A 111,882-nucleotide genomic window follows, 5' to 3' on the forward strand; every position below is an offset into this window, starting at 1 on the left:
TAATCCATATTACTTTTCTTTTTAAAAGCTAGAGTGTGGTAGCTGATGCAGTCCAACAACTTCTAGTTGAAAACAACTGTGTGTGTGGAAAAGCACTATTATCTGAAATACAATTGCTGCTCAATACTGTCTGTATACAGCCAAGATACTGCAATGGAGTTTGGACTGGACAAATGTGTCATGCTCAACATCAAACAGGAAAAAATAGTGAAAACTAAAGGAATCAAGATGCCCTGTGGAAATAACATCAAAAGTCTGGATGGAAATGACTACTACAGATATCTGGGCATCCTTCCAGCTGACAACATCAAGCACACTGAAGTCAATAAAAAGGTTAGAAGTGAAAAGAGAGTGAAGATCTTAAAGTCCAAACCCAGCGGAGGAAATACCATCAAGGCAATAAACACCTGGGCAATTCCAGTCAGTAGATACATAGCTGGAATAGTGGACTGGACTTAAGTAGAACTAAAAGACCTGGATAGGAAGACCAGGAAATTAATGACATCCTCGTAGCAACATTGACAGATTCTACTTACCAAGGAAAGTATGTATGTGTGGAATGTTGCAAGTACATCAGATGGTTGAAGAAGAAAAAGGGGCATTGGAAGTATATCTGAAGGACAGTGAAGAAGAGGCACTGAAGCTAGTAGACCAGGAAGGCTTACTGAGTATTGGAGAGATCAAACTGGCCTACATGAAAGACCAAATGAAGAACTGAAAAGAGACATGGGAAGACAAAGTATTGCATGGCTTGTACATATAAATAGCAGACAAAACAGAAGATAACAAAACTGGCAATGTCTAAGAGCAGGAAAGTTGAAGAAAGAGATAAAGAGACTAATTCTGGCTGCACAACACCAAGCCACCAGGAACCATAATTGCAAAGACAGCAAGAAACAGCAAGTGCCAGCTCTGCAAAGAAACTAAAGAAACCATGGACCACCTAGTTAGCTGTTGCAGAACATTGCATGCTGGTTACAAACAATTTATTTATTTATTTATTTATTTATTTATTTATTTATTTATTTATTTATTTATTTAAATTTCTATACCGCCCTTCTCCAATAGGACTCAGGGCGGTGCACAGCCTAAGTAAAAACAGAGCATACAAAATTTAAAAACAGTATTAAAATAATTAAATATTTTGGCCGTAATTAAAACAACCCAATTTAAAATCAATTTAAAATTTAAAATTTAGCTGGCACAACAAAACGTCAACAATGGTGCATTGGAAGATCTGCAAGAAATAGGATTTGCCTGCAAGCAAGAACTGGAGGGAATCATAAAATACAGAAAAGTAATTGAAAATGAAGAAGGTGAAGTGTTCTGGGACTTTAGAATTCAAACATACAGGCACCTGCCACATAACACGCCAGACTTAACAAATGTCGATAAGAAAGAAAGAAAAATATGTCTGGATAGCGGACCTGACAGGACCTGGAGACAGCAGAATAAAAGGGAAAGAACTGGAAAAGATAACAAAATACAAAGACTTGGAAATCGAAATAGAACGACTGTGGCAAAAGAAAGCAAAGGTAATACCAACAGTTATAGGAACTTTGAGTGCAATCCCAAAACAATTGGAGCCCCATTTGAACTTGATCGGCATTGACAAATTCACGATCAGTCAATTGCAAAAGGCAGCTTTACTTGCAACAACTTACAGCTTGTGAATGTACGTTTAATACCAACATCTGCCTACTCCAAGTCCTTGGAAGGCTTCATTAGATTGGTAAAAATGCCATATCCAATCCAAATATCTGGCCGACTGTGTGACGAACCATAATAATTGGGATGTCTGGGAATTATAGTCCAACAAAACGATGCTTTTAAAATGTGTATAGCCATAAATTCTTTCTTTCTAGGATATAATATTCTTTTAAAATATCCCATATTATTCTGAATTAATACAACGGAGTAATGAGAAGGGAGGGGGGTTAAGTCCTCAATTGGAGGATATAAAGCAAAGAGGATGATGATTAAAGTCTTTATTTTTTTTAAAAAAAAAAATGCTAAAAGACACACCACATTTTGTACCCGCAAAGGGAGAAACCCGAGACCGTACAGAAGGGAAGGAAGGGAGGGAGGGAGGAAACCCTGTTAAGGTTTCAATTCTGCATCGCTGGGCTGGTTCTTGCGCCGCCAACACCTTTAACTTCCAATGGGGGTGGGGAGAAACGCTTTCGAAGCGAAGGAGATGCAGGACATCCTGGGTCTTCCTCCCCCTCCAGAACCTACTTGTGGGGGAGAAGTAGAGAGAGAGAGAAAACGGCGATACCTGCTCGGTTCTTCTTTTGGTTTCCCTTTAAATGGAAACCCGGCCCCCTGAAATTGACATAGTCCGCCTTGGCTGTCCAATCGGCGGCGCCCGGTCTTCGGGTCCTGTTTGTTACAAGTTTCATATAGCAAGAACACTGAGGAGAGAGCGAGAGAGAGAGAGAGAGCGAGAGAGAGAGAGAAAGGCGGCCGTACGCGCGCGAGGAGAGCGTGGAAAAGGGAAAGGAGCCGGGGAGAAGAGCGCGCGGGAGCGACCGGCACTGTGCAGGAAAGGAAGAGAAATGACATATAATTAGACCATGAGCAGAGCTCCGGGCCTTAGTTTCGAAAGCTTTCTCATCTCCTGTTTAACTCTTTCGGCATCTAGTGTCCTCCTGCCTCTTGGAGTAGAAACGCTGCTAGCTGCTGTCGGGGTTGCTACCTTGGCGTCCTTCGCTGCAGTTTGGAAAAGCAAGACATTCGCCCTCTAAAAAAAACAAAAGTAAACCCATTAGTGGTTTCGACGGAGCAGACGCGGGAGGAAGTTGTGCGTTAGCAACCAGATCCGGGATGTTATAAGGGGTGCAAAAAAAGAAAGAAAAGAAAAGAAAAGAAGAAGAAGAGGAAGAAAGGCGCACGATCGTATTTCTCGGTAGATCATATGCCACTCGAGCCACAAGTGGGGTGTACCTGCAGTTGCTCGGCGCCGACTGTACGCGCTTTAGATGCGAGTGCGGGCTTAACTCTTCCCTGGCTCCTTGGATTTGTACCATGCTCAAGATCCTCACGAAGCAGCTCAGGAATCAGAGTTTGAATGAGATTCAGCCTTTCCAGCTGAAGGTAAGAAGAAGAAACTACACATGTAAAAAAAAAAAAAAATCGCCAAGAAAGTGCATCTCTCTCTTAGTGGAACTTAACAACAGCTAAGAAGCCGGTAGGCATCATTTACAGTCGGGGTGCTATTTTCCCTGGCACCCCCCCCCCCCCGCTCGCTGGGAGAGTTAAAGAAAGGAGAGCAGGTCTGCAGGCGAAGAAATCAGGCCTGCTACTTTGAAAAATCAACTTGTCCCCGGCCGATAGATACGGTTGTGATAAAAGGCCTATTTTCCGACTTATAGCCTTGTATCAGTGCTCGTGGTTGTAAACCCCCACCTTTTTCTTTCTTTCTTTTTTTTTAAGGTCGAGATACCTGTTTCCCAGGGATATGTTCATATTGTTGCTTTTGAATCCCATCGGTGTGGGAGAAGTTGGGAAAGCTCCTTGTACTAGATACTGTTGAAAATGGAGCTGGGTTCTGCAAAAATAACGTGTTCCAAGTACTGAGAAGCATCATCCTGAACGCTAAGACTAGCTTCTGTCTAAATGTGCTACTAACGGTTGAATTGCATAGCTCCTAAGTCTCACCTAAGGGTTGGACTCATGAAATCAGTAGATTGACTGCAGGCTGTGGGGCCCTTTTCTTATTGCTGAATGTTTGCTTTGGTATATAAAATGGAACTGGATCTGAATCCAGCTTTTTGCATTTTATTCTTCATAGCTTTTAAAGCAAAGATAGTGTACTTCTTCTTGCTCTGCAGTCTGAATCCCCCTTTTCTATCTCCTTCACCCCTGAAATGAAATATAAATTTTAAAAAGGCTCAAATGCCTATTTAAACTACTTAGCGAACCTCTTCCTGGTATCATTAGAGCTTAAAACCATGATTATTAACACACACACAGCAGACATATACACACACTAACAATTGATCTATTTAAGGTTCTATTACTGAGAAGGCTCTTTGAAGTATAAATCTAGTAAGGGTTTGCAGTGCATTAAATATGTGCAATATGTCAAGATTTAGTTTTAAAGTGTGTTGTGCTTCAAGAACTAACTTTTTATAAACCAGCCATTGATTCTTTTTAAATTAAAAACCTACTGGAGAGGAGAGTCCCATGCACAAGGAAGACACCTAATATTTTAAGGTTTTGGTTTTTGCATCTTTTCCCTCTACAACCTTTTCACTTTCAAGTGATTCAAGTTACAGAAATATATCCAGATTGCCACGGATTGTATTTTGCAGTTAGCAGTACTAGGTTTTTGGAACCTCTGAAAATTAGATATGTAAAATTTTGCAATACAAAAAACAAAACAGCAATCAGAAATAATGAGGGTGCCCACTTGATACAGATACATGCTTAGACATGCATTTGTATGAGCAAAATGGCTCCTTGTTTCAGATGCTTTTACTTATCCAGCTGTATAATAATTTTACTCATTCCATTTGCTGTATACTGTATATATTTCTGTGCTTCAGTCTTGGCTGTATTTTGAATTCACTGATAAATGGCTTGAGATTTTAAAAGTTTTGTGTAGAAAACTTTCTTCTGTTTGAATGGTCTAGTAGTCCATGGAGGCAGTGATGGTAATCTCAAAAGGTTCCATATGCATGAATGGGGATCTCTAGCATTAGCTTCTTGGCATAATTGTCACCAATTTAGACAGATGCACAGAATGGCTAGAGCACAGTGTTTGTTTGTTTTCAATTTTTACAACACAAGATTTTAAAATAAGGCAATATCTTTGAATCAGCCAGGAGGATGGCTGACACTTTTGCCTCCAGTGAAACCAAGAATTATTTGGGTAGGAATCTTATATTTTATAACCAAAACTTATATTTTAGTTTTTGTTCCAGGATGTATGTCCCACCCTCCCTGTGGCATTGAAACATGTACTGTAACTAATTTTTCTAAAAGCCAACAATTGAACTCTTGAAAAGCTAAGAAGATTTGGGCCTGGTTAGTATTTGAATGGGAGAAAGGTTGCAACATTCCAGAAGAAGGCAGTGACAAACCACTGCTGTGTTATTGCCAATACAACTACATGGAAGTATCCATGAAGTAGAGCTTAACTTGAAGAAGGAAACTTTTGTAAATTGCTCTATAAATATTAAATATTTGTTATAGAACATGCTTGACCCCCCATATGGAACTGTCACTCCCTTAATTTCCTCAAGGCAACATATCCTGAGTACTAGTGGACACGTGCCAAGATATATGAGCTCCTGTCTGACTTGGCAAGGCAAAGAGGGCAGAAGGCCAGCCTGTTTCTTCAGCTCTTGAGTCTGATGGGCATGGAACAGTATTTCTTTACATTGTGAATTTCAACAAGTAACAACCAATCAACCATTGTAAGAATGAACAAACAAGAAAGGAATTTAAAGTCAACCCTGTATTGGCCATGTGACAACAGAATAATTATCTGTTGCTAGTTGAGCAGCTATTTCTTGTCTTTAAAATGTTTCTGAGAACCTCTGAGGAGTCTAGATGTGATGTAAGCCTGGAAGATGATACTTTCAAGCCTACTTCAGGAGACTTTTGCCATTTACTCTGTGATTTAGCAGAAGGAGACAACTGTCTCATGCATTTGATTTTGTGTGTCAAGATGGTGACAGATTGTTATTTAACTTATCATTGTTCTATGTTGGCACCTGGTGAAGAGAGAAGACACTTGTAAGTAGCCTTATGAGTCAAAATAACTTACCTAACATCTAGTATTGTGCATACCGATGGGAGGTTCTGCTCTTGGTTGCTCTGGCTCAGTCAACAAAGTGTCTTGGGCTGCTTATGCTATAAGCTGTGACCTTTCCCATTATTAATAGCAGCATGTTTCCCCATCTCTCCAATTCCCAGTCTGTTGAGTAATCTTTCCTGTGCAGTGACTACTTCTGCAGACTTCTGCAGACTTCATTTTGGTTCATTTGCTGAGTTAAAGATAATTGGAACTGATTGTAGGAATAGAATATTAAGGTTTTTGTTTTACCTGAGTTTCTTGGTCTTTTTGTTGACTTCGAGGTAAGGTTTTCATTCAACTGATGAAAGTCTCGATCTCTTGGATTCCCCCCTCTATCTCTCCGAGAGGCGATGTTTTTTTCTGTTTTCCTCACTCTTCACCCATTTAGGAAAGAAATTTCTGTAAGGAAAATATTTCCTTGCTCTTAACTTTTATTGGAAGAAAATTTTGGCTTTCTTTAATATTACTGTATTTGTCAGGCACAGCATATTTCAAATGTCAAACAGGCAGGAAATCCAGCAGGTTCTGACAGGAGAACCAGTAGCGGTAATTTTGAGCAGTTTGGAGAACCGGTAGTGGAAATTTTGAGTACTGGCAAATACCACCTCTAGCTGGCCCCAGAGTGTGGTGGGAATGGATATTTTTCAATATCCTTCTCCAGGAGTGGGGAGGAATGGGGATTTTACAGTATCCTTCCCCTGCCACGCCCACCAAGCCACACCACGTCCACCAAGCCACACCCACAGAACCAGTAGTAAAAAAAAATAGTAAAAAAACATGTCATAGTTGTCTTTTTAAAAAGAAGAAATGGTTTTTGTGGATATTATTATCTCATATTACTTGAAAGATTATTTTTTCTAAAATACAATGTTAAAGAAGTACCATAGGTTATCTTCCTGAAGGTTAGTCTTTGTCAACATGACATTCTCTAGGTGGGTGGACATCAGTTCCCTGTATTCTTCAACCAGCACAAACACTTCTGAATATTCTGCGAGTTGAGATATATACAAATATGTTCTTCCACATATTTGGAAGAAAATCCTATTAGAAAGGCTGCCCCAGATAATAGTCTGACATTCAGCTCTACTAATTGGAGTTAGGCCATTGATGGTTATTAATTGAAGTCATGATAACTAATAGTGTTGATGTTTTAACAAGATCATAAAGGTGAAAATGTGAGTCTGTTATCCTGTGTTGATCAGGTTTTTTTGAAGATCTACTTTCCACTTTTTATTAGAATGGTGCTTTCATGACATGATGCTATAATGTCACAACAGAATGAACAAACCCCAACCAATAGATTACTCCCATGGAGATTATTACTGCGTGAACCAATATTCCACCATCATAAAATCTGTAGGTGAACCAGGTTTTTGATTCCCTGAAAAGAGTATGAATGAAGTTGATCTGTGGATGAAAACATCTATAGGTTAACCTGTCGATTTTTAAGTTACCACATATCCTGCTTCAGTTTGCTATGCTAGAAAAAAATATGAGTTGTATTCTTCTGTTACAAAGGCTTTTGCAGTGGCTAGCCTATTATTGCCTGGAAGTTGTGTTGAGGTTTATAATCTATAGTTTCTCTCTGTAGAAGACAATGGAAGATTATTGAAGCGAAGATGTTACCAATTACTTGGTTTGCAGAATATTAAGAGAGATGGACTGCTGGCAAAAGAACTTGCTTAGCCAAAATGTTCACTCAGCAGGATGAACTATTCCTGTTGATAATTGCAACTAGAGAAAAGGATCTGAAAACTCAGAAATAAATTCTGTTCTTGGTAGTTATAAGAATTATTTATGTTGATTGTGAAACGAATATGTTTTGCAGGCTTATTAATATTACTGAAGTTTATTTTTAATGGTCTCTAATTTATAATTAGCAACTTAGTTCCCATGCTATTTAATCCAGTCCTATCATGCTGGGGGGGGGGGGGAGTTGCAGAAAATACATACGATATGTGAATATATGCAAAAAAAAACAACCATGAATCAGTGGCATCCTCAGCAAACCTCAGTGACATCAAAAAAACCAAACGTGCACAGTGTTATCATTACACAAATAACACCTTTTATTGTTTTCTTCCAATTTTTCTTTTTTCTTTTTAGTTTGTATTATTTTTTATTATTGTAATTAAAGCTTTTAATAAAATTATTAAAAAATAACATCGTTTTGCAGTCACATCCAATATAAGTACATAAATCATGGCCTTTGTGTTATTATTATTATACAAGCTTTCATATTTGCCTCCCAGTTATATTATTATACAAGCTTTCATATTTGCCTCCCAGTTGCCTGGCTGTAAACTACATCTTCAGTTCTTGAACTTTGTGGAAATAGATTTTGAAATTAGCCATCCTTATTCTTTAACTCAATTCATTTCAATTTGTAGGGCCACCCATCTCAAATGCATGATTATGGTCAGCTAAAAATATTTAAAAGCAAGATAAAAACCATGTAACAAAATTATACATAATATAGCAGCCAAGAAAAGCCAACCAATAACAATAATTAAGACAATCATGATATGGGCTAAGCCATACATCTGGGGCCCCAAGGTTAACAAGAAAACCAGATATTCAAGGCTGTATCCTATCAACAAGTAATCTGATTTTTTCCAAGTTATATGTTAGTTATATGTTCCATGTAACTATTCTCTATTCCTTTATTTCATTGTACTATTTTAAAAAAAGATATAAATAAGTAAAGCTTCATTGCATAAATATGGTTTCAATATGGATGAAATTGATAACTGCTAAGGTTGCTTGTAGCTTTCTCAAGGCTGCGGCATAGACACAATGGACCGTATGATTATTAGATAATTTTTGTCTATAGGGATTGACAAATAATATGGAAGGCTAAATGTGATTGGCTATTTGGCGGTTAGAATATTGTGGAAACCCAAGCCTCTTGGATCGATTTAATAAGCCATTGTTCTGTTAATTAAGGGCTACAGTGCTATGTGAAGATCTAGGTTCCAAAATCAAGGTTTTCTGTAAAACATTGAGGTGCATATAATTTGTAATTAAAGACATAAAATAAATAAAACGTTCTTCCAAGGGGATAGGCACATCATGGGATTTTACACGGATTTTTTTTTTTTTTTGCTTGTTCACAGATTATTTATAATTAAGAGTCAGCCTTGCAGTGTCCAAGTTTTCTACACATCCCAAATTATTTATTATGGTTGAAACAAAAAGGAGTTTTCATTTGGGGTATATGTGTGAAAGTTCTTAGTTCTCTACATAGTTTGTTTATGGGCTTTCCAGAGACATCCATAGTGGAGCCAGGATGCTGGAATAGATAAGATTCTGGTCTGATCTGGCACAGATCTTCTTACATGTTCATATCCTTAACAGTGGCTACATTAATGTAATGGGACAATTGTTTGCATATCATGCTAAATCAAAAAGAAACTAATTCATAGGTTTCAATAAGAGCGGAAGTTTTCTTGAGCTTTTGCTTCTAAATTTGGGAGAAAGAGTCAATGGTAAAAGTGCCTTAAACGTTTTGACTTTTCCTCTTCTCATGGTTTCATTATTTTATGCTTGGATGGCAAACGTGACTATTGCATTCAAGGAAACGTAAGCATTTGTGTCTTGAGTGGGAGCAAAAATACTTGAAGGAATGAGAAAGACTTCTAGAACGTGCCATAGTGGTGGGTTCCAGGGGCGGGTTTCAAAACCCATCGCTACTGGTTCACTCATGGGCGCTTGTACGTGCAATACTTCTGCGGGTGGGCTGAGCCTCCCGCTGCTGCCACTACCAGTTAGTCTGATCCAGGGCGAACCGGTAGCAACCCACCACTGGTGGGTTCCTGCAAAAAAGAAATAGTTTTGACGAAATGGGTCCACTGAGTGTGAGAAATATAGTATCTTTGCTAATCCTTTCTGAAATATGCCTATTTTAACTGTTATGGCTTTTTGGAAGATTTGGGGAACTAGAATTTGGTGAAGACGATGAGACCTCCCAAGTCTCTTCAAATAATTGAAATATCCCAATCTCTTGTTGCGACTGATTTTACCTTTGGAGGAATACTTGTTCCTGTTCTGCTTATATCATTTAATGAGTTGGAGTGAGATTGCATCTTCTGTGCCAATGAGGAGAGCATGGCAACAGAAAACCACCTCGCTTTAACTCCATAGAATTGAGCCTATAATGGATTCTTAGCTCCTGGACATACTTTAAGATACCACGAAATTCACTTTTCTTTGGTGAGAACAACACAAAGCAATGAAGTTGTAAATTTATTACATTTTTAAAATTATCTGTATGAAAATCCAGGTTAGCTGGAGAGTTTTAGTATATAAAAGTTTATATAATTTTTTGGAGAAGGTAAAGCTGTAAATTATGGCCTGATGGCAATAAATATTTGGGTTTTTTAGAAAAAAATGTTAGATTCAAAGTTGCAATAAATGCATGAGTTATCCACAAAATGTGGAAATGAATCTTCACTAAGCCAAACTAAAAGTAGAAAGCTGGATAGTGTCATTTTTACCAATCCAGAAAATGTAGACACTATTCTTTGAAGTATCTAGATGGGAGCCCCATATATCTGGTGAGGAGACAGTAGGAGATCTAGTATCCAGATCCTGATATCCAGACAACTTTAGCTTTCTATAATTAAATTTAACATGTTGAACAGTATTTTGTAACATTGACATTCTTGTATACAACATCATCTGCTTTCTACAGTTTTCTACAATTAATGTACCTTTTTAGCAGTTGTTAAACTAAGCAGAAACTGTAATGTAAACAGAATATGGAACTGGAAAGCATAAAACTTTGTCTTTTGGTTTCTGAGCTAAATAGCATTTATTAAAATATTTTTCTGAGCATCTTGATAAAACAAGATATGTGAATTTCAATTAAATATTTTACATATCTATGGTTTTTATGTTCTTTTAGCTATTTCCCATCAGGATTATTACACAGTGAATTAAAAACCCTCTCTACCTCTTTATATTATAAACCTTTAGAAAAGCTAAGGCTCCCAAAGCTGCTACTATTTCTTGCATAAGATTTGCAGCTTTTGTGAGCCATAGATGAACTGTGTAGCCCTAAAGTAGTAATTATTCTTTGAAACATGGAGATAATATTAATATTGCTGCTAATAAACTTCACAGTGTTTCTGTTGAGAATTGTGATTATGTAGGTAAAGAGGACCTATGTAACATTTAATCATTTCCCTCTTAGCATGCTTCCAGATTTATTTATTTATTTAGGCAGATAACATTTAAAATCAAAATACAAACAGTGCAAAATATCAATATGTAGAGTAGCAACCAAAAACAAAAATGTCACTATTTCTCGGCTCTCACTGTCTTCACAGACTGCCAACCAGCAGCGCTATGTAAGATTACCTGGTCCCTCCTTGGTAAGAAGGATTCAGATTAACACTTATGAGGCCAGGTGGAGGAATTTGTCAAGCACTTGACTGATAAAATCGCTCAAATTTGTTTTCTGTTGGAATCTCAAGTGAGGAGCAGGTCCATTGGAGATGCTCAGGGAGTGGATTTACCCAGTTACCTGGGAGCAATTTGACCTGAGGAATTAGTCAGGGTCCTCATGACTCTTAGTGCAATTGCTTGTTTATTAGATTGTTGCCCCTTCTGGTTGGTAAAGGCCTTCAAGAAGATTTTGGTGGATCCAGGCAGTAATTAATGCATCCCTGCAAGAGGGTGTATTTCTGGGACTATTTAAGGAAGCCTTGGTCTGTCCCTCCTTGGGAAAATTTCATCCCTTCCCACCCTCTGGAATATTTTCTTGGGGTAGGTGAAGTCCACCCCCATACAATTGGCCTTCTGGAAGTGCCTAATAACTTGGCTGTGCTGCTTGGCCTGGGGCCCCAACAGGGCCCTAGTAAACTAGGAGTGACTGATGGCGTAGCGACAATACTCACTCCAAGGCCTCCCATCATCTTGGTTTTTAACTTCTCTACTCAATTTTTCTAATTTAAATGGTATTTTAGTACTTTTTAACTACAGTATTTATTATATTGAAGCTGCCCAGAGTCACTGTATGAGTAAGATGGGTGCCATAGAAATTTAATCAATAAAAATAAATTTAGATTATTAGCAAAGCTATTGCATAGTAATCATTCGTTTTTTGGCAGGGGAAGAGAGCATTAAATCGTAACAGATAGCAAACTTGGGCAAATGGATCAATTTCTTAAGATGTTTCAAATGACAGAACAGATCAGTTTCAGTTTTCAATACTAATGAGATTTTTAAATAGTTATTATGTTTTTGACATTCCAAACTGGATTTCAAGGAATAGCAAAGGTGGTAGGAAGCCTCCAATGCACACACTGTGACTAAAAAAGGTAAGAAAAGAAGGGACAGATGAACAATGTAAATTTCTTTTGGAGGTACTTGAAAGAAATATGTATATAATATAGCAAAAATACCATACATCAGTTTTCTCTAAGTTGCAGTTGCCCAGATATATTAGATCAGGGATCACCAACCTTTCAAACCTCAGGGATCACTAAATTCATAATTTTAAATGCCGTGGACCACTAATATGATCTGCCTAATGACCAGCTGGGTGGGCATGGCAAGGTGGTCATGTGACTGGGTGGACATGGCCAACTCGATGTCACTTACATTGACGGACGCATTGCCAGCCTCTACTCACTACTCCTCGCTTCCCACCCGGGCTCCTTAGGACCCCAACAGGAAGCTAAACAACTGAAGCTAAACAGCCACCATGAGAAAGAGTTGGCAAAACAGCTCAGCTCAAATTGGATCTGACCGAGAAGGAGGCTCAGTAGAAGCACCTCACTGAGGACTACAAGCATAGGCTTTCCAAGCAGAGGGAAGACCTGCGGGAGTGCAAGACCTGCGGCGCCTGGAGGCTCGGTGGGCTGAGATGGTCAGCCAGTTCCAGGACATGATGCAGCCCACTTGAACAAGACCCTCTGGCTCCTTGCCACTAGTGGTGCTTACCCCCATCCTTCGCCCAAAGCCCCGCACCAAGAGGCTGAAGCAGATCCCAAGTCGGAATTTCTGCCCCCCTCCGACCTGCACAAAAAGACCCCAAAGGGGGAGACTCTCTGCAGCAACACAAACGTTCATTGCACGTATACGGCCTAGGGGCCATAGTTTGAGGACCCCTGATTTAGTGCAATATAAAAAATGCAAATAATTTTTCTGGGAACCACCAAAATTTTCTCGCGGACCACCAGTTGGTGACCACTGTAGTAGATGATACTCATCCTCAGTTATCACGGCTGTCAAGGAGCTGCAAAGTTGGGGAGGCTGCACTGAGATGCATCAATTAACTAGCTTTCAGATTTTGGGGCTGGATTTGTATGTGTGTTTGTAGTGTACAGTATATAGATATACTTTGCAAGTTTAACATTTCAGGTAGCATTCAATTAACTATAATACAATACCAAAAACGTCAGAGCAATTCATTATTAAAAAATCCAAATTATAGTAAATTAGAATGCCTGAGCGAATAAGAATACTTGTGCTTGGTGATGAACAGGTTTGTTTCCAGGTGAACTGCTTTAGGGAGGTTAGTCCACAGGTGTGTCACTGCAGCTAAGAGAGTCCTTCAGTTGTTAAATTGCATACCTCTGATAAGGAAACATGCAGAAGAATTTTACCTAATGTGAATTGTATTCTTTACATACAGATTTTATTGATATCTGTGGAGGCAGCAGGAGATGCAAGTGTTGGTTTTCATTTTAGGATGCCAAATTGAATGCATTATTTGCAGATTGTCTTAAGAATTGGTCAACTCTGGATCTCTCAAACTAATATGTGATTTGGAAGCCACTGGATTTCTCCAAAATTGGCAATGGGGCTCTCCCTCTGGAATATCAAGTAATTTTGAAATGCATCCTATGCAGAAACTGAGAAGTTGAAAAATACTTGCTGAAACAAGCATGTCTGTTAAGATTTTTTAAATGTAAAGATTGAGATTAATTTGGGTATAAGATGGAACATACATTCATAAAGAAATGCTTATGAAAATTAAACAGGCAACTAGAGTTTGCCCATTGCACATTTCATGTTGAATGATTTTTAAATATGCATTTTCTCCTAGATTTCCTACACACCAAGTGATGAGGAAGACAGTGATGATTCTGAGGGAGAGAACCAGGAACTTGCTCAGATTGACAGAGGTAAAGCATTCCAGTATTTAGGAAATCTACTAAGAATGTTAGTGTTAAACTTGCATTGTAATTTCCAGGGGTGTGCTTTCTAATGCAAGTTCTGTCAACTTTTGTTATAATTTATATAATTCCATCCCATATGGCTAATTTCATCTTCCCTAAAACTAAGAATTTCCTGTCTAGCAATCTTCTCAAATTTGATGCCTTCCAGATCTTGTTGAAGTCCTATTAACTCTGGCCAGCATGAGTGGTGGTCAAGATTAATGGGATAACTAGACAACCTGTGACCCCTTGGGTCATTCTTTCAGAGAGATTTCCTGACCAGATTCCTCAGTGCCTTTAGCAATGACAGAGCTCTTCTAATGTTCGGCCTTCACTGGAAAAGTTAGGATACCTTCAGAGATGTATTTGCCTTGAAAATAGCTCACGTTGAACTGTGTAATATAGTCAAAGATCAACACATAAAATGTTGTATGACATTTTGTATTATATCATAAATTGTTTTATGATAATTTTATATCATAAAATATCTTACAAAACTCGCCAAATTTCAATTCCATGGGAATTATGGATTCTGGATTTTGGATACATTTGGTAAGTTAGCCCATTTGAGGTATTTTGGTACAAAAAGTTTTATCCCTATGGGTACACTGTTTTGCCCAGTTAAAGATTAGAAGAACCAGAGTTTTAGTAGTGTATAGATTGCAGAACAATTTCACAGGAACTCTATGCTACTACAAATCCTGGAGAAACACATAAAACTCAACTCCTTTTCTTAAAATATTTGTTATCTGTTGTCCATTCTTCTTCTATAGCTGTGATGGCGAACCTATGGCACGCGTGCCAGAGGTGGCACACAGAGTCCTCTCTTTGGGCACACGTGCTGTCGTCAGCTGCTCTTCCAGGTTCCATTGCGCGCATGCGTGCCAGACAGCTGGTCCAGTGCACATGTGCAATGGCCAGCTGCTCTTTCTGGTTTTGGTGCTCCGGCGCGTGTGTGCACTCCAGTTTTGGCATTCAGTGTCAAAAAAGTTAGCTGTCACTGTTCTGTAGAGTGATGTACAAGGGCAGGCTGCTTGATTTTATTCTTGGAACAATGAAGTTTAATTGGGGTAATAGATGAAGATGGGAGCAATAATAGCCAGTAAGCTTTACAAGTGGTTGGCAATTCTGCTGTGGATCTTGCTCCAAATCTGAGAAACTCTGTGATCCTATGATCTTTGCTAGGATTTGGTCACTTTTATATGCCTTGTTTTGAGGTCCTGCTGCTGCTGAGCCTCTTCATGCGAGGGCAGTGCTGATAGCTGTAGGAGAGATTAGCCAAAATTGCTCTCTTTCATTCTACCAAAAGCAAACTCTGTTAGGTTAACATACCTTCTATTTGTGATACAGTAACATGAGATACAACCATTGACAGAATTTGCACATCATGCTAAGTCACGGTTTGTGTGAACATGGTATATAGATTAAATTATAATTGGCTGGGTTCATGTGTGGGTGCTTCAACACTGGAGGCTTTCAAAAAGAGACTGGATAGCCATTTATCTGAAATGGCATAGAGTTGGACTAGATGACCTCCAAGGTCCCTTCCAACTCTGTTATTCTAACTATGCGCTACAAGTTATTTTAGTTGGTTTCACCCATATCATTAATTAAGTCTAAATCAAGCTAATCACATTTTATATTGGCACTACATGTTACCCAAATGAATATGGATTGGATCGTTGTTGTTTTTTCTTTTTTTCTTTTTGATAAGATACTAAAGTAATACAAGTAATCCCTGGATTACGAGCATTCCCTTACTGAACATTCAAAGTTATGTGATAAGTGCCCCTAGCGTTTGCGAAGAAGTCCTGAAACTACAAATCTTGCCGCACCATGGCAATTGTTCGCCCTTACGAACAACCGCAGAGGCTCTGCAATATTCGTCCTGAACGTTGCCAGCTGAAATGGAGCTTTGAGGGGTGGATCCACCCTCAGATGTTCCATTCAGGCCTTCAGAGGCCTCGCCTGGCATGTTGCAGGACAAAATGGAGCTTCTGAGGGGCAAATCCACCCCTCAGAAGCTCCGTTTGGACCTCATGCTTCCCACAATTGCTTTCCCACCCAACCAACCTGCTACGCTGGGTCACTTACCTTGTGAAGATCTAGCAAGCAGTCTCCTCTCCAGCCTCTCAGCCATGTGTGCCCCTCTGCAATTCTGTTCGGATCTTCGCGGGCTGCGCCCAGCAGGTTGTCAGCCGAAATGAAGCTTCTGGGGGACAAATCCGCCCCTCCGATGCTCCATTCGGGCCTCCACAGACCTCCCCCAGCCCATTGTAGGCCAAAACGGAGCTTCCGGGGGGTGTGTGGAGGCCCATAGAGGTCCAAACAGAGCATCGGAGGGCCAGATCAGTCCCTCGGAAACTCCTACAAAGCAGGTGGCCCGTTCCATTACTAGGCCCCCCCATGGACTTCCCCACCCTGAAATACTTCATGCGCATTTAACGAGCCTCGCATTCGATTAGCGAATGCATGGGCGAAAGGAGGAGTGATCCTGTTCAAAGTAAGAGTTTCACTCCCATGAATCCTTGGGTTACGAATGGAATTGGCAGGCTCCATTACATTCGTAACTTGAGGACTACCTGTATAAGATTTTGGCTGCCATGAACATGTAGACTGGTCAGAATGTACGGGAGCACTTTGTCAGTAGGTACATGTGGAACATGAGTTCTGTATTGTACAGAGCTACTACTTGAGTACTCAAAAGTAGATTCTGATTCTACTCTTACTTTCTTCCAGCATATGGAAATCTTGCCTTTTTTCATTAAATTTCATTGATACTGTGATGATGGTTTTACACAACCAACTTTTTTCTATTTATCCTCAATGTGTACTGTCCCCATCTCCTCCTCAGAAACTAATCTTGGTTCCCCCTCTGTACAGAGTTCTATTTCTAAGGAACTTCAGATGTTTGTAGCTGATTGGGTCTTGGTGGACCCTAGGTCATAGAGTGTCTTTCGCAGTGTGAGTGTGCCAGTTGTTCTCAAATAAAAGGACATTCACTTTCCTGATGATTCCAGAAGTGCTCAACTTTCCTGCCTGCTGCTAGTCTTCTTCCACTGTCTAGGATGAAAGACTTATTTGACAGAAGGAGTGGGGAATGGGACTAGTGGTTTTTAATCACTATGTAAGGCTGCGTTAAGATCTTCTCTATCACTGTTTTAAATATTTTCCCAGAGAGAAGACGGAATTGCACCTTGACTCCCTTGGCAACCAATCAACAGCAAAATCAAGAAAATCAGTGCTGCAAAGTTCGGGGCCATTTTCCTTCTGGGCTGGACCACCATAGCTCTGAAGAGGAGTTGGAATGTATCACCCGTGAATTTGCTGCTGAGAAACGGAAGTGGTCTCAGGTCAGCAAGCTTGGCTGCTGCAGTGACAGCTGTAATACCTCCTCCAGTGATGAGGAAGTAAAGACCTTGTGTGGCAAATCCTTCCGGCCAGTGGTCGAAGCTGTGGAGGGTTTCCGTGCCAGTCCTAGCCCAGTGCTCTTCAGTGCCTCACCTCCTAAGAGACTGCAGTCCTTGGTACGGACCACATCATCCCGGCCTATAATTTTTACAAGCGTCGGAGGCAGCTTTGAGCAAGGGATGCCGTGTAAACGACACCGACAGGGCTATGGTGACAAAGTCGGGAGGCCCAGTCTCGATCTGGAAAAAATGCAGCAAGTAAGGCGGTGTTGCATCAAATTATACTCATATTTAGTCATATACATGAGAGACCTTGGAAAGTTGTGATAGAAAATGACTATCAAACTTGTTTAGACTTTTCAAAGTCTTTTATCTTTAACCTTGGTAGGCGAATAGTGTTTGGCTTTTTATGCCATTGGCTTTTGAATATTTTCATTCGGCTTGATCTCTGCCCCTCTTGTTTCTGTTCTAAGAATTATCTGTTATTGGAGCGATTTCCATCTGCCTCTGTTTTCATTAGAAACTAGGGCACAATTTCTTGCTTTTGACTGTATATCATAATGGTTTAAGAGCAGTTCTCATTTCTCCTTCAAAAATGAGAACATAACACTGGAGTAAAAGCTTTATTTCTACCCAATCCTTTTATTTCTAGAAAGTCTAACATTGCAAAGTGAATGGTTAGTATAGCAAATGATATGGATGACCTCTCCGTCTCCTGGAGACGGTGGCTGGATTTCACTTTTGGTTTTGGCTTAAAATGATATGTGAATCCAGCCAGTATGGGTTGCTCAACAAACCATGGTTTAAACTTCATGTTTTATGTGGGATAAGGCAGATTCCTCTGCTATTCTGCCACTGAGACTATTCTTTATTTCAGTCTTTTTCTTCTTTAGAACACTTCATATTCTATACCTCTTACGTGTCATAAGATGAGGCCATTGTCCTGCTGTAATGAGTTGGAAGAAGCAGCTGCCCCTTTTGCTTGTCATGCTAGGCTGCCTGTACTTTTGCAGAGGGGTATTTGCGTCAGTATGTGTGTTTCTTTGCATTTGGCTGCCTTCCCATCTTTTCATTTCTTTTCTACTTCTTTTTTTAAATAATTGGGCTGAAATGGCTTGGCTTGTGTTTCAAGGCACCAAGTACATCTACAGTGAATTGAATAGTCTCCCTTGCAGCCCTTCGATAGTCCTTGGACAATGTCCTAATTACACCCTGGACCTGCTGCCAGCCATATGCATTTTAACGAGGGCTTTGTGATTGTGTCCCAGAAAGAACAGGGTCATGTCTGGCCTTTGGCAAGGGTGCAGCCTCTTCTTTTCATGGTACCCATTCAGAAGTATTGTCAGGCACAAGGCAGATGGGGGTGCCTGTGTGTGGTAGGCAAAGTGTTTTGGTTGCTTAAGGTGCCAGCAGTCAGAAAGAGCCGAGCGAACCAGCTGCAGCCATTATACATGCATAGAAGATTGGAGTTAGATACTGTAACCCGTCACACATAATTTAGAAAAGTTTCATCTGTCAAAAATGAAGCTATTAGAATCCTGGATTTTCTTGGAATGATTTCTGGGAACGAATTCCAGAAATTCATCAGAGGCTCCACTGAGCACTTGAGTTTATGGTTATTGGTGTCGCTCTCTAGAGCAAGTAGATGAAGAAGAACCAAAAACAAATACTTGATGGCCCTTTAATGGATAGCTGCAATTCTGCTTGAACCCCTCCCCCCCAAACAAACATAAATCAGCTGGATCTTCTTGTAGGCATGGCAGGAGGTTTGCTCTTGAAAAGCTGGACTTTTCACAATAAGCAAAACGATTGCATTGAATGCCAAAGCAGAAAGACCTGCTGAACTCTCAGTGCTTTCCTTTTGATGAATAAGTCCCACTAACTGAACTCAGTCGTACACATTGACTGAAGTAGAACTAAAATAATGGGTAATAATAAAGAAAGGATCAGCATGATTTCATGTTTTGCAGAATGTAATAGTAGAAACACTTAGGGTGGCAGTTCACCCCTTTTCTCAAGCCTTTTTTTAACCATGAATGCTTGGTGTTCCTTTGGAGGATAAGGAGCAGTGAAATAGCATATTCTGGAGAAAAGCAGAAACAAAAGAGTATTTCTGGCTACGAGTTTGACCTATCCACATGCCTTTATTGGGAGGGAATCATGTATTCTATTTTCCTGAAGATTGGGCTTTGAGGATAAGGCGATAAACCCTTTCCTTAGAAATTTGTTCAACGAAGGAAAGAACTCCTTGACTCAATTGCATCTCTCAGCTTCTCTTATTTCAAATCTACAATGAGAAATCAACATGAAATCCTAAACTCTTCAGAATACTCCATCAGACATCATCTAAATAAATCAATGGGGAGGTTGTTCAAGGATGGTAGAGGAATTTATAAAAGCTGCTTTTGAGACAATGAGGAAAGGGTCTTGCTCACTTCCTGTTAACTGATACTAAATGGGAATGCCCCAAATCAGGGGTGTCAAACTCACATCATCACAGCGGGATCACATAACATATCATGACTCCCCCCTCCTTTGCTAAACTAGGTGTGGGTGTGGCCAGCGCATGACACATCTGGCCCGTGGGCCACAAGTTTGACAGCCCTGTCCTAGATTGATTCTAACTTCTTTTGCTTGTAGTATCAGGGTGGATTTGATTTAAATCAACTCAATTTAAATCACAGTTTAAATCATGATTTAAATCACTAGTAAAAAGGCTTGATTTAAATCAACTCGCTTTAAATCATAATTTTTAAAGAGCAACTGTCATTATCTATCGGGCAGCAGCTCCTCCTCTGACCTGCTGTTGACTCACTGACAGTCCCAATATTGCAGAATATAAATCCTCACGCTACATAACTAAGCTCCATTTCATGCTCAATAAACTAAATTATTAATGAATCTTAAATAGAAAACTATTTTTAGATAGATATTTACTCCAAAGGCATTTTATTAAAATAAATTTTATAAAAATAAAAACTGATTTAAATTTTAAAAAATCCAATTTAAATTTTAAAAATCTGATTTCTTTTGATTTTTTTTTAAAAAAAATCATCGATTTTTATCCACCTTGTGTAGTATACATCTTCTTTGCTTGAGCTGTATAGAGTCTTGTCCATTGCAATTTTTATACCATTGTACAGACAAATCTGAATCTATCTTGTATGCTCTCTCCTCTTTTCACATCCAGTTCATTTGTGGTTCTGTCCCCAAAACTATAATGAGATCATTCAGTGGACTGTCCCTTTTACAGACTGCAGATCAGTGGTGGGTTTCTACCGGTTCACCCTGGTTTGGGCAAACTGGTAGTGGTGGCGGCGGGAGGCTCCGCCCACCCACCCAGACATCATCACGGATGCTCTGCGCATGCACAGAAGCGCCGCACTCAAGTAGCAAACTTGCAAAGGTAAGTGGAACCCACTACTGCTGCAGATATTGGCTTGTTTCTTAATATGCCCTGTTGAATTCTCCCTTCTGAGATGCAAGGCCATAAGGTTTGAGCAGGGGATAGCATTATGAAGAAATAATTTCATTCAGGAGCTTGTGTGAGGAGTTGGATCTGTATCATTTTCAAAGGAGGCTGAAGAATCTTGGGTCTAAATAGATGGATAATTTCAGACAGGTTAAGGTTCACTTGTTCCTTTCCTTGCAATCCAAGTCTTTCTCATTAGTTACCGTAGTTGTTGCGTACAGAAACAGAATTTTAATAGGGGGAATAATTGGAGAATAATAATTGAGGGAAAGGGCTGTCTGTTAAATCCAAATGTTCATTAAATACAAATTTACATAACTGGTAAATGTATGTTAATTATGCAGTTTTATGTATTTATGTATTATATAATTTATGTAAAATTTACTAAAATTATGCCAATTTGCATAAATTGCCAGGCCTGATTTGCCGAACAGCAGACTTTTCTGTTATTTGAAGGAGATGTCGAAAGTCAGATTTTATGGAAGTTGAAGTGTTATCCAACAGCAGTTGTGGGAGGAGTTAGGATATGCTACTGGAAGCTGATTACCCTTTACATGACAAATTTCTGAATGTAACCATGATGGACAGAGAGAGAGTACAAAGAGCCTATAGTCTGCTCTTCATATTCTCCGAAGGAAAGAAACGGCAGTCAGACTGGGGAAGACTCCCTCTACGCAGCATGGACCAAGTCTGGCAAATTTGCATAACTCCGCCCTCCTGGCCCAGTGTTTCGACTCGGTCTATGCTGGATAGACGTGTCTTCCAGCTTTTCCAGTGGATTTTGCCTTTAAAAGGTCCTTTTTCCTCCGAGTCTCAATTGGATCGCTTATTCTGCCGCTAGCCGGGGCTCCGGCTTGGATTCTGTCGGCTGACAGTTTTTTCATTCTCCTGCGGCACTTTGACTGTTATCTCGCCTCCGATTGCCTCAAACGAGCCGCGCTGCGTTGTAACGGCATTTAGCCTAGCAGCTCTTCATATCGGCTGGAGCCTCCCTCGCCGATCTCTTTATCGCAGTAATAGCCTTGAGCTAGCGATTACGAATCCGCTCGACTGGTGGAACTTCTACAGGTGGAACGGAGGTCAAAAGAGGACTTACGGGCAGCTGTTTCAGGAGCAGGAGCTTTGGGCTTGTGAGTCTCCTTCACTTCGGCGGCCATTTTTAGGTGCGCTTTTAACTTGGTGGCCATTTTGTTCTCGGTTTCTTCCCCTGAAATGGCGGAACACTAAGGGACATAAAGGCCAGCTAGCGGCCTCCGCTGGCCACAGACGTTGCCCCTCAGGTCCATCGGAAGGGGCTTCTGGGCATTCTCCTCCAGCAAAGAGGGCTAAGGCCAGTAAGGCTTCCTCTTCCTCAGCCGTGCCCACCTTGTCCAGGGAGGAGCAGCGTCGCCATAAGGCGATAGAAAAGGCTTTTTCTAAGGCCTCTCTACATGCTACAGCCTCTGCTCCTCCTCTTCCTCCTCCTTCTCCTTTGTGGCCTCCTTCACGTTCTGGATCCATAGCCCAGGACAATGCCTGCAGTGTCAGGGAGCTCTCCCCGGATTGTCCCGGCGGGCCCGGTTCCACCTCCAGGAAAGGAACCCTTATTTCAAACAGGCTCAGAGGCACCATCATCTCCCGCCTCTTCACCAGGCCCCGCCCCGCTGGATCCTCCTCCCCAGGTGGCTACTCTCCAGCTGCCTAAGGCATTTGAAGTCCTTTTAACCAGGGCCATTCGGGAGGGCTTTGCCCAGTGGGATTATTAACGGGTTCTCAGGTGCCTGCTCAGCCTTCCCAGTGTAGAACAGTGGATGACCAGGCCTCCGATCATGAACAGAGGGATTAAGTATGCTCTGGGGAACAGGCTTCTGTTCCGGAACCGGATGATGCTCTGGACACAGTGGACTCGGCTCTCTCAGAAGATGAAGGCTTGCTTCCCGATCAGTCTCCATTCATAGGTCTTTTTTGTCCTGAAATGTTCCATTCTCTGCTTTTTTAAAGCTATTACTACCACCCATTTGGGGGAGGTCCCCCCTGCTGACGTTCCCCTTCCTGCCTTGGATCTGGCGTCAGCTTTATTTGCGGAACCAACGGTGGCACCTGAGACCATTCCAGCTCCCAAACTCTTCCTAGACGTTCTTCGTCGACAGTGGTCTCTCCCTGGTGCGGGGCCCAGCCCCAACAACCTAGACAAGCATCTCTATAACTCTACAAGCACCATGTCGATCTTCTTCAACCTTCTACCGTTGATCCCCCAATTGTGGCCTTGGCCAATCTGGGCCATCCAGTGGGCCCTCCGGAAGATTCCCTTTGGCCAGAAGATAAGTGGGCTGAGAAAACTCTGGTTAAAGGTCATCTGGCCGCAGTCTGGTCCATCAGGGCTTCCTCTTCAGCATCTTTCTTCAATCGCGCTGCCCTTCTCTGGCTAAAGCAGCATCAAGACCGCCTATCTCATTCTGACATCAGAGCTCAACAGGACATCAATAAGATCACAGCAGCACTAGAGTATTCTGCTGATGCTACGCTAAATGCCACCAGATTTGCTGCCAAAGCCCTGGGTTCCTTTGTGGCTACGCGTCGTCTCCTGTGGCTCAGGAGCTGGCAAGCGGACATGCGCAGCAAGTGGCAGCTAGCCTCTGCCCTTTACTCACCTGGCAGCCTGTTTGGTCCCCCCCCCCGGAGCCTCTTCTGATTGAGACAAGGGACCGGCGCAAGATCCTTCCTTCACAGCACCGACGATCAGACACTCGCTACTCACCTTACCCTCGGACCCAGTCCTTTCGAGCCTCCGACTCCAACTCTATCCAGTCCCGTTACCAATGCCCAGCCCCACCCAGGTCACAGCAGTTTGACTCTCAGGTCAGATCAGGGGGCAGGTTCCCGCCCAGACGTTCCTTTCGGGGAGGAAGGGGGCGCTTCTCCCGTAGAGGCAGATAGATCTCTTCAGGCTCTCCCTATAGGGGGCCGGTTGGCCTTTTTTTATGACCAATGGCGGTCTTCTGTAACTGATTCTTGGGTTTTATCCACTCTGAAATCTGGTCTTTTATTGGAATTTCTCACCAACCCTCCCCCTCGTTTCCTCTCCTGTCCCACTTCCCGTGATCCTGTTAAATAGGCTCTCGTTTCCTCTGCTATCGACCATCTTCTCACCATCAGGGCAGTACAGAGGGTGCCTCCCGATCAATGGGATTGTGGGTTCTACTCACGCCTCTTTATTGTGCCCAAATCCTTGGGTGGCTGGAGGGCCATTTTGGACCTCAAAGCCTTGAACTGCTACATAATATACCGCCGGTTCAAGATGCACACCCTTTTCTCCATTTTGGAGTGCCTTCGCCCTGGGGACTACCTATCTTCCATTGACTTTACGGGGCCTACCTCCATATCCCTATTCACCCTTCCCACTGCCAATTTCTCCGCTTTCACTTCCTGGGTGCCCATTTTCAGTACAGAGCCTTACCCTTTGGCCTGTCCTCGGCCCCTAGGGTCTTTACTAAAATCATGGCCGCTCTAATAGGCCACATTCGCACCATTCCAATCAGGCTTCAGTTTTACTTAGATGACATCCTTCTCCTTTCTTCCTCATTCTCTTCTGCTTATAGAGATCTCTCTACTGTACTGTCTCTTCTTCAGACTCATGGGTTTTCAGTTAACTGGCCCAAAAGCCACCTCACCCCATCCACTCGCATAATTCATTTGGGGGCCTCCATTGACACCATTTCTTCTCAGGTTTTTCTTTCCCCGGACCGCCAGGCCAGTCTAAGAGCCTTAGCCAGCCTATGTATCTCGGAGGGTTCTGCCTCTATTTTGAAGCTATCTTGCCTGTTAGGCAAAATGGTTTCCACATTCGGCATTGTTCCCTGGTCTTGCTTGCACTGCAGGGAACTGCAGTGGCTCCTGCTGCCCCACCAGCATTCCGGCCAAAGCTCCTCGCTGTGCCGACTCCAGCTGCCTCACCTGGTCGTCTCTTCGCTCAGGTGATGGACTTCGGATGCTATCTCCAAGGGCAGCAATTACAGGGAACCTTGTCGTCTTGTCCTAATGACAGACGCCAGCCTGATGGGTTGGGGGGCCCATCTGCAAAACCTCATGACGCAGGGTCAATGGTCCATTCAGGACCGTCAGCGAAACATCAACTACCTGGAACTGCGGGCAGTTCGCTTGGTCCTCATCCATTTCTGGACTCAGGTGGAGGGCAGGGATATTCTCGTCCTGACAGACAACATGTCCATGAAAGCCCACATCAACAAGATGGAGGGCACCTGCTCCAGGTCTCTTCTGGCGGAAGCTGTTCTCGGCCGTTGGGCCGAAGCCCATCTTTCCTCCATCAAAGTGGACCACATCTCCGGGGCAGAGAACGTTCAGGTGGACACTCTGAGCCGCACTCAGTTGGACCACAGGGAATGGAGTCTCTCCCCTCTCCTGCTTCAGGCCATCAGGATTCCAGGATCGAACTGACACAGGGATCCCTTCAACATCCAGATCCCTCATGGCTCCAACTAACTGTCTGGAGACTGAGCAGCTCATCTTAACATCAGCTAACATCCCCTCACGGGTTATTTCAACTATCCAAGCCACTCGTCGCCCTTCCACTACCCGTATTTATGAGGCGACATGGCACTCCTTCTCCGACTGGTGTGGGTGTTCCTCCGTGAATCCTCTGTCTGCTTCGGTTATCCAGGTTCTCTCCTTCCTCCAGGATGGTTTCGAGGCCGGGTTGGCCCCGACTACGCTTCGACGCCAGATGGCCGCCATTGCATCGGTCCTCTCTTGTGGTTCTCCAGACTCTGTCTCGACATCCGTGGATCCATAATTTTCTGTGTGGAGCTGTCAACCTCCGCCCGCCTGCTATTCATCGATATCCTACATGGAACCTTAACAAGGTGCTCATGGCTCTGACTTTGTCTCTGTTTGAACCTCTCCGTCAAGTGTCCCTCCGTTTCTTGTCCTTCAAAGTTTCGTTCCTCATCGCCATTAATTTGGCTCGTCGGATATCAGAGTTAGCGGCTCTCTTGATCCGCAGTGACCTCTGAATATTCCACAACGACAGGGTGGTTCTTCGCCTAGATCCGGCGTTCCTTCCAAAGATCAATTCGGTATTCCATCGGGCACAGGAACTCGTCCTCCCGGACTTTTGCCCGCACCCTGTCCATAGCTTAGAACGCTCCTTGCATTCCCTTGATGTCCGCAGGGCCCTGAAGATTTATATTGCCAGAACCGCTTTTATCCGAAAGACGGAGGCTCTCTTCATTTCATTTCAGCCGGAATCTATTGGCTCCAAAGTTAAGAGCGCTACTCTCGGCCACTGGATTAGAGCCACCATAGCTATAGCTTACCTGCAGCAGAAACTTCCTGTGCCTCGCAATATCACAGCACATTCGACCAGGATTGCGGCCACGTCAGCTGCGTGGGCTACCCAAGCCCCGGGCAGCTATGTGGACATCTATTTCCCCCTTCATCCAACACTACCGTGTGGATTCCTTTGCGTCAGTGTACACAGCCTTCGGCCGTCGGGTTCTACAGGAAGTCCTTCACTCCTAGAGCCTTCGGGCTGGGGTTTCCCTCCCTGGTGGACATGCGGCTTTGGTATGTCCCCAGTCTGACTGCCGTTTCTTTCCTTCGGAGAATGGACGTTGGTCTTACCTGATACGTCCTTTCTCGATCAGAAAGAAACAACAGTTAGCCCCACCCTTGCTTCCGGCCCTCAGGGTTGGCTGGGGGGGGGTGGGTTGGATATTAATTCTTTATCGTTACAGGAAGACACGTCAGTCTGCGCCAGTGCCCTCGCCAGGAGAGCGGAGTTATGCAAATTTGCCAGACTCGGACCATGTTGCATAGAGGGAGTCTTCCCCAGTCTGACTGCTGTTTTTTTCTGATCGAGAAAGGACGTATCAGGTAAGACCAACGTCCAATCTCTGCTGCTCTTGTATGTATTTATGAGAAGAAATATTAGAAAATATTTCCATTTGCAATTACTATAGGTCATACAGTTGGTTGAGTTTACATCTGATTCTTCTTTGTTTGTAAACCAGGCTTAATCTTAGCTGAGATGATATGGGAAGGAGTATGCTGTCAATTTGTTACAAAGGGAATCTCCAGCCACATGTGATGGGGTGGGCATGAGATAAATTGAGTATTTCTTTTATTCTCACAGCTCTCTCTCCCTTCTTGCTACTTCACTTCATCCTTTTATGGCTCAAATGTATGTCCAGCCAACCAACCAAACCAGGAAAAGAGAGGAGTCCTTCCTGGCAAGAGAAAATGAATTTCTCCACCTTCTCAGCTGTCAAAACAGCATTTGGCCTTATTTCTATAGTTGGTGAAGGAAAGGGCTGTGAACAAAGTGCTGGAACAAGCAACTGAGCAGGTGCAGAGAAGAGCACACCTAGCCAGACCACACTATTTCTTTGTCCACACAAGTGCTAGTTCAGGTAGAAAGTGAGCGAGAACTGACAGCATCCTGCTTTACATATGACAGCCTATAAAACATGTTTCTTCCACCTAAATTTATTTGATGACCTCCATCATTGCTGAGTTTCAGAAACCTCTGCCTTGAGTTATAGCAGTATTATGTAGTTGGAAATGTGAGACTAAATCCACTAGGATTGTTGATTAATTTGTTTTAATTGGAATTGACCAGGTCATGGAACTTTCCCCAGAGTTTTCATTCATCATTTTGACTCTGTGCTCCATAGCCTGGTATGAAATTATTACAGTTGGTCCATTGTTTGGCTGATATCCAAAATAAAAGGTCACATTGTTGGTCTTTGTTGTCCTTACTTCGGCACCCGTGGGGTGCTAAAGTGGTGCCCTAAGTACTTCTGGGGTGTGAGCAGTCTCCTGCTTGCTCTATAATTCAGTCAGGCTGCTACACACTGTGTTTCTTGTTAAGTCATGTAAACAATACAGCCATTCTTCTGGCTGCTTGTATGTCAGTTTCTGCAGAAGCTTGGGATAGATTCAGAGTGCTCAAAGGCCTGGCAGAATGTTATTTACTTCTTAAAACTACAAGGAATACAACTAGACAATAGGGTATCTTGATAGTTTCAGAAATGATTCTAGGTTGCTTTATGGCGTAAATGAATGAATGCTTTCGAAGAGGTCTTATCTTCTCTCCTAATTTTTCTAACCATCTAGGCCAGCAGCACTGGTGAATACGCTTCCTCCATACAATACAAGCTAATATTTCATTTTAAGGAGGCATCGACTTGTCTGGAGGCAACACCACCCAAGCATTCTTGGGAAATTTCTAGGATTAATGCTTTTATAATAAATTCATACTATGCAGTGCATGGGATTTGTCTTGAATGTATGTTCATCTTCCATTCATGGTTTCTGTGACAGCAATGGCCATGGTGACTGGGAATTTGGGAAATTGTATTCTCAACTCACCTAAGAGACACCAGAATGGGAAAAATATACTTTGCTTCTGAAAAATGAAATATAGACAAAAATGATATATCCGGACCATATTTTACCTATACCTGCCTTTGTCAAGCAGGTCTCTTCCAGTTGTATTAGAAGTACAATTACCAGGATTCCAAACTGGTGCAGGCAGTACCAGTAATTGTCCCAAAACATCTCTATGACACCATACAGATCTCTATTTGGGAAGGTGGGCATAAGAGTTATATTTTAATTGGTACCTAATACCTATAGGAAACAAAACAAGACCCCTTCTCAAGCACTGCATTGACCTCCAAAGTTAAGTATAGTTGAGATTCCATGGGCATTTCTTTAATTTGGAGGGTTTCTAAATGTTCAAGCTTTAAACATGGTTTTATGTAATATTGACCCATGTTTGATATAGAACTGCAGCTTGTTGCGAATGCAGACATTACCGTATATATAGCAACTCATGTACCATACGTTGGGATGTTGTTAAAAATATACTTTGGTTCTGCCAACTCACTATAAGTGCAGTATTTCTTTTGGCTACCAACTTTCTAGTGAAAATGAGTTTATTTCCAAAAGAGGCCTATAAGATCAAGTGATCTGATATCTTAAAGTAGAAAAATTTATTTATTGTATTTATTTATTGGTTCGATTTATATGCCGCCCTTTTCCAGAGACTCAGGGTGGCTTACAATGCATTAAGCAATAGCCTTCATACTTTTGTATATACCTGTTTAGTAGGGCTTTCGGCCCTCCCCAAGCGGTGTTCTTTTTTTTTTTTATATATACAAAGTCATCTTATTGCCCCCACAAACCGGGTTCTCATTTTACCTACCTTGAAAGGATGGAAGGCTGAGTCAGCCTTGAGCCTGGTGAGATTTGAACTTGCAGTAATTGCAGGCAGCTGGTATTACTTAACAGTGCTTTAGTCTGCTGTGCCACCAAGGCCCTTCAAAACTATCTGAAATGTGTTGTTTGTGGCATTTGTTTAGCCTAGTTTGTACTGGAAAACTGATTCTGATTTAATATTTTATAGGCTAAATTACTTCTTTAGAAGTCCTCAGGTGTTAGGTTTGGAGGGGTATATATTTAATGAATGGACTCATTATCTTTAGAGGTAAAAGTTTTGGCAGGCATTATGTGTAGGATGGGAGGGATTTCCTCAAGTATTTGGCAGCAGCCATACTGTTGAGTGACTGATCGGCATCAAGTTCAATCTTCTCTCAAAAAAGCTGAAGTCTCTGCAAGAGTCTTACTTACATTTTGCTAAATGTGTAATCTTTTGCAATACTGTAATAAACTGGAAACTGAGCTTATTTTACAGAGAAGCGTTAAGCTCTTTACTTAAAGTAGAGATGACATGTGAACACCCCTCCCACTCAACAATAAGCAAAAAAATACATCATGGATGGTGCTGAGTTATGCAGTTACTGCACACAGAGAAGTATTGTTAGTATTTTTGCTTGCAATTATTAGGCTCATTCTGACTGAACCTATGTAATTATATTATTTTTAATTGTGACTAAGATAGCATTAGGCAATCTAATGTCTGCTAGAATTTTTTTAATTGCAACTGTTGTGAATCCAGTGGTGAAGCAGTAGTGGCGGTGGCGGGAGGCTTCGCCCACCTGCCCGGACATCATCACGGATGATCTGTGCATGTGCAGAAGGTTCTGCACATGTGCAAAAGCGCTGCGCGCGAGTGAAGCAAGCACACTCTCACAGTTCCAAACCGGTAGGGAAGGTAAGTGGAACCCTACTACTGTGTGAATCCCAACCTTTTAAATCAGTGGTCAGGATTTTCTGTGGATAGTTCAAAAATGTGTATGTCACAAAGTTACTTGTCTCCAATTTTGTATCTGGCTCAACAGTAATAACTGACTGGGAATCTTAGTAGACAAACACTTAAATATGAGTCAGCAGTGTGCTGCAGTTGCCAAAAAAGTCAATGCAGTCCTAGGCTGCATCAACAGAGGAATGGTATCAAGATCAAGTGAAGTATTAATACTAATATACTGCCTTGGTAAGACCATTCTTGGAATACTGTGACCAGTTTGGTCACCACGCTACAAAAAAGGATGATGAGACTTTGGAAAGTGTAGCGAAGAGAAACATGATTAAGAAAGATGATAAGAGACTGGAGGCTGAAACATATGATGAACAGTTGCAGGAATTGGGTATGCCTAGTTTAACGAAAAGAAGGACTACAGGTGACATGTTAGCAGTGTTCCAATATTTGAGAGACTTTCACAAAGAGGGAGACAATGTATTCTCTAAAGTACCTGAGAGTAAGACAAGAAGTAACGAATGGAAACTTATCAAAGAGAGATCTAACCTAGAATTAAGGAGAAATTTCCTGACAATGAGAACAATTAATCAGTGAAATGGCTTTGCTCCGTCACTGGAGCTTTTTAAGAAGAGTTTGGACAACCATTTGTCTGAAATGATATTAGATCTCCAAGTCTCTTCCAACTGCTGTTCTGTTTCCTGTAATTTAAAGAATACGATAGGAAGAGCTCTTGCAGTTAATTCTCATAAGAATTAATGTTATACTAAAATTATCAAAGTTCTTTAAATGTTTTTAAAGCATTTTATGTTTTAGAATCTTTTATAATGCTTTCCAGCTATTGTCTCTCTTATGTGGTCCTGCTGTTGCTTCAAACGTGTGTGTGAATGAATATGAATGAGAGCTAGTGTGGCATAATGGTTAAGGAGCTGAAGTAGGATCTAGTCATCCCTTAAGCATGACAACCAGCTGTGTAATTTTGGGCCTGTCATATTTTCTCAATCCTGAGCTGTCAAGTCAAAAAACCTTTATCAATCTGCATCATCATTATGAATGCGGTTCATAATATTCAGTGAAGAGGCCTTCATGCCACAATAGATTGATATTTATTTATTTATTTATTTATTTATTTATTTATTTATTTATTTTTATTTTATTAAATTTTTATACCGCCCTTCTCCTGCTGGATTCAGGGCGGTGAACAGCCAAGAATAAAAAACATCCAATACAAAATTTAAAATTATTAAAAGAATTAAACAAATTTTGGCCCAGATTTAAAATATCCCAACTAAAATCTGTTACAATTAAAATATCTAAGGGGGGGGAGGGGTTACGCCAGCCCAGCTTGGTGAAATAGAAAAGTTTTTGAGGGCATGGCGAAAGGCATGGAGATCTGGTATCCTACGTATCTCCGGGGGCAGGTTGTTCCAGAGGGCAGGTGCTGCCACAGAGAAGGCCCTCTCCCTGGGGGTTGCCAGCCGACATTGCCTGGCTGACGGCACCCTGAGGAGTCCCTCTCTGTGACAGCGTACTGGCCGGTGTGAGGCTATCGGTGGCAGAAGGCGGTCCCGTAAGTATCCAGGCCCTGTGCCATGGAGCGCTTTAAAGGTGGTAACCAACATCTTGAAGTGCACCCGGAAGACTACCGGGAGCCAATGCAGCTTGCGCAGGAGGGGTGTCACATGGGAGCGGCCCATCGCTCCCATAATCCCCTGCGTGGCCACATTCTGCACCAGTTGGAGCCTCCGGGTGCTCCTCAAGGGGAGCCCCATGTATAGAGCATTGCAGTGGTCCAGGCAGGAAGTGACGAGAACCTGAGTGACTGTGCGTAAGGAGTCCCGATCCAGAAGAGGACACAACTGGCGAATCAGCGAACTTGATGAAAAGCCTCCCTGGCCACGGCCATCATATGCTCTTCTAAAGACAGCCGTGCATCCAGGAGGATGCCCAAGTTGCGAGCCCTCTCCGAGGGGGCCAGTAACTCACCCCCAATAGCCAGTGATGGCACCATCTGGCTATATCGGGACGCCGGAAGCCACAGCCACTTGGTCTTGGAAGGGTTGAGTCGAAGCCTGTTTCTTCCCATCCAGACCCGCACAGCCTCCAGGCACCGGGACATCACTTCAAGGGCATCGTTGGGATGGCCTGGGGTGGAGATATACAGCTGAGTATCATCAGCGTACTGATGGAACTCCACCCCAAAATCACGGATGATCTCACCCAGCGGCTTCACATATATGTTGAACAGAAGGGGTGAGAGGACCGACCCCTGCGGCACCCCAAAAACAAGGCGCCTCGGGGTCGACCTCTGCTCCCCTGCCAACACCGACTGCGACCGGTAAGAGAGATAGGAGGAGAACCACCGTAGGACAGTGCCCCCACCCCCAACCCCTCTAACCGGCGCAGCATGATACCATGGTCGATGGTATCAAAAGCCGCTGAGAGATCTAACAGGACCAGGATAGAGAAACAACCCCTATCCCGAGCCCTCCAGAGATAATCCACCAACGCGACCAATGCCGTTTCCATGCTGTGCCCAGGCCTGAAGCCGGACTGGAGCAGATCTAGATAGACAGCTTCATCCAGGTACCGAGGAAGCTGTCACGCCACCACACTCTCAACAACCTTCGCCACAAAGCGAAGATTGGAGACTGGACGATAGTTAGCCAAAACAGCCGGATCCAGAGAGGGCTTCTTGAGGAGGGGCCTCACCATCACCTCTTTCAAGGCGGACGGCAAGACACCCTCACTCAAAGAAGTCAGCCTCGCGTAACCTCCCAGGAGGCCAGCACCAACCAGGAGGGACACAGGTCCAATAAACATGTGGTCGCGTTCAGCTGTCCCAGTATCCTGTCCACATCCTCGGGAGCGACAGGATCTAACTTTTCCCAAATGACATTCTCAAGACTGGACTCCATCATCCCATCTGTACCTACCCAGTCAGAGACCAAGCCTTCCCGAATCTGAGTGATTTTATCGTGCAGATACTGGACAAAATCCTCAGCCCAACCCTGTAAGGGATTCTCCCGTGCTCCCAGATGGAGGAGGGAGCGGGTCACCCTAAACAGGGCGATAAGAGCGGAAAAATAGTTACATTTTGCCGCTTTTATCGCCACTAGGTAAGTCTTAATATGAGATCTTACCAGTGTTCGTTCAGATTCGGAACGGCTAGACCTCCAACTGCTCTCCAGGTGTCTTCTCCGGCGCTTCATCTCCCTCAGCTCCTCGGAGAACCAAAGAGCCAGGTAAACTCGGCGACGGGTCAGAGGCCGCAAAGGCATGACTCGGTCCAAAGCATCAGCAGCTGCCCTATCCCAAGCTGCCACCAATTCTTCAGCCGAGCCGTGAGTCAGAGCCTCAGGGAATGGCCTAAGCTCCATCTGGAACCCATCAGGATCCATCAGGCGCCTGGGGCAGAACCATCTAGCCTGTATACTGTATGAATTAATACAGTATAATAATAAAATATTTTTACTTTATGCGAGATTATGCTTAACTAATTGCCTTATGATCAGCCTCAGGTGATCCTATTTTAGTGTCCCTTATGATGAACATTAAATATTTTGGATCCCTGCCAAATGTATCTCCACTGCAGCAACTGGAAGTTTGCTCTCATCCGGTGCTAGTCATGCACAATTAACCAGGGTGTGGTTAATTGCAGCAGAGTGGAATGGAGGTGTGGCAGAGTGGTGTATGGCGGAATGTAGATCTTGGACTCAACGCAGAGGGATAACTTTCCATCCTGTCCCAACTAGTTAACTATTTATGATTGGATTGGGGCAAGAGTGCAGTATCTCCATTGTTATGACAATACAGAGTCAGTTCTTTCTTTTAATCTGTTGTTTCATAAAGGAACGAATTGTTGAATCTCTAAAATCTTTTCTTAATCTCTAAGAACTAAGAATGTAACTGAAGGCCTCCTTTTACTTCATTCTATGTCTGTTCCTTACTCTCTCCTAATGCCATAATTTTATTCCTGGCTTTGGTTGGTATTGAGATTCTTGTAAAAATCCAGTGCCTACTCTTGCAATATCTGGCAGGGAATTATGAAAACTGCTGTAATAGATACAGGATCTAAAATATGAGTAATCTTGGCTGATACGTGGAATAAGACAGTTTAGGGCAATAGATCAGAGCTGACTAATCTCTTAAGGCAGGGGCATCTTTTAAAAACTTTATTTATCTTCTGAAAGTCAAAAAAGAGGTAGTGAGGTTATAACTGGCAGGAGAACTGGAATTTTCAGACTTGTTTCTCCTTTTCTGGGAGGAGTTGCTTTTTGACATTGTTATTACCAAAACAGCACATAAGTATATTCTGCCTTTTTCATTTTACAAACAAAAGAACAAAAAATTGCTTCCCTGTGATTTGCATATTTGCCATTTAATTTCAACAATGCACTCTTCCAGTGCTTATGGAGATAGACATATTGTCTCGCTCTGGCATAAATAGTCTTGATTGGTCTTTTTGAATTAAAGCTTTAAAAACCAAGAATCAAAACTCTGTGATTTGCCAAGCCCATGAAGGTCTATTTTCTAGCTGTTTTTCCAAAAGGATCCTGTTTTAGAACCATGCATAGAGGCACCCCTTGCTAAAACAGAGTTGATTGAAAAATAGCAGTAGCACTTAGCTTACGTATATACTGCTTCATAGTTCTTATAGCACATTCTTGTTGCCTCTTACTGGAAGAATTATCTGATTGACCTAATGTTATCATAATTGCCTCCTCCCATTTTTTATTTATTTATTTTATTTAATTTATATACCGCCCTTCTCCCGAAGGACTCAGGGCGGTGAACAGCCATAATAAAAACAATGTACAAAAATAGAATTTAAGAGCAGATTAAAATAATTAAATCATGGGCCGAATTTAAAACTCTCATTTTAAAACCAATTTTAAAACCCCATTAAGACCAAATTAAAATCATTTATCCCATCAGAGCGGCTTGCTGGAATAACAGGGTCTTCACTGCAGAAACTGCCAGCATATTTTATAGCAGAACCAAGATTGGCTTCTGCTTTCTGCTGTATTTTCTGATCTATAGAACCTGTTCCTACTCCCTTCTAGGCTTGACAGATTTTACTATGAATATTGGGTTCAGGCTGGGCATAATATAGGGAGGTAAGATGTTAGTGGGAGAACATTGTAAGAAAGCTCTCACTGGCAGCGGTTAATGTTATGGTGCAGCAATGGATTAAATCTTGGGATACGGAGATCTTTTTACTTTGTTAGCCCTTCAGTGACTCTCACATGACCTTATGTCATTTGATATATATTGTATATATTGTATGTATGATACTCAGCGAAAAGAAGATATTCAGATGAACAGAGGTTAATTGATAAAATTTCACATTTTCCTTTAATTATTATTGCTTTCTTTTCGTTAAAAGTGTGATATTAAATAACACTTCAGTCTACATGCTCGCTTAATTGAGTATTGGAAATATGCCTGGGCAATGATGCAAAATTAGGCTTGTTTGCATTTACAAATGAGTCTAATCATTCATAATAAATATGGATTAGTAACTCTTCAATGCATTTATAGCGCTGTAGGTTAAAGTACAGGTAGTCCTCAGGTTATGGCCATAATGGAGCCTGTCCATCATAATAGTAACTCATGATAATCATAAAGATTTTACAACTTTTGTTTGTAAAATATTTGTGGTCATAAAATGATCACCGTGGTTGTTAAGTGAATGCCACAGTCATTGCATGAAGTATTGGTTTTCCTGAAAACAGGAAGTAAATGCTGGTTTTCAACAAAACCGTCAAAAATGCAGTCATGTGACCACAGGATGCTACAAACAGCTGTAAATCCAGCCCGGTTGCTGAATGCACAAAGTGTGGTCATGTGACCTTGCAGGAGTGGGGAGCTGACTGTAAGAACTTCAAGTCTGGGTCATAAGTCGCTCCCAGATAGGTCTATTGGAACTTTCAGTGGTCGCTAAGCAACTGGTCATAATTTGAGGATTATCTGTATATAGGGAAGATGTTCAAGTCCTCTGATTATTTGGGTTTCCTTCTTCTGGAAACTTTCCAGCTCTGTTGCATCTTTTTTTCAAATGCAATATAAGAACTCCAGATAAGGATGTATTATCTATTTGTTTAAGATCTTTATAACACTGTCATTTTTATTTTTAGTCTCTTTCTCAATGATTCCTATTAGCATCCTTTTTCATAGCTGCCTCGCACCGAAAGAATATCTTTACTGAACTCTGCACTATGACTTCCTCATCTTATTCCTGATTAGTTACGGACAGTTCAGAACCAATTAATGTACACATGCAGTTGTAGGAAGAGAGTTGTCCCTGTATGCATAGTTTTATACTTAAGTTGAATTACGTTTGCAGTTGCTTGGCCATTCACGCAGTTTCAAGAATGCTTGCTGGAACTTCCAGAGAGGGGTGAGGAGGAAACGAATGCTTGTTGGCTTGCTTACTTAGATGGACTGAGGAGTAAAATAATACTTGCTGGGGGAGTCTGGTGGCTGAGGCTTCCTTCAAACCCTGCAAAACAGGTGGGGAGAGGCAGTCCCTTACTTTATTGAGGCTTGAGGCTGGGAAGGACCAAGCCTGGAATGGCTTGGATTGGGGTGGTACTTGTTTACTGACCTGTAATTCTTGGTTTAATGACCACAACAGGAAGCGTCAAGATTTCTTTCATAAGTTGGTACGGTCATGTGACATCTCACTTTATGACCACACCAACTTACAATGAAAAATCCACTTTCAATTGTCATTATAAGTCAAGAATTATCTGTATTGAAAAACAGGAAGGAGCACATTCCTGTGCTGACAAAAAACAATCAGGTGTTCAATGTGGCTGCAGTACTTGTTTGAAATAGAGGTGTTCTTATCTAGCGGCACCATGTTATATGGGGCAACTTCAGCCAAGTCTAAGCCTAGCAAACATTACATGACTGGTACAGCTCCCACTAAACCACTTCAACTTGTTTTCAGTCACCACCATGATAACAAAACTCTTTCTTTTTTTTTTCTTTCCCACATTTTTCTTCTATTAACTTTCAATAGTCCATTTGGGAGGTGAGCAAGGCATGGGTGACAATGATTAGAATCTCATAATTTGGGAATGGGGCAAACTGCACATAACATGAAGTTTTGCACATGTCCTCCTAGCAGTGTTTCTCAAACAGGAGTGAAAGTCAATCTTGACCTTTGCAAGGAATCATATTGTCAACCCATCCCTTTAAAAACATTGCTCTCGTGTTTTTTGTCTGGGTTCTCTGGCATTAGTTTTGCTGGGACCAGTATTTATTCCTGGCCTTTCAAGGTACCTCTAAAGACTGTACTCTTTCTAACAGCAGTTCTCAAATGGAAAGGGTCATCAGCTGAGCTCTTCTAAGAGCAGTTCAAGCAGATGTCCCATTTCTGATCCAATTTACATTGCATGAATGAGCACCTCAGCAGCAACCTTCCTCTATGGTACTCTTCTACCAGAGTTATGACCACATGGAGTTGTGTAGGCTATGTAGAAATCAGGACTCCCATCAAACAATTCTGTAAGCTTTAGAAGTTTTCAAATAAACCTTCACAGAGGACATGTGGTTTTATTTCACAATTGAAGTTTTAGATTACTTGAGTTTTATGTAGATATCTTGTTATGGTGGCAACTAGGCTAAATAAGAGTTGTTTAGACTGATAGAGATTCAGTTGACTTATGTAATCAGTCAGCTGCAGATGTCCCCATCAGGGAAGAGAGCTGCTTTCCCTCTGTTATACTTCCAGATAGTCCTCAACTTATGACCATTTTCTCAGCAACCATTTAGTTACAGCAGCACTGAATGGAGGGACTTACAACAGGGCTGCAACATTTACAGCAGGGCTGTCAAACGTGTGGCCTGCGGGCCAGATGTGTCATGTGCAAGCCACACCCACCCCAGCTCTGTGAAGGGGAAAAACATAGCGAAACATCACGTGACGGCAACGTGACAGTGTGAGTTTGACACCCGAGATTTACAGCCTGTCGTCATGAGATCAAAATTCAAGTGCATTTATGACTACAGGGGCACTTTAACTCCCATCCATCTGCCTTCCCCTCCCCTCATCTATGCTCTTTTGACCCTTTGCACTCTGCAGCATCTGATGATGTAGCTGGCCTTCATCATTCTCCTTATCCCACCCACATCCTGCTTGTCCCATGAGCCTGGAGTTAAGATGGCAACTGGGACTGCTGGGATTGCCATCACTGAGCGATATGGTCATGAAGCACACCCATTTGTGGTTGTAGGTCGAGAACTACTTGTATGAGACTTTGAGAAAAAGATTCAGAAAACATCTACTCTAACATACATTGTCTGCAAATAAAACAATTGCTCATTTATGCAATTCTTATACTTCTATTCTTTTATCTTAATAAACCTTTCCAAAGAGAACTCTGTGAATCTATGTTTTGTGGAAAAATACTTTAGGTTCAGATAACTGCCAAATGCCTGATAGGTACCAAGGAGCCAAAAGAAAGGAAAGTTTGTGCAAAAGGAAGCTAACATGAAGTTTTGATGAGCAGCCAAAATAGTCCAAACAAACCTTTGAAGATTTCCAGCAGACTGGGCTTCATTATCAGTCTTTTGCTCTACTGAATATATTTTTTGGTATTTTATCACTTTGTTTATTGTTCATAATTATTGTTACTTTTGTTTACCCTTCCTGATGCAAAGGAAAGGTAAAATTGAGGAAGAGTTGGATTTAGATTAGGATATCTTAAAAAAGCTTTCCAAATCTTTCAGATACTTTTCCAGATGTGCTTGGTTCAGAAATCAGCCAGCCATTAACCAAAGAGTAGGACTTGCCCTGGTGCCTCTCAGTTTATGAACTACATTCCACGACACATTGATCTAGGGATTAGTTTTTTCGTTGCCAATTGTTTTAACTTTTATATTTGTGTTCTGGAAATTTACATGTTATTGAAACTTTTTGTTGCGTTCTTAGTATAATGTTGAAAAGAAGTATAAAATAACCAATGTATTTCAAACAGTCAGAATATTCCTTGATTCAGGAGAACTGGAGTGCACAAGTTTCATAAATAAATATTAATCTTCCTATAATACAGAGTTTGAAATAGTATTTCCAGCTGTAGAATATCAAATGGCAGGCAGGCTATGCTTGAGAAGTATGTAACAAATAAATACAGATATATTTTACATGCATATATTCATGGATAAAAACGGTCCTTTGTTCCTTGTGGAGCTCTTGCATGAATATAAGATTAAAATCTTAGTTAAACATGACCGAAAAATCCTTTGTCCTTCAGATTTGGCTGAAATCTATTATCTGATTTTTAGTTCATGTTAGTGATGAATAATCAAAGATGATGAGAATTGCAGTCGATCAGATGATAAGTTTTTGAGGCTGGAACTGCATTTCACATTTTTTGGAAGGAAGAGGATTGCAATAGAAGAAGCTACTTCTGATGTATGTGTCTTTTAGCGTGTTAGAAATACAGAGGTGACAATAAAGGCAACCATTAAAAAAACCCTCACTAGTATTGACCTTAGAACTTAATCAAGCTGAGCATAGCAAATGTATTGACCGGGAAGGAAAACTGCATATTTGTTTAAGAAATAAAGAGAGGCTAAAGAACATTCTTTTAGAACAAGAAGTTGTTGGCTGTTCAAATACCTCGGCATTGGTTTTTTATTTGTTTTTCATTAGAAAATGGGAGTTGTAGTCCAACGTATTTCAAAGCCAGAAAAGGGTGATAATATGTGCTTATGGGGATGTGCTTGCACAAATTACACCACATTCACACAAAAGAAAGATTCAGTATCTAGAAGCAAAAACTGTTGAGTATGTGGGCAGCTGTGGTATGTGTTACAGTTTGGTTTTGGAAATTATCTCACACTAGATAATTTCCTCCTTTGAGCTAACAGTTCAAGAATGAGTAAAAAAAGGCTTTTGCTTCTTGAGAAATCATTGGGTGTGTTAGTTTTTCAAGCATGCATGCACATGCCTTCCCTATCCAACTCTAGGTTTGCCACATGGTCAGCTGTAGGTGGAAGCCCTTCCAGTAGAAGCTGCAGCCACATCACAATAGCCACTGTGTCTTCAGCCTGACCCCATTCAGCTGCCAGGCTGCAGCTGTTTCCCTTCCCTAGCCAGGCAGGCTTTAACCCTTAGCACAGCTCAGGGCCGGACCCAACAATAAAGAGGGAGCCATTGAAGCAATAAAGATTTTTTTCTTGTTATGCTCTTTGTAGGGAGTGTTTTGGTTGGATTTGTGTTCTGTGCTAATGACTAGCATTTGCAGAAGTGAATGTGGGGAGGTTTATACTCCCCTCACCCTACCAACGCAGAGACACTTATTGTTTCAATATGAAAAAAATGATCCCTGTATGATTTGTCTTTCCTTCCTGCTGCCATGCTTGGGCTTGTGAGAGAATTTTCATAGTGCTGATGAGAAGAAGATGTGATGAGGGATTCTTAGCATAACAGATGTAGGGTCTCTATGTTCTGAATTTCCCTTAATTTCTTGTTTCCCATTAAATATTTTGAATGGGAGAAGCTGAAAAACTGGTGTATGTCAACATGCCCCTGCCATTTTCACTGATCATGGCTGGTGCTCTCATCTGTCTTCTGACTGGCCATATTGTGTTAGAACCTCACAGGATGATTTTCATACGTACCATAATCCAATAGGATTGTGTGTGTCCATGTCTCTATGCCTTTTTTTTTTCCTTTTGGGTACTCTCACCTCGTGTTCAATGTTACTGATGAGGTGAATATCTGACAAGAAAACTGTGGCCCTTTAAATAAAGCTGAAAGTCAGAAGCCATTCAACATACCTAGTTATGATGGGAGCTGACACTCACAATTCAGTACTTACTTGATGATATGTGCATTCTTTATATGTGCATTGGAAAGAAAGGGCAATGATCAGTGGTGAAATCTAATTTTTTTTACTACTGGTTCTGTGGGCGTGTCTTGGTGGGCATGGTGTGTCTTGGTGGGCATGGCTTGGTGGGCGTGGCAGGGGAAGGATACTGCAAAATCTCAATTCCCACCCCACTCCAGGAGAAGGATACTGCAAAATCTCCATTCTCACCCAACTCTGGGGCCAGCCAGAAGTGGTTTTTGCAGATTCTCCGAACTACTCAAAATTTCCGCTACTGGTTCTCCAGAACCTGTCAGAACCTGCTGGATTTCACTCCTGGAATGACGATACCTTGAAAATATAACAGAGAAATGTTATTTTTCGGTACACAACCTCCACCCCAACTAACAATGACTAGAATATATATTACAAATCATTTGTTTCTCTTACAGTTTCTAGACTGATATTTCATCAATTACTCTAAGAGAAATTGAAGTATATCCACAGACAGTTTGATTTTATGTTTGGTTATGATATGCTTAATTTCAGTTCTTGTTTAAAGAAGTATAGTTATCTGTACTCCTTTCAATAAGGTTTCAGTTTGGGTAAAACATTGAAATGCCATGTGTCAAGTCAGGGATGGGAGTGGTATGCCTTCTTCTCTCTTAGCAGCTTTCCAATTTGTTGATCATTATATCCTTCCGGACTGCCTGAAATATTGGGAGTAGGAGTAGGCAGGGTGTTGCAGTGGTTCTTCTACTTTCAGGGCCAATTTCAGTCAGTATTGGGAGTTGATTGTATAAATTGTAGTCTTAGGCTTTAATTTATGAAATGCCACACGATTTTTAATCATCTAGATGAAGGTGCTGATGGAGACCATCGGCCAATGTGCATCAACAGTATGCTGAATTTCTGGTCATCCAAGTAATACTGTCAAGGCTCTCCAGATAGCCTCAGTATCTGGAGGTTGTTGGATGGCGAAGAGCAGGCTATGATCAAGTAACTTCCATGGTTCTGGTTGGAGCCACATTACCTCAGTTAAAACTGGTGCACAGTTGGGGAGCAGTTGATAGTTGTGGCTACGAGGTCATTGCATAAATCCATTCTCTCTCTTTTTTTTGCACATGTTCCTAGAGTGGAAGGCTCTGCTCATAGTTGCTTATGCCTTGGTGATATATTGTCTGGATTACTGCAACATGCTCCTCATGGAGTTGCTCTTGCAGATTATTCAGAAGCTTGAACATCCAAAATGCACACGGTAATTATGGGTGCGTCTTGGTACACTCATAAAATAGCAGTAGTTACACTGGTTACCAGTGAGCTGGGTGAAATTCAAGTTGCTAGTTGTCATCTATAAAGCACTTCCTGTCACAGGACCAAGATATTTGAAGAATCATCTATTTTCATTAAGATTAGATAGTTTGCATGCTCTGGGTTCCATCTATCAAACAGTGCCATTTTTAGGGACCAAGAATGTGCATCCCTTGTCTGTTCTCTCACCTACCTTATGTAATACCATCATCCCCAAGATTTAGATGGCGCCAACCCTGCCTTCCTCTCATAAGGTGCTAAAGACCTGGCTGTTCCCCTGGGCCAGATGTACCATTGGTACATGTTAATATGTATTATAGCAGTTATCAATTCCAGTGCTTTATGTGAATAAAAACCTATATGTATTTACATTCTTTTTATGGTTGATGCATTTTTCTTAATGTTTTAGGTGTAGTAGCCACCCAGGGTTGTTTGGCATGGGTGACCATATAAATGAAAGCTATTTACACAAATATGTCAAAGAGTGGGATGCTTCCTAATAAATATCCATGGATTTCAGCTTTATCCCCTCGTTATTGTGCTCCCTTCATTTTATCTGATGAAAAAACTTAAATCCACCAATACTTCACTGTATAGAGCAGATATTTCCAGATGTTGTCTAGAAACAGGCATAGTATTAAGCTTTAGAATAGAATAGAGCTGGAAGGAACCTTGGAATACTGGATGCTATCTCCACCTCAACGAGAAGGAGTGTCTCAGGTAAGACTAACGCCCCTTCTAGTCCAGCCCCCTGTTCAAGCAGGAGGCCCTGTACAATTTGAGACAAGTGGCTGCCCAGTCTCTTCTTAAAAACCTCCAGTGATGAAGCACCTATGAAGGCAAATTCTTCCACTGGTTAATTTTTCTCACCGTTGGAAACTTTCTCCTTAATTCCAGGTTGATTCTCTCCTTGATTAGTTTCCAACCATTGTTAATTTATTAGGTCTATTTTTAAGTCTGTGCCTATATAGCCTCTGCAAATGTGACCTTTAAATTCCTGGTTAAGAATCTTGCAAGATCATGTGAATAATACTATATTGAAAGTAATTGAGATCTTTCAAGGAGCTTTGATTTGCCCTATCAACCCAAATTTGTGAGGTTAAATTTGAATTTCCTCCGGAGAGGCAACCTTGCAAAGCATATTGAAAGATCAAGCAAACCCTGTTTTTGAAAACCTATTCTAATTACCCACCAACAGTACTTCAGGGTTAGTGCCCAAGGATGTTCCAAACATACGGAACTCCATTCGACTACATTGATATTATTTTGGCACAGATGGCAACATTACTTCTTGGTATCTAAGCTTTAAGGTCACATGCAGCTGCTATAGCAGCAAGCATGGCAACACCAAATACCTAATCTCTCGTGTGGCCATAAAACCCCATGGGATCAATTTGAAATTGCTATCATAAAGTCCTAATTCTGTGTAGAGTTTTTTTTAAAAAAAGAAACAAAAAAGGATGGTTTTGGGCTGGACATATTGAGTTTACCAGCCAGAATTAGGAGTCCCATGATGCTTTTAACCACGACTATTGTATTTTGAAATTAAAGAAGTATATATTTTGCTATCACTACATCTCACTGCTGGTGAAATATTTGTTCCCTGAATCCTTGCCTGTGCTAGAGAAAAAAAAATTGATTTTGAAAAAAAGAGTTGACCTTGGTTAGGGTGTGTGTGTCTATATGGAGTATGTAGAATTTAGGTGTCATGCCTGGGAGCCATATTATCTGTGTGCCTTGAGGATCCAGGCCTACCGCAATCATACCGTGAGAAGTTGGGCGGGGGGATTGCATGAGTGAAGTAGAGATAGCCATAACAAACTTCTCTAAGAGAAGTTCAAGGCCATGGTGTCCAGCAGCTGTGCAAAGAAGAAATTGGAAGATGTCTTCTGTTCGGGAAAGAACTGATTGAAGCTGTGGTGGACATGTGGGAGATGTGGGCAAGGTCTTGAACTTTCTTGTGGGTGAGTAAAACCCGGAAGCGTTCAGATTCGGGTTTTCCCAGATGTGCCAATATGACATCTCTAATAAAAGTTAGCTTTGAGGAACTTCAAGCCTTGGAGTTTGATTTCGTTGGAACCCTGACATTAGGTCTAACTCAGCACTCCTTATTTCACCCTCTGTTTTATATGCCATGCTTTCTGTTAGCAGACTATGGAGTTAATGTTGTCTCAGCCCTGCTGTTTGTGAGCCTATAGGACTGATTTGGTGCCACTTTCCTGAATGAAATAAGGAAAACAGAGCACTGGATAGGCAAGAGAGAATTGGCTGCCTTAGAATGTCTCCTTGGAGTGTGCTGTGCAGCTTTATGCTTTTCCTTGCTAATCTCAAAGATATGCTTGCCCTGTTGCTTAATTTGCTCTGAGGGGAAGGGTTAGAAGTCCCTATGAAGAATAATTGAATTTAGTTCATCAATTTCCATCCTAAATATATCTTGTCTGGGATCCTTGGGAAGGAGGGAGGCAGGCCATGGCCACAGAACTAGGCATTTTGCTAGTACTATAAAAAGTAACATCTGTTGGTTTGTTCTTTTTCTTCTCTTGCTCCCAAAAATATGCTCCAGTCTGATTTCTTGGATCCTCGTAGTAGAATGGATTACCTCAGAACCAGCTGCTTTTGGTTATCTCCAGTCTGAGTAGAGACAGGAAATTAATGCAATTTCAGAAGGAGAAAAATCAGAGATTTATGATTCAGATTTGCTGGCCTCATTCTTCTCCAATTTGGTGCCCTCCAGATGGGTCAGACTACAACTCACATCATTCTGTTCAGTCACACTTAACCTGGAAGTAACCTGGAAGTGTCATTATTCAATGACACTTTCCCATTTTTACTTGAAAGGATTACTAGTAGCTTCCTCAAATGATCTATATACTACTAAAAATCTCCTGTCTGTTTGTTTGTTTATAACCTTCAATTGGCCAAAACGGTGCATCATAGGGCAACAATTGTGGAATGAATGTACCTCAAATGGGCTAATTTACACAATACATTGAGAATCCGGAAACCATAACTCGCATGGAATTGAAATTTGGTAAAGTTGTGACTTCTTCAGTGCTGTCATGCTACCACAGTCAGCCATAGTCACACAATTGTTATTTCTAATGCTCCCTGCCAGTTTCCCACAATGAAATATCTCTGAAATGATGATCCGACAGGTCCCAGGTTATCTAGTATATTTTAGCTTTGTGGAAAATATGGTAAGAAAAACACATGATTATTTTCTTCTTTTAATCTTTCAGGGAGATTGTTTGGCTTTTTGTAAGTCAGGCTTCAGAAAGTGTGGACTTTCTCCCACCTGAAAATGTACATATGTTCCAATCTCTAGGTTCGTGATGGCAAACCTATGGCATGCATGCCACAGGTGGCACGTGGAGCCATATCAGTGGGCACGTGAGTGTTGCCCTAGCTCAACTCCAGGGTGCATGCGTGTACTAGCCAGCTGATTTTCATGCTTTCCAGGCCCACCAGAAGTTGGGAAACGGGCCATTTCCGGCCTCTGGAGAGCCTCTGGGGGGCATGGGGAAGGCCGTTTTCACCCTCCCCAGGCTTCTAGAAAACTCTGGAGCCTGGGGAGGGTGGAAAACAGGCCTTACCGGGTCCACCATGCCTTCACATGCCAGAAGCGGGGGGAGCATGGGGGGGTCACACACGCATGCGCGGGGGGGCGAGGTGCATTGAATTATGGGTGTGCACACGTATGACACCCCTGTGCTCCCCCCGCTTTTGGCACACAACGGCAAAATGGTTAGCCACCACTGCTCTAGGTGAAAGAAACACAGCAATAATATTTTCCCATATTTTATTCTGTTTATCCATACAAAGTCTGTGTATAGAAAATTCACTCATAAATAACAAGTGTAATCAAGCCTTCAGTCTTTTGATTAAATGGAACTATGTACTCATCTTTTCAGTGTTGCAGTACAGTCTTTTTACTATAGTAAGGGCACAGAGAATCCATTTTCATTGTCTAATTGTCAAATTCCACATACTAGATATGTAATTCAGGAGAATATGATACTGAAAATTTTAGCTGTTGTTGCACTAACATTTATAAAGCCCAGTACTTTCTCTCCAAACTTAGTTTAAGTACAGTTTATATACTTAAACTTAAGTATAGTATATTATAGTTTAAGTATAGGACATTGTAGACTCATATCTTTTAAAGAAGCATTGTTTTATTGCATTTCCAACTTTATACTGTTATAAATAGTCCTTTATTGTACATGTGTAATGGGAGTCCAATAAACTCTTTTAAGTATTTTTTGTTGTGTAAGTTGTAACATAAAGTCCATTAACACTCTCCCTATTTTTCCATATCGCCATCTTTTTCCCAAATTTTAATATTGGATTTCCCCATAAAGTCAATTTAGCATTGCAAAAAGGATCAAATATGGTTTTATTAGACATTCCATTTCTAGTTCTGTTGCACTTAGATGCTAATACTGTCCATCCGACCAAAGGTAACTGAATAGGAATACATCTTTCGAAGTTGCCCAAATTGTAAAATGGGCATTAATATTTGGCTTCTAGTATTTAGTATTTCACAGTAGGTAAATTTGATTATATAGCCCCAGATTTGGAAAAACGAATCCTCCCTCATTAATTGGTAATTGCATTTTCTGTAAAGATATTTTCAGAATCGAAGAACCCCATAATTATTTCTAAACAAAGTGTTTATTTTCCAAAAATATTTTCCAGATATTTAAACAGGAATTTCTCTCAGAATATAAATTAATGTGGAAATAATATTCATTTTGAGAACAGGCATCTTTCCCCAAAGGTTGAAGTTTAATGATTACCATCTATCCAAATCTGAAGAAACCTCTGTATATATTTTATTTATATTACATGTTACCGAGTTACAGTATATCTTTCAGTACAGATATTTAAATATGTAATGGTTTTGGTACAAATTGGAAATTAATATTCCTTAAATGGACGGGTGACCAAATTTTCACCTATTGCCATCAACTCCGATCTGGACTAGTTAGTAAAAAAAATCTGCTATTTCAGTAAAGGCATATATCATTTGCATCAACACAGGAATAGTAATGTGAGGGTTAGGAATAAACAGAAGAATGTCCTCTCCAAATAACTTTTCAACCTCTAACTTGCCAGATAGTTGTCTGTAGGGTATGACTGGAGAAAATTAGAGTAGCAAAATAACTGACAATTAACTTAAGTCTTAGATATAAAATTGCCCAGTGTTTTGCACTAATATTGTCCTCTGAAGTGTTGTTTTCAATAAAAATTTGAGAGAGAATCCTTGCCCCCAACTCATAATTTAAAAAGACAAGAAGAAAGGGCTTTCTTTTTTTATTTGGGGATAGGAAGATAAAAGGGTTTGGTCATTTACTTCTTCATAATCTGATGCCTCACAGATGTGTTTGACTATGATTCTTGTCACTTTTCCATTGAAAATTCCTTATTAATAGACTATAGCATTGAAGCACAAGATATTTTTCTCAGAATATCAAGAAACTATTTTTCCCCCTTCCTAGCATTTTTCCACAAGTGCAGGGTCTGCTTTTGCCAGATCAGCAAGCATGGATTCATTGGTGGTGATAGGAATTGACCAACCAGCTTGTTGCCTGACCCTGACACCATGGGCTAAGAAACAGTGAGTGATCCAAAGTCACCCAGCCACCTTTCATTCCAAAGCAGAACTAGAACTCACAGTCTCTTGGTTTCTAGCCTGGTGCCTTAACCACTAGACCAAACTGGTTCTCTCTATATAGAAACAAGATGATTGTGAAATTTTAAGTGTTATTGTATATGGAATTAATATAATGGTTGTTGATTCAGGAGGTATAACTTACCAATGCATTTTGTGAATTTTCCATGTCCCAAGATTCAACAAAATCACTTTCAGCCCTCTGAAACTTTCAAGCTGAGTATGCCATAGGGACAAAGTAATAGTATATTTAGTATGCAGGAAAAATATGTAATTGGACAGGTTTATGCAGCTTGGCGCATGAGAGAAGTAGAAAAAGGGGATGAAGAAGCACGGGGATGGAAACTGCTTTGAAGTGATGAGAAAGAAGAGAAAAATTGGCTACCAAAAATTGCTGGAAAGGTCTGAATGACTTGGTGAGAAAAAAGCCAGTCCATCTCACTAAAAGCAAAAGAAGTCCAAGGCGTAAAAGAAAAAAAAAAAAGATAATAACACTGAAAGAAGTAATTTGTTGGTATGAATTTCTACCTCACAATGAACCTGCACAGTATAATAGTTAATCTATTGAATTGGGACTGGGGAGATCAAGATTCAAATCCCCACTTGAAACCAGCTGGTGATTTTGAACACTTCAACTTCTCTCAGCTTAGCCTAACCCATAGGCTGGTTCATACAGTATGTAAAATGAGGGGAGATGCTCTGTCTTGACTTCCCAAAGGAAAGGCAGGATAAGAGCCAGTTTGGTCTAGTAGTGAAGCACTAGGCTAGAAAGTGAGTTCAAGTCCTGCCTTAGCCATGAAAGTCAGCTGAGTGGCTTTGGGCAGTCACTCTCTCTCTCTCAGCCCAACCCACCTCACAAGGTTGTTCTTGTGGAGAAAATAGGAGGAAGAAGGTGTGTTGGATATGTTTGCTGCCTTGAGTTGTTTGTAAAAATAATAAAGGCAGGATACAAACAAACAAATGTAATATCTCTGGCCTTTGCCGCACGTAACTTTTGAAACTGATTGGAGAAGCTGTTGCATGGCTTTACTGCATGACAGTAGAAATTAATGTGTGCTGTTATGCATACAAAGCAGATACTTAGAGGCAGGAGAAGTGGGGAGATGACTGATTTAGTAAGCATAAGACAGAGGTATACTAGCTGAAGTGTTGGCTTGGTATTGGGTTCAACCCAAGTTCAAATCTACTCTCTGCAATGATCCCTGATCATTGTGTGATGTACATTTTGTCTCATGCTCTGAATGAAAGGCAAGATACAAATCTAATAAATATGGATATTTCTAGAAATCTGGTGTTACTATTGTACATTTTCATTGTATTGATCTTTCTTCAGTTAAAAGTCAGCTATAGACTTCATAGGAGTTTGTCATTCCCAAATTTTCCTACTGGAGTTTTCAACATGCTAATTTCTCTAATATACATAAATAATTCTAATACAAATTTTTGTGATGCGTGCTTCTTTTCTGCAAGGAGACATCTTTTTTTGCAGATTTTTGATGAGAACAAAAACATTATCAGACTTTGTTACTGCAAATGTGCAGTCCATTATAAGACCAATTATCTTACAAATCTATGTCAGATTTCTTTCACATTGCTAAATAAGGAAGAGCAGATGCAGGAAGTTTCAAGTAGAAATACTTGGCATCCCCAACTATTGCTAATATAAATAGTTAAACAAATTCTTAACAAAATGGGAAAATACTTTATGACATGACATTGCAGAATAAGAATTGGATACTGTGGGATCTTGTTTTGCTGCATCTAATAGAGATCTAATCGAGATCTAGAAAAGTAGCTGGCACTACTTTTACCTGGCATGGAGAATAGGAGCTTTACTTACTAGAATTTAGTAGCACATTAGGCTGCTACTAAATTAACTTATTTTAAAGTCTTTTTAGATTGCCTTAGTAGGACAATGCCTTCTTTAAGAGGCACACAACAAAAAGATAGCAAGAAATTTAATGTTAAGTTGCTAGCATTCAGTAATAGCAATGTTCTAGGTAACCCTGAATAAAAAGTGACCACAGTTCATCAACCAGCAAATGCATAGGAGTAGAGAAAAGGCAGGTTATATTTTCCCCACATAAATTTTCATCTTCCACTGAAGAAAATGTAAATATAATGAGCAAGGACAAATAGGCAGGAATTCTTAATAGTTAGAAGATTGCAGTCATTTTTAAAATTTTTAAAATTTTGACAGGAACTCTGGGTGTCTTACAAAATAACCATCCCTTAAGGGTATGGTTGTTTACAAAATAGCTATGGGCAAATAGGATGCAGTTAGAGAAAGGCAGGCAAACTTTTATATAGTAGCTTTTTAATTACCCCACTTCCATTACATGAGAAATATAAGGGTAGAACTGACATTCCGAATAGACATCTCTTGTCTTGCAGCAGCATAATTCAGCGATTGTCCTTTGAAATTTTTAAAGTTTATATGTCATTTATTTAATTTTTTAAACTGTTGATTTCTCTTTAAATCGAATCAAATCAAATCTGTGCCATGAATTTAAAGGTTTAATGGTATTTTTTTCCAGTGAACACTGTAAAACAATTGTTAAGGGAAGAATAGAAATATTGCTAAACTAATATTCAAAATGTGGGCATCTAGGGAATCATATATGCATATAGAAAAATGCTTGTGATTCTTTTAGAATGAATTGCATCAGGTACACAGCTTAGTTAATCAAGAGTAAAATATAACAGGATAACATTAAAAAGGTGAATTATGTACCAAGGTAGTCCTATTATATACCAACTGGTAATACTTACAGCCAGAAGTTTACTCTGTTTTTCTTCTATCTCATTTAGAGATGACACAGTCATTTTGAGCTGCTCCCCATTTCTAATGCAATAACACTCTTTAAGTTCAAAGTGTTGGATTTTTAAAAATTATTTTAATGCACTCTTCAGGCTCCTTTCTAGTACTCCACTGATGTTCATTATGAGGTGATGTTACATTTCTCATTCAAGCTTTAGCTGACTTTCACCTTAGGTTTTTGCTTCTCTTTTAGAAGATGCTGTTTAAGAAGAATTGTGGTACAAAGACAAGGATCATCAAAATCCGCGTAAGTTGAGCCGTAGATACATTTTTCTTTTCCCTTCCTTCATTTGTGTCAAAATCATGAGCATTCCATAGAGCCAAAGACCACAGCTGATGGCCTTCCAGTTCCCTTATAAAAGTTCTTGGTTTTTAGTAAAGTACACTGGGAAGTGCAAAGAATTAAATATAGAGGGGATGATCATATTAACTGAACTTGATTAATTGAATGAAAATGTAATTAAATTCATATTTAAATATAATTAAATGTAAGTTTCAGCTCCCATTTTTTTTGTCCTTGCTCTGCTTATGTTCTGGAAAGCAATGTTTATCATGGTATTCATTTGCCCTGAAAAAATTGTGCACGCACACACATACAGTTTTGTCATAGTTTCCTGCATAGTAGAAATTATAAAATGTAAGAGTTCTTCAAGGATAGATTATTAATTGCCAAAGAAAAACATTAATTAGTATGTTATAGAATAAGTTAATGTTATAGTAGTACTAGTAGGATAAGTTAATAACTTATAAGTTATCAGGGGTGAAATCCAGCAGGTCTGACAGGTTCTGGAGAACCGGTAGTGGAAATTTTGAGTAATTCGGAGAACTAGCAAATGCCACCTCTGGCTGGCCCCAGAGTGGAGAGGGAATGGGGATTTTGCAGTATCTTTCCCCTGCCATGCCCACCAAGCCACATCACGCCCACCAAGCCACACCCACAGAACCGGTAGTAAGAAAAATTGGATTTCACCACTGGTAATAATCCTATTATAGGGACGATGGTATATTTACATATATTTCCTTTTTTTATACTCTTGCAAAATCCATGTTTTTTAATCCACCCTTTCCTAAATCGCTTAATTTTAGCCAATGATGGATTATATTACTGCCCCATTGTATCACAAGAACATTTCAGAAGATGCTTATATGCAAGTCATTTATTTTCTGTATGAAGGCTTATATGCCACTGCCCCCGGAAATTCGTAAGATATCTGACCTCCGGGTGTTTCGCTGCGCATTGAAGACCCTGTTGTTCCGCCAGGCCGGACTATCAATACAATAGTTTTAAATTGGGGTATTTAAATTTATTGGGGTTTTAAATTTGAGCCATTTATTTAATTATTTTAAATTTTATATCATTGTTTTGTTTGTGTTTTTAAATAGGCTGTACACCGCCCTGAGTCCTTCGGGAGAAGGGCGGTATAGAAATAAAATTATTATTATTATTATTATTAAATCACTGTGACACTAAGTGGCTTGCAAGCACGCAGATAGAATAACATAGCAAAGAAATGCAATAACCATAAAACAACTGCAAGTAACCGATCTAATCATCACAAACTGCTTTAATAATACATGTTACTAGCCCCCTTAAATTGTGCCAGGTACAGCCATCTAACAGCTGCTTTAATTCCCAAAAGCTTTTGGATTAGGCAAATTTTTAAATACTTCATGAATGTTGGGAGAGTACAGGTTTTATTCTGGGTGGAGTCCATTCCACACAAGGGAACCTCTTGTAGAAAATGCTCATCAGCCACCACACCTTAAGAGGAAGTATTTCCAGGGCAGGCAGTTTCTATTTGGAATAAGAGTTCTTGAAAATAACCAGGCTCCAAACCATGTAGAACTTTAAAGGTAATAGCCAGCAGCTTGAATTACATTTCTGAATAATTAAGCCAAATGTATGTGTGGGGATTTTTTTTTATATATATTTAAGGTGATTAAAAAATATTAGTTATTTATTACCAGGGATAACCATGGAGGAGAAAAAAACACATTTCTGCTCTGTCAATAGGCCTGTTATAAAGGAGAAACTGTATTTGTCATCGTATGGGAGAAACAATAGAAACTTGAAGGTGAAAATACCGTACTTGGTTTGCAGTTTATTAGTCAATAAAGTAATGATTTTGACTCATGAAGCTTCAGAACAGTTCTTCACAGTACTTTCATTTTAGTAACTGTATATTAAGTTTTCAGTATCCACAAGCTGATATATACTTTCCAGTTGAAATGCTATTTCTGTAAAACAAGGTACTGTATTCCTTCGCTAACTCCCAGGATAAAGGGGGTTTGTTTTGCTTAAAGCTGAAACCCGGCACCCTTTTCTCTCTTTTTCTTGTTTCTAAATGCTCTGTATTAAAATAGGGCAACTAGAAAATATAGATACATTGATCCCTCATAAATATAAATAGGGTAGCAGTGTACAATATGGGAGCACTTCAGGAATTATTTCTGCACAGTTTATAATCCTACAATTGAAGGAATCATTTAAGAAAGTTAATTTCAGTCAGTTTGCTGTACCAGTTAAAAATCTGACTTAGAAACCAGGAGACTGAATTCTAATCTTGCCTTAGGTGTGAAAGCCAGTTGGGTGACTTTGGGCCAATCAGTCTCTCTGAGCCCAACCCACCTCACAGGGTTGTTACTGTGGGGAAAATAGGAGGAGGAAGGAGTATTACGTATCCCAAAGGTGCTTTTCCAAAATGCAATTAGACTTCCTTGGTTTTTTTTCTTGAAAATGTTTTGCTTCCCATCCAAGAAGCTTCTACTGTTGAAGAAAAAGATCCAGTTGCTTTTTCGAAAAGCACTTTTGGGACAACCATGGCCTGGATGATTGAGAATCTCCATAGCCGAGTATTAATGTATGTTTACTTTCTTGAGTTACCTATAAAGTAATAAAGATGGATAAAAATCTAATAAATAAACTCAAGTTCCATACCTTTCATCCTGTGATTTCTACTTCTCATAAATATAGGGCAAAAATTTGAGGATGGATTGGTCAAGAGGCCAAATAAATGGCATCTTGTTTTTGATGATTGCAAATTGATAGCTCTCTTTAATGATGGAAGCAGAATCCTCATCTGTTTGGATTTTTTTCCAGACAGAGCCCTGTTCTGAACACACAAGTAGTCCCAAAAACCTCTTTTATTGCAACAGTTATGAATTCTGTTCATTCACAGAGGAGTCCCAATTAGTTATAAAGAGTCCTTTGGGAGAAGTCCTTCGGGATAATCACCCACCTTTATTTCCCTTGACACGCTGCCAAAGACCTAATTGGCAAAGCCACACGGAGTCCAGAATCAAACAGAGCTTCAGGCTTTAAGCTGAACTGAATGAACAAACATTGCTTCTTGCAAAGGCCCACGTGCCTTTACTCCTCTTTTAAGTCTTATGGGAGGGACCAATCATCTCCCAGCCCTACTCCAAAGTTGTCCCTTTTGTTTTAGTAGTTCTTGCCTCCTGGCAGCCCTGCGTATGTACGCACTGGGAATAGGCTCCCTCTGTTCCTCTGCCTCGCTGAGGTCTGACTCTGGAGGCTCCGGAAGCAGCATGTACCTCCCAGATGGCCCTTTCTCTGCCTCTGACGCAAAGCCCTTGCCCGAGCCTTCCCCAGACTCCAGGACTGGCCCTTGGTCGTCCCCAGCCTCCTCACTGTCTGACTCTGTTGCCAGCTCCGCAGGCTGCTGGCAGACCACAACAAGCCCTTTTAATAATGCTAGCCTAAGTCAGCCAATGTTAGGGTTTTCTGCTAGCTTTTTTTTTAATGTACAATAACTGAGGAAGTGCTAATGAATCACTACTGAGTGACTTGCACAGCAGATTGCTGCCAAAAAAACCAGAACTTTTTTTGTGTGTTTTTCTATAATGTCATGTTTTTCCTGTAGTTTTTGGAAGTGAACTAATCAGGTTAGTCTGCTCACTACATAGTGGCTATTCTTTCTTCTGATTTCCTGAAGTTAAGCTCAAGAACACGTTTTCATATTGCCCAGATAAGACACTCGCTTCTGAAAGCCGTTCTGCAATCTTATCACCCTGCTTGATTTTTTTTTTTCTTTCTTAAAGGACAAGGAAATAAATACAACTAGATACAGTAGATCCTAAATGATGCTACTGTTGGTATTAATTTCACTATGTAAACTGTTCCGAAGTTTAAAGGATTTGGAAAACTTGTTTCCATCTCTGAGGTAAAGGAAGAATGAAATACATTCCTATGGATTAAGGCAAAATGCAACCTAGAAAAGGGTTTTATTCCCAGATTAGGGTGGATTGCTGTGGCCCACAATTCTCCATAGCATTCTTAGGTCTAGAGCAGGGGTGTGAAATTTATGGCCCATGGCCCAGATGCAACACACGCTGGCCACACCCACCCCGTTTAGCGAAGGGGGGAAGTCACAATATGTCACGTGACGACAATGTGACACCGCAAGTTTGACACTCCTGTTCTAGAGAAAGAGATCTGTGCCTTTTGGGTGTATGTATGTTTGCTCTGTTTTTCAAAGCAGTGCAGGATTGTTCTTTCACTAGCAAATATATTACAGCCTAAAACTGAAACAGAGGTTTCTTTTCCTAGCCCTAATTATAATTTGTACATCTAGCTTTTCTTCTAAAAGTTGCAAACGTAATTTACCAGTAAATCAAGGCATGCAACAATGCCATTTTAAAAATGTGGAAGCAAAAATTAATTTTAAAATGCCATGTTGCCTGGCATTTTAATCATGCATAAAAATGATCTCTAAGATAACTGTTGCAAGGGCTTAATTTGTACCAAGTTTTTGAAATCATCTGGAAAATGACCGTTTTAGACCATGGAATAAAGTCCTGACATTGCAAGTATGCACATGAAATCAAAACCTTTATAGGTGCTATTCTTCTGTCGCTGTCCCAATTCCACTCCAGTGTATTCCTGGTTCCTAGTGCCAGGCTACCATCTCTTCTCCCACCTAAGAACTGGAGTCTCAACATGTTGGCAGTTTTTCTCTTCAATCTCTGGATTTGTGTTTTGTTTTGTTTTTTAATTGAAATATTCTGAGGTTCTTGCAAGTTATTCAACATGTGCAACTCTTTTTTTTTTTTTTTTGCAAGATGGGGGAATAGTCAATCTCTTTTAATTATTTCATACAACATTTTGTACATGTACTTTGCCTGTTTTGGCGTGTCTCCTATTGACACACAACCAACCAGAATGAATTCCATATTAGAAGAACAACTCAGCAAAAATACTGAGGTGTATTTTTCTCTATAAAAGGAATGCTATGTTCAGAACATGTTTTTCCCTACATTTTTCTAAAGAGATTTTTTTTAAAAAAAATAACCCTAGAAACTTTTGAGCTCTTTCAAACATATGAATACTGGACTGTCCCTTTGGCTATAGTTCTAGCAAATAATCAGGGGACTATTCTTGAGCATGTGTCAAGTACCTTACATGTATCAGAGAATTTCTAGATACAAAGATGACTCCCCTATTTTCATCTCTCTTTTTTCCCTGGTAATTTAAGTTCCATACAATTCTTCCCTTCATTTGTGCTGTTTGCAATGTAAGTTAAGATGGAACAGAAAAAAGAAAGATTAGGTCTTATCTTGATACCATTCGTTCCTTGGATTTGGACCAGAATCATCAAACAATTTCCCTTAATTCTTCTTTCAGTAGATTGAAAGGCCACTGTAGACAGGTGAAACTTTGTGCCATTTTTTGTATCAATTCACCTACTACATAAATTCATCCTTAATGAGGATCACATAAATTATGTTTACATTTACTTGGTTTCATCTGGTTACAATTCTCTGGTTGAGAGCATTTTGAAGTATGAATTGTGAAGTTCTTTTGCTGTATATTAGTATCTTGGAAGTATATCTGAAATCACTGTGAACTAAATGATATTTCTCCAAAACTTTGGAGCTTCTATCTTAGCTACTGGGAAAGCTCTTTCCTTTCATTTTAAAAATAAAAATAATTTTAGGATTAGCTTTAACTGACCATGTTTATTTCCTTTTAGGCATGCTGACTTTTTGGCATATTACTGGAATAAATATTTATAGTGTAAAAGTAGGAAACTAGACAAAGCTCTCTCCCCACCACACACACACACACACACACACACACACACACACACACACACACTTAGTTCACCCAGAAATAGTGCAATCTAATTGCTAATCTAATTTTTCTTCTTCAATAATCTGCTTATTTGTTTGATTAAATGCTTACTGAAAAGTCAGGCAAAAGAATCGTATGGGTCAAGTATTTAAGGGTGGAACAGTTTAAGTCCTATTTTGAAGGCAGTTCCTCTTAAACAAATAGCTTTTTCCTCCTGACTATGTTCAGTTTTTAGAAATTATCCATATGCTGTACCAGGACAAAGCAATTGGAGAGAAGAGAAAGAAAAAAAAAAGAACTAGTATAGTTAACTATAAACTTTTTCTTTGTGGTAATAATGAGTAATTAGAAATTTTAAAAATTTTGAAAAAGTATGTATGTATGTATGTATGTATGTATGTATGTATGTATGTATGTATGTATTTAATTTATATTGCCGCCTATTCGCCCATGGTGACTCAAGGCAGCTTACAGAATAGAAAACCATATTTAAAACAATAAAAACTAACAAAAAGAAGCAAATAAATTGATATAGTACAATATAACAAAATCACCCTCCTACCTCCTCCGCTGGCAACAGCAGATCACACGAGCCATTTAATGGGCTTCGTCCTGCTCTGGGTTCCCCAGGCCTGCTGGCTAAACCAGGTTTTCAGTGCCTTCCAGAAGAGTATTAGAGTGGGGGCCATTCTAATCTCTGGGAGAATGATGTTCCAGAGAGAGGGAGCCACCACGGAGAAGGCCCTTCTTCTGGGTCCCACCAGGTGTATCTCAGGGATGAAATGCTCCTGGTTTGGACCAGATCGCCCGATCTGGTAGCGATGGTGGCGGATGGTTCAGAGAACCAGTAGCAAAAATCCCTGCTCCCCCCCCCATGCCCAGCTGAGCCGCGTGATCATCAGAGGCTTTTTTTTTTTTACTTTTAAAAGCATTTTTTCTACAACCTCTCCAGCTGAAAAAATGCCTTTAAAAGTTAAAAAAAAAAAAGCCTCTGATAATCGCACAGCTCAGCTGGGATCGTCAGAGGCTTTTAAAAGCATTTTTTCTACAACCTCTTTGGCCGAAGAGATTGTAGAAAAAAAATGCTTTTAAAAGCCTCTGATGATCCCAGCTGAGTTGCCTGATCATCAGAGGCTTTTAAAAGCATTTTTTTCTGCAACCTGTTAAGGTTGTAGAAAAAAATGCTTTTAAAAGTTTTTTTTTAAAAAAAAGTTGGCCACGCCCACCCAGTCACATTACCCCCCCAAGCCACACCCACAGAACCGGTAGTAACAAATTTTACATTTCACGACTGATGTATCTCCCTTGGGATGGGACCCGCAACATTCCCTGCCTCCCCACTCTGATGGGTTGGGTAGATGTGACCGGCAAGAGATGGTCCCTCAGATAACCTTGTCCCAAGCCATGAAGGGCTTTAAAGGTGACAACCAGCACCTTGAATTGCACCCGGAAGCAAATCAGCAACCAATGCAGCTCCCACAGGAGAGGTGAAACGTGCACACCGGGGTCTGTACAAAACCATGCGGTTTTGGACCAACTGGAGCTTCCGGATGCTCTTCAAGAGCAGCCCCATGTAGAGCATGTTGCAATAGTCAAGACGGGAAGTGACTAGGGCATGAGTGACTGTGAGTATATAAAGTATATTATTATATAATATATTATTTATATAATGAAGATTATATTATTATTTATATAATGAAGATTCTGTACTGAAAGATGAGAATAAGTAGCATAGAATCAGAGGAATTACAGCCTCCTAAAGATATTTGAAGGCTGCTATATATAAAGATGAATTTAGTTTTCTGATGCAGTGGAAAGCATGGAGAAATCAAGTTAAGAGCAAAGAAATTTAGGCTAGGCATTAGGAGGAACTTTCTGGCAATAGGAACTACTCAGCAATGGAACAAGCTGTCTTGGAAATCTATAGACTTTCTTTTAAGCAGAGGGTAAACTGCCATTTATTAAAGATGCTCCAGCAACAACTTCTCACCATTGAACAGGGCTGGAATCAGGAATGGAAACTCCTTACAAGCAAGTGATTCTTCCTCCTCTTAGAGTTTCACCCACATGCTAATTTTTTATAGGTTGCAATAATGAAAACAAATTTTGCTGTATATATTTGCATAAATTATATATATATATATATTTCTAAATACAGTAAATTAACTGGTTAAGTTGGAGCAGATAGAAATTCTATTAATATCATGTTTAATAGCTAGAATGTTCTTGTTACTTTGTCAGTAAGCATAGCTATATCAAAATACACTTTATAGAAATCCAGACAATTGGAATCCCTTGATGCTTTGCTGCATAAGTGATTTGTATGGCTTAATTCTGCACTGAAAAAACAACAACAATAACATTTCTGAAATTTATCTCTGGATAGGAAAAATTAGACATACTTTTTCAAAATTATCTATGCATGCCCAGAGATCCACAGAGTTTTCATACATATTCGATATTAAGAACAAATGAAATGCAACAATAGGTACATTTATAAAAAATACATTTATAATGTTGGAGGAGGGGAGATTACATGACTATTTTTCAAATACATTGGGAATAAACCGATGAAAATTTCATCCAGTGATCCGGGAGAAAGAGATTTTCCTCTACAGAAATAGTAATTTGTCAGTGTTCTTTTTTTTCTTTGTGATGCTTGTGGGAATTTGATTCCTTTTCATTTAATCCTTTTGCTGTATAATACACCCAAGATTCTTATCCTTGACCTCTGCTAGTAAAGCAGTTTTTCCAGAGGCAAATGTACTGTGCTGGCATGTGCAGCACTAATGCCTTTCTGAATGGATAATATTGTCTGCTTTGGATTGCTTAGCTTTATGGGATTGCAGTGTTTTGAGCCAATGCAAATTATTGGGTGTTCTATGCATGAGCGTCTTCACTCATTGCACATTAGCCATAAGAAAGCCATTCATTCCTTGCGTTGTGGATCCTGGGGTTAGCATCTGATTTGCATTACACAAAAAGGCCATAAAGCCTTACAAACACATGTACCAGCAGCACCCTTTCAAAGCTATACCCTTTCAAAGCTTGTGTTGGTGGAAGGCTTGGTGCTACCACATTTCTATAGCTCAGTGGTAAGGAGCACAGGTTGATCGCTTGGAATTTCCAGCAAGACTGGAGAAGATCTGTGTCTGAAATTCTGACGAGCTGGAAGTTTGCCTTATATTGAATCAGCATTTTTGTCATCTTACATTGGCTGGCAGCACTTTTTGAAATTGTAGTTGTAGGAAAATTGTAGTTTGCTTTAACTGAAGAAGCAGATAGCACTTGAGTCTTTTTATTTATTTTGATGCAAATGGCTTATAGCCTGCTGTGCTTCAGTTACTGTGGAACAATATTTAAATAAGGACAGAGGTCTGACTCAGTTTAACATAGACACTGTTTTCCTAATACAGTTTTGATGGTATATTATGGGAATTCCAAATTGACCTCTGTAAAATTAGCCTGAACGTTAACAAAAATCTACTTTGCCTGCTGTGAAAATGTTAGCAGCTTAAAGAAACACTAGTTCTCTTGGATCAGTCTTCTCCAGCTGAAGTGTTCTATTATGTTGGAATCATAGCTTCAAGAACTGCTGTATTGACTGAGAATTTAGAACGTTGTAGTCTCAATTTATCTGGAATGACCATCTTGAGACAAGTTGGCTATAATTCCATATTTGTTATGCTAGGGACTTTTTATACAATATTGCTTCCTGTATGGTATTACTTCCTCTTTAATAACTTTCTAGACTGAATTATATTGAAAATTGAATTCTAAATATTATTTCAACGGAATTGAATTCCTACTCCTTTGGCATGTTCATGGTTTGTACTTCTATTCTGCAATAAAAGAAATTTCTTCATGGTCTTTGAATTGATATTGACCTCATTCCAGAAGTATCTGAACAATTTATTACATTAGCCCTCTGGCTTAAAGGTATGGCTGTTTCCATTGCTTTCCAAGAGCCTAATCTCATTCAGATAGTCTTGAGTTTTCATCCAACCATCATGATTTTCTTGGGAAGTTGTTCGAATTGGCTACAAAAACTGGGAAAGCAGCATTGCAGTCTGGATCATACAAGCAAGACGTTTTTGATATAGAAACTATTGACATGAAAATAAGAGGAAATACATTCCAGTAGTGCACATAAACTCTTCTCTGAGATCTACAAAGATTGCAAAATCCAGAGAAAATAAGTAGTTAATGACCTATTGTCCTTATTTCCAAATTAGGGAAAGCAGATAGCTATTGAGTCACAATTCTGTTGTTTTATCAATGTAAGGGAATTACCTATCTATTAACAGCCCAACTTATAAGTAGAACATATTTTAAAATATCCCAGTCTGTTCTGTTGATACAAACACATGCAAATCAGTGGTGGGTTGCCCCCCATTTGGACCGGTTCGCAAGAACCGGTAGTAAAACGGGTGGGAGGCCCCACCCACTGCCCTGGATGTTGTTTTCGGTGATCTGTGCATGCGCAGAAGCAAGGCGCGCCAGTGTGAACCAGTAGTAGGTAAGTAGAACCCACCCCTGATGCAAATATATATTTTTACTTGTGTTTGAACTGTTCTTTTTGTATTATAAAATAACAAAATCATTTTTCAGTGCAAAGACAGTGGGGATAAATAAAAGCTATGACTATCTTGTCTTGATGTGAGTAAGCCAGAGGAGCCCTGGTAGCGCAGCAGACTAAAGCAGACTAAAGCACTGTTATTAACATCAGCTGCCTGCAATTACTGCAAGTTCAAATCTTGCCAGGCTCAAGGTTGACTCAGCCTTCCATCCTTTCTAAGGTAGGTAAAATGAGGACCCAGATTGTGGGGGCAATAAGCTGACTTTGTATAAAATATACAAAAGTATGAAGGCTATTGCTTAACGCATTGTAAGCCGCCCTGAATCTCCGGAGAATATAAATCAAATTAAAAAAAAAAAAAAAAGATCCAGCTAATTTTCTAATATGCCTGGTTATGTGTAACAGAGCATAATGCCTCTCTTTGTAAAGAGTTTTTCAAAGAAGATTGGGCATTGTCTAGTTATCCCTTTGTACAGTTGCCAGTGGCCACCTGACAACTTTGTAAATATATTAGCTACGGTTTTGGTGTTTTTTTTTTTTTTTGCTCTTAATGAGAACATTGGCATGTTTAGTTGACCTTTTCACATAAAGCCACCCCAGCAACATTGCAACTGCCCTATGAGGGAACTAAACAAGTATTTATCCTTTCTAATATTGTAAGTTGGAACTTTAATTCAACCATTTTAAAGGAGATAGAATGCCAGATATTCTACAATGTGATGTACTTGAACTGTTGCCAGAAGTGAATGCTTAGAAAGTGTCTGGGTGAAGGAACTGTCCTGGAACACAATTCCAAATTAGTGAGGGACATAATATCAAATTATATCTTGCCAATACAAGCAAAGAGAGATCACATAAAGGGAAGGAAAATTGTTCCAGTGGAACATTGCTGGTGCCAATCACACTAGCAAATTCTTCTGTAAATATGAAACTGTTGATACCCTGTATTTCCTCAAGCTAATGGTTGAAATTAAAACAATAATTTGGTAATTAAAAGAATTACAGAAACAATTGTTTAAAAAGCTGCTCTCAAATGCACATGGGAAAATGAAAACTATACTCAGTTACTGAATATGGCATCATTAAAATACTTCAGTAGGGTGCTAGTAACAAGTACCTCCAAAACCTGCAAAAGAAGGATGCAGTATTTGGCGCTATCATTGTTGTCCTCAGGATCTAAAGCCAACCAACCAAACTAGGAATAAAATAATGAGGGGTGGGGGGAGGGAGAGAAGAATAAAGAAGTGGTTTAGCAAGTAGAGCCAATGGCTTAATCCCCAGCCATGAATGCTAGATTTGGCTTTCATCTACAGCCACAGATCTACAGCTGATTTAAACCAGATGAGGCTTTCTATCAGCTTATTCTTGCCTGTGGGTGGGCTAAAAAAGTAGCAGGGTATAAGATCAACATTAGAATGTCAAACTGTGGATTGGGAATGGTCTTATCCGCAAGATTTTGAAATCCTTACTGATCTAATATAATTGTTTCCTGCTTATTTGCAATATACACTTTAAAGAGAATGTTAGGTTTTAGGAAGATACCTCTAAAATCATTGGAAATCTTAATGGGGCTGATAAGAAAGTGCCTTTGATTAAGTTGGAAGTAGGTTCGTTGTTCCCAAGAATATAGTCTCTTGTGCCTTAGGCACAAATATAGACTTTTTTTTTACCTCTGGTTTTCTTAGAATACACTCCAGTTGACTCAGCCAGCATTTTCAGTACTTTGGGGTCATTGGAATCCTAATCTCAATCAATTAGAGGGCGCCAAGTTGAAAAAGGCTGCACAAAAAGCCTTCGTTCAGGCCGTTGGCATTGTATAAGTAAAGAAAAGCAAATTGCTGCATTCTTGTGTCTTTCATGCTGTAACAAGTTCCTCTGCCCAAGGTCAGAAGCAGAAACAGCCAAGCTTCTGACATACCTGACTATCAATGTTTTGTATTTTATTCTCTGTAGTTTTATGTAATCAGTCTGCAGAGTTTTTTGGTCAATGAGAGCTCCAAAATAATGAATAAATACAATGGAAAACCAGTAAGATTTCCTTTATTGTAAGTAATATTGCTAGTGGCTTATTATTCTTTACATGTCCTCAATTTTCCAGGTAGTAAACTTTTATGTCTATCTAGATTGGTTTTAGTAACTCATATGCTAGATCCGTGAGTGGCACGCAGAGCCTTCTCTGTAGGCACATGTGCCGTCACCAGCTGCTCTTCAGGTTTCTGGCAAGCTGGTCTTTGCGGGTGCAGGAGCGCCGGAAAACAGCCTGAAAACAGCTCGAAAACAGGCAAAAAACCAGGCCGTTCTCCATTGTGGGTGGAGACAGCAGCCAGGATGGGGTGTGCTCGTCTAAGCCAACATTTTCCATACTTGAGTATTTTCATCATAACTGGCATGTTGTCCAGTGAGCCGTATTTTTGTGAAATCTTGCGTTTTCCATTAATACGACCCCTTAAAAAACTCCAACCCTGGCTTTGCTCCTGCAATGCTACCCTAGGGAGTTTAAGGTTCTCTTCTCCCTTTCCTTGATGGATTAGCTCCATCGCTTGCCTGCAGCCAAAAGTTCCAGCTGCTGTTTGTTCGATCCTGTTGGTTGGCATTTCTCATTGAAGAGAAGTGCCAACCTCTTTGTCCATTTTCCTTGCCTCCCTCTCAGTAGAGTACTGGCAAGCAGCTTCCTTGCACGGGGAAGGACAAATCTGTCTGATTAATTCTGCCCCTTTAATTCTAAATAAAGGTTGCTATGTTACTCTCCAATTCTGAGGCCTGCCAGAGCACACACCATCCATAATGCCACAGCAGGCGGCTGGTGAATGGAGACTTTTTAAAATATGCCTCTCCTGCTGTGTTCTTGCTGTTAGCCAAGCCTTCTGGCTGTGTAGGAGGATGTTGGATATGATTTCATGAAACTGAGCTATAGTTGGTTAATTTCTAGGCTGAGCACTAGTTTCTTTTCTCTTAAGCTGGCACTTTGGCATGGGAAGAGGAGAGAGAAATTGGTTTGATTTGCATTTGTCTGTATACTGTCCTAACTTGTCCTTCCAGAGCCAAAGTATGAACCAAAATGGAGTTGGTATACAAAATCATGATCTTTATAAGCAGCAAAGCCTTACACAACACCACAAACACAACAATATATACTAGTAAGGGCAGTGGTTTGCAAAAATCCATATATTAAATAGTGTTCTGTACAAAAGTTCTTATTTTTTGAACAATGTAGCTGAAAGAATAGGTATGATTTTTCTAAAAAGGTTACAAGCCTTTGTATGGGGAAATAAGACCGAACTGCGCAAGTGAAATGGAAGGTTCATCCTATTTGCTAGCTGAATGAGGCATCTTGGTTAGAAATGTCCTTCATATTAAAATTATTTTGTGCTGTAAATGTTTTTCTTTATAACAAAGGTTTTGTTTGATAATGCTGAAATCCGTTTTAGTACAAGATAGGGCTAAATAATACTACTTGTCTCACAAAGAACAGAAAACTTTTTATTTCCAATGTTGTTGCTGGTATCCCTAAGATTTATATTGAGTGTTTCCCTATGACTATCATTAAGTGTTGTACCTTATGATTTTTGATGAATGAATCTTTTCTTTTATGTACACCAAGAACGTATGCACCAAGACAAATTCCTTCTGTGTCCAATCACACTTGGCCAATAAAGAATTCTATTCTATTCTATTCTATTCTATTCTATTCTATTCTATTCTATTCTATTCTACTCTACTCTACTCTACTCTACTCTACTCTACTCTACTCTACTCTACTCTACTCTATTTTTATATTTGAGAAAGTGTCATGGCTGCCATTGCAGACACACATGCATAGAAGAACTGAAATGGTTTCTTTGACAAGAAATGAAACATCTGTTTTCTGAAGGGCCAACTGGTGAGGCTAAAATAAAAGCAATTTGTCCAGGAATGTTAACTTCTTTAAAATATTGTTTATTTGCACTGTTTTCTTATTTTGAATCTATAAACAGCTATGCATAACTCTGTAGACTGGTTACATAAAACTACAGAGAATAAAATGCAAAGCATTGATAGTCAGGTATGTCACTTGAGATTGAAACACATAATATAGTTGGGGGTATCTAAATTTTAGGAAGCACCTGTATTAAGAAACTATAGCTATAGGAGGTATAAACAAATCAAAAGTTAACCCTTTGCTGGTGTCAGAAGTTTTCATGAAATAAAACTGGATAAGAGAATGTCACAATATTGGACTATTCAGTCTTGACAGTTTAGATATTAATTCGTCCCTCTATCCAGCAGATTCAGCTTACTAAAGAATATACTCTCATATTGACCCTCAGAATATACAACCAATTACTTTTGTGACTTTTAAAACGGGAACATATATTTCTCCATAGTGTAGAAATGGGAGGTGCCAGTCTGGGTATTCCTTGCTCTAGCTCTATGTCCTGAGCTGAAAACTTCTGAAGATCCGCCTCCCTGGTGACGTCTCTTCAGTTTTTTTCAGCTCAGCACAGCTCTGGCTGCAATTTTTAGCTCCTGAGCTTTGAGCTAGTCAATTTAGTGATAATAAATTCCCTGGATTTCTTTATTTTTCTTTCTTTTGGATTTTGTTTCTGTTTTCTTCTCAGAAAGCCTCTCCTTTGCTGGATTACCAGGTATTGGTCAAAGGGGCGCTCTCCGGTTCTGGATCGAGCGTGGGGGGGGTGGCTGTTGTTCTCCCCCAACCTCCCCTGTCTTGTGGGCGGCTGTGAGGGGCTAGCCGGCTGGCTTTCGCCCCGGTCCCTCCAGGTCCTCTTCGGAAGCCTCCCAGGCTTCCCAAACAGCCGCGGGAGCCGCGCGCGCCATTTTGGTTGCCGCGGCGGCCCTTTTGATCACCGCTCATCAGCTGTGAAGCGGAGCGGCGTTTTTCTTGCTTTCTTGGCCTGCTGAAGCTTGCTGCAGCCTTGCAAGCCGGATTTTAAGACTGGGAGCTGGCGTCTTGAAGGTGGCAGTTTTAATGGAAGTGGCGATGGCTGAAGGGTCTATGCATGGCGCTAGGACCACGCTGCGCCTTCGTTAGTAATGGCGGCTTGTAAGTCGCGGCGGCCTTCGTCCCCGCGCATTCTTGGCGCTACTTAGTCCAGGCGGCTTGGATCCCCTGGCAACCTTTTGGGCACAGTGCTGCTGCCTCTTCCTTGTGAAGCAGAGAAGAGCGTGGATCCCTAAACAGGGTATTTTATATCTGCGGGTTTGCTGGCCGGCCTGACCTGATACTGATTCTAATTTTCAGAGAGGGCCTTTATTTAAACTGTGGCAGTTGAAGAGCGGCCATTTTGAGACCTGGGAGCCATTTTGTTTTCCATTCAAAGCCTGTATAATTATCTATCTATCTATCTATCTATCTATCTATATATATATATATTTTCTCTCTCTTTTGTTATCTATTACAGAGTCTTTGGATTTTGTTTTTCCTGTGATTGACAACTGACTTAATATCATGGGGGATGCTGACAGGCAATCTTCCTTCTCTGCTGAGGGCTCCTGGTCTCCTCTACCTGATAGGGGCAGGGCTTCTAGGCCTCGAACTGCCAGCATTGCTGCAGCTAATAAAATTAAGGCCAAGGCTAGAGCTCGCCCCGGGCGTTCCAAGGCTGAGGAAAAGACAGCTCAAGTTAGACAACGTGCCTTGGACAGAGAATTTGCAAGGGCTGCTGCCATTAATATGGCTGCTGACACCCCTCAAGATACTGTACCTGCGCTTCAGACTTCAGTTCAGACTGTGGAAGATCCTGTCCCTCAGACTGTCCATTCTCCTGCCTTGGCTGGGCCATCCAGGGCATGGTCTCCAGAGATGCAGGACGAGCCCCATCCGCGTCCTGGGCCTTCTGGGGCCATTTATCGCCCTGAGGCAACATTTACCCCCACGGCGGCTGGCCTTCGTCAGGAAGGGGGGGGGGAACTGGATGCCCAGAATTCCATGAAGTCCTGGATGGAGCAGGCAATTAGGCAGGGTATCGCAGAAGGGATGCAGCTTCAGTCACAGATGTTTGCTCAAATGTATGCCCTTAGACCCGAGGTGGAGTCCCAGGGCTTTATTGCCCCTTCTGAGGATTTCCATGGGCAGGTTTCCCCTTCTTCCTCTGAACTAGTTGACTATGCAGAAGACTGTTTGGAAGAGGGAGAGATTTCGGATGGGGATCAGGTGCAACCACCCAGACCAGCCTTCAAGGGCTTATTTAACCCCGCCCTTTTGAAGCCACTTCTGACTAAGGCCAGGGCCACTGCTCGATTGGGCCCTGACCCAGCACTCTCTGGTACCTCGGGTACTGGAGAGCAGGATGATTATCTTTTCACAGAGCAGGCGGTGGAGGCGGATACCATTCCCATTCCGGGAATGTTTCTGGACATGATCCGTAGACAGTGGGCGGCCCCAGCTCTACCCTCCCGGGCCTCAGGGCTGGACAACCAGTTGTTTATGGTAGATGCGGACATGCTCGCCTTGTTGGAGGTTCCAAAGGTGGATGCTCCGGTTGCGGCTCTCACCTCTTCTTCTGTTTTACCACCTGATGCAGAGGACGCCTTGAAGGCAGAAGATAGGCGAGAGGAGACGGCGCTTCGCCGCGCGCACCAGGCGGATGCCTGGGCTGTAAGAGCCTCTTCGGCAGCATCCTTCCTCACCAGAGCGTCGGTCAGATGGCTCCGCCAGCTACAAGGCCATCTGGCACCAGATGATGTTCGGGCACACCAGGACCTTTCTAAGATTTTAGCTGCAGCGGAATACACGGCGGATGCTACCTTGGCCGCTGCCAGGTTCTCCGCCAGAGCCATGGCCTCGTCAGTAACCGCTAGACGGATGCTTTGGCTGCGTCATTGGCGAATGGACGGGAAGAATAAGTGGAAGTTAGCTTCAGCTCCCTTTGAGGGGGGGTTTCTCTTTGGCCGAGCCTTAGATCCTCTACTCATAGAAACGAGGGATAAGAGGAAGGTCCTCCCGTCCCAGAGCAGGCGATCGGATTTCCGTTCCTCCCCTTACTATAGGCGGCCCTCCTTCCGTCAGGGGGGAGCCGGGCCAAGCTTTCCCCGTCAGCAACGGCCCTTTCACTTCTCTAGACCTACTTACCAGGCAGATAGATCAGCCTTCCCCCGGGGTCGCCAACAGGCGTCCAACAGGCCCTTCAGGGGCTCTGGGGGCAGAGGGGCCAGGAGATCTAAGTGACTGTCCGTCTTTGGACCCTCTTGGAGGCAGGCTCAGCCTGTTTGCAGACCGCTGGGAGGACCTAACAACAGACAATTGGGTGAGGGAGACAGTAAGAGCAGGGCTCTCCCTCGAATTCCTTTCACCTCCTCCGAGGCGTTTCCTCTCCTGCCCCGTTTCTGGAGACCCGTTCAGACGGGGACTCATGGAATCGGCTATCCAGCATTTGCTGGACATTCGGGCCATTCAGCCAGTTCCACTGGGGCAGAGGGGGTGCGGGTTCTATTCCATCCTATTTGTCATCCCAAAGGCCTCGGGGGGGTGGAGGGCAATTCTAAATTTAAGAGGTTTGAACGAGTTCCTCGTTTACCGGAGGTTCAAAATGCACTCCCTGCATTCCATCTTGGCGGGAATCAGGGAGGGAGACTTTCTAGCCTCCATCGATTTGACCGAAGCATACCTCCACATACCAATTCGGCCGGAGCATCGTCAATACCTGAGGTTTTGCTATTCAGGCCGTCACTACCAATATCTTGCCCTGCCGTTCGGGCTGGCTTCCGCCCCCCGGACGTTTACCAAGGTTCTTTCTGTTTTGGCGGCGTATCTCAGGTCTCTTCCCATCAGAATTCAATGCTACCTCGACGATCTGCTCCTACAAGCGTCCTCCCAGCAGCGAGCGGAACAGGATTTGGCCACTACTATACAGGTATTGAGGGACCACGGGTTCTCGGTGAATCTGGCAAAGTGTCATCTGATACCTTCCACAAGGTTAGTGCACCTAGGAGCCCTGATAGACACGCTAGCGGGGCAGGTTTTCCTGTCCCCGGACAGACAGGACAGTATAAGGGCACTAATTCTATCACTTCAGGGGTCCCAGACAGTTCGAGTAGACCAACTGTCCCACCTGCTGGGGAAAATGATATCTTGTCTGAACATTGTTCCCTGGGCCAGGTTCCATGCAAGACCACTACAGTGGTTCTTGCTTCCCTTTCAGAAGGCAGGGACGAGCTCGTCCAAGATCAGAGTTCAAGTTCCGTTACGGGTTCTGCGTTCCCTGACCTGGTGGACGTCAGAGGCCATCCAGAAGGGGTGTTACTTCAGGGAGCCTCACAGGGTGGTAGTGACGTCAGATGCCAGTCTTTTGGGCTGGGGGGGTCATTGCGGAGCCCAGGTGGCCCAGGGCCGCTGGTCACGCCTCGAGATGTCTCACCAGATCAATTGGCTGGAACTCCGAGCTGCCCGTCTGTCTCTCCAGACCTTTCTGCCGCAGGTGAGGGGGCAGCATGTGCTCCTTCTCACGGACAATACAACAACGAAAGCCCATATCAACAGGCAAGGGGGAACTCGTTCCCAGACTCTCATGCGAGAGGCGGAGGCTCTTTGCCTTTGGGCAGAGACTCACCTTTTGTCTCTGTCAGCGGACCACATCGCCGGGACGGACAATGTCGAGGCCGACTGGCTGAGCCGAGCTACTGTGGACCCCTCGGAATGGAGGCTCCACCCCGACCTCTTTGCGGAGATAGTCGACCGGTTCAGTCGCCCGGTAGTGGACCTCTTCGCCTCTCCAGCGAACTCACAACTTCCTCTTTTCTTCTCCCGCTTTCCAGCCCTGGGAGCGGCGGGGGTGGACGCTCTGCGGACCCCGTGGCCCAGGGGCCTCCTATATGCCTTTCCTCCCCTACCCTTGATCCCAGCTGTCATTCGGAAGTTGTTGTTGGAGGGGGCAGAGATGGTGTTAGTGGCCCCGCACTGGCCCAGGCGGCCTTGGTTCGCCGACCTCGTCGACCTGTCGGTCGCCAGGCCCTGGCGGATTCCCCCGGACAGAGTCACCCTCAGCCAAGGTCCGGTGCAGCACCCGGACCCACAGAGACTACAGTTAGCCGTGTGGAGGTTGAGCGGGGGCTCTTGAGGAGGGAGAACTTTCCGGCCAGGGTCATCAGGACAATGCAGGCGGCCAGGCGGCCCTCCACCACGCGCATCTACGAGGCCACTTGGAACAGGTTTGCGGTGTGGTGTGCCTCTAGACATTTGTGTCCAACTTCAGCATCCGTGGTGGAGGTGCTCGAGTTCCTCCAGGACGGGTTGGACATGGGACTTTCCACTAACACTCTACGGCGACAGGTGGCTGCGCTAGGCACTGTCTTGGCACTTGGGAAGTGGGGTTCCCTCGCTAACCATCCAAGGGTGAAGATTTTTCTGCGTGGGGCGGCTAATTTAAAACCACCGCCTATTCACCGTTTTCCCACTTGGGACCTCGCTAAGGTCCTTCAGGCGTTAACAAAGGCTCCTTTCGAACCATTGAGGGAGGCTAGTCTCCGTCTCCTATCGTGTAAAGTAGCTTTCCTTGTGGCCGTCACGTCTGCCCGACGGATCTCGGAGTTGGCGGCTTTATCGGTGCGGAAAGACCTGTGTATTTTTCACCCCAACAGGGTGGTTCTGCGGCTGGACCCTGCCTTCCTTCCTAAGGTCAACTCCTTGTTTCACCGAGCACAGGAGTTGGTCCTGCCAGACTTCTGTCCTCGGCCTAGGCACGCCTTGGAGCAGACCTGGCACACCTTGGATGTGAGGAGGGCCCTCCGTATTTACATTTTTAGGACCTCTTCTTTCCGAAAGACGGAGGCTCTTTTTGTCTCGTTTCAGCCGTCGACTCTTGGCCACAGGGTGACCTCTTCCACGGTGGGGCGCTGGCTTAGGACGTGCATCTCATCGGCCTATGAGCTTCAGGCTCTCCCGGTGCCTCAGGGGATAACGGCCCACTCCACCCGCAGTGCTGCCACAACTGCGGCCTGGTCTACTCAGGCGTCAGTGGAGGACATCTGTAGAGCGGCCACGTGGACTTCTCCCACTCCCTTCATCCGTCACTATAGACTTGACTCCTTCGCTTCGGCGGAAGCAGCCTTTGGGAGAAGAGTACTGCAGCGGGTTCTTGAAGATCCGGGGTCGTCGGCCCAGGACAGTTCCCACCCTTAGGGCTGGCCAGTCTTTGGTATATCCCAGACTGGCACCTCCCATTTCTACACTATGGAGAAGGGACGTTGGTCTTACCGTGATACGTTCCTTCTCGTAGTGTGAAATGGGAGGTGCCAGCCCCACCCTGTCTGGCTGCCTGGCCCGGCTCCCCTGGTGGAGCATGTTGTTTCTATCTTTCAGACTGCGTACCATTCGCTTTGGCTTCGCTGGCAAAAACTGAAGAGACGTCACCAGGGAGGCGGATCTTCAGAAGTTTTCAGCTCAGGACATAGAGCTAGAGCAAGGAATACCCAGACTGGCACCTCCCATTTCACACTACGAGAAGGAACGTATCACGGTAAGACCAACGTCCCTTTTATTTCAAAATCCTAGAGAGAGAATGGATAACTTAGTTGTCCATTATGCCACCTTCAGGTGCACTTGTATGTAAAAACATCCATATTTAAGTTTTCTCTGAAAATGTATTTGTGGGTTAACTTATAGGCAGAATTGCAGACACAGTTGGCAAAAGTGAATCAAAGTAACATAACTGCAAAAGTTTACACATATAAAATATACATATTTGGAAAAGATATTAGAGCAAGGGTGTCAAACACAAGGCCTGTGGGCCAGATCTGGCCCTCAGGGTGCTTAGATCTAGCCTGCGGGGCTGGTCTGGAAATAGCAAAGGACTGGCTCGCGGTGCCTCTGCTAGCAAAAATGGGGTGCGGATGGGCCACCCTCCTGCAACAACTTTTGGCCTTCGAAAGGAGGCCTCTGGCCTTCCAGGCCCAAAACGGGGCCTCCGGAATACTGCAGGAGGTCATCCTTGTCTCAGAAGGTTATAAAAGGGAGCAAAAGTAAAATATTTTACCTTTCAGGCTTGCAGAATTCTGCTACTAGCCTATGTCAATAATTTATAGTTCTAGTCTTCCTATGGAGTCAGTTTCTTGATCTGGTCTCTCTCTCATAAAGTGATCAAGTAGATCAAGTAAGTATTAAAAAAAACAAAATCTCCCTATTTTTACAAGTTTATAAAACCATGTCTGCGGAGGTGCGGTCCCGTGTCATACTCATCATGGCCACGCCCATCATGGCCACGCCCACCCCATACCCCCACCCGGCCCTCCAAGGTCAAACCCAATCCTGATGTAGCCCTCAATGAAATTGAGTTTGACATGCCTGCATTAGAGAGAGAGAAAAATTCAACCGTAGGTCTCAACCAAATGATTGTGTAAACATTAATAAAACGCTAACTAATGTATTTGTGAGTTTTACTTTACAATCACCATTAATAGCATGTGATATATGCTATTATAATTGCATATTATTAGAATTATAACCTGAAAAACTGTAGCACTTTGGGGCAAATTAGAATATGGTATTCCTAGTAATAATGCCCAATAACATGCTTTTATGTACTTTTTTTAAAAAGGAAACTTTTTTCAGTAATATAAGAACCATTATTTAAAAGATAATTCAGTGAGTCCATAAAGAAATGCAGTGGCGCAGTGGTTAGAGTGCAGTACTGCAGGCTACTTCTGCTGACTGCCGGCTGTCTGGAATTTGGCAGTTCAAATCTCACCAGGCTCAAGGTTGACTCAGCCTTCCTTCCTTCTGAAGTGGGTAAAATAAAAAATTGTTGGAGGCAATATGCTGACTCTGTAAACACTTAGTGAGGGCTGTAAAGCACTGTAAAGTGGTATATAAGTCTTAAATGCTATTGCTAAATATAACCACTTATGCCATAACTAGTTAGCCATATGTATACCCTCAAGGAAGGTATTTTATAGTTCCAATGAAGTGAGATCCAGTCCATGAAAAATTGTGTTATAATAAATCAATTAGATTTAAAGTGCTACAAGACTCTGTTTTGCTGCAACAGATCAACAAGTTTGTTTTTCCACATGCTGCATATATGCTTCTTGCTTTGACTCAGCCTATCTATTCTGTCTCTTGCTATGGTTTATTGCACAAGTCAAATCAATAACCACAACATTTTTCTTCAAAAGTAATGTTCGTATTGCATCAGGAAACAGCCTCTTAGCTACAGCTGAGTAAAAATACCCTAAAGTTCATGCATGCATATATTTATATTGTATATAAAGAATATTTAAACATTTTTATATTGTATATAAATTACTGTTAGAAAAAATGAGAGAACTAGATATTTTGGTTTGATTACTTTTTACCGTTTGACTGACCATTTTGTTCGAGTAATTGTTATTATTGGAATTTTTTATTTTACATACATACATACATACATACATACATACATACATACATACATACATACATGCAATGGCTTATTTTCTTCTATCCTTCAGATAGTCTGGACTACAATTCTCTTCATATCCCCACCCCAGGCCCTCCACTATCATTCTGTCAAGACTATGTACATTTATTGGAATTTATGACTAATAAGGCTGTTACTGCTAAGTCATTATTATTGAGCTTTTAAAAACAGTTTCTTAATTCATTTTCATGACCTTCTAACATTAATGAAAGCATTTAAGCAAAGACATTAAGTTGTGAGAAGATTTCTGATGAAAAGATTTTGTATGGTCTTGACGTCTAGTGTAGGATAGAAAGTTGGGGATGGATTAATAATTGTTTTCCAATTCTTTAATTACTCTTCTCTTCTGGAATAAGTATAAAAATATAAATATACTGAAGGGAATTTCCTAGTATTGTAAAACGCCTAGTACTATAAAGTACCTAGTACTCTTTAAACCAAAAATTCACACATAAGAAAACTTAACTTGCAGTCAAGATTTCACTACTGTCAGGACTTCATTGATATTACAGTGTATTGAAGGCATATTTTCTGTTTTCCTACTTCTTCAATCTTTTCTAAGATTTTGATTTATTACTAATATACAGTATTAAGCTTTTGAACTACCTCAATTATGATGATGTAGTTTAATAAAGGGATAAATGATGATCACTTCCCCATGTGCTGTCATTCATTCACCCCATGGGCACTGGTAATTATCTCTTTCTTCTTCTTCTCTATGCAGCATATCAACGGGAGCCGGCCCCCACCTCACTTTGTGTATGATCCGTCAATTTTTGCCTTCCGATCCCTGAGCACCTTGAAGCCTTTGAGCCCAATAGCTCCAGTTGAAGACCCATCATGTGCCTACTGAACGATATACTCAAAAGTCTCAGGAATCATCATATCAATCAGCTGCCCCAGGGACATGGTGGGCACATATTTTGAATAGGTACCAGGATCCTTGGTGTCAGGAGATTGGTGTCTTGTCTCTTGTCTGTTTTATATGCCATTATAATTTCTGAAGATTGTCAGAAAGGAAATGTATGTGCATCGAGCAAGCTAGGCACATACGTTGCGATGCAATTATCAAGATACTATTGATTCACAGAAGTCAGGTTTCTTATAAATGGAGTGAGCACATTACCCTTATAACTGATCTTCAGTGGGTGGGAGCACTTAGCCAAACTTGGCTTATTTCAGAAGCTAAGTTAGGTAAGGCCTGTATGTAGAACCACCTGGGCAGTCTAAAGTCGTTAACCGGATTGGTAAATACAAAAGAAATCCCAATCCATAGTGGGGGAAAGACATCACAAACCAATTCCATAACATCACCAAGAAAACAGCATGGATGCAGTCCTAGGAGTTGAGTGCAGCCTGAGAGCATCTTCACAATATATTATAAATGAGCAACTGCCCATGAAAGGCCAACTTGTAAGCTGCTTTCTTGTTCTTTATCTAATAGAATTATTCCGTCTATATAGGAATGTTCAGTAGACTAGGATTTATCCAGGAATTGGAAGGATCTCTGCTTTTAGTATGAGTCTAAAAGACTAGAAACATATGTTCTTCATCTCCCAGGGTAGGTAAACCTATTTGGTTTTGTGCCACCAAATTATAAGGCTATAGCAAGAAGCTGTGCAGCATCTGAATTGCTTTGAAATTAGTAGAGTATGAAGTTAAAGAGAAAGCTATGTATTTTGTTCAGCACAAATAGAATTAGAGCTCTACAGAGCCGTAGGATATTCTATAACTGGATAGATATTTGCAGGTAGAAGAATAAATAAGAAATTATAATTTGCTTTGATGTGTCTGGGCATCCTTTATAAAGCCATGTGAATGTCACATGATGTTCTCTTAATAAAGTTGGAATGAATTCCTCCAATGATTGGTTTGCACATCCAACAACATGCTTTATAGCACCCACATTGTAAACAATTTCTAGTCATATGAGATGGTAACACAGAAGGCAGGAATATGACTATAAATTGCTTTTGATGCATAACCCACTGGTTTAGGTGGATGTTATGTCAGACATACATACGTGGGAGGAAATACTTTACAGGATCATGATCATGATACTTTACAGGATCATGATCTGTCTTACTAATTTTGGGGTTTTTTGCTGGTATGAGTAATGGGCAAAGCAGAAAGAAGACATGTTTTAATAAGAGTGACTTTACAGAGGCACCCATGTATTTCAAGCTCAGCTCTTCTCTACACCTTGGTGATAGGTTCTGCTTTGCATTGTCATCTTAGATATCAATTATTCATATAATCAGTTGGCCCAATTATTCAGGTTTTTGTGCTAATCCAGTGAAGCCTATAGTGTATTCTGAGACTAGGAAAGTAAGTTTTAACAATGTGCTATATTGTCTTCTCTATATATGTCAAAGACATTTCAGTCTCGACTTGTATACTAACCATGTGAAGAACAATCTAGAAAGCACTCCTATGTTATGTATTTTTTAATTAAAGAATATTGGAAACTATAACTTCACCACTGTTTGGAAAAGATTTCTGCTCTCTTCTGCAATTAAAAAAGTAGACTATAGGAGTTGAAGATGGCTCAAATGGGGGGGAAAATAGCCAACAGCTCAGAGATTCCTTTTATCATTGGAATCTTAAGGCCAGAAGCTTCCTCGTCAGAATGAATTAACTCATCTTAATCCTAGCTGTAAATATGTTGGGTTTATAAAACCTGGTGGCAAAAGCATAAAGAATAAAGAAATACACAAGTTATTTCTTTGCTATACCAGTCTATTTAAGAAGAAATCAGGGATGGATGGGCACAATCCTTCTTAAACCACTACCAATTAAATAAGGCAAGATTATATTCTTAATTGGTTTATTGACAAGGTCAAAATTGACAAGCAACAATATAGTTTGTTTTTCAAAGCAATTGTTCTTTTCTTTTACTTGAAGGAGTGGGAGGTTCCCTTTTATCTTCTAATCCTAAAGATGATTGTTTTTATAGGTCAGTGCACATGTTGAGAATCTATAATCCCAAAGGATTTGGCCTTCCTATAGTAATGATAAGGGCAAGCGTAATGTGAGTTTGCTGTTTTGGCAGATTAGACGTGACCTATAAACCACCAGCACCTGTCATGGTCAGGATAATTTGGAATGTGTTTTCATGCATATAAAGCTGCCCTCGTTTGTTCCATAGATACTGCAGAGTGTTTTTTTTGGGGTGGGGTGGGTGGGTTGCGACTGATCTAGAAGATATTGTTATGATACTTTAAGATGAAGGTCTGGAAATGGAGATGACCGCTGATGAAGTGCTTCTCTTTAATACTTTTTGTAACATTTCTCTGTCTTTGGTTTTTAATGAGAAAAAATAAAATTATATTTTAACTGCTGTTATTGTCCCTCCTGCTTGCTCTCCCTTTACTCTGTCTGAACTCTAAGGCCCTAAGGAAATTCAAAGCATTTTAATGTTACAATTGTCTAGCAAACTACCATTGGAGTCAACATTAAAATATTTTCATCCCTCAGGAAGAAAACACGAAGTTACTTAACTGGAATCTCTTGTGCAAATTCAGGAAAATTATGTAGGCATGAATTTTGCAACCTTAGCTCAAATAAAAAAAAGATTCTTGTCTGTCCCACAGTTTAATTGCATCCTTTCCTAGCCACCTTTATATGAGCAACAGTCTTTGTCCTACCACCACTGAAAAATGACGAGAATTACAACCTTAACATATCTGCATTTGTAGTCTTTCAACAAAATCCTGAGATCATAGTAAGTGAGTGAATTTTGCAGTGTCCATGTAGCAAGATATTTATGGGACCTGATGGAGGCTACCTTGTGGTGAAGAATGTTATAGGGAATATTTTTGCTAAGGAAGCTATATTGACAGGGAGGCAGCAGCAGCAGATCTTAAAACAAGGGATTTTTAGTTGATTTTATTTACTGTTTTATATACTACCCACTTTAGGTAGTATATAAAAGCATACATGTATAAAACACAGTCACAACTCCATTGACCAGCTAATACTTTTTTTCTTCCTAAAAGATTCCCTGCAAATGCAGGGTCCACTTTTGTTGTTGTTGATCAACTGAGTGTTGATTCATTGGTTTCAACAGAATTGACAATTGGCTTGTGACCTGAGCCTGAACTCATGGGCTGAGAGAAAGTGTCTGGCCTAAAGTCACCCATACAGCTTTCATGCCTAAGGTAGGACTAGAACTGATTGTCTCATAGTTTATAGCCTGGTACCTTAACCACTGCACCAAACTGGCTAGTTCATATCCCATAAAATCAAAACCAGGTGAGGAAAAAAAGGCAACACAGCACATCCATCTATGGACTTGGTGTCTGCTGGAAGAAGATGACTTCCTCTCCTTGAAATCTAGTAAGTTAGAGGCCTTCACCCTTTTCACACAAAGTGAGACCCTCAGCATCACTTCTTGGGCAGAATGCAATACCAGTCTGTATCCAATCGGCAATGTTTATGTAAATAACATCACGGGCTGAGTCCCATAGGGCTGTGTATTTGGAAATTAGCACATCGAGTTGAGCCTCTCAAGTAATTGACAGTGGAGCAGCCAGAACACTAGTGCTGCTGTATATTGCTAAATCTCATGCATTCTGGTTCAGTTACGTTTTCTGAGTTGTCTTTACCATTTTTCACTCTGCTGTCATCTAGTGGAACTCAAAATGGTATGCATAAAATTCCCAGGAAATTACCAAATCCCAATTTGCTTAGTTTCAAATATGGCTATAGCTTGACATTACATGTTCCATTCATGTTGAGGAAAGCTGTCTTAGGTTATTGAGAGATTGCCCTAGTAGTACTAACTTGACACAGCTGGCTAAAAGTTGAGTTTGTGGTTGAACAGCCAAGAGCAGTTTTTATAACTTGACTGTGAATCCTTATCCTGTTGTTTCTTGACTAGAATCATGCAGGTGTTTCCCCTCAAAGATGAAAGCAGACTATTTAGATTCTAACATACACAGAGAGATAGTCAAAGAAGCAGCTATGTTTTTCAAGTTTCAACTCTTGGGGTATTGGGAGCATTCTAGAAGTTAAATAGAAAATCCACATGAGCTTGCTCAGCCTTGGTGAGTTGGACTTCAGTACCCAAAATATCCTAGATAAGATTGCTCGGGGTTTTTTCACTTCTCCACCAACAGTATCATGTGGTTAAATTGGTAAGTAGTATACACTTTAGTGCAGAAGCAGGCAATCTGGAGATCTCAGATGCTTTGACTTAAACTTTCATCTGTTCCAGGTACTATGGTTTGTAGAAGTTTGCATATGAGACATCCTTTTCTTGTGTATGAAACTAGTATCACAGCAGGCACTAAATAGAAAACAGGCACATAGGAATGAGAAATTATCAAAATAGATGGGCAAACTGAACTCTTCTGAGGCTCTTGGAATACAACAGGGTACAAGTTATGTGTTCAACAATTTGCAAAACTTTATGCAGGTACAATAAATACATGTAAAAATCAATCCCATATTTTTTGAATTGTTTCTATGGATTGTTTCAATATGAAGGTACATTTTTCATGGTTACACCCACTTAAAACACAAAAAGGGTGTGAATGTATATACTGTACAGTCTAATGTCTTGTACAAGGCCAAGTGTTCTTTAAGGTGGAAGGGATTAATCAGGATAGGAAACAGATACCATCTTTTAGGCTGTCAAATAAGGTATATGCTTTTCTTCCTCAAGAAGGTGTAGTATCCAGTCTTGCCAAGGCATTTTAATTTGAAAGCCTTTCTGAGTAATCAGTTCCTATGATTATGTAGCAGTGGGAAAGGCTCACCCTACCATGAAAAAGCCTACAAATCTACCAGGGGGTGATTACATTCAATTTTTTTTTTAATAAGCTCTGGGATAACCATACAACTTCTGAAACTCTAAACTCTGTGATAACCTACAACTTCTGAAGGCAAGCCATTCCATCACTGGAGGCTTTTAACAAGAGACTGGATAGCCATTGTCTGGAATAGTATAGGGTCTCCTGCTTGAAGAGTAGGATGAACTAGAAGAATGCCGAAGTCCCTTCCAAATCTCTTATTCTGTTATAAACCAATCAGCCTTATATAAGCCTTGAATGGGCAGACATCCTTGAAATCAAAGATCATTTGTAACACTTCTATGCTGAGAGTGTATTTCTGTCTCCTGCTCTTATTGTTGTGGTCTCTCTTAATGAATTCCCACCTGCATTCACTGTATAACTCAAAAGCCATATGGGGGCCCTGTTTTGTTTCTTTCATGTAGAACTACTAATCAAGCCAATTATGCTCCTGGCTTGAGAGCAAGTCATTTTAGCAGTTATACCAACAATAGAAAGTTGCTGTTTTTTTTTCCCTGGGGTTATTAGCATGTCCAAGCTTTCATGTCCTTGGAATTTGATATACAATAGCAGCCCAGCCCAAATGCACTGCCAGGCACAAGGTAACTGCCCAGCTGCACCTATTGCCCTGGCACAATAGTTTCTCTCCCCCTGAAATGCCATAAATGTTAACTCAGACTTTCCAATCTTCTCCTGCTACTCAGGGAGTTGTCCTTTAATTTGAAGTTTTCCTTAGTTACCTTTCTACTAATGACTGACCACTTGACATTCCTGGCAAACCTCCTCTTAAAATGCTTCTTGCTAAGTTGCATCTTGTTTAACAATGCTTTGTTAATCAACACAGCAAAGCGATAAGCCACAATTGGCTGGGTTTCTGCAACATCCTAGACCTACCATGTGAGTTGGACTTCAAGTCTCAGAATGCCTGATGAACTCTCTATTTAGTCGTGTAAATATGGATATGTAGAAAAAAAACACTGGGAAGCTGAAATATAAAGACTATTGTATCAAAATACTTCATCTTTCATCCAGCCTTTTTCAATTTGATGGTGGAATTCATTTTATAATTTTACCCCAAAGAGATAAATAGCTGTGGTACAAAGAGCCATGGTAGTACACTGGTTAGAATACAATATTGCAGGCTAACTCACTGCTCACTGCCAGGAGTTCGATTTTGACCTGCTGAAGGTTGACTTAGACTTTCATCCTTCTAAGATTGACCCAGATTGTTGGGAGCAATGTGCTGACACGGTAAACTGCTTAAAGAGGACTGTAAAACACTATGAAACGGTATATAAGTGCTATTGCTATTACTATTCTCATAATGGGGACTATGTTCTTTCTGTACTTCTATATATATAAAAGCCAAATACCACTCATTCATCACAAAATCTCCGGAACGGTAAAAAGCCTACAATCTTGAAATTTGGCATGTATGTTCCTCTTGGCTTACTAAGAAAAGATGTTTCAAAATGACCCTCAGATCATTAGTATTTCATATACAGTGTTATATTCGCACACTGATGCTAAGAAGTTAGACATTCTACTCCCCCTCCCCACCTGAAAGGAACTCTGTTCCAACTGCCAGTTGCCTTATATTAACACACTCTGATGCTACCCTTCACTAAATTGGACATGGGCGTGGCCAGCACGTGACTCATCCAGCCTGCAGGTTGGGACATTCTACTCCCCCTCCCCTTCTGTTCCAACTGCCAGTTGCCTTATATTAACACACTCTGATCAGAGGTGGGTTTCAGCAGGTTCTGACCAGTTCTGGAGAACCAGTAGTGAAAATTTTGAGTAGTTCGGAGAACCAGTAGTAAAAATTCTACCTGCCCTACCCCCATCTATTCTCTGCCTCCCAAGTCCCAGCTGATCGGGAGGAAATGGGGATTTTGCAGTAGCCTTCCCCTGGAGTGGGGAGGGAATGGAAATTTTACAGTATTCTTCCACTGGAGTGGGGTGGGGATGGAGATTTTACAGTATCCTTCCCCTGCCATTCCCACCAAGCCACACCCACCAAGCCATACCACGCCCACCAAGCCACACCCACAGAACCGGGAGTAAAAAAATTTGAAATCCACCACTGACTCTGATGCTATGGAGTTACACATTCTACATTAAGTTTCAGGCTTTAAGTGTCAATTTATCACGCCCGATTACATAGTTTCGTAGCAAAGCACGGTCGTCCAGCTGGTTACTGATATGGGGGATAAAGATGCTAGTGTCCTGCCTTTCAACGTCTAATGGTCTCATCAAGGGTTTGAAGTTTTTCTGACCTCCAAGTTTCAGTTTAGCTCTGTTCTTCAGGACTGGAAACAGGAGGAGTCAGAAAGGCTGTAGTGTAATAGAATGAAATGTAACAAACTAACACCAATAGGACTCTATGCTTTAAGAATAATAAGTTATTGCCCACAATATTACTAAGAGAAATTATAAAGAATTGATTGATTATGTGTCATTAAGTTGTTTTTGACTCCTTGTGACCACATAGATAGATCTCCATAATCAAGCATACTGTGAATAAATGGAGTAAAGGCAGGTGACCTTCTGGGGTACTGATACATTTGGTGTTTCAGAGCAGTAGTCCACAATCTTTGTGGGTTGGTGACCCAGCTGGGGAAAGGGAATGGGAAAGAGGGGAACTCGGTGCGCATGCGTGCAGCTCAACTTGCATGCGTGGTGGTCGGCACGTACACGTGCAAGTGCTTGCTGGCCTGCTGCTCACACAAATTGAGCTGCACCTGTGTGTGCATGCACTCTGGCCAGCCACTTGCATGGCCCAATTCGGAATAGGCTATGATTCGGTAGTGGGCCATGGCGTGGGAGTTTGGCCTAACACCACTACAGCAGAGATGATGCTACATAGGGTGTTTTATTTTCCAGCATCTCCCCCCCCCCCTCACACAGACACAAATTAAAAGTTTGGTTGTATAGAGAATCAGGGAGATAACCTTGAGAGAAATGTGCAAGAAAAGTTACCGAGGTAAAGATGGATTAAACATTTTTTAAGTCCTGCAGAACAAGATAATATTTGGAAGTAGATCAGGCAAACACTTTCCTGATTCACTGGGATATAAAAAGGAGAGGGGATAAAGCATAACCAGGCTTGCAACATTCTTATCTCAATAAAGTATAGTTTTAGTCTTCAAGTAGAATCATTTTCCTGATCTGGTCTACTTTGAAGCACTGGCAAATTGAGAGGCAGCCTGATGAACACCAAAGGAGATATTCAGGAACATTTGATTGCCTACAGAAACAACACTGCCTCTCTCTAAGACAGAGAAATAGACTCTTTTCAACAGGGAACAACATTTTAGGAATTCGAAAGATGGTTTCTGCCCGATGTTAAATATAAAACTGTGTATTATGACGACCAGTCAAGTGCAACAGTTGGGTTCTAATATAGGAGTTGATTCCAGCTACTGTCTCTCAGTCTGAAACACTTCATGTTCTTCCAGTTGCCTGCAAATATTGGACAGAAGCTTTTGACAATTTCAGAAAAAGCATGATTGCCTTTATCTCTGCTTTTTTTCCTCAGGTTGGCATCTCCTTTAAAAGATTTAAGATAGTCACTTTATGGCAAGATGGGCGGCAAATTTAATAAATAAATAAAATTTGCTGATGATTATATTGACATAGGAATGAGCCAAAGAGGGCTTCTTATGATTATGATTCCCAAGTCTGGATTCTCATGAATATGTCAATAGAGATCACTGACACACGCTGAGGGAGAATCTAACTTACCACATGTTGCAAGTATTTTGGCCTTAAACAAAATGATAAATTAAGATTTTGACTCGAAGGATTGTCCTGAAAAACCAGTCACTATGCTCTGAATTGAAATCAGGCAATTTGAATTTGGAGATCATAATGCCTACGACGAGTGCGCAGGTTATAAAGAAAATAGATCTCACTGTTCAATTCCAAAAACATATTAGCAATCACTATTCATTACTGGTTTTTATGAAATCACCAGCCACTACCAATGTTATTGTAATAACATCAGCACATCTGGATAGTGTTAGGATGGGGAAGCCATCAGGAAGGCCTACATCTGTAGACTAGATTGGGAAAACAAAGAACATCTGAGTAGAAGACAGGAGAAAACCAGTTATGTGTTGTCAAGAATGTTATATAAGTTGGTATCTGTGGTCACCAGGAATTGAATTTCATTTGAGGGTATCTCCAGGGACTTTTATTTATTGAGGAGGAGTGGGTATTGATCTCTGATTCTCATATACAAAATGCACAGTGTCCTGCCTGATGGTTTTTTTTTTAAATTCCTGATGTACAATTATAATGGCAAAGAAATCCATTATGGGAACCCCATGCACAGAATCTACACACATACAAACACACCAGGGGTGAAATTCATTTTTTTTCCCTACCGGTTCTATTGGCGTGGCTTGGTGGACGTGACAGGGGAAGGATATTACAGAATCTCCATTCCCACCCCATTCTGGGGCCAGCCAGAGGTGGTATTTGCCGGTTCTCCGAACTACTCAAAATTTCCGCTACCAGTTCTCTAGAATCTGCTAGAACCTGCTGGATTTCACCCCTGAAACATACACACTTTTGGCTGTGTAGGATTAAATAGAATAGAATAGAATAGAATAGAATTCTTTATTGGCCAAGTGTGATTGGACACACAAGAAATTTGTCTTGATGCATATGCTCTCAGTGTACATAAAAAAAAGATACATTTGTCAAGAATCATAAGGTAGAACACTTAATGATAGTCATAGGGTACAAATAAGCAATCAAATCACATTAGGAAAAAGCAGTAAGCAGCTAGTCTAACATTGGAGTTTGGATTCCTGTGCTATGCATGAGGTTGGATTAAAAGACCTCCAAAACCTCTTCAAATTCTACGATGCTATGACCCCCCCTGTATTTTGGGAGAGGGAAGAACCCATAGCAACTGAGCTGAAATAAAATGCTATTTCTTAGTAATAACATTTTTTGGAGATGTGGCTGGCTGCAGTTTTCTATCACATCCTGCTGCAACTTGTTTTGCATCGTTTCCCCATCCGGTGTCTTCTTCACGTGATGGATGCAACACCCATCTCGGACCATGCCATGTCCATGGAGGCGATAAGACCTTTAATTCAATGTTGTGTCTGGCCTGGCTGGTGGTTTCTACAAGGAAGTCACTCCTAGCTTTTCTAGAGCAAAACTTCAATTTTCGGCTATTGGAACGTAGCTGAGTTTCTTGAAGTGCCAGATAAATCTCTTGCTGGGTCAATGAACCAGGTGCCTTTTAAAAGGGTTGGAAAAAAGTGAAGGTGAAAAGGCTAAAGAATGGGGGGAGGGAGGGAGGATTAATCCATCCTGGAGTCAGAGCCAGATTTATGGGTTGGGGAGGATGGCAGGAAGGGTGAAGCGAAATCTGTTCCTCAGCAGGGAAACCAACACCCATTCCTGGGAGCAGGCATGTCTGGATCTTGGCCCCAAGAGCTTGGCTATATTCCATTAGCATGGTGTGCATTGACTGGAAATAAGGGTGAGGTTATTCCCGAAATGAAGCCAAAGCTTTATTTTGTAAGGTTAGCTGAGGCTAAACTAAGTTCAGAAAGAATTAAAAACTGAAGTATATCAGAAACTATCTGCTTCAAAAAAATAGCTTGCTGATGATAGTTGCAAAGTTCTTTATGGCAGAGGTGGCAGGTTAAAAAGGGCTCCCAAAAGTACTCAACTTTGGTTTGGTTTGGTTTGGTTTTTATTGGGAGATGTTGTCCAAGATTCTAGGACCTACAGCAGGAGACAGGGAGTTCAGTGATGGCATTTCCCAATGACAGCAAAGCCATTTGCATCCTAAGATCTGCCCCAAAGGACACTAGAATGATGTATGAAGCAGGTCACCACATCCTTGCTTGCTGGAGGCAGAGGCTGGTAACGACATGAATTTCGTTGACAAGTCTTAACTTTGTAAGTGAAATAGTAACACCAAGGAAGATCAAATTTCTCATGCAATGTACGTTTTTCAAACTACAAAACCCATTACATGAAGCTCTGAAACTTGATTTGTTTGCAGATATTCTCTGCTACCCTTGAGCATGCACCAGGCAAATGAATATATTCTCTGTTGCACCTTTATGCCACACATTCCATGCTCCTCTGAAAAGCTCAGGGGAGGGTGGGGATGTGAATGAATCCTATTTCAGATTAGGCTAGCTCCTGCTGGCTAGTAACTAGCAGCTATCTGGATTGTTGCAGCCTAGACATGGGATGCCTACATAAGGCCAAATTGTTCATGTATTCACCTCTCCATTTATTCAGGTGATGCCAATCCAATATTTACTCATTTGGGTGGAAGTTAGTCTCATTGAAGAGTTGGGAGGTATTCTAAATTCTGAATTGAGGAAGGTGGAATTGCATTGTCTTTTAAGGATTTCTATTCCAATATTGATTTTTTTAAAACACTCGGTAGGGAAAGTATTTTTCCTTTACATAACAAAAACGTCTAGGATATGGGGAAGTTGCTTGTCTGTGGGGAAATCTTGCCCCTTCACCATTTTTTCTGGCCTAGGACAAAAGGCCCTTTCACACAACAAATGAAAACCTGAGCATACTGAGGCTTTGTGAGATACTCACACTAGTCCCTTTGCTTCTCAGTGGCAATCATATGATGTCTGCATGTAACTGAAGGGGTGTGCATGAATCCCAGCTGCCCAGCAGCCTCTCTTTTATGCTCGGGTGTAATCTCTAGCAGAAGACCAGGAAGAAGACTTGAGGAAATGCAAAGTTTAACTTTTCTTTTTCAAAAACCCCAGAGGCTCTTCATCACTTAACAAGAGAGAGTTCAATAAGCTTTCCTATATAAGCTGCAAATGAAAGGAATGTGTAGCCTCTGAATAACTACAAAAGAAAGAAACCAAGGAAAAAGAAGTTTGTAAAGTGTTTGAACATGGGAGATGTGGAAAAAAGAGGCGGATGAATGTGACAGACTGACGCTAGAACTGAAAAATAAAGGAGAGACAGAATACTATGAGATTTGGAATAAATTTTTATCAATGGTTAGACTTAAGGAGTAGAAGTCGGAACGGATAAGAACAAGGATGCGTAGGTGGAAACAAGAGGCAATATTTGTAATATAGCATGTAAGTGTAAGCATGTATAAAAGGTTAAGTATGTGTATATAATTAGTAAGTAGTAATGTATATTGAATACGTAAGAGAATTGTGCTATACTTTGTATGGTGGAGATATCACCAAGATGGTTCCACCGTGTACAATTATTTTTTTATCAATAAAGGTTTTAAGATAAGGTGACCAGACGTCCCGCTTTTGGCGGGACAGTCCCGCTTTTGAGCAATTTGTCCCGCGTCCCGCGGCGTTTTAAAAAAGTCCCGATTTTTCATTCTGCCTCCTGAATCCCCGCTGATGGCTAGAGGGAAAAAAAACTCTTTAAACTCTTGCCGAGGGGCTTCAAAGGGCCGACCTACAGCTGATCAGTGTTAAAAAAAAATGAATAGACCCATGCCTGCAAAAATAGAAAAAACAGCCCCTGTTAACAGCTTCCGCTAGGTTAATTAGCTGCAAAAAGCTGCAAAAAGTTCCTGGAGCAGATTCCCCCCCCCACAGCTATACTGAAAACAAAGGCGAAAGCGAAACTAAACCTGCAACGTGACAAAATGAGGCAGAGAGAGATTTCTTTCTTTTTCTTTTTCTTTTTCCTCACCAAAAAAGGTAGGTACAAAACTGCAAACAATGGGAAATTTTGGGCAAAAGAGGAGAGTTCAAGATTTTAAAACACAAAAGAAAAAAAGCTCTATTTAACTAGGGAATTGTAATAATTGAGATACTATTAATAATTGTATATTGTGTTGAAAGCAGAAATGGTTAAGTTGTGGTTTGGAGGAATATATGGGGGAAATTATTTGGTTTATTATTATTGGTAAATATAATTAATTGATTTGTAAGAAATTGGATTGCATGGAAATAATTGGAATATTCATGTTCATATTGATTAATATACAAAAAAGATAGTTATATAACTAATTGATTTATATTAAAATGTTGAATTTGTATTAAACAACTGTATTACATAATTACATAATTAAACAATGTGAGGATGGATATAAAAATAGATGACAATGGGAAGGGGTATAATATAGAAAAGAAGGGAAAAATTGAATTTGATTAAGATTAGAGATGAGGATGAAGGGTAATATTGGTTTTTTAAAAAAATAGATGAGGAATAAATATGGCAAAAAGGAAATATAGAAATTGTAAATTTAATTGAAATGACTAAACGCTGTTTAAATTTGTGAACCAGCCAAATATTCTGTTCAAAGAAAATACATTGCATGTTTGTATGTGTGTTTCTAAATTCTAATTATTGCTATTTATTCATATTTGTTCTCTTTTATTCTTTAAAGTTTAACAATTCATTCTTAATCTTAATATCTTTATATTTGCTTGGGGTTGGCTTTCTTCCCTTTCATCTTTTTTATTGTACAGCAATCTTTCTCCTCAAACCTACCACCACTCTCTTTTCTTTCCTTCTTACTTTCTCTTCCCCCCACCCTCTTTTTCTCCTCCCTACTTCTTCTTCCTTTCTCCTTCTCCTCCTCTCTTCCTCCCTCTCTTACCCTCACTCCTACTCTAATTTCCATTCCTTCATCCCTCTCTATTGCTGTATCCTTTAATGCATATGGACTACTCAGAGGGCTGAAAAAGTTATTTTTGACTGGTCCTCACACTTTTGACCAGTCCTCGAACTTACGACTGTCCTCACATTTTACGTTTTTGCCCTATCATGTCACCATGGTGAAGAGAAGCAGTTGTGAAATGAGTGACATGGTTGTTAATACTGCACGGGCATAAATGTGAGGATGGTCATAAGTGTGAGGACCAGTCAAAAGTGTGAGGACCTGTCAGAAATGACTTTTCAGCCCTCTGAGTAGTCCCTATACACATAGCCATGGCCACCCGGTCACATGACCAGCTAGCCACGCCCACCCAGTCACATGGCCTCCAAGCCACACCCACACAACAAGTCACGCCCACAATGGTGTCCTTCTTACCAATGTTAAAATCTGTTCACCTTACCCTATACGCATAGCCATGGCCACCCGGTCACATGACCAGCTAGCCACGCCCACCCAGTCACATGACCAGCTAGCCACGCCCACAAAATAAGCCACGCCCACAATGTCCCTCTTTACCAATGTTAAAATCTGGTCACCTTATTTTAAGAAAAGGAAAAAAAAAGTGGTACATGGCCTACAGCTAATTCCATTTCAGTCATTCAATGGCCAGATCCCCACAACTGTAGAAGGCTGGAATAATAGGTGGCTAGTTGGATACTAGAGAAGGAAGGAAGGAAGGAAGGAAGGAAGGAAGGAAGGAAGGAAGGAAGGAAGGAAGGAAGGAAGGAAGGAAGGACAATAGTTACTCAGAAGAAAGATTTTCAGTAGGCGTGTCTTACTGAACAATCTAATTGAATAGGCTAAAATCTGATCATTTAAGTTATCAGATGTCAGTTGCAAAAATTCAGACAACCACAAAATCGCATCAAACGGACATCAGATACCATCCTTCATTTCTGCCATCTATGGGTTATCTGGGATTTTGGAGTCGATGACTTGCCCCACAAAAGCCTCCCCTATCCTATCCCTTTCTCTCCCTCAGCCTTGCCCCACAGAAGCCTCCCCTATCCTATCCCTTGCTTGCTGCTGTGAAAATAAAACTGAAAGTAAAACTCCTCTGCTCTGCTTTGTGTTTTGCATTTGGAACAGATTTCTTTTCAGGTGGGAGGGGGAGTAGAACTCCTTAACATCAGAGGGCTGTTTGGAAAGTGAAACGATATTTGCTATGTGAGCAAGGAGGAGACTGGAAGGAGCCTGGCTGTGGCTTAGCTCAACTGTTCTGTAAAGAACCGTAAAGTAAAGCTGCTTGCTGCTGTGAAAGTAAAACTGAAACTCCACTCCTCTGCTTGTGTTTCGCATTTGGAACAGATTTCTTTTCAGGTGGGGAGGGGGAGTAGAACTCCTTAGCATCAGAGTGTGCTAATAATAATCTAGGAAATACTAATGCTCTGATGGTCATTTTGAAAAAATCCTTTCTTAGTGAGCACCTAGAAGCCAAGAATATTTGGCAAATTCCAAGTTTCTAGGCTTTACGGTTCTGGAGATTTTGTGATGATGTGTGAGTGGTATTTCGCTTTTATATAGATAGATAGATAGATAGATAGATAGATAGATAGATAGATAGATAGATAGATGGATAGATGGATAGATGGATAGATGGATAGATGGATAGATGGATAGATGGATAGATGGATAGATAGATATAGATATAGATATAGATATAGATATAGATATAGATAAAAGATAGATCTTTGAAATGTCTCTTTGCATTTCAAAAATGATTTTAGGGGCTTATTAGCCCTAATATTTTAACAATACTGAAATATTTGCCTCACTTATGTGATGCAGCACACATTCCCCAATTTATTCACTGAAAACATATCTCATATCTTTCATCTCTTTTTAATTTTTTTTTTTGCAAATAATATATCCATATAAGAAAACATTGTTATTGAAATTGTACAGATTAGTTTCTGGCCCCATTCTTCAAAAATCTCCTAAAATGTCTCAAATATCATAGTATTGTCTGTCACTTTATAGGTTTGATTAAAAAACAGACTTTTTTTCTGTCCATATTTCTCCTACCTGAAGTCTTTGGTCACTTCTAGTGTCTCATTTCTAAAATTGCAAAATCTCAAATTCCCATTGTTTTCTTTATAATTGATTAAACAATTTATATTCCCATGAAAATACTGTTTTTTAAAGAGTTAATAATCCCCCAAATATTTTAGCAGAAGTCTTTATATTGCAGAGTTGCTTGGTCCCTTCAATCCTTTGTAACTTTTAAAATAAAATTCTTATTAAGCTTTTTCCTGTTTACTTCAATTTAGGCTGTTGGTTAATTTGTGTTTTGTACTGGAACAAAGATTAACTCACAAAGTGGTTTTTCAAATGTATTGCTTTTAAGATTTTTTTTCAACTTTAAAGTAATTTCATTTCAAAACAGTTTAGAAAATAAGGCTAATTATTATGTATTTATTTATTTTATTTTATTTGTATGCCGCCCTATCTCCATAGGACTCAGGGTGGCTCACAACAATTAAAATCAAACCAGATAAAACATGTTAAAATACATATCAAACACATATTAAACACATTAAAATAATCCAAACCCCATCAGTCCAGGCTTAAAGACTTAAAGTCTCCACTAGGGTTGAGACCTCATCTCCTGGTGCTCAGATCCATGGTAAATTGCTGTCCAATGCTCTCCTCATGAAGAGTTGCCATTTAGAACACAAATGGGAGATCTCTTGTCCTCTCCTTTATTCAGAGAGGCTATTTTAGACCAGGCATGTAGCTGATCTGTAAGTCCTGACTATTGTTATTTTCACTTCTTCAGAGATATCGATTTCAACATTTCCTCACTCAGAAGCCTTGGGCATGACCTGATCTTAACACTGCATCCTCCATCTTGCAGATTTTTGTCCTCCCCATGAACACCTGTTTCACCCCTTTTCTCCTTTTACTTCAGGAAACAAAGTTCAGAGCACCCCTACAACTACCAGTTGTGAATAATCATACAATTTCCCCAAGACATTCTTACTTTACAGGATTGATATGAAAATAAAGCAAAGCCATGTGACTAGTTCCATTAAATAATTTTGTCACTAGATGGCACTGGACTTGGTTGGATCTGTGTAGAGTCGGAAGTTTTATGTTCAATTTTGTGGGAGTGAGATAGCAACATCCTTCTTAAACTGCCTAATTGCTGGTCCTCTAAAAACATTGTGCAGAATCTTTTGGAGACAAGATCATCTAAATGCAGGGAAGATTTGCCTTAGCCATTTCTTGACTTTCATACCTCAGAGACTTAAGTCAGAAGACCTCTTCCACTTGCACCTAATTAAACATACTGGTCCTAGTGGGTTTCTTTTCTGAGGAGTTCCAGGAAACAAAGCATCCAAAAAGACACCTCTGTTCCAAAAATGAAAAACGTGTCTGATTAAACACTGATTAAACACTTGGAGTGGCTGATTTTACAGTGGCTTTAAGTAATGGCAAAGATAATATCCAATTGCCCCTTTGGGGAGTGGGAAGTTAATGGAGAGGTTGGTGATGGTTGAAAACTTCAGAGGGCCCTGGAGGTTATCTGGACCCTTTCAGGATCTGGTACAGCACTGAAACTGCATTGATTGCAGTAATGGATGATCTCTGGATGATCATGATCAGGTGATATGACCTTCCTGGTCCAGCTTGGTTCCTTAGTAGCATTCAATACTGTTAGGAAATGACTATTACCTAACTTATTGGGTTGGCAATATATAAACCATGAATATAGCTTTAAGACTGCTTTATTGCTGTATTGCATCATACTGTGTCCTGATTGGTTAGCTCTGTAGCCAATGTCCTTAAGAGGGAGCTAGAAACCTGGTTTATTTCTCTTTGCTAATATCTTTGATGTTTGCTGTGTGCTCTTTACTGCTCTTAGCTGTGTTTGCTACTGTTTTCAAATATAGAAGAACTGTTAATGTGTATGACTACGACGACTGGTAAGAAGACTTTGTTATTGGATTATCCCTGGACTGATTATTTTACTATCTACTGCTACTATCTACTGCTTCATACGTGTATGACCTGGACTGGTTATTGGACTGTGCCTTATTACTATTTCCTGAAAGTAAACACAACTCTGTATCTCTGTGTTGGCTGTGTTATTTCCTAACTACTCTCAATCGCTTTTCATGTACACACCCTTGCTACTCAAGGGTTGCTCTGCAAATTCCTTAACAAATACCATTGATCATAAAAGCGTTTGGACAGTCTTCAGAGGCTGGCAATGAAGAGCTCTGTATTGCAGTAATTCTCATTACTCCAAGGGTTGTTCTAATTGGCACTAGTAAGAAAAGATGGATCTAGCCCTCTGCTTTCAAGACTTCACAGGGCATGATGCTCCCCATTTCTATTCAACATTTACTTAAAGTTTCTGACTGAGTACATTTCTTACATACAGTATACCATTTAAATGAGGGCACATGTTGCAGTTCAGAAGTGACAACACAGCTAGTCCACGTATTAAGCAATTCAAAAGACAAAGTAAGCAAGTTTCAGGGAAAGAATTCTAAAGTTGTAGTAATATGACAACTTTCCCCTCACTTTCATGCATGCCATCTTAAAAAGTATCTTCCCTTTCAAAAGAGCATTTCTTCAGCTCATTAAACTCCCAGCATTAGAATCAGATTGCATCCCCACACTTTCTCTTTTGGCTTTCCCAGTGTGTGATGTTATATATCCTTCAGCAAAGCTCGCACTTGCCTGCCCAGCCATCACCACACCATCAGCTGAGAAAATTCAGAGCCCTGGAGTGCAGCCATGTTGAAACTTTCATGATTTCAGTCCATGTCTTTCACTAGAGGCCGTCAAATAAATATTTACAACTAAGTGTTGGAAGTGGCTGGTGAACCTCTCTATACATTCTTTTTCATTTCAGTACTCTTTTTACTTAGGCTTTTGTGTTTAATATAAGTATAAATATAACTTTATTGTCATTGTACATATATTTATTTATTTATTTTATTTATTTATTGGTTCAATTTATATGCCGCCTTTCTCCGGAGACTCAGGGCAGCTTACATTGCATTAAGCAATAGCCTTCATACTTTTGTATATACCTGCTTAGTAGGGCTTTCGCCCCCCCCCCCCAGCGGTGTTCTTTTTTTATACAAAGTCAGCTTATTGCCCCCACAATCCGGGTCCTCATTTTACCTACCTCGAAAGGATGAAAGGCTGAGTCAACCTTGAGCCTGGTGAGATTTGAACTTGCACTAATTGCAGGCAGCTGATGTTACTTAACAGCACTTTAGTCTGCTGCGCCACCAAGGCTCTTATATACACAGTTTACCCATACAACGAAATTCACATAACACCCAAAGACCAGGCCCAACACACATAACAATCCCCAAACACCCCCCCACACTACAAATTCCCTGCCCCTGAACCACCCAAACATCCACACAACAGACCAAGTAATGCTGTCCAACAGTTCACTGATGGTGGCCCTTTAGTTCATTGTTGATTGCATTTATAGCTCTGGGATAAAAACTATTCAGAAATAATATCACATTCCTTGTATGCTCTGGGGAAGTATTTCTTCTGCCAAAGATCTGCACCTGAAGATTTGTAAGTACAGTCCTTGCAAGTCCTTGACATATAACCATTCGTTTAACAACTGTTCAGAGTTACAATACCTTTGAAAAAAGTGACTTATAACAGGATCTTACACTTACAATTGTTGCAGTGTCCCCACAGTCAAGTTGGAAATAATATTTCACTGAGTCCAGAACGTAGTTTTTAATACTTAGGAAATCAAGAATTTCATGGAAGCTTCTCCTTGGATGGTTCCAGGTAATACAATTTTCAGCTTTGACTGACAGAAACAGAATTGTGCTATGATAAAATTGGAAGGAATTTTGGAATTCCTTGAGTCCAATATTTTGCTTGATAAGAAATTTTGCAGTGGCAACATCCCTTCTTGCCTCTGTTTAAGGAGATTCAATGAAGGAGATCTCATCAGAGTCCAAGACATGGGATGTTGTACCATATGACCCCGTGGTGATGCAGTGGCTAGAATGCAGTACTGCAGGCTACTTCTGCTGACTGCCAGCAGCCTGCAATTCTCACCAGACTCTAGCCTAACTCAGTCTTCCACCCTTCCGAGGTCAGTAAAATGAGGACCCAGATTGTTGGAGGCCTATTAGACCTCTCAGCGGCTTTTGATACCATCGACCATGGTATCATGCTGCACCGGCTGGAAGAGCTAGGGGTGGGAGGCACCGTGTTGCGGTGGTTCTCCTCCTTCCTCTCCGACCGGTCACAGTCAGTGTTGGCAGGGGGGCAGAGGTCGACCCCGAGGCCCCTTGTATGTGGGGTGTCACAAGGGTCGGTCCTCTCGCCCCTTCTGTTCAACATTTATGTGAAGCCGCTGGGTGAGATCATCCGTGGTTTCGGGGTGAAGTACCACCAGTACGCTGATGACACCCAGCTGTACATCTCCACCCCGGACCACACCAGTGATGCCCTTGAAGTGATGTCCCGGTGCCTGGAGGCTGTACGGATCTGGATGGGGAGGAACAGACTCAGACTCAACCCATCCAAGACTGAGTGGCTGTGGTTTCTGACATCCCGATATAGTCAGTTGGTGCCATCACTGACTATTGGGGGCGAGTCATTGGCCGCCATGGAGAGGGCTCGCAACTTGGGAGTCCTCCTGGACTCACAGCTGTCTTTAGAAGAGCACTTGACGGCTGTGGCCGGGAGGGTGTTTTATCAGGTTCGCCGGATTCGCCAGTTGCGTCCCTTTCTGGATTGGGACTCGTTAAATACGGTGACTCATGCCCTCGTCACTTCCTGCCTGGACTACTGCAATGCTTTCTACATGGGGCTCCCCTTGAGGAGCACCCGAAGGCTCCAGCTGGTCCAGAATGCGGCCGCGCGGGTGGTTATGGGAGCGACGGGGCGCTCCCATGTGACCCCCCCTCCTGCGCGAGCTGCACTGGCTCCCGGTGGTCTTCCGGGTGCGCTTCAAGGTTTTGGTTACCACCTTTAGAGCGCTCCATGGCTTAGGACCGGGGTATTTACGAGACTGCCTTCTGCCACCAGTGGCCTCTCACCAACCAGTACGCTCCCATAGAGAGGGGCTCCTTAGGGTGCTGTCGGCCAAACAATGTCGACTGGCGGCCCCCAGGGGGAGAGCCTTCTCTGTGGGGACACCTGCCATCTGGAACGAGCTCCCCCCGGAGATACGGAGGATCCCGGACCTGCGCGCTTTTCGCCGTGCCATCAAAACATTTCTTTTTCAGCAGGCTGGCCTGGCCTAACCTCTCTTTAAACTTTTAAACTTTTAAAAATTTTTAAATTTTAAATTTGTCTTAAGAATTTGGGGTGTTTTAAATTTCATTTTCCGGGCCAAATTATTTAATTGTATTTTAATGCTTTTTAACATTTGTATTATATGTCTTTTATCTGGCTGTTCACCGCCCTGAGTCCTTCGGGAGTAGGGCGGTATACAAATTCAATAAATAATAATAATAATAATAATAATAATAATAATAATAATAATAATAATAATATGCTGACTCTGTAAACTATTTAGAGAGGGCTGTAAAGCACTGTGAAGTGGTATATAAGTCTAAGTGCTACTGCTATTCTAAAGCAGTACTCCAAATGCAGTGTTAAGAGAGCCTGGAAAAATTATGATCTAGATCTTCTGCTTTTGTTAGTGCAGTCTAAGTATGACTTCTAAGAAGCTGGCTATTTTGTACTTTTCGCTGTCATGAGTTGCCTATCATTCTAGTAAGTGAAATGGAAGTATATACTTTGTACAATAGAACTGACCTAGATAAAATAGCATAGATGGGCAATTTCATAACAAACAAGGGAAAATAGCAAGCTCCTTTTTTAATTTTATTATTTACAGGAAATTATATTGGAGGATTTAGTGGTCAGAGTAAATGTACTTAAAGACAGCATACTCTTGCTATTATGCTCCATAAATATCTACATATTTTGTGAGTGTTTTATCTCCAGTTCTTGAACAAGCAAAAGTTCAGCAAAGGACAGAAATGAAAAAGAAATTGGGACCCCATATTATATATATTTTGCAGAGCTTTACCCTGTCCAGGTGTGCCATGAACTTCTCTCCCTAAAGTTATCCATAGAAAGAATTTTGGGTTGAAATAATTTATTGAAAAGGATCACAATTTCAATAGTTGTTTAAATGTTGAAAATTTAGATTGAGGGACAGGGAATAGTCTCACCTTTTCTGGTAACTTCTATCATGTTTTTGTTTTTAGAAGATTATCAGTCTAGAATAGGGTCTGCAACCTTAAACACTCAAAGAGCCATTTGGACCTGTTTCCCACAGAAAAGAAAACACCAGGAGCCACAAAACCCTTCCTGTGCCTGACTATTTCTTGAGCGGCCACAAAACTAGCATATGTAGTTGAATTAAACTTTTTTTCCCATATTTTTTTATTATTAACATATATAAAAAAATTAACATACATAACATACATGAATCATAATATATAATATATAACAATATACAGAATACAAACAATCAACAAGTACTCCCCCACCCCTCGGGATCATTCCTGCTTCCAGAATCTTAAGGCTTCTTCTGGTGGTTTAATTCAACTGGAAGAAACCAGAACACCACCAGTTGAATTAAACTTTATTTTCTTCTGAAACTTTTCTTTTCTTGGATTTATTCATGGTTGGCCTAATGGGGGTGGGTGGGTTGAAAAGCTCAATAAATTACATGCTGGCGAGTGTCGCACATTGGCGGTTGTGTCGCATATTTTGAGTGACAGGGAGGTGCAGCAGAGGGGTGAAAGAGCCACATGTGGCTCCAGAGCTGCAGGTTGCTGACCTCTGGTCTAGAAGATAAGATTAGGCTATGTTGTTTTTGAACTTCAGTAAGCCTTTGGGACATTTCCCCCATAATTTGAGCAACTGCTGGTTCCAGTTATGGGGGATTCTACATATCTTGAGCTCTATAAAGTAACTGTTCCTTGTACGGCAGCTGTTCATTTACGTTCTCTGAGTCAAAGGCTGGAAAGGCAAGTGGAGTACCATTGAATGAAAAAAGTGTTGACCCAGCTTAGTTCTTGGTGGTTGACCTCCTCTCAGGATGTGGACCTTGATGAATATCTTCACTGATTAGTGGTGCCCACTCTGAACTGACCTGAGCATTGCATTGCTATCTAAACTGTGCCTCTCTAAACTGAAAGTCACTTTTAGAAAGATATCCAGTTCTGCATACTAGCACAAGCATTTCCACATATCCTGACTAGTGCAGTTTTTAGTGAATCAAAGTGTTCAGTTGAATGTCATTTGGGGGGAAAAGTCCTTTTACAATGGTTAAAAGTTGCTTGGAGAATTGAGATTGGGAAGGGGAAAGAAAGGAAAAGAAAAATTCCAGTATAAACAGCTGAAGATTTGACATACTGCTAGGATTTCTGCCTGTGATATACAACCAACATCTGTCCAAACAAGGACCCCCTTCCTTCGCTTGCTTGAGAAGAATCGACAACTGGCCAGGAAAGATCTTTTCCAGCTTTCACAGAGGGCTATGGAACACTCTAGATCCTACTTTCAAACTGTCTCACCAGGAGTTGGCCTGGGTTAGATTTCATAGTTTGTTTTTAAACCGTTTCAGGGTTATTTACATGAATTCAGTTTGTGTTAAAAAGTTTTCATTGGGATCTGAAGCCAGAGGGGGAAATTGGGAAAGAAAAGTCATAGCACAATTCCCTACCTTTTAGCCTAGAGGTAAACTTCACTTTAACAGCTTTTAATCTATGTTCAATAGCTTTTACTGCCAGGCAGATTTGTAATTTTGTAATAAAGCGGTTTAAAAGGCATTCTGTTTACTCACAAGAATCTGAAGTAAAGTCATAATCTGTGTGAGAGGGACCAGAGATAGGTAAGCATCTGCCAGATTACTACTATTAAGAATCCTTTGGGCCAGTGTGGGTGGGAGGTACATGGTTAAATTAACATAACACTGAAATAAGTTAAGTAGAAATGGGCCCACTGTACTATTAACTCAGCTAACTGCATCCCATTGATTCTCTCACATTTAATTTTGTGAACAAAACCACAAAATACTTACCTGGCGTACCTCTATAAAACTGATTGAAATAATTTCCACTGATTCCTATAAGAGATATTCTAGACAGGTCTAGAATTGTGATATCAACTATTGTTTACTTGGAAATTATAATGCTAGATAGGAAGTGGGAATTGATTTGACTTCATATTTATATAGGTCCAATGGATTTACTCTTAAGAACACTTTTACATCTTTTCAGTAATTAATTTCAAAGCTTTGTTGCATGCAAAGTTGGCCTATAGTACACAAGAACTCATCTAGAAGAACAGATAGCAAATCAAAGAGTAAAAATCCTGGGAATTTTTGAATTAATGTTTATTAAAACGTATGTATTAAATATAAAACTTGTCTTTCTCCCTCAATTCTTGTTGCTTCACTGAAACAGGCAGGCTAATACAAAATAATGTGACATATTTTGACTATATTTAGAGTTGACCTTCCAAGAATCTGAACAACGTCTTTAGTTTTCATTAGCTGCTTTGTCGGCAAATGTGCACAAATATTGCTTTGGTACTGTAGAGACTACTGTAGTTTGTTGTGGCGGGGTCATTTATAAATAAGTTAACATGAACATAATAATTGGAGATTGTGAGCACCAAGAGATATATGTATCTCATCTGACTATAGAGCTATCTTACAGGATGATACACAAACATGTATTTGCCACAACATCAATATTTGAATACAATAGTAAACACCAAACATCTCTCCAACAATAGATATTTAACAGCCTAATATGTTTGCATTTTGGATTTACCTGTTGCATTTTGCATTTTGGATTTACCTGTTTTTCAAACAGGTTTATTAGGTTAGGAGAGAGATAAAGAGACCATAAGAACATAAGAATGCATTTAAGTCCCAAAGTTGTTGTTGTTACCGCTTCTTTCTCTTTCTCAGTGCACATACTGCAATGCTCCCTGGGGTTATGTCTCGGTAGATACCAAAATCTAGCTGATCTTATCAAGTTAATACATGGTTAATACTTGGGTGGGAGAACACCAGGCAATATTTAGGGCTACAGGTCAGATTGGTAGGTCATTAACATCTTGGAAGAGGTCCATGTAGAACCACTTCTGTCTTGTTGAAGGAAGAAAGCTGCATTGATTGTTTCCACGTAGTCATCAAATGTTTACTTTGATTAGGATATGCTTTAATTTTTTCTGTCCTTGGTTATGCAATCTTAAAGATTTGGTCTATTATGATTTAAACCAGCCTTTTCCCTGCAGGAAGACTGAGTCTTTCCACGGTTATTTTAGGCCTTTAGGAAATTGCCTCTTATTCTAGCCAGAACATAGATTCATCCTGTTAGCAAAAGCCATTTCCAGTATTTGGATTTGCCTAGCTGGGATACTTGGGCATTCATTCTAAGATGTTACACCCTCTATTTCCTAACCATTTTCCCTGGCAAAATAAAATGTGTCATTTTCCAGATCTCCTAGCTAGTCCATTCATCAGCTCTGCCTGCTTCAAGCATCTGGAACTGTTAATTGTGACCCTTAATAAGTTCTTTGTCTTTGGGGAAGGTGATTTATTTTTCTAGGTGGTATTCCTCCTCTCCTTCTCCTCCTCACCCTCCCCATGGCAAGATATGCATGTAAAAGAGGAACAAAGGTATATTAACCCTGGAGATATGCTTCCTGAAAAGTAGCTTTCACACAGCTACTCCTCTGGAATGTAATTGTTCCATCATTCTGGTAATCAAGTGTTTTTGCTTTGCTTATGATCAGGGAGGCAGAGGAGGTAGCATAGTACAGGATTAAAGCTGCGTAAAGCTGGACATTTTCCCAGTTACCAAGCAAGCGCTTGACTTGCTAAGAAGGGCTAGTTTGTCAGTAATTATATATTTACCTGGCTCATACCAGAGCTGTTTGCTAACTCCCTCATGAGCTGGCTGATCGTAATGTATTAATTAAAGTGTGTCACGGTGGTAAAGGAGGGATAAAAATCTTAGGAAAGAAAATCTGTATCACATATCAAAGAAAGGCCGAACCTTTGATCTGTTTATTTTAGAAAATATATGGCTTGATGCCTTATATCCCAGTTGCCTCAAAGAGTGTTAATCTTAATTGTCTCAGAGGAAACCTGGGGTTGCCAGTACAGATTAACAATAGATAAATTAAGAAAGTAGGACTGCAAAATTCTGGAATAAATATGAAAAAATGAATTCAGCAACTTTCCATGCAATGTCTCTTGGGTACAGGCCTCTACCTATATTTTCTTCTCTTGGATAAGGTGACCAGACGTCCCGCTTTTGGCGGGACAGTCCCGCTTTTTAGCAATTTGTCCCGCGTCCCACGGCGTTTCAAAAAAGTCCCGATTTTTCATTCTGCCTCCTCAGTCCCGCTGCCTCTTGAGCCCCAGCTGATGGCTAGAAGAAAAAAAAACTGTTTAAACTCTTGCCCGGGGCTTCAAAGGGCCGCCCTACAGGCAATCAGTGTAAAGCAGTTTTTTTTTCCCCTAGCTAAGCTGCAGAAACGAAACCGAAACCAGGATCTTTGGTGGAACGTGACAAAATGAGGCAGAGAGAGATTTATTTTTATTTTTATTTTTCCTCCCCAAAAAAGGTAGGTGAAAAACTGCAAACAATGGGAAATTTAGGAGGAGAGTTCAAGATTTTAAAACACAAAAGAAAAAAAAGCTGTATTTAACTAGGGAATTGTAATAATTGAATTGAGATACTATTAATTGTATATTGTGTTGAAAGCAGAAATGTTTAAGTTGTGGTTCAGAGGAATATATGGGGGAAATTATTTGGTTTATTATTATTGGTAAATATAATTAATTGATTTGTAAGAAATTGGATTGCATGGAAATAATTGGAATATTCATGTTCATATTGATTAATATACAAAAAAGATAGTTTTATAACTAATTGATTTATATTAAAATGTTGAATTTGTATTAAACAACTGTATTACATAATTACATAATTAAACAATGTGAGGATGGATATAAAAATAGATGACAATGGAAAGGGGTATAATATAGAATAGAAGGGAAAAATTGAATTTGATTAAGATTAGAGATGAGGATGAAGGGTAATATTGGTTTTTAAAAAAAAAATAGATGAGGAATAAATATGGCAAAAAGGAAATATAGAAATTGTAAATTTAATTGAAGTGACTAAACACTGTTTAAATTTGTGAACCGGCCAAATACTCTGTTCAAAGAAAATAAATTGTATGTTTGTATGTGTGTTTCTAATTACTGCTATTTATTCATATTTGTTCTCTTTTATTCTTTAAAGTTTAACCATTCATTCTTTATCTTAATATCTTTATATTTGTTTGGGGTTGGCTTTCTTCCCTTTCATCTTTTTTATTGTACAGCAATCTTTCTCCTCAAACCTACCACCACTCTCTTTTCTTTCCTTCTTACTTTCTCTTCCCCCCCTCTTCTTCTCCTCCCTACTTCCTCTTCCTTTCTCCTTCTCCTCTCTTCCTCCCCCTCTTACCCTCACTCCTACTCTAATTTCCCTTCCCTTCCTTCATCCCTCTCTATTGCTGTATCTTTTTATGCATATGGACTACTCAGAGGGCTGAAAAAGTTATTTTTGACTGGTCCTCGCACTTTTGACCAGTCATCGAACTTACGACTGTCTTCACATTTTATGTTTTTTGCCCTATCTTATCACCATGGTGAAGAGAAGCAGTTGTGAAATGAGTGACATGGTTGTTAAGGATGCTGCATGGGCATAAATGTGAGGATGGTCATAAGTGTGAGGACCAGTCAAAAGTGCGAGGACCTGTCAGAAATGACTTTTTTCAGCCCTCTGGTTAGTCCTTTTGTGCATATGGACTACTCAGAGGGCTGAAAAAGTTATTTTTGACTGGTCCTCACACTTTTGACCAGTCCTCGAACTTACGACTGTCCTCACATTTTACGTTTTTGCCCTATCTTGTCACCATGGTGAAGAGAAGCAGTTGTGAAATGAGTGACATGGTTGTTAAGAATACTGCACGGGCATAAATGTGAGGATGGTCATAAGTGTGAGGACCAGTCAAAAGTGTGAGGACCTGTCAGAAATGACTTTTCAGCCCTCTGAGTAGTCCCTATACACATAGCCATGGCCACCCGGTCACATGACCAGCTAGCCACGCCCACCCAGTCACATGGCCTCCAAGCCACGCCCACACAATAAGTCACGCCCACAATGGTGTCCTTCTTACCAATGTTAAAATCTGTTCACCTTACCCTATACACATAGCCATGGCCACCCGGTCACATGACCAGCTAGCCACGCCCACCCAGTCACATGACCAGCTAGCCACGCCCACAAAATAAGCCACGCCCACAATGTCCCTCTTTACCAATGTTAAAATCTGGTCACCTTACTCTTGGAGGAGCTAAAATTGTTGACACCTGGGCTGTTAATCCAGCACAATCTGTACATGTTTATATGAATCTAGCACTTCTTGTTACAAAACATATGGTTACAGTTTGAAAACTCAGAAAACCCATGGCAGAAAGTAAATGCTGGTTTATTTCTTAAACAGAACTGGAACTTAATTGGATTCAACTTTAGGTTTATATGTATAGTAATTCCATTTTACCAGCTAATTTTAACATCTACAATTCCTCTCAGAAAGAGAATTTCAATTAATGCAGAAATCGTAGTAATCACCTTTTAAAAAACTAGTTTCTGTGTCCCCCACCTTCTTAAATAACTTTTGCTGATACCATTACAGTTGGGAAATTGACTATTTCTTTGGGAATAGGGGTGGAAACAGCAGAGGGTAGTGGCATATATTTGTAGGGTAACAATCCATGATCTCAGCAAGAAAGATGTGAACTGTGTATACACAAAATATCTATATGGAGTAGGTTATACAACTTATGTTGGCTTCACATTTTGTGAAGGGCTGGTGAGGGCTGGTGAGAGTAGAACCAGTTCCTATTGGGAATGTTAACAGGTTTTAAAAGTGAAATTTCTATTCCAGGCAACTTTATTGCATTTCTGTCATAGACAATAGTAAAACAAAGCTGCCCCATAGGAGTTAGCCTTCCTTTCTCACCCTGTTTCCTCAGGACATGTGGTCCATTTCAGTTGTGAATGATCATATCCAGGTGTATTTTCATTTGATGAGCAAACCCTCATCATCAGAGATATCTTCAAAGGGGACATGAAATTCTTCCATAGGATTTCCTTTCTACCTTGCCATAAAGTCCTCTGACACCAGATAATTTTGATAATGATGATGATGAAGAACAACAATTTTTTACATTTATATGCCTGGTAATCACAGTAATAAATAAAGGCAATCACATCCTCTACATCTCACCCCGATGGGACTGGCCTGTCCCAGCTGCAGGCCAGTCCCATCGGGGTCCTAGGGAGCATACTGCGGATCCCCTCAGCCAAGAAATTTTGATTGGTGGGATCCAGGAGAAGAGCTTTCTCTGCCATGGTTCCTGCTCTCTGAAGCATCTTACCCCCTGAAGTGAGATTGGCTTCCACCCTCATGACATTTCGGGAGAGGGGGAGCTTCATATTGGAAATGGTTGACTAATTAAAATATAACCCCACCCATGTGTCCGGCTTTCTTCTTTGCCATCTTGTGTCCATGATTTTATCTGTTAATGTTTTTATCTGCTGTGGGGTTTTTTTTTTTTTTTTAACAATGGCTGATTTTAATGCCTTTCAATGTTTTTTTTTACATTTGATACGAGATGGGCAGCAAATAAAATTTATAAATAAATAAAAATAAAACCTTTTAAGTGAATGTTTCTCAACCTTGGCAAGTAAAGATGTGTCCGCTTCAGCTAATGGAAATCCATAGCCATTAGACTGAGAAACGCTGCTTTAGGTGATTGCTAGCACATGGAAACCCCATTTAGGAGTAAAATACCTCTGTTGAGACAAACAAAAGAAGACTTGCCAGTATTAACCTTCTGCCACATTCCAGGGTAAAATATTTCCAAGAGTTAAGTGGGAAGCAGTGACCCAAGGCTGTAACTCCGTAGTGGAACACTTGTGTGTTGTTCAGAAAATATCTAGTTTGATTGCTAGAAACCCCAGTAAAGATTGGGGGGAAAAGAAGTCTAAAACCCTGGAAATGGTTACTGTGCCAACATTTTTGGACTGATTCAGCATAACTGTGTTCCTAAGATAAAAGTTCTCCCCAAAGAAGTCTTGAGTGTGCAGTCTTTCTGGGAACCAGTATTATTGACTTCCACTGCCCTAAGAAATCAAATAGATCCAGATGTTTTGCTGAAAAAAAACCCCGAACTAACTTTGCTAAAGATTTGATAGTGAAATGGTGCCTTTAAAACAGCCCCCTTCCTTTACTAACATACCATCTAATGCTTGGTAAAACTATTTTGATTTTTTAAACTAGCAAATGCTTTAGAATGTGAACCTCCTCCTGAGTCCCTGTTATAGTAAACACTAAAAAATACAATAAGCATGGAGGAGCTAAAGTTCTATCATGGGTGACCTTGGCTGTGACAATTTATTTGCCAGTTCTTGGTTCCTTGCCATGTATAAACAACCCCATTCCAAATTATGATAAGACAAACCTAACAATAACATTTTATGACTCTCAAGCAAAGCCTTCCAAATTTCTTAAGATTTTACGGGGAACAGTCATGAACATCTGATAGGATTAACAAATGCAGACTTTTACAGACTGAGGTTTTTTTTAAATTTATTTTTCCAAATGTGAATCTCTGTGTTGCCAAAGCCATAACAGACCTTCAGAAGAGAAAACCAACAATGCAAGAAGCCGGTTTTTTGTTTCCCATTCAGGTCTGCACGTGGCTTGCTGCATTACATTGTCTAGACAACATTGCTTTGTTGTGTCTGGGTGTTTTGTCCTTCGGGTGGACAAACTTCTGTCATAATGTATTCCTGGGTTTAAAGTATGCATGTATGTTGTGTTGGTTGAAAATCCTCCTGAGCTTTTCAGATATTCCTGCAACACATGGAATAACAACATTGCTCCATTTGTTGTTCTATTTTTTTGTCTGTTATTGAAGGGGACCCTTTTTGTGGGTTTGATGAAGGCCCAATTAGGATAGCCACAAATTCTGAGGGCTTCCTTGATGTGCTTTTGTTCTTTCTCTTTTTCCTCTTTGCTGATAGGCAAATCTTCAACCCAGTGGTGTAGGGTTCTACTAATTACTCCGAGTTTGTGCTCCTGGAGTGGTGAGAATCAGAATGTAAATATAAATACTGATCTGTGTGTGGGTTTTCTGTATACTTCAGTGTTGAGACTGTGATTCAAAAGCACAAACAAACAAGCACTGTATTGACTGCTATGCCAGTAATGTAGCAAAGTGCTAACTTGTTCTTTCTCTCTCTTCCTAGATTAATATTTGAGATAAAATATAACGTAAAAAAAAAAAAGTAAGGCTCAACTCACAATAGATACATCTCACTGTGGCTTTCTCTGACATCTTGGGGTTGTGTGGTTTGAGTTTGATTGCCTGTAAACAGCAATTGTGCTATTATTGTTGTTGATTGTTATTATTCACTATTTTTAAACCTGTGTTCTCTGCCCAGAGTCATAATTACAAGATGGGTGGCTACACTACATAAATCAATATAATAGACATACAGCTATATAGACAGAGCATTCCCAAATCATTTAAAAATATGATTGAAGGATTCATGCAGAAATGCCTGGACTTTTTTCAGAGGAGTTGAGATCTCTTATTTAATTAAATGTTCCCTCAGCTAGAGACATAGACATAGAGGAATAGATAAGAGATAGGTTTCCCAAATGAGGAAACTCTTTTTAAAAACTAAATGCAAACAAATTTAAATATATAGCTCTTGTTCATTTTTGCCTGCCTCTAGTGTTGCAATCTGATCTCCAAAATCTTGGCCGGTAGTTCGGCAATCTGGTAGCAATGGTGGAACAAAGCTCTGCCACCCGCCCAGGTGTCATTACTTCCAGGTATGTATCCTTGCATGGATACATAAATTGGTAATCACCAATCTATAACCCTAATCTATTTGTAAAAAAGTGAGGCAACAGAAATTAATAGACTTAATTAATTGGTGCCCTAAACTTGATGGGCAAAATAGTTTTTGTGGGCAAAAAACAACAACCCTAAAATACTATGTCAAATAACTAAATACAAAAAAGGAAAAAAAAAAGAAAAAAAAAGAAATTGACAATGTTTTTAAATTTGACAAATTTAAATAATTGAATTCTCTCAGGTTTTTAGACCATTGCTAAATCTTCTAGAAAGATTTTAACTGTGCAGGTGATTAGTTCACTTTTATTTCTCAAGGAGAAATAAAACAGTTTTGAATGGAAAAACTATTTTTTTCCTTGCGATTCCAATGCTTATGAAGTTAGTTGTTTTATGTAGAATGACCTTCAACAACTGGCTTTTTGTTATTCCTTTCAGATTTAACAACATTGTTTTGGCTTATAAATAAAATACATTAGTTATTAAAACCATATGCCTCAAAGAGGAACAACCAAGTGGGAGATAGTGCAAAATCTTTTGAAATACACTTTTAATCAGAGGTTTTATTGAATGCTTGGAAGGTGACAACTACTGAAAGCTGGAACTAAGCCTGAAGATATCTACAATCAGTTTTGGAAAACTGACATTGTGCACTTTATTTCTTGGCAGTTGAACAGACCAAGCCCAGGAGTTTCATAACTAGTTGGAACTTAGTCTGGGAACAGCCTGGATCAATGAACATGGGAAACAGCATTTTCAGGCTATTACTTTTGATAATCACTTACCAATGGTTCAGAGTCCCCACCCAGACTACCTTGAAACCTACTATTTTGATTGAAGGGACTCCCTTTGAAAATGAGTTCTAAACTTGGAATGTCTTAAAAGCAAGAGCTTTTCAAATATCTTGTCTGGTGTTTTTCAACCTTGGCAACTTTATGTTTGGAATTCAACTCCGAGAATTCTTCAGCCAGCATGCTATGGTCCACTTTTGTCTGTGCAAACCTGATAAGATTTTTTTTTTTGATGGTCACTTTATAAATAGCCAGAAACAGTCTTCAAGGTCCATCATACAAATAGTATCTTTTAAATGCACTGATAGCATACATTATTTTTTTGTCAAAACTTACCTGTATAAAAATTTCACTGTGGCATTGAAAAGAAAGGAGGTGACCTATATACAGTTGCCTAATGTAGCTACAGGAACACTGTAGTCAATTAGTAAGACTGCAATAGTTGCTTTGTTGCAAGAGAACAAATATTTTTCCAGCCCTATGTTTGGGATTTTTCATAGCTGATTTTTGAGGTCTATGACTGGAAGTCTGCTTCTAGAGTACTTCTTTGCAATAAATGAGATGGGGAGATTATTTTGGCTGACCTTTCCCATTAGGAGAAACAAATATTCTGGAGGCCGTAGAAACCCACTGGAAACAAATATTCTGGAGGCCGTAGAAACCCACTGGAAAAATGGATGAGGTAGTACAAGAAAACAGTAGAGGGAAAGGAAAGGGAAAGCAAAAGTCACCTTTCCCTTTTCTCAAATGTGAGTCTTTTTTTGATCACAGTTTCTTCTGTGAACGTACTGGGTCAAATCCTACTCACAAAACTTAGACTTCAGTAGGTATAATTTTGTAACTGGCTGAACACCAGGTGCCATTGTATGTGTTTATGAAAAGGAAAAAAGCAAAAAAGAAAGAAAGCTCATCTTTGGACAAAGATACGAAAAATGTAAGCAATAAATCTAGGAAGCCTAGTGAAGACATGTTTCTTTAGCCAACTCCCCGCTGAAATATTTCAGACAACTTTGCATTAACATTCCATTCTTGGATCCCTCATAGTATTCCTGCAGGCAAAGATTTTGAACCAAGCCAAAACTGCTTAGTATGTAAATAAAACAAAAAAAAAAAAAAGGTGTATTTCCATAGTCCTTTTTCAAAATACTAGTGCTCCTTGATATTTCAGCTTCTCTGAAATACCTTAACTTGCTTTTCTTGTAGAGCTACTGTCCAGCTTTTCTTATAGGGCTACTTTAGCACTATTTTGACTTCGGAGGAAGAGCTTGAATCATATCAATCTGCCATACGGAATCAACAGGCTTTATACCTTGATTCATTCCACTGCACATATTGTAATCACAAACTGGAATCAGAGGGGTGGTGATTTCCTGTGCTCCCATGCAAGGTAGATTGATTGGAGAATAATCTGGCATGTGATTTGGAATCCTAATCTCACTTCCATCCTACAGTAGATCATAATTATTGCCTCAGTTTAGATACTCCAATTTATGTGCATATGAGTTTTATGAGGATTGTTTGTAGAAAGATGTTCCCCAACAGACTGCTTGGCAAGGCTTCAGAAAGTGCTTAAAACATGAGTCCTTTCATCTAGATGAGAAATTTCTTTTTTAATTCATGGAGAATCACTCTACTCTTGAATATATCACATGGCATTTAGGGTTTTCCTTCTTTTTCCATAACTCAATTGGTTTCCAGTAATGGCATAGTTTTACTGGCTGGTTGTCATATCTGATTAGACTGAAAAATTCTGGATGTATCTTGAATTTGATATTCTTTTTGAACTCTCTGATTCTTTATGAATCTTGGTGTGCGATCATACATAGCAAGAAAATTCAGTTGTATCTCCTGGCAGTCTAAGACAGTAAAGGGCAGATTTTACTGAGCCATTAGTATTTTAGCAAGAATAGTCCTTGATTACAGCCCAGCTCTGCCCTGTTTAATGACTATTTGAACTAATGACAACTCTGAAAAAGTAAATTTATGACTGGTTCCCAGACTTATGATTGTTACATGGTCGAAGACTAACAACTCTAAAATATAACCAATAAAGATGTAAACAAACCATTTCCCAAAAACTGTAACTTAATTAGTTTGCACTCCAAGAGAAATAGAGAGCTTGTAATAGCATAGCTTATTTAGCTATACATTAAAATTTATAATAACATTAGGAACTGAAAATGTAAAAACCATTGAAATAAAAGGATAAAAACTCACCAACTTTCACCTGGGAAAATTCAGGACCTGACTATGTTGAATCTTTAGTCTAAGTGGACGGGGATGCCTATAGATTGGTTCTCAGTTCTTGGGTATGGTAACCAAATGTGAGACTGAGAAGTAATCTACATGGAACACAGAAGATGTCACTAAAACTTGAATTAAATCTTTAAATTGTATAATTATTAAACAACATCTGCATATCCCAATTCCTTGGGAAGGACTTGTTTTACATGCCAAATCCAATCTAAATAGCTGGCTGATTGTGTTACCAACCATAATAACTGAATACATATGAACACATATTTACTTTTTGTAGAAAAAGTGGGCTTTTGTTTCTATTTTGGTAGGAGTCAGTTTTTTTGATAGCTTGGTAGGATTTAAGCCAGGAAAAGTTGAAAACTGCTGGTCTTGACTATACTATTTTAGAATGCCAAAGGGGTCTTGATGGACTGAACTGTTGCCCATACCAAAAATTATCTGCCATCTGGAGAACATCCAAAAAGTGGGATGTTCTCAGTGTAAATATACCCACTTAGTGTAAATAGCTTCTATCTCAACTAGCAGGATGATATTTAAGGAGGATTTCTTTTGGGGTGAACATGTGGTGTTCTGATGGACCCAGCCTATTGTTGCAAAAAACTATGTTTCACACAGACCAGATGTTAAAATAATCTTCTTTGCCTGTGTCCTCTCCCCACTTTTAATTGATCACCACATTTGTCTGAGCTCTCCATGAAAGGTCTGGAGGCCTTTCGTTCTATTAATGAATCCCAGAATAGGCCTTTTATTTCAACAGCTGGAGGTCATTACACACTGTTATGATTTCTTCACCAGCAAAATCCTCTGGTCCCATCTCCTCCACATCTGAAAGGGGATGTGGTATAGCTGCTTTGACTTTATCTCTTCTCATCCTCCCTCAGATTCCTACCATTTTCTTCCCTTGTTGACCTTTGATTGAATTATTCCCTTCCATCACTGTTGATTTGCCTTTTTCCAGTATGTCTTGGGATTTGCTCTATTACTTGCAGCACAAAAACAATTCACAAGGGAAAATATTTTTAAATATTTCTTATGTGGCTAACTGATCATTAGATTTGCTCATGGGGAAAGGGTGATTGATGCTATTTCTATTTTTGAAGAAGCTGCTAACCTCAGTCTGACCTTTAATTTGTTTATTGAAAGACTTGTTAGAAGTTTAAGTCTCAGTTTTTATTCTGTGTATAATTTTGGCAAGACGTTTAAATAAAAACAGAATGGAAAGAATACATTTACTATCCCCTCCTTTTCTTACTTCTTCTTAATCAATTACGAAGTTTAGTTTTACTCCTTACTGGTAAGAATAAATACCTATCCTAAAAGTAAACTTTGAGAGCACAAGCACAAAATGGCAAGATTTGAGTGCATTGTATGATGTTGAATAATGCACACCACGACTTCAACTATTTTCAACAAACTATATTTCAGTTATTTTGTTCTGTTAAAAGGTCTTGAATGTTCGGAAATCAACTGCAGTTGAATTTTTATCCACAGCCAGACAAAAATTTTTCTAACAAGTCTTTTCTTATCAAGTAGCCATGCCATTTCCATTTTTCATTTTGATTCCAAATCTAAACACATTTATTAAACTCATGAATTTTTCCTCCCTAGTTCTCCATGTCTTATTAGCTATATTCATATGGAACTGAACCATAAAAATTATCACATTTTAATCTAGGAAGTTGTGCAAATGCATCACGTGGTTAATTTCTAGCTCACTATTATAGGGATTACTTAAAGTTAGTTCAGTTAACTATGGATAAAGATGTGTTTAATGACAGCCTCTCATTTAAGAAGTCCCACTACATTCTTTTCTTTTCCTATTTCAGAGTGTATTTTTCATGATGGACTTGTTCTCTGCAGTCCAGGAAATGCAGAATGCTTCTGTTCAAGGAGTTTGGGGGAAGATTCTGGCGAAAACAAGGGAGCCTCTTCTGAGTAAAAATGTTCCAAATGGATGTATTCATATGCTATGTGAGTCATTGCCTCAGAAATGCTTGTCTGCATATGAACCTTTGAAAGATGCCACACCATGCCATGTTGACAGTTTTAAAAAAAAATTGTGGAAGCATTTGGAAATGTAGCAGATGTTCTGAAGGTGGCAGAGAGCTTGATGTTTTGGGTATGGAAACGACAGCTGCTGGGTACTTTGCATTGCAGTGAAAATGAGAAAACTTCTGCCATACGCTTAGCTGTCCCTATCACTTTCATTGCTTAATGGCTCAATCTACAATTGGACACCCTGATAGAACAATCCAGCTGCAGCAGTTGCAGGGACAAGTGATGAAATCTCTACTGTCACCACAGATGTAAATACTCTGTTCAGAGAATGTGGGACAAGATCTCAAGCTCAACATCTTCTCCCTACATCAGAGAAATAGTTACATACTGCTGCATCCCAACAAGATGACCAGATCACCAACTTTGAATGGGAAAAATTATTTCTGTTTGTGAATAAAGTCATATGTAGGCTTACAAACAAATGGCTGCTTTTGAGTGAGGTCACATCCCATAGCCTGCAATTGAATTTATAAATTACTGCTTTAATAATCTGATCCTAGTTTTTCTTTTGTAGAGTTCTTGTGTGATGATAAAAAAAAAAAAAAAATGGGCAAAGCAGTCTCTTCTACAAAAGCATGGTGATATAAACTAGTTAAGTACTTTTTAAAGTACTTGTCCTGAATGGCATCTTAGCATTTCACA

The 111,882-nt window shown here is 40.5% G+C and overlaps 1 protein-coding gene across 2 annotated transcripts; it reads left to right on the plus strand.

The window, feature by feature from the left end:
• The first annotated feature begins 2,442 nt into the window (after positions 1-2,442).
• Positions 2,443-76,030, plus strand: LOC139308696 (uncharacterized). Of its 2 annotated transcripts, XM_070932451.1 has the most exons (6): positions 2,443-3,096; positions 13,863-13,941; positions 17,152-17,642; positions 20,638-20,790; positions 50,839-50,892; positions 74,432-76,030. In XM_070932451.1, exons 1-6 carry the CDS (start codon positions 3,028-3,030, stop codon positions 74,558-74,560), a joined length of 975 nt encoding a protein of 324 aa, XP_070788552.1. In that variant the 5' UTR covers positions 2,443-3,027; the 3' UTR covers positions 74,561-76,030. The 2 variants fall into 2 exon arrangements, with proteins under 2 accessions (XP_070788552.1, XP_070788553.1); XM_070932452.1 differs by lacking the exon at positions 20,638-20,790.
• Positions 76,031-111,882: the final 35,852 nt, after the last annotated feature.

The sequence above is a fragment of the Pituophis catenifer genome, unplaced genomic scaffold, assembly GCF_029215685.1.
Source record: "Pituophis catenifer annectens isolate HBS135680 unplaced genomic scaffold, rPitCat1.0.hap2 SCAF_1, whole genome shotgun sequence".
NCBI classification, from domain to species: Eukaryota; Metazoa; Chordata; class Lepidosauria; order Squamata; family Colubridae; genus Pituophis; species Pituophis catenifer.

Bases quoted from the DNA above. Each gene is read 5' to 3' on its own strand.
- LOC139308696 (XM_070932451.1), top strand. From the start codon at position 3,028: ATGCTCAAGATCCTCACGAAGCAGCTCAGGAATCAGAGTTTGAATGAG. The intron at 3,097-13,862 runs GTAAGAAGAAGA...ATTTTCTCCTAG, and splicing joins TTCAGCCTTTCCAGCTGAAG to ATTTCCTACACACCAAGTGA. The intron at 20,791-50,838 runs GTAAGTGGAACC...CTTCTCTTTTAG, and splicing joins CAAGTAGCAAACTTGCAAAG to AAGATGCTGTTTAAGAAGAA.